A 106,108-nucleotide genomic window follows, 5' to 3' on the forward strand; every position below is an offset into this window, starting at 1 on the left:
GCGGTGCTCATCTCCGTTTCAAAGCCGAAGAGCCGACGTTTGTCCGTAGACACTTCCATGGTCATGTGGCCGGCATGACTAAACGGCCATTAAACAAATTAAATAATAACTCCCTGATTATTTAATAATTTCACATTTCACATTTCACATTAACAATCACAATGTGTTGGTTGCCACTGGAGGGGATCACACCTAAGGCTGGGCTTAGGTCCAGGGTGTGCACCTCTGTGCTGGCCCTGGAGTTACTCTACGGTCTAAGGCAATTCTTGCTTGGATTTTCTTCTACAGATGCCCTTGTTCTTTGCAACCCTGAAGACTGAGACTTTTCCATCTTCCTCGCTAAAGTGGCCAGTTGCAGGGCTAGTCAGGGAGTTCAACCTTCTGACATTTTGTGGTATACAACAGTCAGGTCAGGTCTTTCTCTTGTCCTTCCCCCAAGGAGTAGCAAAATTAACTACTTCATATAATACATCATGTGAGGGGGTAAAAAGAAATTAGAGAAAAAGGAGTAGGAGCTACAAATAAATTGCACTGTCTCAGCTCTTCACATTCACACACCTGTGAGATACTAGAGTATGTAAAGTGAAAGGTCCATCCTTGTTTGATTTCAGCTGATGGAACTAGAGCTAAACCTAAATTCTAAAGCAGTTGAACTTTAAGCCAATGCTTTGTAGAAGTTGAATTTATTTGTAACTAGGCTTCTTTCCCCATTTGCTTCTTTGTTCTGCTGTGTCCCCACAATGTTCCTGTCATCTTGTCCCCAGCCCATGGATGACACAAGCTGAAGTCATCCTTAACTGTGCTGGGATTAAAGTAGTAAAGGTCAAAGGTCAAGGGTGACCTTTCTCACCCTTTATCTTGGAGTAAAATCAGGTGACTATATGACAAGTGACTTAAAACTGGGACAATCGTAGGGCTGTCACCATAGAGTTAGGATAGGAATTGCCAGTGGGGCAACAACTTTATAATTTTCTACTGATTTAAGGATGGGTAGATAACACATCAGTAGTGGAAAAGACCTTAAGGCAAGATTTTGATGTTCTTCCTACCGCATGGGGCTGCTTATCCTTGATCACCTCTCATGTGGCTAAGAAAAGGTTTTAAAAATTACCCAGTTATGTGAGCCTGATTGTTTTGGGTCTCCCCATTTCTTCTGTTGTTAGAATTATAGTCACTCATTGCCCACAGCCTCTAATCATCTAAATTTCTAGATCAAGTAAGTGGCTCTCACAGATTTGGAAGACAATGGAAAAAACACCATTCCAATTCATTTGCTTCCAGATTTTTTTTTTTTAAACCCAAACCTCTTTTACCTTCTTTGACAGGCTCTCTCTTTGCTGGTTCAGAATTTTGAGAATGGTATATTAGAAAGGTTCTCAAAAACCAAGCATTCAGAGATCCAAATTCTTAATGTATGTGACTGTCTTGTAAAGCTGTTAAATGACAATGCCCTCTACTGGCTGTAGGGTGGTGCTACAAGTTACACAAAGAAAATAAGTGATTGTCGAAGAACTACGGAGTTATAGTAATTTGAATTCAAAGAAATTGGATGTAAAATGTATTGTTCTAATTAAGAGATAAATTGGTGCTTATTGTGGTTCTAGTGCAATGTAGACACTGAATGCAGTGAATAAATATTTGTTCTTAGAAGTATTGCTATATATTCAAGGAAAGCTGATAAAGATACAGTTTCATCCTGGAAAAACATTACAAAGGTTTAAATAACTTCTGAACTTCCCTCTAGCTAAATGCAATGATCTGCATGCTACAAAATCAGAAGAATTTTCGTATTCTTGAGTAACCATCTCCAACATATCATCCCATAATTTCTGGCCAGCACAACCAACTGAACAAATTGTTCCTGGACAAAACTGTTCCCAGATCATGGGAAGTAATTTTTTCACTCTACCCGGTCCTGATCAGACCACATTTGGCATACTGGATGGCACCACAGTTCAAAAAGGATATCATCAAACTGGAGTAAGTTCAGTGGAGGGCGACCAAAATGGTGAGAGGCCTGGAAACCAACCCTTATGAGGAATAGTTAAAGGATCGGGGTGTATTTAGCCTACAGAAGGGAGGACTGAGAGGAGATACGATAGCAGCCTTCAAATAACAGGATAAAGGTTGTCACATAGAGGTGGGAATTGCACGTATTCTATATTGCCCCAGAGTGCAGGACCAGAACCAGTGGGTTAAAGCTACGAGGAAGTAGGTTCAGGCTAGTTATCAGGAAGAACTTTCTGACTGATGTCTTTCGGTAGAATAGGTTGCCACATGAAGTAGTGAGTTCTCCCTCCAAGCCTTCAGAAGCTGGATGATCATCTGTCAGAGATGCTGTGGTGGATCCTATACCAGCAGGGAGTTGAACTAGATGACCAAGTTGGACTATGATTCTAGGAAAACTCCATAAAAGCTCTCCTTATTCAATGCCAGCACTTACCAGAGGAAAGACTAATGCAGTAACTGACGAAAAATTTCCTGGGTAACCTCAGTCTGTCCATTAATTTGACTGGTTCTCTTGATTCACCATATTGCCAAGCCTAGTTCTCAGGAAGTGAGTTTTGTAGGAACATCTACATCTGTGTTTTGCAGAATGAAAGACTTACACAAAGGAATGTACAAGCTTCCACACCATGACACTAAATCATGCCTTTATTCTGTCTTTCTGAAGACAAGCAATGGATAAGTGGTGTCCTATGGATAACTATTCCAAGAGAAGCCCCACTTAACATAGGATTGCAGCTTGCAGGACCAAGTCATATACTTCGGTTCTGAAATGATGAGGTAATGAAAGATGAGAATGCCCATTAATGAAGAAGCCAGCAGTTGAGAGGTCATCAGACACAGATTATACCCCAATATTCCCTCTCATTTTTGTCAAATCCCATTTACAATTGTAAACTTTGTTTATTTTCCTGATCTTGAAAATCTGGTCCAGGACAAGTGTTCTGGTTTTGGTTCTTTGCTTGCTATGAGAAGTTAAAACTAGGAATTTGTTGCAGGGAGATTTTTACATAATTGCAAATAAGCATCAATCACAGTGACATGAGTAATATTTGAAATGGTCATCATAGCTCAAGTGCTTACAAAAACTCTAGTAACAGTTCATATGACATGAAACATCGTGATTGCTAGATCACTAGATCTGGGATGCACAATTCCAGATAAGCCACAGATGGCAGCAAAAGGTTATACTTTCTGTATACTTTCTGTATCTATTGCCATCTAGTGATCCAGATTAGCAGCTCATCTTATTTCCACCACCAGCAGTTCACTCATACACTTGTGCCTTAACTTTATTAACAAGTAAGTCACCTGGCTTTACTGCCTGTTCTGTATTTCAACTAGAGGTCCTTCAATTTACTACTGGTTAAAGAACTAAGTTTTTAACGAGGAACAAACGGAAGTGTTGTTCCTGGACTAGCTCAGGAAAAGGCACAAGTCAGCCACTGCTGTTTTTTCCTATATCTTTATCCCGAAAACCAATGAATACTATTCTGTATGAAAAATAATATTTAAATTAGTATTTGTATTTTTCAATATATTTTCTCAAAAAGTTTGTAGTTCTTTGGCCTTTTCCTTGAAATGTCTCTGTTTAGTCCGGTTAGGACCCTGCTTTCTAAATTATTTCTGTTGGTATTTCCCAGACCAGAAAATCCCCAGTCAGATTTTAATATCCATCTATAGGCACTATTGAGGAGTGGGCTGGTTTTTGGGGTGTATTGCAGTCTTCCAATGTCTGCACTTCTGTGCTTTTTAACTAAAAAATAGCTTCTCCTGAAATCTGTTGAATGTCACTGAGTTTACACTTAGAATTGTTGGCTAGTGTAAAATAAAGCACTGGTTTCTGGACAGAACTATCTAAACTAGAAACAGTTGGCTGCAGCCTGCCTCTATGCACATGTAATACTGGAGCAAAGCCAGAGAATTAAAATACCTTTCCCATACTGATGATGCATCCAAAGGCTTTGCAACTAGTCCGAACTTTAATCATGAGCATCTTTTACAAGGCAGTATCGTGCATAGATTTATCTCACTTCAGCTCTTGCTTCAGCTCCTAAGAAATCCTTTGAACTGTTTCTTTTTTTAGATCTAAAGAGGCAAAAACAGATGCCATAAGATAAGCTACTTAGAAATGGTGGGGAGAAATGATAAAATTAATATCAGAAGTACGTGCAAAAGTCATGAAAGTTATTTTAGAATGTCATTTTATAGGTGCCTATTCCTCTTGCTGTGTGAAAATGTTGTTGTTAACCCTTCTTTTTATTAAAGCACTCCAGAAATAATACTATGATGTTTATGAGTGAAAATGTGAGGAAGGTAGGGGAATGTGTTTACCTATTGATGTAGCTAAAAGTAAGGGCTAGACTTAGTTTGATCTAAGCTGGGTCCTGTAAGAACTGATTATTACAACTGCTAACGGTCCATTTCATGATCTGCAACCATTTACTATAACCTTCTGTTCAGTAACAGGATAACATTTCTGCTGGTTTTCTGAAGAGAGATCCTCCCTTTAATGCAACTTCCAAAAACATAAGAAGTAGATTTCATGAGAACAAAGCAAATATTTCCTACCATGAAAAGGATTTGAGAAAGTGTTTCCAGAGAGTGGAATTTGCTGGCTGTTTGGGTGAGCTATATATAAACAGCCAGCAAACTCCCTTATCCCTATTATTATCCCTACTATTGCTTTTCTTTGTGTTTTAAATTCTTGCAAGCTGACTTGTGATTGTCATATGAAACACAACAACAACAACAACAAGTTTATTACAGCCCTAAGGCCAGATACTATGAAACACAGAATAATGCATTGAAAAATATAACTGAAGGCTTGCCTAAAAACTGAAGGTAAAGCAAATGTGGGTAGTTGGCAATGTAATTCCTTTCCTGCAGTTATGCTGTTATTCTGTAACTGAAAGAAATTATCCAGTGGTGGGCAACCACACAAGAGGAGTCATTGCTTATTATTGTTTTATTCTGCTCCTGGCCATTCTGAGAAACCAGCCCCATCATTATTCATGGATCACAACAGCCTTTTGTTCAGATTTCAAAGAGAAAAATGCCACAGATCACCCACAGAGCAAAAGTTTGCACAAGTTATTCTGTTCAAGGCAAGCTCACCTCATCACCTACTTCCTGTTCTAGATAGTCCCAAATCAAATAAACAGCAATTTCTGGCTGTCTGAGGACAGCACAAGGAATTGTCTGCAATTGTCTCTGGTCTGAAAGGATGCTGTTAAAGGGGGCTTGGTGATTTGGGAGCTGAGGAGGGATCAGAAAAGTTGGAAATCAAAGACAAAAAAGTGTCCTTGTTTTCAACACTTTGGCCATTATATATTCAAATATCAGTTGCCTCCATACTAAGAGACCAAAGTGATGAAACATTACAAAAAAAATATGTAAGGTTTGGAGTAAGGGCTGAGGAATCTACAGGATGGTGGTCATGGCGTCATGATCCAAGCTCCACCCCTTTAGTATGTGCAGGTTTTCTGCACTGGCACTGCTGGCTGCCAACCAGCAAGTTAGCAAGCTGGATGCCTGCCACAGTCCAGAGATCTGCAAACTCAGGCAAAGCTTTTGGAGGCAAAGAGTCCTTTTTTTACCTGGAGCTAGAGATGGCAACTGTAACGTAGTCAAGGCTTGGCACGGGTCGAGACCAGGAAACTGATAAACAAACCCAAGGAAAAGACAAGAGTCACGATGAGGTGGGATCTGTAGTTCAAAGCATGGCACAAGGTAAACACGGCAGAACTGAGGCTTCAAAAATTGTTCTCAGCATTTTCTCTGAGGGAGTGAGACCAGTCAAGAAGTCACACCGAGCCACCACCCAGATGCACAGCTGAGGTACATTACTCATTGGAGTCTGTGCTCCTAAACTATTGTTTAGCTTGCTATGTAAACCCGTATTTAGAAATTTAGTCAGCATGGACAATAGAAATATATCTCCTCCTTTTCCTTCTCACATGATTTTCTAGACTCTGCCTGGGTTTCAGACCACTTATCTTCTTGGCTGGTATTAAAAAAAAAAAGTCTGTTGGCTCAGCATCAGTCTTGGATAGCCATTTTTTAACCTAAAGCCAAGAAACCAGAGCTGAGGAGGGATCAGAAAAGTTGGTAATGATTCTTCCCTTGTTCTTGCTCCTAGACCTCCCTTTGGGAATAAAGGGAAACAACCCATTGCTGCACATTTTGCAAATCTTAATAGCTTGTGGAAATTTTCTCTAGTCTAGCTCATGAAGTATTTTAGCATATTTGAGATTTTTATAACTTTGGTTCCCCTTTACTCTGTTTAGCACAAACAGTTCTGGTTGTTTCTATTCCTATTTTCTTCTTACCATGATGACATCATGAGATCCTGGTTTTTCATTTTATATTTTCCATATCAGACTCTTGCAGCCAGTTATCAAACTGGTTACATCACATCATGCTGCTGATTTCCTCTGCTTTTGCTCTCTGCTCTAACCTTCTCCTAGCCATTGTTTTCTCAGCCTCCTGCTTTCACCTGAGAATTCACTGGACTGAATCCAGCAAGCACAAAGCACAAAGGCATCTTTAGCTCCGTGTTGGGATGCGTTTCCCTCTTTTCTCACACAAATCTTGCCACAGAACTACTGAGGGTACCTTGATGGTAATGCTGGCAATGGCAAGATCAGAGGCAGGGATCTGCCTGGCTCCTATTCGCCACTTAGTCTGCTGCAGGCCCACCCTCTCTTTGTCCAACTGCAGGGCATTGCCCTCCACCTGGGTTGCAAGAGAGATGGATGGAAGCATGTAATGCTTAACTGGGCCTCTGAAATTATGAGGAAATGTTAGGTGGGCTTGTGGTATGTTCTCTGTGGAGATGGGGACAAATTCAGGCACGATGTAAGAACTCACCTCACAGGGCTGTTGTGGGGAAAATAGGAGGAGGAAGGAGTATTAGGTATGGTATGTTCGCTGCCTTGAGTTATTTATAAAAATAATAAAGGCAGGATAAAAATTAAATGAATAAATGAATAATAAAATCCCCATGGGCCTTTTTATTGTAAAAATATTCCCAAATAAATATTTTTGCACTGAAATTTGACGTTTCAGCCCCTTTCTTTCTAAATAAGCTCCCCCCCTTCACTAATTCCAACATTTTCTCTATTTCCTGTACTTCCTGTATCGTTATTTAATCCAACAATGTGGTGCCTGATTTTCTATAGTTCTAGGTTAAAGATCCATCTTCCCACTTATCCCAGATCCTTAAACTGTAGTCTCTATTTCTCATGCTAATTTATTTCACTATTCTATACTTTTCATTTTAACTTAGCTCTATCAATGCATCTTTCCAATTCATGTGTGTTTTCTGCTCCTGTACTATACTTCCCCCTCCCAGCAAACTCAAACCCAAAGTCACTTGTTTGGCCAGCTTGTGTGGCTTTGCAGCCCCTGTATTTCCAGTTGGAGTCCAAGCTCATTTTAATCTAGTCTTTGGCTATAAAGAGTTCTTTACCATTACTGCATTGTTAACTATCTTCCAGAGAAATTGCTACTAACAGAACATGGCTTCCTGAATTTTATGTAGTTCTCTGAGTTACGTGGTTTTCTCAATCACCCCATTTGACTTATTTGCTAAATACAGCAAATGTGGGGCTATCTTTGAAAACCTCTCAGAAGCTACACTTGTTGCAAAATGCAGTGACCCACTTATTACAGGGTGTCCATCACCATTAGCACATTCTACCAGTTGTTCAGGCCCTACATTGGCCTCCAGGTGGTTCAAAGTGTAGGTTTTAGCCTACTTTCAATGGGGTTGCACTTCCCCATCTCCTCTTCAACTCTTAGCTCCTGCTTGAAGAGCAGGTAGAAGTTGTGGCTAAGAGGGCTTTTGCACAGGTACATCTTGTGCAACAGTAGTGACCTTTCTTGGATCAGGAGGTCCTTCAGATGGTCGCTCATGGCCCAGTCACCTCACAATTGGATTACTGTAATGTGCTCTACATCAGGCTGCCCTTGAAGACCATCTAGAAGTTATGGCACTGCAGACAGAATATGGCATCACAGACAGTGATGGGCGCTCTGTGTTATGAATGTGTGACCCCACTGCTTCACGAGATGCAGTGGTTACCAGTAGGCTCCCAAATGCAAAGTGCTAGTTATCACCTTTAAAGCCCTTCACAGTATAGGGCCTGGCTATCTGAGGGGCCGCTTATCTCCAGTTCTTTCTGCTGGTCTGATTTGGTCCAGCAGAATGGGTGCACTCTGGGTCCTGCAAATTAAAGAATATCATCTAGTGGCACCTGGGAGATGTGCCCACCCTCTTGCAATTCCTGCCCTCTGGAACACTCTCCTCACAGAGATTTGTATAACTCCCACCCTTCTGTTGTTTAGGAAATCATTAAATACCTGGTTGTTTTCCCTGTCTTGAGGACAGGGTGACTGTGAAGCCCCTGGGTTTTTGTTGTTGTTTGTTTTGTTTTGTTGGTCTGATTGTTTTGTTGGTCTGATTGTTTTGGGGTTTTTTTGCTCTTCAATCAGTTGTATTTTTCTATATGTTGGCTTTTTTAATTTTAAGCTGCCCAGAGTTGTTTGGGAGTTAGGCAGCCTATAAATTAATTAAATAAATAGCCTGATATGGAGATAGTTGCCTGAAGAGACCCTTCCAATTTGCTAATCTGAAATGCCTACTTCCATGAGATGAGGGTGAGCTAAATTCCAGAGACAGTGTTTTTCGGGAGCTGTATGTGTCCTCTGGAACAGCCTCCCTCTGGAGATCAGACATACTGTACTGTGTGTTTGGTTCTCTTTCTGGAAGTTCTTGAAAACAAAGATCTTCCAAATAGCATTTGGAGAATGAGATCATGTTGTCTGTGTTTGGAAGATACTGGATATTACTTTGGCCTCCCTCTGTGCATATATTTATTAATTTATTTGTATAGCTGCCCATCTCACATATATGACTCTGGGCGACTCACAAACTTCAAACAAAAACCCAATACAAAAAATAAACAAAACACATTCAAACATATTAAAAACAATTAAAACTATAAAAAACATAATCTGCGAGAGTATAATCTAATTTACTAACAATATAGCCATTTAGCAGTATATAGCATTGATTTTTAAGTTTATCTCCTTACTGTGATTGTTTCAGTTATGTCACCATGGACATTTTAATTATGCCATAATATGTTGTTGTTAAATGCTGAGATTCTGAATAGAGTGTAGAGATGTATAAATGTGATAAAGATCTCATTGTCAACATTTCTTGTTTCCAACATGACTGGAACACACTTTTGATGACAGTGGGAAGTACCGGAAGTATTCTCTGCCCTCTTTGATCACTGTTTTTTCAGTGAGGTCCAATTGTGGCCTAAGAACATGGAATTTTTATTTATTTAATTTGTGTCTCACCTTCCCATCAATAAATAGTGTCCATGGCACCCTGTTCCCAGGGATATAAGAAGCAACCTTATACCAAGCAACTCTCCAGTAGTCTTTCCAAAGCCCTCTTTGGAAATCCTAGGGATTGAACTCAATATCTTCCACCTGCAAAGCATCTACTAGTATCTACATCTCATCCTAGTCATTGTATTTAGTAATACATTTATATATTTACTTCAGTGATGTCACACCTCCTCCAAGGAATGGAACATACAGGTTTTTCTCTCTGCCCTTCCCCTTCTTCCTCAGATCAATCCTGTGAGGTAAGTTAGGCTAAGAGATGACTAATTCCAGGTTTTCTTTATCCTTGGTCAATACACTAACTGCTATGCCAAACTGTTTAAAAGCTACTGCTTATCCCCATGAATGCGCCTATTCCTTCTGAAAAGCCTTTCAAGCTAATGGATAGCATCATCATCATCAACAACAACAACTTATTTATTTATTTGTTTGTTTAAATTTATTGGATAATAATATCCATGACATGAAATATTTTGTATTGTAAAAAAAGCTTTCATATATATTTTAGTAATTACTGTTTTTGTTCTGCACAATAAATGGCTGCTGCTGTTGCTGTTGTTGCTGCTGCTGCTGTTGGATTGTTATTATCTTCAGTCCCCATACTCCATGTTGTGGGGAGACCAGAGCTTAAGGACACGTGGTCAGTTCATGGGTGATGGGGATCACAGTGTGCCCGTTGCCATTCTGCTGTACCACTTCATCTAGTGCAGTGTTTCTCAACCTTGGCAGATTGAAGATGTGTGGACTTCAACTCCCAGAATTCCCCAGCCAGCAATGGCTGGCTGGGGAATTCTGGGAGTTGAAGTCCACACATCTTCAATCTGCCAAGGTTGAGAAACACTGATCTAGTAGACATGAATGTTATGAATTAATTAATTATATGCTGCTGTTGTTGTTGTTTTAATTTGCTTTTGAGTCCGTTTTTGACTCCTGGCAACTGCCTGGACTAGTCCTTGCCATTTTCTTGGCAAGGATTTTTTGGAAGTGGTTTGCCATTGCCTTCTTCCTAGGGCTGAGAGAGGTCGACTGGCCCAGAGTCACCCAGCTGGCTTTGTGCCTCAGGCAGAGCAGGACTAGAACTCATGGTCTCCCAGGTTCTAGCCTGTTGCCTTAACCGCTACACCAAACTGGCTCTCATTATCTGTTACCTATCTGAAGTAAATGGTTAACATTGAAGGCATCACTCTGAAATAGTTCCATTGGTAAAAATAAGCCATTCCACACCATGGTTTCCTTAAAGTCATTATTTAGAAGTGACATTTGAATCTGTGCTGTTTATTAAGTGAGTTGCTTTCTCTAGGGGCGAATCTTTGTTCCTCTTGCTCTCTGTACTGTGACGAATTCCGTAGCCAAAGTAAATGAGAAAACCTACAACACATAGGACAACAGCATCACTCTCCCTTTCAAAATTTGAAATAAATAGAGTCACTCTTCCCCTCACAAACGCCCACATAAAATAATAACATTTAGGATAATGTAGCCTATGGCTTACTTTGTAAGTAAAACGCTTGTTATCAAGGTTACAGGATCAAGGTTCACACCTCACCCTAAGTCATGATTTGTTTGTCTACAAAATGTGCTTTGCTTTCAACTTAGCATCTTGAGTGACTCCAGCCAGTTGTCGTCTATTCAGTAAACCATGGTTAAACCATGGTTCATAACAACTCACTAAATCAAAACCAAAAACCAAATCATATCTTAGCATAATAAGTGAATGGACTGCCTTTCTTCTGGCACTGTGGGCTGCTAGGATCCTTATTTTTTCAGCTGCATTTGATTTGCTTACATCTGATTACACTGCCCAGGCCCTTGATGGCCTGTATGTCTCACTGGTCTGATGAGGGTGCAAACGGACTTAACTGGAAAGCATCATTTCAGTCAAGTTGGAGAGAATCCCACTCTTAGAAACAAAAGCCCTATCTATATTATCAGATAGGTGATACCCCAGTAAGAGGCACTAACCAATTATTTAATCTGTAACCTGCCTTATGGCCCCAGAAACAAAAAAATCAAAGAATACGAAGGGGCCATTTAGACAATAGAGTCCATTTCCCTGCTCAATGCAGAAATCCAAATTCAAGCATCCCAGACAAATGGCAGTCTAGCCTCCATTTGGACACATCCAATGAACCAGAATCAACTCAGAGATTTAATATGCACCCAGAGGGGTGCTCTGGGTAATTGGTTCCACTGTCAATTGTAGTGGACTGAGAGAATAACCTTGAGGAACAGGAAGAAGAGCTGCAACCAAGACCACTATCAGATAAAAGTCCAAAGCAGGAATGTAATTTAAGAAAGCACCTCAGAAGTGACCCTCCCTAATTCTCTTATCCTTTCTTCTGTCAAAGGAAAGGCCACAATTAGAATTTGGTAGCTTTAGTGACAAAGGGACACTGCCTTATTGGGTATTCAAGTGACATACACAGGACAAATCATGACTGATTTACCTAAAGCCTATTGAGTACTGTACGTCTCTGTAAGCCCACCAGAATCACTGTGTGTGAGTTGGGCAGCCTCATAAATTTGTTTAATAAAAATAAAATAAATAAATCTTTGCACTTACCAATAAGCATCCATATTGAGTATAGAACCCAGGTCTCATAGCTCATTTGGGCCATCAGAAAACTATTGACTAAGACACTGAAGATGGGTAGGAATGGCAGGCATGGTACCTAAATTAACACAGAGATATTTAGGCATTAGACTTTAATAAAAGTGACGTACCAACATACCTTTTGGGATTCCCAGACTCTTCCAAAATGGGTGAGAATAAAATTGTCTGACCTTTTTCTACAGTTTGGGAGGGTGGTTAAAAGGAGAATGGGTGTTTTAAGCTTAACATAGACTTAAAATATCCAATGCATTTCTTAAAATCTATGCAAACCCACAAAAAAGCAGGTCATGAGTGGGCAGCAGCCCAGCGATCATATCTCATGCACATATTTGGCTTGCTAACCAAGAATTTTGCTGCTTACCATGAAATCTACTTTCTTCTGACTTTGAGGCTGCCTCCAGATGACCAGGGATGCCATTAGAATCCCCAGCAAGATGAAAAAAAGGCAGAAAATACACCAGAGAGTTCCAGATGTCAAACATGGCAGTTTCGTTGAGGTCAGCATGCACACAACACAGATGAAAAGAGCTGGATAGAACATAGCCTGTGAAAAGCATGCAGGGGGCAGGAACAGTTTCCTCATACAAGGACTATCCCACACACCCCATTAAGTGCAATGGAAATGCCTGAGACAGAATGGCATGGCTGTATAATCTAGAAATCTTTAGGAACTAGTAGAGCTGTTGTAAACCATTAAGTTAGCCGTGCCTTTTTTCTAGGCTTATGCAGCTGTTCTGGGTGCTGTTCCTCATGCATGCGGTCTAGTGAGGGCTGTAATATTTAACCTTTATTTATGCATTTATTTGTGTGCAACACTTTTCTTATCTGGTTTCTATACTCTATGTTCAGTGAATGACAAGGTAATCATGGTGCCCAAGGGCATCAATATGGATGTTACTTATGCTTTGTCAAGGACTGGATGAAGATGACCAAAATGAAATCTAGACTAGACAGGGATGCTAGTCATCAGAGTTTTATTACCCTGAAAGGACTGCTTGGTTGTCTGAGAGTGCTTTTTGCTTTTAAGCTGGTTGGATTTGGCAAGAAGAGTTCATACATCATGGTTACGTTTTAACTTAAGAAATTCAATGCATATCCATAAATTTTAAATGGTGCAAACAACGCCAGTTAGATTTCTAACTAGTGCATGATATTGGGATTAAATGATAAATCTGCACAATTTTCCACACACATTTTAAGGTGCTGGTGTTAACTTTCGAAGTCTTAAACAGTTTAAGGCTTCATTATATGCTGAAACCTGAACCTGTCTAACATTTATGAACCTAAAATTTTGAATTTCAGATGCTTTCATTACTAATCATTCAGAAAACAGCCTTCTCCTCTATTGTTCTACTTTATGGAATGCACTTTCTCAGGAATTATATTGGACCAAACTTTCATTGCCTTTAGAAGAGTAGTTAAGGGACATCGCTTTCTCTTCTCATGCTGATTCTTAACAAGTTTAGCTATTTTTTAATCTGTGTTTCTTTATTTTTCTATTTTGTATTTTAGCTATTAGCTGCCTTGATTATTCAGCTGAATCTGTGAATATGCCCATGGACATTTCAAGCTCCCTTTTACTTCAATTTTTAAAGATTCTTTTAACAAACTAATTGGAAGAAGGGGGAGGAGAAAGCCGGCAAACTTCAAAGCAAAGCTTCTAATGTTCTTTTATTCATGGGAATGGCTCTAGGATTCCCATAGGCATTTTTAGAAAAAAAAATAAAAAGAGTAGCTAGCTGCAGGTGTAAAGGAAAAAACAAAACAAAGGCAAGTTGGGCTATTAGAGAATGTTCTGGAGGGCTAGAAATGGTGATGGAAAGCAACCAATTGTCTACCTCATAAATGAATGTTTACGGCAAGTCACGCCCACCATTTTGTGACTAGGTAAGCCTTCCTCCATGACAGCCAAAGCATGCTCTTAGAATTCTAAATGCACCCAGCACTCACCAAGAATAAACACTGTGTATGTCACCAGTCTGGAAGAGTGATGGGATGGGATTATATCAGGGTGGACTAGGAGGTCTACCCAGACCATTCTGTTTACAGCTGTCTTCTCTACTGGGTCTGGAGAACTAGGATCTGGTTGGTACCTGCAAAATAATTTAACAGATAAATCTATGGTGTCTTATTTCACACTGAAGTGCTTAGTGGAACTGGCATCCCCAGGTGATGTTAGAAATATGTCAGAGCCATTGCAAATAAAGTCATTTTCAGAGAATTCAGAAGACCAAGCAAGGCCATGGAAACCAATGAGCACACTGAACTAGAGTTTGGTTTCTGTGGTCTCAGACTCTGATCCAAATTCCTCAGTAGAATTTCCAGATCTGAGAATGTGACAGTATTGTTGAGTAGAGATCCAAAGGGAGATGCAGAAATATGAAACTGCAAAGAAAAACTCCATGGGAATAATGACCTAATACTCCAGAAGTAATGCTCCAGGAACATCAGTGGTGTTATTGGAAAGCCATGCTTTCTGAATTGAGTTAAATACATGCTACCTATGTATGTTGGAGATCAAGGCTTGAAGTTGATTTTATGTGTAATGGCTTCACCTGCATTAACATCCAGGAAGTCTATGTCTTTTAAACATCTAAAATGGAAACAAGTAGAGTCCTCTTCCCCAACATGGTGCCCTCCAAATGGGCTGGATTTCAACTCCATAATTCTTGCCAGCCTGGCTGGGAAATGAAGTCCATTCTAGCTGAAGGGCATTAGGCTACTGTATAGTAGACTCTGAATTCTAATTCCACTAGGCTAATTTTCATTTTCATAAGCCAATTATTTTTAAACTGGTATTATATTAGAAGACTTATTTTTCCTTGTATGATAGAAAAGAGAATGCTTCTTTTACTTGGCACATGGGGTATACATTTTTATAAAAACATTCACACAGAAAATTGATTTTTATGAATTGTAATAAAATATGTCCCATATATACTTAATTCATTTTTTTTCTGAATCCTTATCCACAATGCATATGTTGTTGCAAAAGCAACTACCAGGTGTTAAGCACAATCATATATTCAATAATCAAAATCCTTCAGTTTCAGCTGGGAACATCACTCCAATTCCCATTCACGCTTTGAAAACTTAGCAAATTGAAATAGAAGACAAGGGACACATATTTTAAAAACATTTTCAGTCTTATATACTATGATGGCTTTAAAGTTATATGTCACATGCACTCACAAAACTCATTCTCCTTTCTGATCAGCCTTGGGCTGGAAAAGATGCATCCATCATGTCTATTCAACAGGTGAAGTTTCCACAATCATTTAAAAGAGATGCTCCTAATGAATTTACATCTGATCTATCTCCACAAGGTATAGAGCTTCCCCAAATTTCCACCTACTACAGTAATCTTGCTGGCACAAAGAGGCATTCAATGCAGCCACAATTACTTCCTACAGATACATCTACGGGATTTCTGCCCAGTACATTCGGACATTTGAAATGGTATTATTAATTCAGTTTTGGCAGTTAATCACATACCATTTTGTTTAATGCTTTAACTTCGTTGATTTAAAAAAAAAATGCCAAGATGTTGAAAAAGACTCTTCTTTACTTTCACTGAAAGATGACAAATAATATATCACATGATAATGTATCATTAGTATACTTCTAATATTGAGTCATTCTATATCTAAAGAACTATGTGAATACCTGGAACCATCAACAATCATATATACCTTTGCAGTATTCTAGTTTGGTAACAATAGTTACAAGTGAAGTTAATAAGACTGTATGCGTTGAGAAAATCTTATGCCATTTTAAGATGTTGCCTTAGTGAACCCTGAAATGGAACCTTTCTCCCCACTGAGTAGAGATATATAATAAGCAGCCTATTACCTGAGAAGTAGAATGCAGACAGCAACTAACGTGTAGGCCAGCAGCGTTCCAATAGACATCACGTTAACCAAGACCTTCAGATCAAAAAGGACAGCCAGCAGTGCTGTGGAAACAGAAAAGGGTGCCTACTGCAAGCAGAATCAACTGAATGGTTTCTATTCTTATAGACATCTATATGGAGATAAGATCTCCAACACTTTGCTAAAACATGAAACTACATGGCTGTGTCTGTGTGAATAGGGATATACACACTTTGAAAATAACTCAGAAGGAGTGCTCTGGACCTCAAGTGAGATCAGCACCTCTCTGCTACTCAGTAAAGCAGCCCAACTTTCTGGCTTTTGAGTGGGCCTGTAAAAAAAGATGCTACTGCTTTAAGGAGTCAACTTAAGGTGGGTCCAAAGCATCTCTGAATTGTTTTCCAAGTATGGACAGCCCTAGCCATGGACTCAACAAGAGTCAAGTTCAACTCAAGGAAGTATTTATCTTTATCATTATTTTTACCTGAAAATAGTACCTAGGCTTACCTGAAACTGCTCCAGATACCAAAGTTGCAATAACTGGATTTTGTTCGCTATTCACTCTGGCCAAAACATGAAAGAGAAGTCCATCCCTGGCCATTGCAAATAAAATCCGTGGCATTGGGAACATAGAACCCAATAAGCTGCAAAAGAACCCCAAGAAAAAGAGTAAAATATCCATGATAATAACGCTTTCTTTTTGTTTCCTGTGGCAGTTTGCATTACATGTATTGGAATAGATCTTTGCAAGAGAAAAGGGAAAAAATCTTAAAAGCCTCTTAAAGCTTCAGAAGAAATGTGAATCATGGAACTGATATTATGAGAATGATATACTTCCATGGAGCTTGATAACAAAACAATGCTTTAGGAGATGATTATACTTTAACCTCCAAAATGCCGTAACTGATAATAAGTAAAATAATCTGCAACATGCACTTGACATGCCTGAGGCCCACGAGAAAGGAAGCTTTGTACTTATAGTGAAATATAATGTGGTGGGCAGAGCAGGTCCATTAAAAAGCCAATAATGTACAATATAAGGACAGACAGGCTAAAACGTATTATGTATCTACCCACTATTTTTTCATTGTTATTTTTTGTTTTAATCCTGTTAGGCATGTAAACTGTTCCAAGTCACTTTCTACTGAAGTGGCAAAGAAGCCTGGAAAATAAACAAACAATAGTCAATTACTGTATCTTCTCTCATAAAACAAAAAGTTAAAATCAGTGAATTATAATGAACGGCAGTGGATTCAGGATAATTAGATAGAAAAACCTGCTCATAAAATGCATCATTCATTCATTTACAGAATTGGTGATCCCAAGATATAGTGATTGCCACATATAAATTTACTGAACACAGATCTGCCAATGTCTATTAAGGACAGTTAAATGGAACCCCAGTTTCAGAACTTTCAAAATCAATGGCTGGTGAGCAAACAGTGTGTGAGATGTTGCCTCCTTGCTTTTGTCATGGTCTTCTTGGAAATATCTGGATAGTCATTGTTAAAAAAATCCTAGACAAGATGGCTTTTCCTATGTTCTTAAAACCTAAGGATACCAGTTAGCCCTACCTGGTTGTGAGCGCACAGAGTGACCCCACAGCAACTGCATACTTGGCTGACCTCCATCCAATGTATTCAAAAGCCACTGGTAATGGACTTAGTGGATCCAGAAGGTGATAGGGCATCATTAGGGTCAAGGCAGCTGAAACACCAAAATACACTAGGAAACAGATGAGAAGCGAGAAAACGATTGCCAGGGGGATAGATTTATGAGGATTCTTCACTTCTTCACCTGTTAGACACAGACATGAGTAGCCATAAGATCACTTTGAAATATACACTTTCTCTTTTCTGGTTATTTGTTTAACAATTGTATGAATTGTGTACAAATATAAAACCAAATTGTGAAAGAGAAATAAAAGCCCAAATGAATTCCTCTAATGGGTACCACTATGCCGTCACTCACTGGGGTTGAAAGCACACTGAAATAACATGGCTTTAAGTTATTTCTAGATTTGGAAAGTAAGGGACATAAATACCTCCTGGGGGAAAGATTAACCAATGGAACCCAGAGTGTGTTAACCCTGCAGGATCAGATTGGCCAGGTGGATGTTATGGGAGACATGTGGTGTCTCAAGTAACCAGGTCCTATGCCATGTAACTGCCAAATAGAAATATCAGTAACTCAGATTTGCACTGGTCTATACTCTTAACCATCCCTGAATTAACCATTAAGCAAAATAAGCACATGCTTAGGCCACCAAGGGAAGTGTGTGTGTGGGGGGGTGCACCACAGAGTTTTTTCCCCTAGCTATCATGCCCTCAACTTTTTCACTGCCATACTCAACTTTAGTTTTCAGCCCTTACTGAGTTGTAATGTCTTGTGAGTTAAGCAGTGGAAGAGCCAAGGGGCACCATTGTTGGGCTGTGCATAGGGCATCAGTTGGCCTTAATCTGGCCCTGCTCTTACCTATAGCTGCAATGCAATCAAATCCAACAAAAGCATAAAAGCATGTAGCAGCTCCAGCCAGAGTTCCAGTAAAGCCATATGGCATGAACCCTCCAGTTCCATACTTCCAGGTTTTATTGCCAGGTACAGATTGGTTACTTTGAAGAAAAACCACATTAAGTAAATCAACATGAGAAAGAGCTGACTGGATATAGTTGATCTAATTGGGGCCTATGAAAGATGTATGAATGAATGAAGGATGTACAAAGAAACAATAAATGGGAAAACAGTTGATGCTAACAGGATAGAAAGAAAATATTTTAAAGAAGTTTTGTTCTTCTATGATGATCCTGGTAATTTAATTACCAAAATCAGTAGAGAGCCTGTGGGATACAGAAGGAATGTTAAACTGGGAAGAGTTAAATTCAAATCGTTGTTTGACCATGAAGCCTATCATTCTTCTTCAGCTTAATCTATTTCCCCAGATACATGTTATCCTGATTTGTCTAGAGAAGGGCAGGTTCAGCTCACAAATGAAATAAATTCTGGGTAATCCTCTAACAATAAATAGAAATATCATGAATATGGTGCCTTGCAGAGAACATTCACATATTTAAACCTTTTCCTTTTTTGTCAACTGATTCTGAATCTTTTGAAAATATATTTTGTGGGTGTTTGTTAATTTTTGCCTGAGCATCAATCAAGCTCTTTTCTTACCTAAAGCTGCTGTCAATCAGCCTTCGCAGATCATCTTCAGTTAACCTCCAATTTTTCAGGTCTCCTTTGCATAATCCACTAATTATTATGAAAACAAGGATCAGCACATTAATAGCTGTAATGACTTTATTCACTGTGGTGGATTCTTTTATACCAATGGAGAGGAGGCCTGTGGAGTGAAGGAGGCAGAATAAGATTTGTGCTAAGACCTCATTGCTGTCAATGGTGCTGTGCTTTATGCACTGCATATGATGCAGTCTGAAAGCATATGACAAGAATGTTTGGATATGGTGTTGAACAAGCCCTCTTTACAAACTGAAACTAGAGTTGCTGATTCTAAATGGCTAGTAAAATTTAATGCCAAAAGAACTGACTAAGGACTTTTCCTTCATTATTTTATTTATTAATTGGATTTGGCCACGCAACTCCAAGACTGAGCAGCATCAATACATAGATTAAAAAAACCCATTAAAACTACCTAATTACCCAGACCAATAAAACATGTAAAATGTCAACACAAGCTCCACAACCACCCTAACCCCAGGCCTGGAAACAGAGCCAAGTCTTACGAGCTTCTAGAAACCAAGGAGAGTGGGAGCCGTATGTTTCTCTGGGTTTAGGGTTCATTACAATCTTAAAAGACGGGGCTACATCAAGCACTCTGGAGAATTCCTGACAATGTAATAATAGATGATGGAGGTCCTCATTGTTAAGGAATGGGAGCACAGGTCACAATGCAGGTGGTAAGTATGAGTTTCCCATGAAGAATGTCTGCAGTACAATCTTTAGTATCTCCCAGCAATGCTGTGAAGGATTTCTGAAATTCTGAAAACAGCCTATGTAACCCAAATGGAACCTGGTCAGCCCTGAAATAAGGCAGGCATGTCATATTGTGATATAAAACATGTCTAGGAAGATAGCTAGAAAGTAGTTAGAAGAACCTCATTTTTTTAGTTCCTAAAGAACTTAACAGCAGATTCGGAAAGCAAATAAAGTACTTTTATTTAGTACTTCAATACTTAGCAGGTGTCAATGTCTTCTTGCAGACTTTTCAAACCCAATGACCTCCCAATGTGTTAGAATTTAACACCCAGAAATCACATCCATGCACATTAATTTTAATATTGAATGAGAAGTTATTCTTTGCCATAAGAACCCAGGGCACCCTAGCTGGCACGGAAAGAACAGCAGCAGTAAATCTGTCCTAACAAGCAGGAACCACGCCGAGACGAGGAATAAGTCTCTAGTGTTTTATTACTGCTACGTTAGACAGAAAATCCTAACAAACTGAAGAAGCGTGAGAAAACCCAGACAAACTCCAAAAGTCAAGGTGGGTCTCATCTGTGTCTCTTTGAATGGCTGCTTAACTCCTCAGTACTACGCATGCGTTTCCCCCCCTGGATAGGGGCCCCCTCCTGCTCACCATCAGTGCTCATGACATCACCCTCCCCTCCAGATTCACATTCCATTTCAGCCCCCTCCTCTCCAGAGTTCCCTCCTCCCTCCAAAGTCTCATAAGAGGCCATCTCTGCTTCCAAGCTCCCATGGGAACTGGGCAATGATGGAAATTCTTCAAAGGAAAACTCCTCCAAGGACGAATCAGTGCTGCTCTCCAGGTCTGATAACGCTTCTGGCCCAGGTGGCTGCTGGGCCCTTTAGCAGACTTAAAATAAAAGTGATTCTGGTTCGGTCTGTTGGGAACTCTGCCGGTCTGCTGTCGAAAAACATTATGCACTGTGTGAGAAAGGTTCTCAACTGTTCTGCTTCTCCTCCAGACTTCTCTGGTAGACTGCCCTGGGATCTCAAGACTACTGGCAGGGCTGCTGCTGCTGCTGCTGCTGGCACCGGTTGTGGGTTCATCGGAGCTGGTTGTTGTAACTGCTGTAGCATGGCTGCTTGTAATGTGTTGATCTGGAGATCTACTTGTTGGTGGTGTTGTTGCAAGGCTGCTGCCAGTTGTTGAATGGCTTGCCGAATTTCCTGGTTTTCCAAAGACATTTTCTCAAAAAAAAATTTTTTTAATCTTTTCTTTCCTCCCTCTTTCAATGGGAGTAAGAGTTTGTTAGGATTGATGTCCTAACAAGCAGGAACCACGCCGAGACGAGGAATAGGTCTCTAGTGTTTTATTACTGCTACATTAGACAGAAAATCCTAACAAACTGAAGAAGCGTGAGAAAACCCAGACAGATACACCCCAAAAGTCAAGCCGGGTCTGTTCCGTGTCTCTTTGAATGACAGCTCAAATTCTCGCTACTACGCATGCGTTTTCCCCCCTGGATAGGGGCCCCCTCCTGCTCACCATCAGTGCTCATGACAAAATCCCTGGATTTGTGTGGAAACTGCTTTTGAACTATTTGCTTGTATCTGAAAAAAATGAAGTTCTGATTTCGGTTTTGATGATTAAATTGTTACTGTCTATAGAAATAATGTTTATTAAGGTTTGGATTAGAGTAAGAGATTAACGTATTATATCTATGTTTGTGTCTGTGTTGGAGAAGGTCAGAAGTCACTTTCTTTGTATTTCTCTCTAATTATCTCTGCACCTTTTTAGTTTGCCTTTTTTCTTTTAGTTTCTTCTTCAATCTTCCATATACTTTGTATTTTATCTATATTTCAAAATTATAATACAGTTTTCATTAAAAAAAAGAATAGCACAGTAAATCTAGTGACCTGTTGGTGACAGCTGCAGGGTTAGGAAACTGTAACTGAGATTTTGATATCATCATTTGGGCCTGCCTGAGGTGAACAAAGGGCATAGTAAGAAGATAAAATTGTTTGCTACAGGGTTGGTTTCTAACTCTTACAAGATTGAGAAAGAATAGTGCAAACATACCTGTCAGCAGGAAAATGAGGCAAACAGCAAAGATATCTGGGTATTCAGCCAGGCCTGGGATGCCCATGGCTAGATGTATTTTGAAGAAGTTCCCCAATTTTTTGCCCAGGATTTCATCAAAAGTAGCAGTCCATGCTCTGGCTACACTGGAGGTTCCTATAGACAACAAGCCAGGTAAACCAAACAGCGTTGCCAGACATCAGGCAGAGCATAACAAACTTTAAAAGCAAGGTATTTGGCACAATCTGACCATCTGTTCTAAGAACACACATCTATGTTGCCTAGGAATATGTTGATAACCTTGAAGATGGTATGCCAGAACAGTCAAGGCAAAATAAGAGACAACTCAGTCCTGGGAAAGGGGCATGTGTGAGAAAGAAATTCAGAATAATCCCATCTTGTTTCTTATAAGAGGAGGCAGAAGGAAGCTCTGGCATGCTTTCAAATTCTGTTACTATACCCTACAACAATGAAGTAGCATTCCTGTATTCCTTGCACTGTTTCCCAACCTGGCGCACCTCGAAAGGCTGACACATAGAGACACAATGAAACAGCAGCCTTTCCAAGATACCCATTATATCTTATGAAGTTTTGGCTTTAAAAAATTCTAATTATTTTGGCCTTTTGCTGTTCTGTAGAAATAACCATTGTTCTTGACAAAGCATGACACTTTTTCCTGCAACCAGCCTCTCACAATTCACTTTTATTACCTAGCTGTCTTTTTTATTTTTCATTTCAGTTTCTCTGGAAAGAGTTTTCACAGTCACATTGCTTTTATATGGATTACTACTTTCCGATAGCCTAAATGACATATTTTATTTATGTATTTTATTAAACAGATTTGTATGGCCACTCAACTCACACATGGTGACTCCGGGTGGCTTACAGAATTAAAATCCACAATACCCATCAACACCCCACCCCACAAGTATATTGGCTATACTTGGCCTAATTTAAATGACTTGGCCTAATTTTTTTTAAGTTGAATTTGGTTCCCAAGCAACTTAGATGTGCCATCACTCAACCCAGAGTGGTGGGGCTTTTTCATCCACTTCTATTAAAATGTTTCTGCTAGCTGTGATGCTGGAAGGACAGCATGGCGGTGGTGGTGGGGTTTTGTTTTTTGTTTTGCAATTAATGCTTCTTACATGGCAATAAGCATAGTTGTAGGTCCAGAGGCAGGATAAGACAAACATTTAGTGCATGCTCCTTATACAAGCAGGGAAAATCAAGCCAGGCAGGTTTTCTTTTACAGGAATTATGAAAACTGACTAGAAAGATTGAAATTGGGTTAATCGATGAATGCTGCTCACGTAAGCAAGGAAAGTAAAATGGAGATAATGAAACTGATTAGAAGGAAAATTGAGTTCACTGATCAGATTGCCTTTATGCCTTCCCTAAATAAGATAGATTGAAATGGATGTTGAAAAGGAGCCTGTTTACACACAGGAACTAGCTGCCATAGTGAAGCATTTGCTCCAGCTTTGCTCCAGTTTAAGACCGGGGGGGGGGGGGTAAGGAGGTTCAGACCTTGAAAAGTGTTAACATCACAGGGATAGGCATTAGCAATTCAGAGTTCTTATGGGCAAGCCTTTATTCCCTTTGCTGATATTTTGCATGTTGCTTGACTTTATTTTAAATAAATAATAATCAATTAAAATTGTTATACCCATCTCAGTGATGAAAAACTTCAGACAAAATACCAAATTACTACATAAAAGATCATCACTATTTATTTTAGTCCATATAACTATTTTAGGGGTAGATCATCATGGAGAGAATCTACCTATGTGGTCACTAGGAGTTGAAAATGACCTGATTGCACACAATCAATCAATTAAACTTGTCTGCAGCTCTGTAATAATGAGATTGGCCTAAGAAGTTATGGCTGTGAGAACCCCACACCAGCCAAAAAGGAGAGGTCCCTCAGTGGTGCCCATGCAATCTGGCAGCCCCACTAGGTAGACTAGACCAGAAAAACATCAGCACATGAAGACCAGAACTGTACTTTATTGAAATAGACTATAATAACCGAATCTTGCAAGTCTGATTGTGCTGTCCCTCCCCTCCTTCTTACATTGCAATGAATCAGGGAAGGGTTTGCCCAAGCCAGTTCCAAATATCACCTTGCTTCCCAGGACTTTAAGAATGTTTCAGCTCTCTTTGCCTAGGCAATGGTTCTTGCATATTTCTGTCAAGGTCATCTCCCATGCACTCTATACTTCACAGAACTATAAACAGACTCACCCCATCACTTTTACTTAAATACCCCACATGTATACAACCCTAACATGCAGAGCCCAATTCTTCTATTTCACACAGGCACATGCTTACACACACACAACCAGAAGGGGGCTTACTGCAAAGCTCTGCACAGTGAGTTGGCTTTGTTCTTCCTAGCCTTTCCCAACAACATTCACAGGCTGATAAAGAAACTCATGGGCTGAATGACACTAGAGGCCCCTATGCCTAGTCTGTGCTGCATGGCAGCAGTGCTTTAGATTCTACAGCATTTGCAGCAATGGCCTTTCCTAGGCCAACCCAAAGAGTATGGGGTTGGAAGCTAAATGGGCTCCAGTATTGAACTCCTTTCTCTCTAGAAATTCAAGTCTGCCTAAGCACTATTTGGCTATCCTCCCTTAGGCCCAAAGCCCTGACATAATTGAAATCACATGAAGTACTAGAATTCAGAGGCCCAAGCCATGATAATACCAATTACATAGGACAGTAGCAGGTTCCACCCAGTGACGAATGCGCATAGCTCTCCAACTGTGATGTAACTGTACAGATATGCCGATCCTGTCAGAGGCACCCGGGCTCCAAATTCAGCGTAACAAAATCCTGCCAAAACGGATACCACAGCAGCAATCAAAAAGGAAATGGTAATACTAGGTCCTGAGAAGGTCTTGGCTACTTCCCCTGCTAAGACATACACCCCTGCGCCTAGAGTGCTGCCCACACCAAAGGCTACTAAATCCACGACAGTAAGGCAGCGGCACAGGCGTGATTCTCTGTAGCCATTGGAAGTTATTGTTTTCCGACGGGAAACCATCTGAAAGAGGGAGATAGTGGAACTCCAGACAGACATCTGAAACAGAAAGATGCCAGAATAAGCATTAATACAAGCACAAAAGATGCAACAAGAGGCTTGTTTGATATCGATCTCTCCAAATCACCCAAATACCAAACATATTCTAGTCCTCCAGCAAAGTATGGACTCTAATGACTGCTACTGAACCATCATTCTTGTCTGAACCTCTATCTTAAAAGAGGCAGCATGTTCCACAGATGTCTAGCTTTACCTCAAATTCAGTTCACACAATATTATTGACCAGTAATATATATCCAGATTAGTATAAAACCAGTTCAGGTAAAGTTTCCAAAAGCAAAGACTTTGAAATCTGTTTTGATGTATGATCTTTATATGGACAAGATAGTTTTTTGCTTGTTTTAGTTGTTACATTTTTATAACACTTTCTCATAAGACTCAGAGCAGTGCATGAAAACAATATGAGCCCATCAATGCCCTTCCTATAAAAACAAAATGAATTACAAGCTGGTCTATGATCACAGTATAACTTAATTTGATTTGAGTTGCATAAAATAAGTACATTAATTAAAACATACTACTAAAATCATCCAGTGTTGATTGCCAGGCTTAAACTGCCCATTTAAAAAGTAAGGTTTTCAGCACCTTATGAAGTGCCCGAAGCATATTGGGTACCTCAGGGAGCAACCCATTCAGTAAAGTAGGAGCCATCACTCTCTTTGTAAATCATTGTGTATATATCCATGATTACGTCTGTCAGAAACAGCACTGGGTGGTGAAAATGGGCAAGCTACATATAAAATTGATAGTCAACTCTTCATAGCTTAAGTGAAAGCTCTTGATAGTTCATCCTATATATATACATGGTCCACAGAGTAAACAGGACAATACTCAACAAGTAAGTTTAGAATTGTCATCTAAAATTTATTATTGTTATTACTATTATTACTATTAGTATATCCTGCCTTTTCTCCAAAATCTCAAGATATCATACACAGCATTCCTGCCTTTTAATTTCTTCCTCACAGCAACAATCCTGGCTAAAATGGATCCAGAGTCACCCAGTGAACTTCCCTGACTGAGAAGAACCTGGACCTGGACCTTCCAAATCTTAGTATCTGCCCACAACATCCCACTTAATATTCTAGCCTATGATGTTGTTCCTCAACATCGCCACCTTAGTATTGTCTCTTGGCAGGTCTCCTTGCTGCGAAAATTGTGTCCCATTCCTTTCCTGTACTTGCTAATTCTAGGACCTCCCCACTTACTTCTGAAAAGCCTGTTGCTCCTAAAACTGATAATTATGACATCGGAAAAGCAGGCAGCTTTGATGCTCAAGGAAATGAAAGCCTTAGCCTTTAAAGATGGAATGCCAAGGAGTTGGGCGGCTTCTGTCTATAAACAGTTAAGATCTCAACAGTGTCTCCTCAACAGCCATTCCTCCTTTATTCCTCCTCCTAACTGCCTTGTTCAGCAGAAAGCTTGTCCTACAAAACTTAACTCTTTAATTCACCACACTCATCTGCTGCTCATGGACACATTATTACTCTTTCTTGAGGTCACTGATGACAAAGCAGTGCATTCCAAAACAAACCACAGTCCTCATGCAGAAGAAGCAAGTAATGTTAATATTATATTAAGGTCTGCTTAACACTCAACTGCCTTCCTGCCACTTTGGAATGTTATTTCATGTTCTGAACTCTAGAATGATAGAGAAGATAGAGAAGATCCAGGCTTTCTTCTATGTGTGATATCCTTTCAGGTATTTGAAGAGTGCTATCATATCCTTCCTGGGTCATCTCTTCTGAGTCACATTATGCCAGTATATGGTCCAGATTTGATGATAACCCCAACAATTCATATAGCTATTTATATTTATCATATGGATCTTTTTTGCTTTTTGTTTCTTGCTATGCTTAGTTCATTTAACCACTACAATATATCTAGTTTTTTTTTCAGTATTCAATGTACACTTTTTACTTTTGTATGTCATTTTTTTTCTAAAAAAGCATACTGTTCTGCCAACTTAAGGACCGGAGGAATGCATATTAATGTGACCACAAGGAAAAGTCAAGAATCAGAAATTGAAAAGTGGTTTACATGCAAGTTGTTACCTCACAAAGTGCAATCAGATGCAATGGCAAACAAATGGAAACAAAAGCAAAGATCCTGAAATAATGGGTATATCATGCTACATAAAAGCTTATTCTGGTGTACTTTGCAAAGGATATTTTCTTAATCATTTTAATGCAAGTTATATTTTGATTTAGGTGAATGAACCTTAGGAAAAGCTAATGTGGAGGGTTATGTAGAAAATAATCCCTTAATGAAAAAACAGAAATATATTCCCTCAACCTAAGGGCCTGTCCAAAGGGGGCTTTTGAGCCAGTTCCAGACTGGTGCCAATCCCATGAGATCCCACAACAGCCCATTCCATTTCCCGCCTTTTTCTTTTCTCTTCTAACTCTGCAGTGTCTTTATGCTAAACTTTGTGAACAAAGCAGAGAGAAAGCTATAAATAGTCTCTCCACCCAAGCAAAACACGCACAGTGCCTGAAGGAAGGAGGGCACTAGCCGAATGCCCTCTTCTGTGCTCTTCCAGTGGCCAGCTGCAGAGTCTTCTGGAGTTCTTGGAGGCTGCGCAGAGGACAACTGCAGGCCATTGTGAAATTGGTTAGACGGATTGGGAGAAAATTCAGGAAGTGACAAGGGCAGTTGTATATAAAATGCCCTCAGATATTCTCAGACAAAAATTACCAAGTGGAAACACTGAGTCTGTTGATGTTTTCTCTTCAGCCAGCAGGTTGCAGAATTGTGTTACACAGTAACCAAAGGCCAATTTGAAGATGAGTTTAAAACACAGACTTAAAAAAAAATAAAAGAGAATCACTATGCATACAATAAACCATCATGATGTCAATTCATGAAGGTGGAGAGAAAATACTGAAGACTGATGCTTCAATCAGAACTATCAAAGCTGGAATACATAGGCAAATTTATTTGACTACCTGTTATAAGACAGTTGACCTGAAACCAGCTGTTCTTTCTCAGTTGTTCCTGATCAGGCACAGAAAATGCATTTGGCTAATGCTTTTTCTTGATCTTGCCTTCTAGCATTTAATCTGTCTTTATACTTACACCTTATTTGCTTTCATACTTCTCCAGACCCAGACTAAAGATGCTCACTTTAGGTCCTAGATATGGGTTTTGATTTGTAAACATGCTAAATCAGAAAGGAGAGTTTTTACAAATAGAAGATTCTGGTAATTTCCTACTTTCCTGGCAACACAACTGTTATATTACAATAAACTCAGTTTTTCAAGTATGGGTATTTATGTTGCCAAAATACCCATAGTGAAGGAAGAAGCATCAGCAGGTCTGAGAAAGCACCAAAGTTTGTAATACATATGACAAAAGTGGGAATTTTGAATAAGGGCTGGCAATTCTTAGTGGGCACAAAATGAAGATTAATTTTAAAAAGGCAAGAAATGAACAGAAAACTGGAGGGATAGGAATGGAATGCAGTATTCTAGAAATAGACATAGGTGGCAGGCTAAAATCTGAACTGGAGTATGCTTCAGTGCAATTTTTTTTTCAGGCTCCATTTTTAGGAATCTGTTTCATAGAACTACCTATCTGATTTTATTTCTGTCAAGTAAATTGTCTTGTAAACAGACAAAAATTTATAAGAAAGACTGCTACGTTGCTGCTGCTGCTGCTGCTACTACTGTTCTCACTGAATAACTAGGATCAGCAATTCAGTAACTGTAAGACTATCTGAATCGCTTCCAGACAAATTAAGGCTGCAATCCTACTTGACCTTGTCAGAAATCAGAAGCTAAGTAGAGCCTGGTTAAGTTAGTACTTGGATGGGAAAGGTATTACAGAATTCCAGGGATATAGCCTAGATTTGAAAGTTGAAAACTCCTAGAGGAAGTCAGCTACTGTGATTATTTTCTGATTGACTATGTTCCATCAAGTCAGTGTCAACTTTTAGTGACCACACAGATTTTCTCCTTGACAATCTGTCCCTAACCTAGTCTTTCAGGTTTTCCAACGGTGCACCCATTGCCACTGTAACTGAGTCCATCCACCTTGCAGCTCATCATCTTCTTCTTCTCTTTCCTTCCAACTTTCACAGCATTGGACTGTGAAATCACACCTTCTCCAGAGAGCTAGGTCTTCACATAATATATCCAGAATATGATAAATTTAGTTTGGTCATTTGTGCCTTGAGTGAGAAATCTGGCTTGATTTGTTTGATGATCCATTTATTTGTTTTCTTGGCTGTCCATGGTATTCTCAGTGTCTCCTCAGTGTCTCCTCAGTCTTCTCCAGCACCAAAGTTCAAAAGCATCAATACTCTTCCTATCCTGCTTCTTCAAAGTCCAACTTTCACTTCCATAGAATATCACAGGGAATACCATGGCTTGTGTTATTCTGATCTTTGTAGATATAAACACATCACAGCATCTGAATATCTTTTCCAAGGCCTTCATGGCTGCTTTACTAAGTGCACATCTGTGGTGTATTATGTGACTGCTTGATGATTGATCCTAAAAGGTAGAAGGTATCCACCACTTCAATATCTTGTCAGTTCTAAGGCTGGTTGTTCTACCTGTTGTCATTAGTTTGGCCTCCTTTATATTTAATTTTAGTCCCATTTTCTCACTATGCTCTTTGACTTTTATTACTAGAGCTTTCAGATCCTTTGCATTTTTGGCTATCAGAGTAGTGTCATTAGTGTACTACAGATTATTGAAGTTTCTTCCTCCAGTTTTAAAACCATCTTCATCTTCTTCCAATCCAGATTCTCTTAATATATATTCCACACATAGGTTGAATAAATAAGGGAAGAGTATACAGCCTTGTCTTACTTCTTTGTCAACCTGGAGCTAGTCTGTTTCGCCATGTTGTGTCTGTTCTGTGGCTTCCTGACTTGTATATAGGTTTCTCATGAGGACAATGAGATGTTCTGGAATACTCATCTAGCACTTTCTACAGCTTGACAAGATTGACACAATCAAAGACCTTTCTATAATCAATGAAGCACATAATAACTTCATTTAGTATTCTTTGGCTTTCTCAGTTATCCAGTGTGCATCAGAAATGATGTTTTGTGTTCCTCGGCCTTTTCTAAAGCCATTTTGAACATCTGGTAGCTCTTTTTTCAGCTACCCTACTTTTGCCAAAGCTACCAGGATGTGTCCAGTCCAAAAGTCTCCAACTCACCAGGATTTGAGTATGCCTTGAAAGAGATTGATTATGTGCCATCAGATTGGTGTTGACTCTTAGTGATCACATAGATAGATTTTCTTCATGACAATCTGTCCCTAACTTGGTCTTTCAGGTCTTCTAACAGTGCACCCACTGCCACTGTAATTGAGTCCATCCACCTTACTGCTGCTTGTCCTCTTCTTCTCTTTCCTTCCATCTTTCCCAGCATTAGAGCCTTTTCTTGAGAGCTGGGTCTTTGCATAATGTGTCTGAAGTAGAGCAATCTCATTATTTCAAAGCATTCATTAATCCTTATCCCCAAATAAACATGGATAGTAACTCTGAAATGCTATTATAAAAATGTATTGAGTCTCAAAAAACAGCATAAAGTAAAATAAGTGTTGATCTAAAAAGAGATCACATTACATATGTCTTGTAAGAGATTTTCCGAAAAGGTAGCACAATTACAACGGAGATGTGCTTTGGAGCAACTCCCAATCTGGTGTTTATAATTGCTGGGAAGGACAGCAAATGTAGTTCAACATAAATGGAAGGCACCGGGTTGGGAAGGTGGCTTTGAAGGAGGATAGTTGCTTTGGATTAAACCTAGGATTCTGGTTTTGGAATGATGAGCAGTTAGTGTTTGTGATATACTTGTTATGAGAAGCTAAGACGGAGTTTACAATAATGTGAGCTAGACAGATGCCCAATAGAATTTTCCATTCCAGGCTCCAGTTCGAAGAATAAGCCACTCATTGTGGGTTAATCAGATGCCTTTTCCTTTTTCAACAGATTTAAAAAAAGCCAAACCTAGAGGACAAGGGGGAATTTATGCTAGTTACTAAGCTGCTGTTACTGTGAGAAGGAAATGGCTGCTCCTGCATCTGGCACAGAGTGAGCACTCTGTGGTTTGCACATCCCAGCATTCAAAACTAAAACACAAGCAAAGCATGTAGAAGAAGAATAAAACATTCAGCATTAGGCTTTGTTTAATGAAAAGGTATTAGCTGAGGGAGTTGGGGGGGCACGCTAAGAGATCATATTTCATCGAGCCAGAAGAAACTGTTCTTTAAGAAAATGGGAAAATTGTAGTTATCCATATATGGTCAGAAAGTTAGATTTAGTAGGACGTTGCCCTTGATTTAAGTCATGTGACCCATCTGAGGTTTTGAGCTCTTATTCTTTGCTGCTGCTGGTGCAATGCTTACTAGCTCCAGGTTTGAAGAAAGTCCTTTCTGGTACGCCTTCCCTTAACTTCTGGCAGCAGGATCAGCCCTACTGTTAGGCTTATTGAAGCCATAAATTTTGGCACTGTTTCAGAGTGACCTTGCATCGGTAATTATTAGATGTTTTGTGATGGTTTTTAGCAGGAAGCAGAAAGGAAGCCCATGTGGGTTTTTCTGCCTTCTGAATAGCCAATAGAACTTGGCTATTCTTGTGGGAGCTTGTCACTTTAAAAAAAGGGGGTATCATTTGTTTTTTTCTATCTTATGCTGTGGCAGCAGCAGCTACTGTCACAGCCCAAAAACTTTGCAACAGCACCATCTTGCAGGTTATGTGGCAGCACTCAGCAATTTTCCAGGCTAAGTCTATTTTCCATATTAATTTTCTTCAGTGCTTCAGAAGGATGCTACACCAAAGACACACTGGAAATTGAAAAGGCATCTCCCTGGCATTATTCATTATCCATGCTAGATGGAGATAGAATTAAAGGAGGGGAAGGTCAGGACAAATCTCTTTGGTGGGCTCGTGACAGCTTCCCAAGGATGCTGGACCCAGTCCTAATTAGGTTATTTAGATATTCATATCATCCTACTTGGATAGTATAACTTGAGTCAGTCTTCCCCCACCTGGGGCCCTCTGTATGTGCTGAGATGAGCTCTCCCAACATGCCCAACCAATTCAAGTGATTTTCTCTGGATATTCTGTGCATAAATCTAATCAGTTTCTTAACACAATGGAGCAGAAGTGACTTAAGTTTAAAGGTTGCATTCTTATTTAGACCCAAGACACCTAACAAGATTCATTTTCCACCAAAAGGGGGAAAAAAGCATTGGGTTAGGTTTTATCCTATTGAGGACTAAGTCCATTTTATGTGCTAGAAGGGGGCCCATTTGTATTGTTGTTGTATCCTAGCCTCATAAACATGCTTACTCAGAAGTAATTCGACAGAATTCAATATGCCTTAATGCTGGGTCCGCGTGCAGAGCCTGCAGCTGACCGATGGCCAGAACCACCCCCCTTCCCCCCCTCAAAAAAAAATCCTGGCGAGAAAGAAAAACGATCCTAAAATTGCATGAATTCAGAGACAAGATGCATTTATGCAAGCCATTTTCCTCACTGATGTACTCTGTGTGGTGTCGCCTTTCCCGGCTGGTTAAGAGATGTGTAAAAGAGGTTGGTCCGCTATAGCAGCCGCGGCGTTTCTCTGCAGCAAATGTCGCTCTACCCCCCCCTCCCCGCGCGCAAGAGGGGAGGCGAGGGTGGCGCCAAGGGCCGGCCAGAATTGGAAGATTCTGAGGCGTATGACGTCACGGCTCCAGCGAAGCCCAGAGGGAACAGCTGCATTGCACCGAGGCCGGCCAGCCTTTGCTTCCCTGCCCTAGCAAGAGCCCGGTTGCCTTGCGGTGGATCCTGCGGCCTCCTCCTTTCAACAGCCTTAGGGAGCAGAAAAGGCCTCGGCCCAGCAAAGTAAGCATTTGTGTGCCTGCCTGTAGCTCTGCTTTTGTGTGTGTGTGTACGCGCGCGTGTGTGTACTGAAGAGGATGTGGACAATCTAGCAACTGTACTGGTAACAGCTGCAAAACAGTCTTTATTTACCAAAGAGGAGAATAGTGCCACATGGATTCACACATACCCACGGAGGAAAAACCCATTGCTAGCGACTTTCCTGTATAAACTTTCATATTTGTAAGGAACCGGTGCGGGTGGCTCAAATCCAGGGTATTCATTGTGGAGGGTTGATGACTCTTTCACAGAGAACATTTTCTTTTTCTTGCCTTCTTTTTTACTTTTTTAAGTCTTTCACGTGTGTGGAATGTGGGAGCAGAAGATACGAAGTTATTTAGCCTGCTCTGGGTTAGGATGATCTTCGTGAAGCTAAAGAAATCTTTGAGGGATTTGGAGCCAGTGAGTGAAAATGGTTCCAATGGAGCCAGTGAGTGAAAATGGTTCCAATAAATTGGCAGTCTTTTCCAGCTTTAATTCAGTCTTTGAATCCCTTCATTAAAACAAAACAAAAAAGGTATTTGTTTAAACTGTAACCAAATTCCAATCCGAGAGGTGAAATAGTTGCCTTACACCTGTAGGGTCTTAAAAAATCTTCATAAACTTTCTGTAAGCTGAATGATAAACTGAAGGAAGCCAGATGCTGTCTGTTTGGGGCTTTATTTCTGCTAGTATTAAAGTTGCATTTGAAAATAAACTCTCCTCTTCCTTACTAGTCAGCAGGCATAGTTGAAACCTTGGGGGAAAACGATTTTTGGCCTTACTATCCAAACTTTAGTAGACTATATTTGGCAAAGAGACTACTGTTAGTTGTAGGAATTAAGTAATCATGGTCCCTGGGTCAAAAAGAAAAAGAATAAATCATAGCATTTATAAGGTTGCTGCTGCTTGCTTTTTTCTTTCTTGTTAGCTCTCAAAATAATTACCCAACTTTGCTGCCTTCCAAATGTCCCCACAGAATTCCCAGCCAGGTTGGAAAAGGCTTTACCCCATTTAATACAGAATAATTTCTATTCAGTTAAAAATGCTTGCAGTAAATAGGTTGGCAAAGCAACTGGGAAGGCACCTGAATGATAACTGCAAGGCCTCTGTTGCTCCTTTCCTGTATTGGTTCCCTATGGGCTGGGTGGAGTCTTCAGTGTCTGTACAGTTCTCAAAATATTTCTTGCACACTGTCTTGGAAAAATCCCTTCTGAATTCTGTGCTGCTGTTTGTTTAAATTGGGAAGTTTTCTGAAGCTGCAGGTAACACCCATTTTTAATTATTTCTTTTATAGTACATGACTTTCAGTCTCTAAAAAAGTTTTGTATTAGACTGTTGCTGATTTGTAAATGAAATGAAAACTTCATTTTGATACAGATTTCTTAGCTGTTTAAAATAATGTTCAGTGACTGCTGGGACAATAGTTTAAAATCTGAGCAAGGTTCCTTTGTGTAATTTTTCCTCATTATTCTTAAGAGACCTGACAAGGCAATTCTCAGGGAGGGACTAAAAAAGAGAAAAGATGCAAGTTAATTTGCAGCTTCTGTGATGGAGACTCTGGATGCCTGCAGGAAAAAAGCCTTGAATGTCATCAGAAGACACTCTGCTCCTATTATTTAATTTCTTACTGAATTTTCTTCTGTAAGAAAAGGGAAAGAAGCAATAGGGAGACAGGAGGGAGGATCAGAATAATAATAAAAAAAGATATGTGACTGCCTCTACCCCAAAGTTTTGTTAAAGAAGCTGGGTGATAATCATACTAAAAGCTTTTATTTTGAAATATCTTGAGACAGTTCTTAAAAGGTTAATTAAAGTCTATTAGCTTGTCTTTTTCTCCCTTTGTGGACATAGATGCAATCTCATTCATTTAAGCTGGCAAATCATTTATCAGAGGCTGCTTTCAATACTACTGTTTAAACTCCTGAAAAAGAATTGAGACCAGTCCTTCTGGACCATATCCAGTTTCTTAAACTTGCAGAACCCCAAATGAATCTGGGAACAGAGAGGTCAATGTTTCTTTCTTGGCATCAGTTAATGAGAGTAGCCAGACTTACAATTTCATTGTCTGCTTTAATGAATCCTCCTGGTATGTTGCAATATCTTTGTGAGTGGAATTTTCACTCTAACCTTGTACAGTAGACCTATTTCAGAAGTACCTCTGGTGACCGCTGTTGTAACGTTTTATGGCCTCTCCTTTCAGTGGCTCCTGTTTACCATTTAGTGACATAAGTTCACCTAGCTTTAAACACCTTTGTGTATTTATCAGTGGAGGGGAAGGATTCTGATTTCTTCCTTCCAAATGGAAAAGTGGCGATATAACACTTCATAGGAGCCTAGTTCTTGTTAATCTAGCCCTGCTAGACAAAAAGAATCACTAAATTTGGCAAAAATGAGAGCAGGCATAATGGATTCCTGTCTAATATCCTCACCCCAGTGCAGCTTTCCCTGCAGTAGTGCATATTTGTGTCATGACAATACTGGTGTGCTCCATTCTATTTTATGTGAGTGCAGAATATCTCCATCAAAGTACTGAGAAGTATGTACTCGAGGAAGAGTTTCTTAGTCCTGTGATTTAGGATTATTAGACACCAGGATGGTTTTGTCATCCTTAATTCCCACCAGTTTCTGTTTTACTGAATGTGAACATTTGGACAAGATGCTTTTATTTTCTCTGGTCATGTTGAAATCTCATGCAAATGAGTTTTCTCAGTCAGGCAACATGATATGCAAGGCACATAATTTTAGATAATAAAAATATGAACTTGGGACAGGAAATGAAATAGCCTGTGTGCGTGCCAAACTAGAAATGTTAATTTTTCACAAACATTCTTGCCACTAAATTCTAATATTCTGAGCAGAGCAACAGTCTCACTTGATCAATATGTCATCCTTGATGGATCAATGCCAAATCTTTCTTACCAGAAGTCCTAAAGCACAACACAGTCTGTTTGCTTCCCACAAGCCTATTCAGTAAGCTGTGGAGATGTACAGCTGCTGTTTTCCACTCAGCCTGGCTCAGTTGTTTTCTGTTTCTGTTGCCTTAGATGTTTTGGCATTCCTCACGTGCTTCCCTTCATACTGATTTTTCTTGACCACATTTGGGGAGATATGCAAAGTAGACACTGAAATGTTACTTTCTATAATAATCTACAACCCAGATGGGGTACATGTGGTCCTCCAGGAGTTGCTGAACTGCAACTCTCAGCATTTCTTACCATTAGCTCTGCTTACCAAGATTGCTGAGCATTGAAATTCAGTAACATTTGGTGGGCCATAAGTTCTCTACCTCCCATATACAGCATGTCAGGGGATGTGCAGTTTTTATCTAGGCTGAAGTTGTATTCCCAGCTTCCCTACCCTGTTAATTAACTATAAGGAAAAAATTCTTTTTGTGCTGTCCTTCAGGAGATCTGTAAGCAGGATAAAGAGTTGTTCAACCAACTTCAGATAAGGATCACACTGCTATTTGGCATCCCTTTTCTTTTTCTTTCTTTTTGGCTGCATAATGCAAAACCTATGCCAAGGATCACTGCATGTAGCCTTCCGGTTAATAGTGAACTGCATCTCCTACTATCCTTCACTATTGTTTCATTAATATATAATTTACTCTAGATGTTTTAATTGTATTATGGATGTATAATCATACTTTGTTCACCACTGGGAGCCTTGAAGGTGGTACAGTGGCATGTACTGACCGGGTCATAGTCTGTGTGAAAGCAGAATATATAGCCCTCATTCTGATTTAGCTTTATGTATGTGCCATGTAGCTACTCATATTTGGTTACATGTCTGTATCTAAAACTAGGCTAGAGTGAAGGCAAAATTTCGTGCCTGCTCTCTAGTAGAACTAAGGTAAAAACGGCACCAACATTAATTAGAAGAATGCACACATTCTAACAAGAATGATAAATGGATAGCAGGGGCCTTTTATGAAAATATCTGCAAAACTTCAATTTTGTTAAACATGTCTTTCATATTCAGCTCATCTCTTTTACATTGTTTTGTTTTGTTTTAGGGATGACCTGAATGGCTGAGGTTTTCCTATCTTAATAGCCAGCACAGTTAAAGAAGTGCTGATGGTTTTAATCAGATCAACTGAAGTATTCAACTCGCCTTCCTTTGAGTACAGTCTCTTTTCCCTCCCATTTATATAAACGATACTCATAAATGTATTATCAGTCAGCACAAAGCAGTGGTTGATATTCCAGTGTTGACAGTCCTCACGGATACTGCACCACTAAAAGTTGATGTGCTCCACAGTACCAGAGGATTTTATAGGCTAAGAGAGGTGAGAATTCACAGGTGTGGTTCACACATCTTGCTAAGTCATAATAGATTTGTTGGTTTGGAATGCATGGGAATCTAACTCACTATGGCTTATTCAGCAAACGCTAGTTAAAATAAATTGTGATTTAGTATGATATGAGAACTCAGTAGTATATTTCTTGTAGGAGTGCTGCCCAATCCAAAAGAGCATTCATGGCTGAATTCCACCATAATAGGCCCAACCAGGCAATGTAGCTAGTATAGCAGATACATGTTAAATTATAGAAAATGTACTTACTATCTAATGTATGTATGCAGCTGATATGTGATGCTCATGGATGCCTTGGTGTGTCCTGTATGTTACTTAATGTGATAAATTACTGCGTGCACCATTATATTTTTATGGATTCCTGTGAAATGCTGAAGCTATGCAAGGAGTCAGCTGGGAGGAGAAGGTGCCTTATTTCTTTACACCGCAGCAATCCTGCTAAACACCTCAAGGGTTACCTTCTCATTGGATGATAGCCCAGTAGACTGACTGCAGTGCAGTGACGACCTGCTGTGCATTTTTACTAGTTGGAGAGGCCACATGCATTAGACAACTAGTGATGCTTGCAGGGATTGTCATGCAGCTGTACAAAGTGGAAAAAAATATACCTCTTTGTATTTAACAAGCTGATCCTGACCTGCCTCCCTTAATCCTGGATTTTTGCTTGCCCTTTCCTTAAATTTAGAAATACTTCAACAGAAAAAAACCTGGACTTGTTCAATAGATGTGACTTCAAGAGACTGTCTTTTGCTGCATCCGTAATTCTTTTTCAGGGCTTTATCATCAGACACATCTTGCCAAACCCAAAATGTTAAGAACTCAGAGTAAATGTCAAGAGTCAACAAGTATAAAAATAATATCTAAAAATAGCAAATCACCCCTGAATGTATGCTATATGCCTTTCTCAGCACTGGAGCAGTAAAGCAAGGTGTTGAAAGATGGGTTGATATTCCTATTCAAATACATGTGATATATATTGGGGCTACAAATTCCATTAGCCTTTCCAAAGTTAGCCAAGATTTTGAGGAGTTGTAGCTGCAACTCAACTGCAGTGAGCCAGGTAGGGAAGGCAGATATGAGCTATGTAGTTTCCCCATAGGTTTTATTTCTGTATTTCTCACAGAAAGCAAGCACTTCTAGAACAATGCATTTAAAGAATAACTAAGGGTTGTTGTTGTTTTTTCATTTACAGCATCCCACACTTCTTCTGTAATATTGGGACAGAAAACATGTCAAACAAAGGAAAGGTAAGAAATATTTGGTATCTAGTTATGAATGCTTTGAAAAACACTCAGAAGTGGTGTGTCAGATCTTGCATGAGCACAGAACCTTTCTGCTCTTCATTAAGGCATGTGAGCCTGAAAAACAATTATGACTGCCTTAAAGAGTCTACTGCTAAAACTCCTTCAAGCAGCATCACATTTTTTTTTTTTGCTAGTGCACAAGAGTAGCAGAGAGGTGCTGTGCTCACACAAGAACTAAAGCACTTGTTTGGAATCATTTTCAAAATGTGGATAACCCTAACAGTTGTTGCACAGTGGGTGCAGTGGTCATGCTGAGCTGAAAATTATGGGAATGAGTCCAATATATCAGAGAAGATTGTTCTAGGGCTTGTAACCATAAACAGATAAGCATATGAAGTAGGCAATCAGTCTGATTCCTAAAAGTGCAGTGCTCCTTATGCAGGGCAGGAGTTTGATATCCCATTGGTTTATGAATCCTAATTCTGAATGTTTCTGCTTTCTGATGTATCTAACAAATTTTCTACTGGTGGTGGGTTGTTTCTTTTTAATAAATCCGATCTTGAGCACAGTTAAATTCTTCAGCAGCAAGCATTAGGTCGAAACACAAAATATGTTAGACTTAAACTTGAAATCTCTGCTGTGTTGAATCCTAGGAGCTAGTAGCATAGGGAAGTGGGGGAAACAAGAAATAGAGAGTCACTTTCCAGACTACTCTGTAATACTGTCAGGTTATACTTTTCTCTTCATTAGTGGTATAGAACCAGAGCAATGGTTCCCACTAGTGTGGAAATGGGCAGATAGATGCTTGATTTGTTGAGTCACCAAAGAAGTTGTACATTACCAGAGGATATCCTTGCAAATGAGTGCAGGGTGCTTGAACACAATGCCTTAACAGTGCAGACCAACCTTTCCTGATATGGGATCCTCCAGTTATGGGGCAACTGAAACTCCTAGAAATTTCTGGCTGGGAATGTCTCTTTTGAAGTAGGCTATGAAAACTTACCACAGAGAATTAATATAATGCACAACAAGGATTAAAACAATTGAGGTACCTCCTGCAGTTTTATTAGATCTGGGCATAAGTAGTCAGAAGATGTCAGCACATTCAGAACAGTATTAAAAGGGCAAAAAAAAAAGGATTGGGTAGCAAGCAATGAAGAGAGTCCAACAGAAGTCTCAAAATACACCACATTAAAATACAGTTGTGTTGTTTAGGTAGACACAAGTCAGAGGCAGGGAAGCAGAATCCTGGGTGTCGTAATTGTGTGGAAATGGTTGCATTGCTTCGGAATGCAAGCTTTCTTCAAGCAGTCACCATTATTGCTCATACATTTCTACATTTGAAGCTTCCTTGTGAGAGATAAACTTATACAGTACAAGCAGTTTCATATTCCCTACCATTCCTTAAAAATGGTGCATTTTCAGTGGAAAAGTGCAAACCCTTGAAGGGCTGCAAGTCCTTCTAGCAGAACTCAGTGGTCTCTATCTCCATTTCCTGCCCAGCTACATTTAGTATGTCCATTAGCACTGGGGCTCTGATAAATTCGGCAAGAAGCTGTTCTGGAAATTCCCTGGATCAGAGTCCCTACAAATTCACACATAGCTTGTATTATGTGAGAGGACAGTTAGCTGTTAGGGACGGTTCTTGCTAGGAAGAGTCTTTTTTTGTATCTAGGAAAAAGTCATATTTTCACCTTACTTTCAAAGATAGAAGCCAAGGATACTTATAGAAGAACTGAAAGTGATAAATTATTGACAAAAAAAGTAATAATTGAGTTTTGGGTTCTAAAATCAAAGACCCTAACTATACAGTAAAACTCTCTTACAAGACTCTGTGTGGGACCAAGACATAGTATCATAGATTTTCCCTAGGCTTAATTTTTCTGTCTGCAAAAATAAGAATTCTCTGATCTTTTCCTTGTTTAGGTACCATGTAAGAGTACTGGGGGTAAAATCTTCAGAGTATCATGCCTATGATAGTGGAGACAATAAGCTGCAAAGTTTGACTGGAATGCATAGGTACAGAACAGAACAAGATGCATTCAGACATTAGGGCCTACATTTCTGTTTGTGCTAGTCCAGGTCTACCAGATGAAAATTCTAAAGAGATACTAATGCTATGGAGATTACAGAGTTGTATATCTGAACTTTTGAAAGCTTTGTGTATTCAGTGTTTTAGTGGAAGTCCATGCTGATCTTGGGAGTTTTTCCAAGCACCTGAGCAAAAGCTCATTTTGGGGCAATGTATCCATATCTGAAAATGCATAAAATTGTAGCATTAAAACTAAGATTTGAGAACTGCAGCTGAGGTCATGCAGATAGCGTCCCAGTTAATTGATTTATAGTGCACCAAATGTCGCCATATGTCTTTCCTCAGATCACACTTCTTTTCCTTCTGTTACACTGTAAGTCTTAAAAGTGATTGTGTGACAAAAATCGTGATTATGTATTTTGTTTTATGTCCAGCCTAAGTACTAACAATAATGAGGAATGCCATATGCAGTGTCATTGGATCACCAGTGGTAATCTTCCTGCATTACAGTTACTATTTAATTATTTCTTTAGTATGTACTCTTATTTTGAAAAGCTGAATGTTCCCTTGCCATACCAGAAGGCGCTGACACAGCTTGTCAAATAATGAAAAAGATTGCTTTCTGGCAATATTCACAATTTTGAGAACCTTTTGGTTTCCTCTTGTTGCAAAAATGTACTACCTTCTATCAGACATACCAAGTTTTGATAAGTAGAAAGTTGTTATTTGAGGGTGTATTCAAGTGCCAAATCCTTTGCCATACGTGATTCAGATTTTTTTTTTTACTTAGATTAAGTTTACTTGGTGGGGATGCGACTCACGTACCGCCTGACAGTTGAAAAAGTGCATCCTAGATAACATGAGGTGTTAAAGGAACAATTATATATTACTAGGGTGCTTCTTTTAAAGTACTTGCTGTGCAAGAAAATGTATAAAATCCAGTATAAAATAGGTGCTTGTATAAGTTCTACAGAGAAGGATTGTATTATTTGTTTTGTGTAGTCACATCTGTTAAAGAATGTGGATATGCCTGAAGCATCCTTCCTTCTTGTGACCAGTCTAACTGTATGATGCAGTGGATAGAACCACTGTGCTATAATAGCCTGAAAATTGCACTTGGAACTGTATGCGGGACTTCAAATGTCCAATTTGAAGTTGTTCAGATTGCGTCACTTTCTTATAGGTACGCTCAAGGACATTTGAGACATATCAGTAAATAAAAATAGCACAACACAACTGAAGCTTGTAAGGCTTGGCAAACCCTGTCCCTTAAGACAAGAACAACCTTGAGTATGTGCATAGGAGATCTTAGGAAGATGATTTGCAAGGTTTCCCTATCTGGTTATGTAGAGTATTCTATTAATGCACCCCAGTAAGAGGGAGAGAGTACTTGAGAAATGATTCACCCTAACTCATTTTTGAATCTCTTGACAAATATTGCAGAAAACGGAAGTATAGTAAGTGAAGGGAAATTACAGTGTGAAAGAAAGATGGCGGTGTATCAGAGTTGGGGTTCTGCTCTTTTTGTGGTGGTCCTAGAAGAGGTGAAGATGTACAGGCATGGCACAAGCATTGTGTAAGGATTGCCTATTCTAAAACATCATCAGACTCATAAGCAGGGTCACAAAGATATCTGATTTATTAAAGAATAGTATGCAGGATCACAAAGAAAGCTGAGAATGGAAAAAGCGTGCCAAATGCAAACCAAAAAGCCTCGGTACAAACGAGATCCCTCCCCCCGTAGAATCTTCCCAGGCTCACAATCCCAGGTGCTCCTAACGGCTTCTGATGGTCTGCAGGAAAAGTCCTTGAGCAGAGCACATAACCCAAACACATTCCATTGAAATGAACATAGATACAGAGCTTGGCACAAGGTTTCACAGCAGCTCCCTCCCAACAGAAACGCGCGTCAGCACCATGGCATGTGAAACGTTACGATGTACAGTGCACATTGAAACAGTGAACATGACACTTTGTGTAAGAAGTTGGCATTATGAATAGAAGAATCCAGGACAAAGTAGTTCTTCTATTTATAACTTCAAGGCTCTGGCCATCTGTCAGAAAGCCAGGGTGACTCACAGATGTCAAGGAAGGGATATGGGGAAGGAGAATCTATTTTAATTATATGACTGAGATTTCAATTGGAGCCTGTTATTCAGATCCTTTAAGGTTTTTCCAATGTCATATCTATGTTTTCTCATAGTCATTTCCACACCATTATTTGCTTCTTCAAATGAGTAGTTCCTAGCCTAAGGCCTGGTACAAACTAGGGAAGTAAAAGAATTGTGATACAGACAAATGTGGAGCATGGTAGTTCCCATAAATGTGAAAGCTGGAAGTTTCAACACAGTCACAGAAATCAAAATCAGCTGTACCCTTTGACTGTCCCATTTGTATGTGTTTCTAAGTATATATGCAGCCAAGTATTTGCCACAGCTGTTTGTTTGTTTGTTTTGTCAAATTTATCACTGCCCATCTCCCCCTCAAGGAGATGGGCGATGGAGAAGAAATTGTATGTGCCAAAGTATCATTTATCATTCTACGTGTACCTTTATCATCCTACAGAAAGGATTCTAAGAGAGGCTGCATCTAGTGAGAAGCGGTTGGGAAACTGTGGAAACCACAGTTTCTTCCTGAAAATAGATCTGCTACAGATTTTATTGTGATTTGGAGCAGGGAAGGGCTGAGTAACACTGAACCTCTGATACCTGTGGAGAGAACTGCTCCATCCTTCCTTTCAGATCATGTGATGGAACATCAGTGGCCCACATGAGGCAAACAACTTTGCCACTGATCTGCATTGCTATTTCATGCATTATTCTACATTAACCTCTACCTAACTCTCCCAATGGGAAAATACAAAATGCTAGATTCTCTTTTGCAGGAATACCCCTGATAGATAACTTACTTACCATGACACTTATCGTGAATGTACATGAATGTTCAGGATTGGGGGTGGGGAATGCCACAGCTCTGAAATGCTTGCCTAGATTGAGCTTTGTAAAATCTTAAGAATATCTGTTGGATCATATGAGCTAACTACTTTAGCTATTACTCCAATGCAGCTTAAATATGTCTACTATAAGTCCATATAACTTTAGATTTTAGTGAAATTCCTAAGAGGAAGGAACTCAACAGTTCCTGGAGCTACCAGCTACATGCTGTCTTATTGTCATATTATCACAGGAAATTATAGTTCCATTCTATGGTGCACTGGTTAGACCTGGCCTGCACTGGAATACTATGTCCAGTTCTGGTTACCAAAATACAAGAAGGACATTGAGAAACTAGAAAGAGCGCAGAGAAGAGTGACAAAGATGGCTAAATCCTACAAAGAGTCGTTAGAGAAACTGGTTATTTTTAGCTGAACAAGAGAAGGCTGAGGAGAGATGTTTACTAACTCCTCAGTCCTATTAAATATTGTAGCTCGGGTTAGTTTGGGGAGAAAGTGGTAGAATAGGTGTTCTGATAATTCTGGGAGAAAGAAATTTAGGGTTTTATGTTTATGCTTTCAAGTCTTCAAATACTTGAAAGGCTTTCATAAGGAAGAAGATGTGGATTTATTCTCCGTAGATCCTGAGGGTAGGACAAGACCCAACAGGTAGAAGCTTTACAGAGGGAGATCCAAACTTGAAATGAGGGGCTTCCTGACCGTGAGAGCTATTAAGCAATGGAACAGCCTGCTTCCTGAAATCATGGGTGTTCCATCACTGGAGGTTTTCAAGCAAGGGTTCAAAAGTCATTTGTCTGGGATGGTCTGAGGATTGTATCTTTGGGCAGGGGATTGAACTAGTAGATCTCTAAGGTCTCTTTCAAGACTGTGATTCTGTGATTATTGTACATTGTATAGATGACATGTTTCGTGATTAACAATTTGATTTTTCTCTTCTTTTTTCTAGGCTGGAAGATATAGGGGTTCAGTGAGGGATCACCCAAACTTTAATGCCAACCAGGATGCAGAGGCACTGTATAATGCTATGAAGGGATTTGGTACGTCTTCAATGTTTTCTCCGGTCATTCTGAATTAAAACTTGTTGTGGTTTTCATATACATCTGGCATTTTAAGATGTTCTATTCATGTGTTTTAAAAGATCAATAGTGGTTATTTTAGGCACGAAGCCAACTGGGTGACTTTGGGTGACTCTCTCTCAGCCTTAGGAAATCAATTCCAAAAATGTTGCCTAGAAAACTGCAGGGACTTGTTCAGACAGCCTCCAGGAGTCAAAAATAACTTGACGGTACCCCTCCTCCCTAAAAAAAAATCCAATAAGAGCATTTCATGGCAATGACCTCAACAGTGCATTTTCTTTCTCTATGGAAATTGTATGCAAGAATGGTGAGAAGGAAGGATAGATAGTCATGCTTTCTACTTTTGGCATATATATTTTGCACCTGATCAGCTTTGAGGGAGATAGAACAACACTGACACAATGATGGCCAACCTTTTTGACAAGGGTCTTGCTCATGACATGTCTTCTTCTGTCCATGAGTTTATTTTGCTTAGTCAGGGAGCAATACAGACAATTGGTAGAACTGATTCAGCAGCAGACCTACAAACTAGAGCTGTCCCTACTTTGGAAGTCATCCAGAAAAATGTTTCAAATCTTGCACAAGGTCAAGCTAGCACTTTTATGCTATTTTATAAGCCGCTTGCCTGAAAAATAAGTTGTAACTCTTTTAAGGAATTCACTTATTAAAGTTACTATGACTCTTAAAGCAGTCACAGACTTTTTTCAAGCTTGCTTGCAACCCTGAAAAACAACAGATTGATTTAATGAATAGCAGAGATGTGCTGGGCTTAAAAAGGTCCACAGTACTTTTTCCAAATATTTTTCAAAGTATGTACAACTCTTATTCTTGTCCAAACTCTTCATTCCTTTGTTAAATAAAGTATTTGGAACACAACAGGGATTTTGCTACTTTAAAAAAAAAAGTCCTATTAAATATTGTAGCTCAGATTAGTTTGGGGAGAAAGTGGTAGAATAGGTGTTCTGATAATTCTGGGAGAAAGAAATTTAGGATTTTATGTTTATGCTGATGTGCCAACCAGGTAAGAATTTCAAGGTGAAACTGTTCAAAATAGCAAAATAGTTCCTCCTGCTAAAGGGCAAGAGGGAGAATACACAAGAATTGCCTCTAAGGTCCCTATCCCACATTACACTGAGCTACTTTCTTTTTCTCTCATTTTCCATGGAGTGGAATAGGGAATATTTTACCCTCCCAACTGAGCATGGATGTCAATGTGCTTCCTGTTTTCTCAGTTCCAGTTCAAATGGAACTCTTACCTGGATTTTTCACAGCAGAGTCTAATATGTGTTATATAACTTTGCTGTCAGTTTTGAGTATCTTGCTACCTTAAAATAACTGAGGCATTTTTCTTCTGCAGGCAGTGACAAAGAAGCAATACTAGATCTCATAACATCCAGGAGCAATAAACAAAGAATTGAGATCTGCCAAGCATACAAGGCTCTCTATGGAAAGGTCAGTCTCAGAATGAATGGGGAAACGGGGAAAAAAGAATGTATATAAGACTTGCAATTTCATCTTTGATTACTGGATTATGAATCGCAGACTTTCATTCGTCCAGATATCCTGACCCCTCCCATGTCTCAGAGGCGTTTTATATGGTGGTATAGATGTGGATATGCTTCATTACTGTCTTCCTCTATGTTATGTAGATCTGATTCTTAAGGCTTTTTTCCACAGTCATGATATACCAGTGGTCAGAATGACTTCTTACCTCCTCCTCCCCAACTACAGCAGAGTTGTGCTGTGCAACGTAAATGACCTGGATCAACTAAGGAACCAAGGATATACTTGAAACAGAATTTTAGGATCTTTAGTCATGATGCAGAATTGCCAGTGGTGAGCACATCTTTTAATCTGGCAGCTGCCCCCATATTCCAAGGGGGAGACCTCCTCCCATCCCTCAAATCTATTTGTGCAGGATACACATACACCTATAAGACTCTGCCTTGTTGAAGAATAGGAGGAAGTAGGTCATGAGTCCTACATGTATGAGTGAGTGTCCCAAACATATGTATTGTACAAACAGGGTAGAAACAATTCGTAATTGAAAATTCCTTGCTTTGAGCTACCGCTTCTTTGAATCTCTGGAACTCAGGAGATTGGGTGGGTTCTGTCTCACTTTACACTAAATGTCTTCAAACAGATGTAAACAGAAGAAAGCTTGTTGTTCTATTGTGTCATGCGCTGCCTACTACTGAGTAAAACACAGACACTAATTCAGGGAAAATCAGGTTCTGGTTTATTTCAGCATAGTGCATAGCTAGAAAAAGCTGAGAGTGAAGGGAGCGCGCCGGTGCGGGGTTTAAATAGCCCGCGCCGGTCAGCGCCCCCCCACCTTGGGTTGTGTCATCCCCCCAAGTCCTGTATGCTTCGTTGCCAGTAGGTGAGGGGTTGCGGGGCCCCTGCTGGTGCCCTGGGCTTCGCTCATAATCGTTTTCTTCCTCCGGCCGGTGATTGTTGTCAGCTGGGCGATATCCGTTGCGTCCCTGCTGACAGCTTCAGGTGTGCCTCGTGATCCTGTCTTTGTCGCTCTTTCTTCCCCCTTTGTGTTCTAATGACTGGTTCTTCCGCCCGGGGTCGTTCCCTTCTCCTCGGGGTCTGTGTCTGTTGTTGTGCGTGCTTTGCTTATCTTTAAATCCCTTACTCTTGCTTCCGAGGTATTGTCATGTGTGCCGTTGTGCTGATGCATTCAGCTCAACGGTGCTCATGACATATTGGTTGTCAGAACTGGGGATGAAGTAGAAAACAAGATTGGTCTCTCTACTGCTGAATCTTCTGGTTTATTCAGAGAATTTAAGGGGAGTGAGAAGAGTTGTGGCAGCCACAAATGATGGATGACTAATGTAAGAAATTGTTGACCATTCTCAGACCATTTAATCTCATAACGGTTCTTTCACACGTGTGAAAATAATATGTGTTCTTAACAGTGGTATTCATGTAGATTAGATTTTAATTTAAAAACAATCTGTTTCTTTGCTTCCTATCTAGGGAGATGCTAGTCGTTAATTTAGCAACATAAAGTTTATCTGTCTCTGCCTCCAGTATTGGATTCAGTTTTTAATTGATCTTAAGATTTTATATTTTTTGCAGTGAGCGGTCTTCTAACAAACTGAGCCAAGCAAATTGGTTTTATTTCCTCACCTTTTCTTCCATTTCATTAGGACCTGATTGCAGACTTGAAATATGAATTGACTGGAAAATTTGAACAACTGATTGTGGGTCTAATGAGGCCCTTGGAATACTTTGATGCCAAGGAAATCAAAGATGCTCTAAAGGTAAAGAAAGAGTTTAATTATGGTTGTCGTTGCTTCTGGAGCACATGACAGTACTAGTCTCTTCACTATACTTTTAAAGTACATTTTTCTTTTGGAGAGCATTTAGTTTTCCATCTTTTTAAGTAGCAGTGTGTTGCATCTGATACAGATAGTTATATTCTTTATTCCTAGGGGATTGGGACTGATGAGAAGAGCCTGATTGAGATCCTGGCATCTCGGACTAATCAGCAGATCTGTGCTCTGGTGGAGGCTTACAAAGATGGTGATTACTGCAAGAGCTTTTTATTGAGTTGGCTCCAGCTACTATTAATCCATGGTTGTTAATGTTGCAGTAGGATGTATAGGATCACGCTGGAGAGATTATCACTGAGATGAAGTTAATTATTTTGATGTCTTCTCTCAGTCTCTAATGGGCATCTTATCTTGAATTTCCTGGAGTAGATTACAAAATTAAAGATATTCAAAAGTATACTACATGTATGCTAACAATAACAAGTTTTAGCTTTACTTCAGTGATTGTGGGCAAAGGTTCTCTCAGCCTTTTGCTCAGTTTGTACAACTATCTTGATACATTGCTTTTGTCCTTGTCCTTGTGATGTTAGTTTGTGGAGGAATGCACTTATGAATGCTTGCTTAGTTTTGTTTTTGGCTGTGTGTTAATACACAACACACTTGCGTATTAGATGAGAAAAGCAGCAAGTCTGGTTAGTAACTTTTGTATATTTCTTTTAGCATGTGAAAGGGACTTGGAGGAAGATGTCATAGCAGACACCTCAGGACACTTCAAGAAGATGCTCATTGTACTGCTTCAGGTATGCTGGTCTCTGTGCTCTCTTGTAGCTTTCATTCCATCCCTTATTTACGCCATACTAAAAGAACTGATGCTTTGTTTTTTCTATAGGGCAACAGAGAAGAAGATGATGTTGTGAGTGAAGACTTAGTGGAACAAGATACTAAGGTAGGTCATGGTACTGGCTAAGTGATGATATACCAAAGGAAGAATATTATTTTTTTGCAAGAACAAATCCAGTCCTGAAAAAGAGTATATTCTAGAGGTCAGTCAGAGTCTTGACCAGATAATTTTTGCAAGTTCTGATGTGAGTTTACTCTTCCATGCAGTATGGCCCTCTATGTAGTAATCAAAACTAAATACCCAGAAACACCCATGTTAGTGCAAATGAGAACAGGTCCAAAAAATGCTTGTTTGTATTATCTCCACCAGCACATAAACTCCTACTACCAGTCAAATGATCTGGCAGCCTAGCTCTGATTGGTTTCCTAAGCTAAGTTATTCTTTTGATGTAGATAATATTTATAGTTTATCAATGTAAAAGAGTGAAGAATAGAAGAATTCCCAATTGAATTTTTGGTATTAAATTCAAGGAGATATGCTCATTCTAGATTTTATAGCCCTAGAGTTTAGGTTGATCTGTAGATATATTCCTGAAGGCTTTGGCAATCTGCCATAGATTTGATATATTTGTTTTGTCCTGTATTTATTTATTACATTTATATAGTGCCTTTTCACCAGGAACTGAAGGTGGCATGCATAGCAATCCTTTCTCAATTTTCCTCACAGTAACTACCTGTGTGGTAGGTTGTCTTGAGAGAAAGTGATTGGTTCAAAATCATCTAGTAAATATTAACATAAAGGGAACTTAATTTTTATTGAGCTATCAGATCAATATTAAAATATCAGTTTTAAGAATTCAGTAATGTTGACTTGAGTTATATGGATCATTATTTTAGGACAGTAGAGATTCAAGATAGGATGCTTTGAAGAGGTTGATGGTAAGAGTCATTGTTTCCTTTTTGACATTGTTCTGTGTATTTATGTTTTCTAAAAGGACTTGTTGGAAGCTGGAGAGCAGAAATGGGGCACAGATGAGGCCCAGTTTATCTATATTCTTGGAAACCGAAGCAAACAACACCTTCGGCTAGGTAAGCGGCAGCATTGCTGTATAAGGAATAATAGAAATAATTTGAATCACAAGTTGTATTCTTTCTTAGCAACTTGTGATCCTTTTTAGCAAGGCTTCATATATTTTCCTGGTATGATAATGATGCATAGAAAGAGCCTATGAGTTTGTCATCTGGAGGAAGGAGGGAGGGAGGGAAGGAAAGGTGAAAGTTACATTAAGATTACAGGTAGTCCTTGCTTAACAACCACAATTGGGACCAGAATTTTGGTTGCTAAATGAAGTGGTCATTAAGCAAATCCAACCCGATTTCATGACCCTTTTTGTGGCGGTCGTTAAGTGAATCACTGCAGGCATTAAGCGAACCACATGGTCGTTAAGCAAATCATGCAGTTCCCCATTGATTATGCTTGCCGGAAGCCAGCCGGGAAGGTCAAAAGTGGCAATCACATGACCGTGGGATGCTGCAATGGTCATAAATGCGAACTGGTTGCCAAGCACCCAAATCATAATCACAGGGATGCTGCAGTGGTTGTAAGTGTGAGGACTGGCCACAAGTCTGCTTTTTCAGCACTGTTGTAAGTGCGAACTGTCACTAAATGAATGGTTGTTAAGCGAGGACTACCTGTATTCTTTGGAATCTGGTCACCATGCCACATGAACTGCTGAGAATAGCTTTCAGTTAGATCAGAATCTGATCTGTGATATTGTGCTTGAGTGTTGTCTTATTCACCAAAATAAAGATCTTTGAATGTTACTCTTTTTCAATAAATGTGGAAAGGTACTACAAAAGGAGTTGATTTTTACTGTTCATTTGCTCACTGCTTATTAACTTTTTTGTTTCACCTTGTCCTGTAGAAAATTGCTTTATGATGAAACTATTCTTGCTCCTGTTTAAAAAAAATATAATTGAGAAATCCACTCCTTTTTGGCATTTGGCTGGCTTCACTTATCATGCTATGTAATGAGTGGTTTCTTTAGTTTTCATTTAGCATATTGTATGAACGTAACCATTCTGGTTGTAAACCATTGCTTACAGCTAAGCAGTATTTCTAAACTCAGGCATTGTAGTTTATTCAAAAACCTTTGTTAAAAAAAACGTGGTTTAACACAATTTCTGAATCCAGCAAAAACAAAGTTAATTGGACTTGGAGACTCTGGGGGTTGTAGGGCAGGGCAGGTTATCAAGGTGGTGATGTGCCAGGGATTCCTCTGATGGGAGCGGGAGGGTGGGCCACCTTTGTGGAAGACGCCCCCGGTGTTTGTTACTGGTGGCATGTTCCTGCCCTATGTGCTCAGACCCAGGTCCTGGTCGGCAGACTCATGGGGGCCCTGGTCTCCAGCTGCTGCTTGTTAACGCCAGGTCATTTAACAACAAGGCCCCCCTCATATGTGATTTGATCACGGAGGAGGGGGCAAACCTGGTGTGTATTACCGAAACCTGGCTGGACCTGGAAGGAGGGGTGCCTCTTTCAGAGATGTGCCTGGCTGGGTTTAGAGTATGGCACCAGCCGAGACCCCAGGGCAGGGGTGGAGGGGTGGCTGTTGTCATCCGGGAATCTCTACTGGCCTTCAGGGGCTCTGCTCTACAAGTGACTGGTTGTGAGACCCTGTTCTTCATGTTGGGCTCCTGAGAACAGTTGGGAGTGTTGCTACTGTACGAGCCTCTCTGCTGCGTAGCAACCTCCCTGGTGAAGGCAGCTTGGGAGGTGACATGTGGTAGGGCCCAGATGATAGTAAATACATCTTTGAGAGATGGGGCGTTTCCAGCGGCCTTTAAGGAGGCGCTGGTGCGCCCCCTCCTCAAGAAGCCATTGCTGGACCCTACTGTTCTGGACAATTTTCATCCAGTCTCCCACCTCCTTCTTGGGGAAGGTGATTGAGAAAGTGGTGGTGTTGCAGCTCCAGAGGATTCTGGATGAAACGGATTATCTAGACCCCTTTCAGTCAGGTTTCAGGCCCAGTTATGGGATGGAAACAGCATTGGTCGCACTTATGGATGATCTCTGGCGGGAGCGGGATGGGGGCATCCATCCTGGCTCTTCTTGACCTCTCAGCGGCTTTGGATACCATCAACCATGGTATCCTTTTGGGTCAGCTCAGGGATTTGGTGGTGGGCAGCATAGTTCTGCGCTGGTTCACCTCCTTCCTCCTGGGCCAGTCCCAATCAGCGTTGACAGGGAGTGAGAGATCCAGCCCACGGCCCCTTCTTTGTGGGGTGCTGCAGGGCTCGGTACTCTTCCCGCTCCTTTTCAACATCTGCTGGGCGAGATCATCCATCCCGGGTGGATGATATATCTCCATCCTGGGTGAAGTAAGATCATCCATGGAGATCATCCATGGAGATCATCCATCTCCATGATATATCTCCATCCCGGGTGAAGTAAGTGATGCCATAGCCACCCTTTCCAGGTACCTGGGGGCTGTGGGGGCCTGGATGGGGAACAACAGGCTTTGGTTGAACCGTGGTAAGATGGAGTGGCTGTGGATTAATGGCTCCTCAGCATCTGGGAAATTATCATCTTTGGTCCTGGACAGGGTTGCACTGCCCCAGACAGACCTGGTGCATAATTTGGGGGTCCTCCTGGACTCACAACTCCTGCTCGATTAGCAGTGGCAGTTGTGGCCAGGAGGGCCTTCGTTCAACTTTGTGTTGTGCGCGAATTATGCCCTTCCCTAGACCGAGTGGCCCTTTGAACAGTCACTCATGCCCTGGTCATCTCCCATATAGACTACTGTAATGTGCTCTACATGGGGTTACCCTTGAAGAATATCCGGAAGCTTCAACTGGTCCAGAATGCAGCTGCGCGAGCAATTTTAGGTGCCCCAAGGTCAGCACATGTAACACCTTTGCTACGTGAGCTGCACTCCCAGTTTGCTTCCGGGTCCAATTCAAGGTGTTGGTTATCACCTTTAAAGCCCTACATGGCATGGGGCCAGGTTACCTGAGGGACCATCTCATCCCCATCACATTGACCGTCCCACCCGGTCATGCAGAGAGGGCACGTTATGGACCCCATCTGTAAAAGAATTTTATCTGGCGGGTCCAGGAAACGGGCCTTCTCTGCAGTAGCTCCCGCCCTCTGGACCATTCTTCCCCCAGAGGTGAGACAAGCTCCCTCACTCCTGGACTTCTGCAAAAAATTGAAAACCTGGTTGTGTCAGCGTGTCTGGAGCGGGGTGAGGAATAGTCAATTGTGGGGATGGCTAGTGCCTTAGAATAGCTCTTGATACTCACTGATTGAGGTACAATCTTAGCCATCTGGATTCTACCATATTTTATATTTTTTATCTATTTATATTTATATTTATTTATGGTGGTATTGTATTTTAAATTTTGTGTTTTGTAAACTGCCCAGAGTCCCTCCTTGGGGGGCGGGGGAGATGGGTGGTGATAAAATTCAGTAAATAAAATAAAATAAAATAAAATAATTGTTTAATGCAATAAATGGGTCTTAATAGTATTACAGTATTGCCAAAGCTGAGAGTACTTTATGGAATGGTGTTTGCAAAAAAATGGTATGTTTGATGCAGTGGTTTGAAGGCATATGTGAAAATTAGTGTTTAAAATGCCACAAGCTTTTTTGCTGCAAAAGATTGATGTCCTTCTGAAAAGAAATAGTTAACCAAGACTGAAATAAATAGCCATTTATGAATAGTTAGCCTTTCACAACAACAGTGTTGTATGTTCTTTGGAAAATATTTTAATTACAGTTATTTCATTGATCTAAATTGAGGGAGATATTATTTCATAATCTCTTTGCTGTATAAATATCTGAGATTTTCTACCGAATTGCCAGAAATAGTTAAATCATTATGCATGATTTAACTGTTTTCTTAAAATCAAAAGCTTTGTGTAGGACATATTTGTAGAAAGTTTTTAAATGTTTAAGGTATGTCAGGTAAATAGTATTCCCTACTCTTGTATTATGCTGCGGGTTAAACCGCTGAGCTGTCGATCGGAAGGTCGGCGGTTCGAAACCGCGCGGCGGGGTGAGCTCCCGTTGCTCGTCCCAGCTTCTGCACACCAAGCAGTTCGAAAACATGCAAATGTGAGTAGATTAATTGGTACCGCTTCTGCGGGAAGGTAACGGCGTTCCGTGAGTCATGCTGGCCACATGACCCGGAAGTGTCTATGACAACGCCGGCTCCAAGGCTTTGAAACGGAGATGAGCACCGCCCCCTAGAGTCGGACACGACTGGACTTTACGTCAAGGGAAACCTTTACCTTTACCCTAACAGCACAGTACAGCATATCTTTACCCAGAAATAAGCTTAACCTAAGAGGAGAAAAGTGAAAGACCAAAATGTGTTAATAATTCTTTTTGAAGATGATAAAGAGCTATGCTTATAAATTTAGCTTGCTTTTTGCAGAAAATTTCTACTTCATTTTATTGCACAGCTGTGATTCAGTTCATTTAGAGATTTGTGATTGTGAAGGTCATGATTTTTCTGAAACAAATAATAAAACAGAACAATGGCTTTTCAAGATGCATCAAGAACATTTGGTTATTTATGGCTTTTATTTGCACAGTGGGTTAGCAAAGGAAGTGAGTACCGTTTCATGAGTTCGTTGGAGTTGTGGGTGCTAAAACAAAAACAAAAAAATCAAAATAAAGACATTTTAATACTTTTAAAATGTAGAATATGCCCCAAATCTCCTGAGATCCCAGGTGATGACATAGAGATCTTTAAGATTTTGCTGTCTGAAGAGTTTGGTGTTTTTAAATTATGTTAGATATAATTAGAGTCATGGGGCTCCCTCTACTAGTAATGTGTGCATGATGCTGCTAATCCTGGCTTTAAACAATACGAAATGGCAGTATTGTTAAGTATTTCATTCAGATTATATTATGGTAACAAGGTAGCTCTCTGGAACTCAGCACAAGATGCCTTTGATATAGCAGTGAGCCAGAGCCATGTGTGTGTGTGAGCGAGAGAGACAATACCTATCTCCCACTTTTTTTCAGTCTTCAATGAGTATCTGAAGATTGCGGGAAAACCTATTGAGGCAAGCATCCGGGGAGAACTATCTGGGGACTTTGAAAAACTGATGCTGGCTGTAGGTGAGCTGGTCCTATTTTATAAGGTTTTTTTGAAGAAGTGAAGCAAGCATGAAGGGACTCCAAAAGCCAGGATTAGTCAGACTAAATATGGGCATGTATGTACAATTATTACATGCCTCAAAAATACCTGGTTCAGTAGTTTTAAAACATTATATGCATCAAGAGGCACTTTCCTTAATTCTCCTTCGATATGAATTTAACTTTAAGATAAGGAAGATATTTATAGAATGCCTATAACCTGTTTTGATGAGGAAGAAGTAGAATGATTTCCAAACATCCAGCAACTTTATCGAATTTTTTGAGACAGAAGTGGGGGAGAGAGAGAGGGATCTCTTTCTCTGATTGCTAATACTTCTAAAGCAAAAATTACAGCATACACACTTAAGGGTAGTAGTTGTTGTATGCCCAGAGGGAAATTCAGGGAATGTAGAATAAAACTTGGCAGTAACGTCTGACCTATGAAAATGTTACATGTTCTTTGGGAGTTGAGGATATGGAAACAGTGGTGAAAGGAATGCAATTAAGTGTCCAAGAAGAGGGAATGGCTGCCTGTAACTCTACTCAAGAGTGCATCACATCGCAACATTCAACGGCATTTTTTTGTTCTTTTAAGATGCCAAACAGCAGGTTTTGAAGAGCTTCAGGAAATGCATTTTTATCCCAGAGACCTAACACTTTCTCCTAACGTTTTCTCCACAGTGAAAAATATCAGGAGTACGGCTGAGTATTTTGCTGACAGATTGTTCAAAGCAATGAAGGTAAGTACTACTTGAGGCATTCCGGAGAGTGGCGTTTCTCTCCTACTGTATGTATCTTCTGTACATTTGGAGGATGATTACTGACTACCCTAAATTTTAATTGTTTGGACTTTTCTAGTATCAAGTTTAAAACATTGAATGGAAATTAAAATTCACATCCACCTACTTAATTCCAGGGAATGAACACTTAGCCAGTTTTAATAGTTATAACTTGTGACCTTTACTATGATAGTTCATAAAAATGAGAAGCTGGACTTAACAAGTGTGTTTTGAATCTGTGTCAACTATATAGATTCTAAGTGTGCACAGTTTATTATACCACCACTTGCATTTGAAACAGGGTTTTGAAGCTGTTGAATAAATCAGATCTATTTAGACAGCCATGTTTGGATCATAAATGTTTTTTCAACAAGAAGCAACTTGCCATAGCTCTCACCAGTCACAATTCATTATATGAATAATGAAACTTACTGTATAATCAGGATTGGTACACAGACTAATGCAAATAAGTGTTGATGTTTTAAAAAAGAATTGGCCATTCATTCATTCAATGTATTTACAGGTTTTAATATGATCCATATTTTTAATGCAAGGTTTTTAATCATTTCTTAGCCAAACATTGGCTTTAACAAAAAGTATTAACAAGCCATATTTGGAGGAACGTATTCAGAATAATGTAAGCAATTAATAAAGAATAATGAAACATAATTGACTTACCATAAAATGAAGGTTAAGCCAGTAAAATTGTCTCAAGTGTATCAGTCAGTGATTACCATTATAGTTAATGACTTTAGAAAATGTCACCTTATTCTTCTGCTAATAAAACTATTGCAAATGATGAATCAGTTCCCTTCAGTGAGGCATACAGTCTATGAGCATTATTCCAAAGCAACATTTTGTCTAGGATGTCCTATAAATTTCTCCATGGCTGAAAATAAGGCTGACCCTCCTAGTAAGTTACGAGGCACAAGTAGCATGCACTATTGATATTATATCTGGCATTTCAAAAAATGATAAATACAGCTGATAGACGAATTGTAATAGAAGTCACATGTAGAAAGAAGATGAAAAATCATTTGAAGGAGTTTTGAGATGCAGGTAGTGACTGGGAATGGCCTCCCAGATTGAATTCTAGCATCTTCCATAAGTTGCTGTATTCATTAAGGCTCTTGAGCATCCTGTGTCCCTTTCGGATTTTTGTGACCTTAACTGGTTCATTTTAGGGCTTTGGGACAAGGGACAACACGCTGATTCGCATCATGGTGTCACGGAGTGAGATTGATATGTTGGATATTCGGGAGATATTCCGGACTAAGCATGAGAAGTCTTTGCATCACATGATTGAGGTAAATACTGGGTGTTTGCAGTGCGGAGGGTGTGTGAAATTTATCATAGCATTTTCTTTGTATTTATAATGCATTGACCAGGAATCTAGTACTTCTGAAGGTACCTGGTATCTCACTCTTGCTCTTGTTTTCTTGTTATGCTTGGAAGAGGTCGTCAGCACAGAATGATTCAGGTAACCTGAGAGAGAGTTTGGGTTAAACTTTCTTTTCCGAGAGCCTAGCTTAGTCTTTGTGGCATGCATTTAGATAATATGACTTTCATCTTACAGATGACTTGTACTTTTGCTACAGTTGTGAAGGCCTGAGTTTTTCTCTCTTCTCCCTTTTGCAGAGTGACACATCAGGTGACTACAAAAAAGCACTGCTGAAACTGTGTGGCGGAGATGATGAGTAAGTCCGCTTCTGAAGTATCCTTTCTTGGGGGTGGGGGCAGGGAGGAGAGGAGGAATGCTTTTTAATGATTCTCAGTTGCTGAAACTCTTTTTGAACCTGTACCTCCAATAATAATATTTCCCAAGTGGAATATGAAAGGGTTTTTTTTTCCTTGCAGGGCTGGTTTCTGTTATAGCAAATACCCTCCCCCAAAATTTTAGAAGTTTTTCTGGAAAGTGAGGGTTTTTGTCTGAGGATGGCCAATTGGAACATCCTTGGACAGCAGACCCTTTACCTTGGTTGTTGTTGGGGGGCTGAATATGTGTTTTTCTACATGGAAGGACTTCAAGCCTTTTAAAATACTCTAATGTTCATATTATAATCATGGGGAAATCTATCTATGTGGTCACTAAGAGCTGACACCGACTTTATGGCAAATAATCAACCACGCAGGTAGTCCTTGACTTACAACCATTCATTTAGTGACCGTTCAAAGTTATGATGTTGGTGAAAAAAGTGACTTACGGCCTTCGCCGTATCCCCGCGGTCATGAGATCAAAATTTAGGTGCTTGGCAACTGGCATGCGTTTACGATGGTTGCAGCATTCTGGGGTCACGTGATTGCCATTTGTGACCTTCCCAGCCGGCTTCTGATAAACAGTTAGTGGGGGAAGCCGGACTCTCTTAACAACACACATGATTCACTTAACAACTGCAGCAGAAAGGTTGTAAAATCAGGCGTGACTCACTTAACAACTGCCTCCCTTAGTGACAGAAGTTCTGGTCCCAATTGTGGTCATAAGTTGAGGACTACCTGTATTATAATGTATTTGTAATCATAATCAGCCACAAAATGCAGCAGGAGCACATTGCTATATGTTTTGAAATGCTCTGATCAGCAAACAACTAATTATTATCCTTCTCCATGATTATGCCTCCGTATGCTAGAACTAAGCAGGTTCAAGGTTCCCCTCTATTTCTCCATACCTCCATATCAGAACTTGATCCAGTGTGTGGGCATATATGCTACTGCCTGTCTGCTATTGCCCAAATGCAGTAGCTGAACCTGTGAGGTTTTATAGTGATACAGTTTGGACCAGACTTCACCAACCTACTGCATCTCAGATATATTGGATGCCAGCTCTCATTATCCTTGGTCACCATAGCCATTGGCTCTGATAGCTACAAATGTTAAGTGCTGAAGTCCAGGACATCTAGAAAGTAGTAGATTGGCTGGGATGATGGTTTGGGAAAATTTTATGTGTCAATAGTGTAGTGCTGGTTGTGATGACCAGTGATTTACTGAAGCATGAGAACACCCACTATATAAAGCTCTTACGCAGTATGGGAATCAATGCGGAGGAAGAGTGGAGTGGCAGCAGTACTAACACATCATCTTTTAAAGAGATCCTAGAATCTCTTGCATTAATTCCCAAATGATGCTGAAATACAATTTTCAACTGAAGAAGTAGCCTTGCAGGATACATTTGAGACAAAGGGTACTTGCATTCATTCTCTTCCCACCTTTTCTCTTCATTCAAAGCCCAAAGTTGTGTTGATGCTTCCTTCTTACTCAAAAGCAAGAGATTGGGCCTAATCAAGATTTTAGAGTTGGGCTAGCATAGGATTTTAATATTAGTACAGATTAAGGAGGACTCCAACTGTGTTTTGCAAAGAGAGGAAAAAAGAAACCTCTCACCCTTTTGCTTCAGGAAGCACAGCAATCAACTAGCCTGCTTTCTACCATGCCTCTTATAAAAATGTACAAGGTTATTACTGAAGAGATAGATAGATGATATTATTTGGGAATTTAGGTGGGGAAGGGTTAGAACAGTGTGACTGGCACCAGCTGATTTGCACAGAATCTGCATCTTCATGTTTTAACGTGTCTCTGCAAATGTCTCCACCTTGTGTCTTTCCATCCCTCCCTTTCCAGTGCTGCAGGTGAGTTCTTCCCTGAAGCTGCGCAGGTGGCCTATCAGATGTGGGAACTTAGTGCAGTGGCCAAACTGGAGGTCAGAAGCCACCCTTCCCTTCCCCATCCTGTGGCTTGCTGGCTCAAAATCACAACCGCTTCACTCAATGCACTGTTAATGCTGTCCAGCTAGGCCTCTTGGCTATCCTGCCTACTCAGCAGCTCTCCCTTTCAAACACTTTCTAAACATGGAACTTTACCCACTATGAGTTCATAGTTAGAAAATGTATTTTCCCCTTCCCTGGTCTTCTGCATTCTTAGGAATTAACATTTGAAGATGTTAGTTGTTCCCTTGTACTGAAAGGATATCTTTACTGATGGTAAAACTAAAAAACTGTCCAGTGGAGTGCTTTGTTTTAAGTGCCCATGTGCACACAGCAGAATCACCACAGCTTTATAAATGCATCTGTAATATGGATCCTTATGGCTATGTTAAGAAAATCCATAGTGCTGTGTTACAAAATCAGATTAGCAATAGGTAGGTTTTCTTTTTTTTGCTTGTTTTGCTGTGTGAGCTATTCAAAATACTAAACATTTCACTAATCACTTTCAAAGGGTGAATTCACACATGCCACACATTAATGGATTGTTTTACCAAGTAAACCTCCTTTCTCAGATTATTTTCCCATCATGACACATTGCCTAATACAAAGAAACAAACAGGCACAATGATTAGATTATGTCCTCACTGGAATGGGCTGTATGAATTCATCCTAGCCTTTTTGCATGTGAAATGGTTGGATAGTCAGTCCTAAAGAAATCATGTCTTTCTGAATTAATGTCCAGAAGGTTGCTGATGTGACCAGAAAGATACATTGGGAACTTGAAATATCTTTGAAAGACGCCCTCCACACTGAGAGACGCATGGGCATGAAATGTATCCAGCTGCTCTCCAATTGTTTTATTATATCTTGTTGTAAATAAAATAGCAATTGTTGGGAGATTGGGGGTGCATTATTTGGACACCCTTCTGCTTTGCCCTCTCTCTGTTCCTCTCTCCCTTTAAAATAAATGGGTTTAATGTAAACTTCTCTTACTGTTCTGCAGCTGAAAGGAACCATTCATCCAGCTGCAAATTTCAACGCTGATGGTGATGCAAAAGTGCTCAGGAAAGCCATGAAGGGGTTTGGTAAGTAAAGCTTTGTAATGGATTTTGCACTGATGCAGAGGAAGGAAAAAACACTCTTCATTTTATTCACTGGTAAAGTAATAACATTTATAGACTTGCAGGAGAGGAAGTGTTATTGCTTGGCCAGATTTCTTCCTAAGACAGTCTTTTCTAGCTGAATGCTTTTAAAGTGTAGGTAATTTTATAAACCCATTCCCCATCTCCTGTCACATTCTAGGAATGATGTCATCTGCACCTCAGCCGTGCCATGTAGAACTCTGCTTCTAGGTTTTGTTCTACTAGAATTAGTATTTTATGTTTAAAAACACTCTGAAACATTTCTCAGGTACCAGTGGCTGTGGTCCTCCTTCAAGCCATCTGCTTCTTATAGCTGACTGGGGGAGACTGACATCTGAGTAAATCCTAGGCAGCCATGAATGGCTAGCCAGCTCATTTCTCATTCACTATGTGCCTTGATGCTTTATGTGTCCTAGTGATCTTTATGCTTGTAGAATTCAAGGAGCAAAGGTGACTGTGGTTCTACATAAAATAGCGCTTTAAGGGTGTGTTAAATTAAGATGTCAGTTGTATAGCAAGGGTTATCCTTAGATTGGGAGAAATCTGCTCTGTGCTGTATTATTTACACAAGGTGTTCTGCATAGGATTTTGCAACTGATAAAACCAATTTTTAAAAATAGAAGATTGTTCAAATAGTGTATAATCAGTAAAATGAATGTTATCACGGTACTTTTTATTTATCCATACAAGTATTTATAGGCGGCTCATTTCAAGAAGGGCTCAAGGCAGGGTTATAAACAGCAAAAACTTTCAAACTGGATCACGTATTATCTAATTAATCCGGACAGCCCTTGTACCATCAGCGTCCACACACTTGCCCTCAACTAGGCTGAGCAGCAAACAGGAGGAGAGGGAGGACAGCCACAAATCAACACAGCGGAAAAAGAGACCGCTCTGATTGTCAATTAGGGAGAAGCTTTGCAGAGAGCATCTTTTGCCTGCTGCTCAGAGCTGAGTGTTTTTAGCAAATCTGTTGGTTGAGAACAGCCAGGGGCAACAGGCCTGCTTCTTTCAGATGAAGTCCAATAGTCTAGAATTCATGGTCCAAAAGATCCCATTCAGGTTCACAAACCACAGTTCCAGTTGCAGGGCAAGATGTCAGGAGGAACCAAAAATGAGAAACGAAGGAAATGGACATCAGTAAGTGGGAGAGGTGTTTCCAAACAGCAAGTGGGAAGGTCTCGGAGCTGCTCTCATACAGCTGAAGTTCCTGGCTTTGCCTAATTAGAGCAGTTGAAGCCTATATCTCAGCGGGTTCTGCAGGCTTCTGCTGCTCAGTCCTCTTTAGTGTGTTTTAGAGCTAGACACACTCCCAGGGTCAGGATCTGACTCCCTGTTGTCTGACTCAACTACCTGTTGACATCCCACCCACTGGTTGAGATTCCTCCAGGTTCTGTCCTTCAGCATCAGAGGTGTCTGTAATAACACCTGCAGAGCAAACGCTCACTTTAAAGCCTTCTTAATGGCCAGGAAGTTGGTGGTGTTTCTAATCATGGATGGAACATCTTTAGAGGATTCCAAAGGATAGGAGCTGTCACTGAAAAGGCACATCGTTGGGTCCCAGTTCCGCTCCCTTCCCACCCTCCCTCAGTGATCACATAGGGTTGGTTGAGTCTGCTGAGAAGAATGACTCTGAATGTAGCCAGATGCTGAACCCTGTTGGACTTCAAAAGTGATAGTCAGCACCTTGAATTGGACCCAGAAACAAATGAGAAACCAATACAATGCCTGCAGTGAACCTGCTGATTTCAGTTACGTAGCAGATGGGCAGCTGCATTTCAGATCAGATGAAGCTTTGAGTTGGTTCAAGGGAGCCCCATGCTGAGTGCATTATAGATCATTGCACATCTCAAATGCACATGTATTTTAGGAAAGACAGCCTACAATTACAGTATATTGCTATGTCTGTTGTGCCATTTAATTATGTTCAATACAGGTTCTATGATTGCGTTTGTATAATGCAAAAGGGAATGTCCTTTTAAAGTTAAATAAGCACAAAATGAAAAAGGCACAAATACTGGAAGGAAGGAGTTGCATCACCCTTAGTCCTGCTTACTAGATTTACAAAAGGTACATTTTGAGATATAGTTCACACTCCTGAATCATGGAAGAAAAAGTGTCAAGTCTTCCAGAACAAACTGGTCACTCTTCTGGTTTTGTGCTTCTGGAAAAAGAAGACAAGTTCTAATGTTGCTAGGAGCCATCATCGGACACAGTTCATCCACGGAGAAAATGCTCCATAGAAACCTTACCGAGGGAAATTCCTTGCGTCTTGTTGGTTACTGACTGTGACCAAATGATACTCTACTGCATCCTCTGAGATACAGTAGATGCACTGTTGTATCAACAGCTCATTGTAGTTAGGAGGAATGCTCAAAATAGAGATTTTCTTATGCGGTAAATTTGATAACACATTTTATTTATTTTTGTATTTTATTTATTTTCTATCCCACCTTTGTTTTTATAAATAACTCAAGGTGGCGAACATACCTAATGCTCCTTCCTTCTCCTATTTACCCCACAACAACAACCCTGTGAGGTAGGTTGGGCTGAGAGAGACTGGCTGGTCCAAGGTCACCCAGCCGGCTTTCATGCCTAAGGTGGGACTAGAACTCCCGGTCTCCTTGTTTCTAGCCCAGCACCTTAACCGCTAGACCAAACTGGCTCTCTTAAGCAGTTGCTTGGTCTTGATATTTTGTTATCTTGCTTAAATTCAGTGTGGCAGGAAGAAAATGAAGAATATATTCAGAATGGTGGCTGGAAACAGCTGAATTATTTCACAAATGATTTGTTTTCTATTTGTTGTGTTTTTATACTGCTCAGTAAGAGATATTCCCTGGGCTTTCATCCAAAATACCATAAAAAAATATTGCATTTATTTATTTAGGAGAGTTTCACTTCCTGAAACTCAACAGACTCTAGGTGCCTTAAAACAAATGAAGTATAAAAATCAATATTTTAAAATAGTAAAATCCCAATCAAACCTCCCAAATTACTAAAATTAATGAACTAAGATTTGTTTGGTATGGCCCTGTTGGTTATAATTACTCCCCAAAGGCCTTCTGGAAGAGCCAGTTTTCACCTCCCAGAAGGCCATGAGGCTGGGGGGCATCCTGGCTTCAGGGGGCAGACTATTCCAAAGGAAGGGAGCTGTTGAAAAAAACACCCACTGTCACACTCCTTCCTGCTGCATAACCACTGTAATTAGTGAGACGTGGGCAACAGGATGTTGGCTTGCAAAGTAGTTTCTAGGTTAGAGATCGTGGCTTGAATTGAAGAGCAGGCGCATGCTTGAGGCTTTGGTTGCACTAACGGCAATAGTTCACATGCAGTAGCATTTCAAGTAGGTTGGGTGTATTTCTTTCTGCCACTCCCAAATCTATTTTTAAAACAGGAATGACATTACAGTCTATAGGGCCATGTGATAACCATCTGAGTATGCTGCATGCAAATCATTCCCCACAGGAATAGTTCAGGAATCTTCCACATGGTAACCAGAAGCAAGGTGTTACAATGTCCTGATGCTGTTGAGCAAATATCTTCATGCACTGATTTGCTTTTACCTTTGCTACAAACTCTTGGCTGCGCCTAACTTACAATTTCTTTAGTCAATTGTGCAGGGCTGTAACCAGGTTGACTGAAACAAACTGGTTGAATATTTTCTCTCTTCTGGGTTTCAGGCACTGATGAAGATGCAATCACTGAGGTTGTCACCCAGAGGAGTAATGATCAGAGGCAAGAAATCATAAGAGCATACAAGTCTCATTATGGCCGGGTAATTAGCATGATCTCTTCTCTTGCATCTCCTCGTTCCCTTCCCACGGCATACAATTGATTTGATTATTGCAGTAGCTGTTATATTGATTGTCTACTTTAAGTATGGTGTTATTTTTAAGAATAAAGAATTAAGATTATCCTTCCATTGGCTGCCTTCCCCAACGAGGTGCCTTCTAGAACAGCTGCATAACCATCTCAACTGCATCATTTCCAGGAACTGCCTTTGCTAGCTCAAGACTATGGGGGATTAGCTGAACACATTTTAAGGTCTCTAAATGTAAGAATGCTGATATAAATATGTAAGGTGTGCTGGAGGTCCAGGTGCCCATCTTCTTTGTTTTTTAAAAAGAAAACAGAAAATCTAGTTGCACAGGAGAGAGAGCAAAGAGGAGCATGATTATAATACTTGGGTATTTGCAGAGCTTCCCCCTCTCTGAAGCTTTTATCTGCTGTGTGCCCTAAAATTATTTGGATGCATGAGACATTCAGGGTGAGAAAAGTATATTGGAAAAAAAAGTCATCCCCCTTCCTTGCCAGGTATCATGGACCAATTTACTATCTATATCACCACCCATGTCTGTCAGTCTTTTTTCTTTTTAAAGGCCATCTCTTTCCATCTTGCCCAGATGTGCCTGAATGCTTATTCAGTTAAGAGTTTTAGGCAGGTGATGAAAAGGATGAGTTATGTATCTTCCTTGTGTCTGGCAAACTGGCCTATAAGTATAGAACTGCATTGAGGGATACAGCATGTAATTATTTGGGTGCTTATATTTTTAATTACAGATTACTTTTAATCTGTGCTTTATGCAGATTCTGACTCTGGAGAAAGCCTCTTATCAAACCAATAATTACTAAGCTCTTATTATTAAGCTCTACCTCCATGTGGGAGCAACTTGAGTCTGTTCTTAGGTCAAAACATGTCTCCTCTATTTGTTGCCATTCTTCCTTCCTGCTTTAGTCTTGAGAAAAGGTTAACACTCCAGAATATTGCATATATTACAAACACAGATCTGATGAGCAGGGAGGGTAATATGCAGCCCAATAGGAATAGATGGACTTTAGTTTCCAGAAAGCCTCACTATTGGCCATGCTTGCTAGATAGAATTGTGAAATGTGAGACAGAATTAAAAAAAAAACTGGATGGCCACAAGTGGCCAGTCCCCACACCATCGTGTCATGTCAGAGCCTTTGTTCTAACTCAGCATTATCTTCCTGACTGTTCATCAGTTCTTTGGAGTTTCTGATTTGTTTTCCTTCATGAGTGTCTTCTGTGATAGGACCTTATGGCAGACCTGAAATCTGAAATATCTGGACCCTTGGGGAAGGTTATTCTTGGACTGATGATGCCACCAGCCTACTATGATGCAAAGCAACTGAAGAAAGCCATGGAGGTAGAGAAGATTTCTTTTTAATAAGGGATTTGAAGAACACCAAGGTAAATTTAACCCACAAGGAACAGGAGAGTGGAAAAACTCCTTATTTTGCCTTTATCTCAGAGAGTAATTAAGTCCTTGAGAGAATGAGGGATATTCCTTCTTACTGAAGATTGCCAGCTCAGGCTGATTAGCTCCTTCCTGAGGACCATTTTTTTTCCCCAGAAGCTGAAGGGAAGTATCAGGACATCAGTGTCCTTAATCGTTGGCATTCCCTAGAAATGTGGGCACTTAATTACCCTGAAATATTAACAATGACTAAATGGTCAAATATCTTCATATCACTGCAGGGGGCTGGAACTGATGAGAGTGTTCTCATTGAAATTTTGGCCACACGGAATAACCAAGAGATCCAAGCAATTAATGCAGCATATAAAGAAGGTAAAGAGTTTCTTGGGTAATTCTCAAGGGGGAGATGGCTGTATGAGCATTAAGAAGAGAGAAAAGTATCACTTGCTTTATAAAATGCTTAAATACTGTCTTTCTTTACTTACTCACTGGTGTTTATATACTGCTCCAGTCCAACAGGATGCATTCGTTTGAAAGGATACTGGAAAAGTTAAGGGAAATTTCAAATTTATGATGCATCCAGGAAATAAAGCAAATTACTTAATGTGGAATTAATGTACCTTAGGAAAATATATGTGGATGATTTTATTGATTGATTGATTGTTCAAATTTCTATCACCACCCATCTCCCCCCAAAAAGGGGGACTCTGGGCAGTTTACAATAAAATTATCCTTTTAAAAACATCCACATATAAAATTACGAAGTGAAAACCAGAATACTAAAACAATAAATATAAATATAAAATCCAAGTGGGAGTTGATGAAACACTGTTGTTTTCTAGATGTTGGTGGCATTATCATGGTGGGAGTCTCCAAGACTTAAACATGTATTTTCTCATGTCTCAGGAAGGCTGCATGTAATCCACCTTGAACAGCTAAGCAGGGCCAGACCTGTTTAGGACATGGATGGGAGATCCTCAGAAAATCACTGGTCTTCTATAGAGGGGAAAGTTGAAAAAAGCTCCACAGAAGAAGGCAGTGGCAAATCATTGCTATCTTGGCAAGAAGCCAAGATAGACATGTCCATATACATAGCAGGAGTTGAGCCTGACACAAAGGAAACTGATAGACACAACCAGCTCTCAGAGTGGCCTGTTTAATGTGTCAGAGGGTTGGGTATAAGGATACAAGCTAGTCAGAATAAAGTATTTCTGCGGGCTTCATTCTGTGTGAATACCCACTAAGAATGGGAGTCAGTACTTTGACGGATGTTTTCTAATATCTCGTTAAGTCTGCCCGTAGCTGACCTTGAAGGACTAAGCAGGTCCAGACATAGTTAATTCTTGAAGGGGAGACCACCAGAAAATCTCAGGCTAGACTGAAAGTCAAAAAGCATTCTGGCAACTCCAAACTATTTTTGTATTTTCACAAGAAAATGACATGGGTGTATCTTTTTAATCACCAGAAATTGCATTTGAATCCAGAGTGTCGTTGATCATTTTCTTCTGCTTCTGTGTTTTTCCTCCAGCCTATCATAAATCTCTGGAGGATGCACTGAGTTCTGATACTTCAGGACATTTCAAAAGGATCCTGGTCTCTCTGGCACTGGTAAGAACTTTTTCTCCACGATGCGTCCCTAAAGCTTTTAGTTAAAGACAAGCGTTTCCTATCTGATCCTTCTGGATATCTAATGATCTGATTCAGTTGTTAGAACTATCTTGAAAAATTGCCATTTTTTTTTCATTCATCAGGGATCTTGTGCAGTTGATAGTGGTACATTCAGTCAGAAAGAAACAGCTCCTTGGATATTTTTGGCATGCAGGGACGGTAATGCTGCTGGGCTGCGGTAGACACAGGTTCAAGTGATAATTTCTGTCTCTGTTTCATATATTCACCACCAGAAAGCAAGCAGGCTGCATGGAACCTGGAAGCTGCTTCAAATTGTGTTGCTTTTATTTATTGTGCAACAACAGACTTAAAAAAGCTATTTGCATTAGGATGATAAAACCTAAAATTGCTCAGCATATGGACACAATTCAGATAGCATTCATCTGGTGGCCATAATGTGTTTACCATCAATTGTACTAAAAAACTGTCATTTTGAAGAAATAACACAGTACAGTGTTTTCTGAAACGGGTGGGGATAGACAACTGTGTGCTTCCCAGGCCTTTGCTTTCTTCATAATTGATGCCCCTATTTTAAGGGACAGATATCTCACGCACATCCCCCCCATCTCTTTTATTTTGCTGGATATGAGTGGCTCAGAGGTGGGACAGAGTTAAAGAAGGATAATGGCAGTATTAGCAGAAGCTTTCCTCTAATGAGCATCAGGTGCTGGCATTGTAATTGCCCATGTGACCTAGGACAAGAATAGCCCCTATATGGCACTCTGGGTATTGTGAATATCGACTCTCAACCGCTCTAGAAAATATGGCCAGTGATAAAGGATGCTTAGTTCTACAATAACTGGTGTGGAGAGCTATCAGATCCAGCTGCAAAACTCTAGACAACTAGATGGCAGCAAAGGAATACAAAAGACTCTAATTCTTTGGTGCCATCTAATGGTCATCCAGATTATTAAAACCCAGAGTCTGTAGCTCATAGCATTGCTCCAGGTATGTGGGCAATTAAACTGGCAGCTGCCAAGAAGGAAGGTAGTGAATTCTTTAAAGATGTTAATTTCTGGCCCACTCCTGCAGTCCTGTTTTGCATCTTACTAATAGTTCTCAATGTCTAACCACAGGGTAGCCGTGCTGAAGGAGGAGAGGACTTTGCAAAGGCTCATACTGATGCTCAGGTGAGTAATGATAAAACCACGTGTGCAGGGAGGGTTCTGCCACGGCTGCTGCCTTTCCTCCATGATGTAGATTTGGAGATACTAAAGTTGATAATAGGCTAATGTCGGATTGCATGGGGTATGCTTTGCCATAAAAGACTCCCCCAGAGCATAGATTGGAGTAGAGAGCATGTGAAAAAGAAAGTTTCATTGGAGTTCTTGCCCTGTGCTAATCTATATGGAAACAGACTTGGTTCAGACATCATGCTATTATGATTTATTTAGACTTTGGTTTAAGTAAGCCACAGTTGTTTGGGTTCACACAACACTCTAAGCCCACACCAATGCCTTAGCATCATGTGTGAAGCCAGTTGCATTGTGCAGGTAGCTCACACATGTTAAATTTTAATGTGGGTTTTAACTGAAGCCTTTTCATTTCCCAAAAAGTGACAGCCCAGCATTTTTTGCAATCCCACATTAAGGGACACTCATGTTAAAAATAATTCTAATATTGATTAAGTAATCCATTTTTAATACCTACCAGATTCAGGGAGAAGAGCGAATGGTTATGTATAGGCCTCCAACTGAACTCTGGATAATGTGAAATGATGCAGTTAGGATTGTTTCCATGAGAGGGAGTTCTAATATTTCTGCAGGCTTGTGCGAGATTTTGAAAGAAGCGGTGCTTTGTGGCTGCTGCATCTATATAAGGAGCAAAAAGAGAGTTACAGAGGCTGGTAGCCCAAATACGAACTTTGTAGGCAGAATATAGGGATCCTAACGCTTTCTGTATTTATGCAGTGCTAAAAACAAGCTGGGGATATAGACCTCTGTAAGATCAACAGTCCAAATTCTCCCTGGTTTCACCATCTGCTGTAATTTTAGCATGGATGGCATATCCTCATGCTGAAGCTGGAGTAGGAAGTGGACATTTTTCTTCACCTGAAAATTAATCTTTCTTGCACAAGTTAATTTCTGTTATCTTCCACATTTCTTTGCCTTAAGAGTTTTTCTGCTGGTCTCTTCAATAGCTCACTGTTCCTTTTCCTTCCCTTTCCTATTGAAAGCTGTTGGGAGCAAAGACTTTAGCCTTTTTCAGATATTCAGGAAACTGTTAACAGTTTACTTTCTATCTCCACCTTCCCCATATAGAGGCCTGTCTCTTCTGTCTGTGACAAATCATCGTGGAAAACTAGGGTCCTCAGATGGGGCTCTGTGGATAAGGAAGTTTTCTTCTACAAATGCTCACCTTCTTTATTGGGAGGACAAGGCAAGGGACATGGGCATCCCCTAAAGGGGAGGACAGTATCGTTTCTAGATGGGCCATAATCCCAAGACGTCCAGCTGTCCTTTACCCTTCTAGAAGCTCAGATACGATACAAAATGTGTAGCTACCCGTCTGTAAAGTGGCGCGGTAGTCCTTTGGTCCCAACTTCCTTGAGCAGCTGAGTCAATTTTTTTCTGATTTGATTGCCCAGAATCTCACGTTGTAGAAATTCCTTCTTAAGATGCTTGAGCTTTCTGGTGCAGGCAGTTTCCCCATTGGCAAGACCCTCTAATAATGTCTGGCTCCCCCTTCCCCCCTGCCCCATCCCAGGTATGGTGCCCTGGGCTCTGGCAGCGTCTTGCAGGTCCTGGATTTTCGGGGTCTAGGGCTGTTTGCAGGCAGAACTTACGCACAAGCAAGGCAAGGAGTCTGGCTTGCTGTTCCTTATTGGCCAGCTGGAGGGAGCACTGTTTGCACTGGTTGTTCTTCCAATGGCAGCCCAGGGGGAGGATTCCTTAAGGATTTGGGGGTTCTGGAGGTTGGGGTGGTAGTTGTGTGCAAGCGCCCCAGGATGGAACAGAAGGCCTGCAATTGATTGACAGAGCCTCAGTTTTGTATGCCATAACTACCCTAACTAGAAAGATGGCATAACTTTTAAAAGTAGAATATTTCCACTCACTGCTGAAAATAAAGTTAAGGGACTTGTGCGTGATTAGCCCCTTCATGTTGAAGAACTACACTTGATCAGAGTCTCTGAATGGGAAATGACAACTGGACTCTTTGCTGCCACAATTTGGTGGCCTGTCTTGGTGCCCATGTCATCTTGAGATCTTAGAATGCCCCAGTTTATCTATGAAAGACCTGGAGGTGCCTGTGCCACACCATCTCTGACCTTGTTGCCTTCCTCTCCCTCTCTCTCCCTTTCTTTCTGTTGTCAGGTGGTTGCTGAAACCCTGGTGAGTGCCTGCCCTTTATTTTTCCTTGACACATTCTGAATGTCTAAGACCACCTTCCCCAACTACGTTGTCTAAAAATTCTTGGAGGCAGTTTCAGCACATCTGCAAGGTGCAGGCTGGGAAAGGGTGATCAACAAAACATTTGCTTTTCTTACATTAGGTTTTAGGGAATGGTAGAATTGATACATTGAGTGTAAAATGGGGGTGAAGGGAGGGTTGAATCAGGTGAAGGGTCTGTGATTCTCACCACAGAGAAAACTGTTTGTCAGCAAGGGACAGACAGCAGAAAGCTTCAAGGTTGAGAAAAAAGCAACCAAAGGTCCATATATTACTTATCTAATCTTACTGTGTCTTCTTGGGAATACCAGGTGGAGAGAAAGAAAGAGAGAGAGAGTGTGTGTTTTTCAGCTGTGCCTGGCAAGAAGGCCAACCACAGGTTTTATATCTAAAGTCTACTTTATCTGAGGTCCCTTAACTAGGAATGCCAAAGATTTCAAAGGTCCTTGAGACTTTTTGAATGAAAAGCATGTGGCCTGTTTGGAATGGTAAAAAAGATCCACCTCCAATCTGGCTGCTGATGCTGTGCATCTCTGGGCTCACAAAATAATATTTTCCAAATCAATGTTAACTTGCTTCCCCACTTGCTGATGTTGTGCTCTGCTGCCTGGCCTCATGTGCCTGCCCAGTCTGAGATGACTAAAAAAGTGCGTGGATAGAATTACAGGTAGTCCTCATTTAATGACAGCAGTTGGGACTGGCAACATGGTCAATAAGTGAAATGTCACATGACCATGCCAGATCTACGACGTCAGTTCTGCTGTGGCCATTTAGCGAATCACCCGCAGTCGTTAAGCACATCACGTGACCGCAATTTGCAAGTTACTGCTGGCTTCTCCATTCACTTTGCTTGTCAGAAGCTGGCTGTGAAGCTTGCAAATGGTGATCATGTGACCACAGGACACTGTGACCGTTGAAAATGTGCGCCAGTTGCGAAGCACCCAAGTGTCAGTCACATGACCATGGGGACACTGCAATGGTTGTAATTTTGGGGACTGGTCATACAACTACTTTTTCAGTGCCGTCGTAAGTTCAAACAATCACTAAACAGGGCAGTCATTAACTACATTAACCTGTATTATCCACTATTGGCTTGTTTAGGCCTCATTTCCCAACTGCATTGCTGGAAGAGTAGAGAAAAAGAGCACTATCTTGAACTTACTGCAGAGGAGCAAAAGGGAATAGTTTGGAACCAGGAATGACCTCCTAACTATGACATAAAAGAATTAATAGGCTGACCGTACATCCTGTTTTGAATGGGACAGTCCCGTTTTTTTAACATTTCCAGACTGTCCTGTCATTTTAATATAAATGTCCCTTTTGTCCCGTTTTCTTAAAAACCTTACTTAAAAATTTGAAAGTTCCCGTGAACCTGTCAGCATGCAGTCTGACTTTGAGTGGAAGGAGGGGGAGCTCAGCAGAAACAGCGGGGAAAAAGCTGCAGAGCTCAACCCGGTGGGAAACCTAAAAAGAAAAAAAAAACAGGATCAGTGATCAAAGGGCTCCTGCCTTGAAATGGCAGGAAGAAAAGTATGTAGAAGCACAGCCAGAGGAGGAACGGCTTGTTGGGGACAACCATTCACTAGACTCTCCAGCACAGCCTTGCCTCTCGCAAATGAAGGAATCCGAAGATTCCCAGCCTGAGAAAACCAGAGAAGTTCCTGCCTGCCGATCCAGCCTGTCGCCCAGCCCCATCCCGTTTTGCCATCCCAATGTCCCGTTTTTAATCCCGTCCCGTTTTGCCATCCCAATGTCCCGTTTTTGTCTCAAGGAAATATGGTCAGCCTAAGAATTAAAGTTATTGGGGATAGTTTGTACTGATTCACTGAAATGTGCTCTTTATCTCTCTACACATAAGAATCTCATGGGAAAATGGATTCTCACCTGTTCTTTGTTAAGGAAAAGATTGATTGATTGATTGATTGATTGATTGATTGATTGATTGATTGATTGATTTGGAACTCTACCCCACCATGTACAAAAATGGATTCATAAAATGATTATCCTTATTTTTTGCTAGATAGAAAAGCAATTGACTGCTCAGCTGGGATTGGGCAGAAATCAGGCTCCATATTAGAGATGCTCATATTTTAAAATCAAATTTGGCTCTCTATCTCTGTAATGGGCATTTGACGTGAAAATTCTTATGGTCCCTTACTAGATCCATATGAATGACAGTGTGTTATGCACTTATTGAGAAAGAATAAGACTTGGGAAGAGAAAGATGATACCATACAAGACTTCCGTGGTGGACTTCTTGGCCTGATAAGCATTTACAATCCCTGAGCTATACTAGCAGAGAATAAAATGCGGGTATCAAACAAGTCTAATAGAATGGACAAATAGATTTGTAGTATCGTAACAATATGACCATCTGATCTGATTATTCCAAAACAGATTCATGATATTCACTAGCTCCCATCCTTGGTTGTTTTCCACCCCTTCATTCCCCATTGATTTTGCAGAAATTGTCTGATATTTCTGGTGATGATTCAACATCCCTTGAGACACGCTTCCTGAGCATCTTGTGCACACAGAGCTATCCCCAACTCAGGAGAGGTAGGAAGGCAGTAGGGATGTATTTTTGTTGTTATATCTTGCCTTTATTTGTACAACTCAAAGCAGTGTACATAATGTCCCTGCCTCCTGTTTTCCTCACAGCAACCATGTGACACCTTGGACTGGTCCAAAGTCACCAAGCCAGTTTTCATGCCTAAAGGAAGACTATAACTCACAGTCTCCCAGTTTCTGGTCTAGCACTTTTAACCACTACCCCAAACTGGCTCTCCCAAAATGTATGGTTTTTATGCCATGTTTATAGTCATGACTAAGTACAAAGTAACTGATCTGATGTTTTCAGGTCATGCAGCAGTCTGAAGTAGTTGTTGTTTGGGTAGGGCTGCCAGAACTAGGCTGCAAAAAAACCCAGACAACCATGGATGTCAGCAGAGAGTTAAGGGTTTCTGTATCTTTTGTTGTTGTTCTTGCCATCTAATGGCCATCTGGATTTTTGAGCCCAGATCTGGTAGCCCTATGTTTGGGAACGTGGTGGTGGTATCCCCTAAGGGCCTGGAAGGAAAGTGGGGTGATGCAATCAACTTGCTAAAGAAAATAAAAAATTCCCCTTTTGCTTGAGAAAGCCAGCATTTTTGGACATGAGAATGCAAGGGCAGGAAGTTCATTTAATCATCTGAGCCTTTCCTTGTAAATGTTAATGGTTTATTCTGAAGCTTGCCATGGTGTCCCCTAATATTAGCCTTGTTACCAGCCCTGAAGCTCGTAGAATAATCTTTAAGTCAGTTTTGCATTAGAGATTTAGATTTCTTACATTCTGCCCTTGATCCTTGTAGTCTTCCAGGAGTTCATTAAGATGACAAATCATGATGTGGCCCATGCCATCAACAAACGGATGTCTGGAGATGTCCGGGATGCCTTTTTAGCTATTGGTGAGTGTGTGTTTTCATGAGTATAATGAGAAGGGTATGGTTTCTTTGCATATGGAATGCAGACTTTACTAAAACCTGTCAGAATGAAGTTGGCCTTCAACTTTTTGACAGTTGAGCAATTTTCTGTGATTTGCATAGATGAAGCAAGCTGCCCTAAATTTCTTTTCTATTCTATTGTATTTCTAAAAATGTGGAGTGTGGTGTTTCACAGAATGTAGCTATATTGCAAAATTGGATTAATGTACGAGAGAGAATGCATATGCAGTATTTTATGTAGCAGTGGAAAAAGAACTGATTGCCCTGGAGAAGAAAAAGTGATGGATGAGTTGATTACTAGAGATTTTATACAGGCCAGTAATCAAAATGCAACACTTTTCTGATTGCTTATTTTCAGCTTTTTCTATACCACCCCAAAGCTAGAAAGTTAACTGTTTTTTGAAAGTAACATTGATCCCACACATATTGCCAAATGTCATGCTTGATTGGAATATTCCATGTTGCCTAGCATGCCTGTGACCATGCAAATTTCTTTGTAGCTCAGACTTAGCTTCTGTGTATGAAACCCCACTGAAAATGAACAATCCGCATCTTAGTTTCAGCCATGCGTGATGGGTATTGGACTCTTAGCCCAGGTCTTACTGTCTGGCCCTAGTATGGTCAGACTTGGGGGCTGGGTAGCTCACCTGCCACCCTCTTCTCTTCACCAAAGCTTACAGGGATCAGGCTTTTTTCTTGGCCTCTTCCATGTCCTGCCTGGTGGAACCCAGAGGCTAGACCAGTACTGAAGAAGAGTGGCGAGAGAAGCCACATCTGCCCAGGCCAAAAAAGCTAGGACATCTTGCAACTTCCTCATTCATACATACTTGCAGATCAGGAAGTGGCTGCCCAACCCATCCCTCTTATTGCAATTCACAGAATTGAGGGGGGAATTTTTGAGTTCTTTGTTCCTGTTGTTAACTGTTTGGGTGTGTTTTTTTTTAATTATGAGGCATCAACATGGCAATGAATATGCACCCTTTCAGTTGAAAATCTGGACTCAGAAAATGTCCGCATTATGGATGGAAACCTGGGATGCAATTCAATTTGTGATAAGTTTTTTTTTTAAAGGAAGACAGAGAAAGATTACAATTCATGTGTTACTTGATATTTATTAGGATGGCCTTATCAACAGTTCCTTTGTGAATGGCTGCTGGTAATAATGTCATCACAGCTTGTATTTTTTGCTTCTCATTTCCTCTGCTTTTCCAGGTTACAGCCCCTCATTCCCTCTGCCCCCCTCTTTCCAGTTCCAACCACAGCTGCAATTCAGGATAATACTTCATGCATTTGATGGTGTGGACACTGGTCTGTGAAAGCCTAATATTAAACCAACTCATAATAAAGTTGTGAGTTCTTAAAGAGCCATTCTCTTTTTTCTGCAACGAACTCCTTTGGAAATTGTCCCCACCCCATCCACCTGCCTGTTTGAAAGTTCAATGCCACAATTTTACAAGGACAGATATTTCTCTCTCTATTTTCCTTCCCTCTTACATCTGTTAAATGAAAAACTATACTATAACCAAATTTACCTAGAACTTTGCTGAGCAGAGGGTGGCTGAGACAGAATATTTTGCATGCAGACAACTGTTGGCTGTTTCCTGGCAATATGTTCATGTTCTGCTCTTTGTTCTCCCTCTTTCTCTGAAGTGCGGAGTGTTAAGAACAAGCAGGCTTTCTTTGCTGACAAGCTATACAAGTCCATGAAGGTAAAAACAAAAAATTATTTGTTGTTGTCTCTCCAGGAAGTATACTAACTAAATATTTTGGTTATTTTTTTCTGGTTTTAAAGAGGCCAGAAATGGTTTATTTATAGGGAGGTGATGCTATGAACAGAGACATTTGGAGAAACTCCAGTTAGCTCAAATGGTCTGTCCCTTATATAAAGAGAAAACTTCCTTGAGTTCTCCTTGAGAAAACTTCACAAGAGGTCAAGTGCCGTCATGAGGGACACCTTGTGCTCTATTCTGAAACTCTCCTCTTTCAACCATCCCACTTTTTAGACTAGGATTCAGCAGGCTGGCAAGAGCCAGAGACTGCAGTGATAGGGACCAACACCCACAATGAAGGGAACTCAGATGTATCTATGCTGATACATATTTTGCAAAGCAGGATATCAAGCTTCCATTCAGTTGCCTGTTCCTTATAATTGTAGGAACAAAGGTACCCTGTTGCTAGGTGATGGTTATTGTTGCCATCTCTTCAAAATATTTTGCAGTAGTAATGTGAGCAGAAATCCACCACTTCCTGCCTCTCATACACCTGGTGGGTTTTTAATCTCCTCAGGGTGCTGGCACAGATGACCAAACTCTCATCAGGATCATTGTTTCAAGGAGTGAAATTGATCTGCTCAACATCCGGCGTGAATTTTGGGACATGTATGACAAATCTCTATATCACATGATTGAGGTAAAGAAAGTTTCGGGTTTTGCGAATGTTTTGCCTATTTGAGTGCCGTGAGCGTTTTGACCTTTATCATTCACCTCACTTTTTGTGCATGACTAATTAGCCTCATGGCAGCCTAGGTGGGTATTGAACTTAAGAGTACAAAAAGAGCCTCCATAAGCTGAAAAGAACAAAACAGATCAATCTAGGGGGACAACAAGAGTGTGTCACACAATCTCATGTCTAGCATAGAGACCTGTGTTTATGGAAGAACAAGCACATTCTCCAAAGTGTATATCAGTTTGACCACTGGTGCATTTACTAGCCAGCTGTAGGAATAGCAGCTGCTCAGTCAGTGGTCTTGCCTGCTCTGACATCACCAGGTGCACACTCTCTGTCCTGGATTGCTATGGAGTTTTTGACAGAAAGATCCAGTTCCTCAGTCAGACTTCTTTAGGAATATACTGTTGCAGAGGACATGCTTAGTATACCTTTCTAAAGAGATACTAAAGCAGAGTTTTTCAAACTTGGCAATTTTAAGATGGGTGGATTTCAACTCCTAGAATTCCCATCTTGGCTGTGGAATTCTGGAAGTCCAGTTGCCAAGTTTGAAAAAACACTGTGCCAAAGGAATGTCCTCTGATCTGGTCCCCTCAGTGTTGGTAATGCAGGATAGAAACAGTAATCCCACACACCTGGAGGCACAGGATAGGAGAAGGTTGAGTTTCAAGGATGCATAGTTTTAATGTAAGTTTCAACGTAATGTATGCAAGCTTTCCTTAAAGAATGTTGTTTATTTGGTGAGAGTGGTAAGGTTGAGTTCCCAGCAGAGCTACAGTTCTCATGGCGCTTTGGTTCATAGCATTGCTTGTTAAACCAGTTTAAGAATTAGCAATTTCATTTACATTTTTGCATACAATGATTTGGACACATTTTCTGATTTCATTTGGTCATTTTATTTTCCTTATTGCAGAAGGATACTTCAGGAGATTACTGCAAAGCACTGCTGGCTGTTTGTGGAGGAGAAGATTAAGCAGTCAGCGAATCCTCTAGAAGCCTGTCTTATCTGAGCTGTTGTCACTCACTTATGTGTACCCTAGAAGTTATAGTTGCTTTGAAAACTTGAGGATATTTTGGATTCACTGAGAGGTCTCACATTGTGTTAGGGAAAAATAGCTATGTTATCTCAGAAGAGCTTAATATTTCAAACAGCAAAGACCACAGGAATAGCTCAGTACAATTGGGGGTGGGGAAGGGGACTGTCTGGCTTTGTCAAAGCTGACCAGTGATCACCTGTTTAGTGAAGCCATACCTTTGTAGGTATTGTGAACCAAAGTAATAAAATGTTGTATGTTGCCAGGCATGCAATTTTCTTGTTTGTTTTGTTACAAGGGTAGCACATGACAAGAGTCTAATTTTCAATAAAAGTTTGGGCATGCAAAAATGTTCTCACCCACCCAACAGTTTATAAATACAGTCATGAGTGCTGACAATAAAAAATTCAACTGCTTGACCAAACTCAAATTTAGAGATGAGCTTCAAAACATTTTTGATGGCAGAATGCTCTCTCCCTGCTTGTGTGAGCATGCAAAGTTCAGTATAATAGGGATGAGATTTGCCTATTTGCTTCTTTATTAAACTTCAGTACTGCCGGTTTCAGTAAATTGACTCACAATAGTTTCCAGCAAAAACAAAAAGGATTCACCATAAGGAACAATAAAACAATCATGGAGCAGAATTAAGACACAGCATTAAAACATCCAGAGCAGGTTTAAAAATAAAATATTTTAAGCATTTCTGATGTGAAACAATAACAACAACAAAAAGTTGATAGCATCCATACACTAGAGAAAAACCCTGTGGAAGAATTCAGTCTTTCCTTGATGTTTATTTCACCTGAATATAACAATGTTTTTCATACTGAATTTCAAGAGTGCTGAGAAACCATCACATCTAGTTTTTTAGAAATAAAACCTTCCACCTCCTTCAAGTCCCTCAGTAAAAAGTTTGCAATCATAAATAATAGCTACCTCCAAAGGTATAGGCTTGGTGCCATATGTCCAGCATCCCACTGGAATTGGTTTTGTGCACTGGCCTTATATGTGGCTTTTCGTCCTAGCCCAAGATCAATGAGGTTCAGATGCTGTAAGGGCTTCTTCAGGCCGTAAGGCCCTTTCATGCCAAGATGAGTCCATCCTATATGACTCTGCATGAAGTGATACGTTTTGTGAATCTGCTTAACCTTCTAAATACTCTTACACTGGCCTCACTGGCATTGCAATATTTATTCTTTAAATTAGGAGTTGCTTGAGTAGGAATCTTGGGGCAGCTTATGGGGAGGTTTCTGAGATGTTGAATTGCCGTGCTTAATTCTGTGTCCAAAAATAAGTTCAAGGATTTCTTACAAATCCTAAAGGAAATGGGATCCTTCAATTAAATTCTCCTTTTATTGCTTTTATATAACTGGATGACATAGGTAAATCAAATTATTAATGGTAACAGAGAACAAGTAATGTGCTGTATCATAAGCATTTGAAGACAGATCATGAATTCCTTGACCTCCCTGTTCCCAGAGTTTGGAAACATCCATTTTTATCTAGAGCCTCCAAATTTCAAGCCTGCACTATTAGTACCAATTGTCCAAGTATACCAATATATATTTTAAAGAATATGGTTCATCAAATCTCATCAAATCCATGAAGTCACTGGGATTGGAAACTTGAAATAGGTATAGTCAGTGCTCCAAACTCACTTTCCCTACCTGAAAAATAGGTTTAATTACAACAGACCATCCCAGGGTGAGTATGGTGATTGAATAAGGGCTGTGTATTTACATGTACACCTGAGAAGAGTATTGCTATAGGACCATTATGTATAGGACCATTATGAGTAACCATCGACTTTTGATACTTGAAGAACTCCAGCTTCCTCACATAGGAAGCATGGAGAGATCAAGGTGTGTTTATGATCCCATCCTCTCCTTTAGTTGCCAGGCACGCATGATGTTAATGTCCGAGTTCGCCCAATTGCGAAGCCCTGCCATGGGTTTGTTTATAGGGGTGCAAGAAGAGTTACAAGCCAGATGCATGTCAGCACCAGTGAATTCAGCCTGAGCGAAAGAGGAGGGGCAACATTCCAGCAAAGACAGTTGGAGAGTGTTTACAGAAGAACTTAGCATCAAGGTCATCCTGTCGGTGCCTTCTAGCAGCATCTGGAAGATGGACTGGTGGGGGTTTGTGAAGCTGAAAGGAAAAGTACTGTCTGATAAGAGACTCAGAAGGAGGGGCTGGCATGGAGGGGGAAAGTGTTTTATTCAAAGGTTTGAGTGGGAAAATCTCATTCAGGGCTTTGCCTAAGTTTCCTGTTACTCCTTTCAGGTGACTTAATCCTAATAAAGAATTCTTCTATATCCTAAATGGATTGTACTGAGAATTTCTACATCTAGGATTTAAGAACTGATTTGAGAACTATCTGTAGCTTGAGTCATGGCAACTGGATTTCTTTCTTTTTGGTAGAAACATTTCGCTGCTTGTCCAAGCAGCTTCTTCAGTCTGAGCAAAGGTTGGTGGGGGAACCCCATATATGTCTTCCAGGGTGGCTGCATTGTCCCTACACCTGAATGGCTGTTAATTGCGCCATGGAGGTGTGGATTGTCTTTGGGATGTCTTACTCCTAAATCCTTTGCTCATCCCCAAGTGGATCGTTAAGAGTGGCCTTCCTGGTGGTCTTAATCTTCCTGGGGACTGATGAAAGAGCAACATGAAAAATGGGGGACAAGTTGTGTCTGAGGCCTCCGCCTCTATTGAGGGAAGGATTTTCCACTTTGGCATGAATGGATTCCTTAACCCCTCTCTCAAACCACCTATCTTCTCTGTCCAAAATGTGAACATTGTTGTCCTCTAATGAGTGTCCTTTTTCTTTTAGATGAAGGTAAACTGCTGATTCAGGTCCTGTGGTGTTGCTCCTCCTGTGTTGGGCCATCCTCTTGTGTTAAAGGCTGAGAACTGGAATCATCACAGTTAATTAATAAAACAAGATAACAGGAGTTTTTTCAAACTAGGAAGATACCCCGCCCCCGCAAAAAAAAAAGGCTTGTAAGGAGTTTACCTTTTCTTAGTTCTATCCTTAGTCTCAGCAATCAACTAATTCATTTGTCCATTGAGTTTATGCAAAAAATACCATCTCTGCCACATTAACTTGAATGTTTGCTTCTTCCTCATGAGGATTTCCCCTCTCTAAAATAAAGGTATAATAATCCATTCAAATCCTGACTTATTTCTGGTTTTGACCAAAAAGAAATAATACATAAGCCATTTGAAGGATTAATGATGAAGGCCCTCCTTTGTAATAGCTTCTCAGTGAGAAGGTCACTATACTAAGGCTATATTTGTTCTGAGAGTAACTTGCCACGCCTGGCTTCTTTATAAATCTTGACAAAGTGAACACGAGGTTGCTGGCTCACCAACTAACGAGTCTTCCATCCCACCCCTTGGGTAAACAGAATACTGCATTGCCTCCTAAGGTTTTGCTCAAGGTTGGGGGAGGGTGGCAGTTGGGTTGCCTCTGAACACAGGTTGTCATCTGGAGTGATTTATCGTCTGTAATAGAACCGTTTTGTGTAACAAAAATCATTGTGAATTTTGCCTAAAGTGGTTCTGTAGTAATTTCTAATCTCCACATCCTTTTATGGTAGAAGAACTATTGATGAAATAGCAAATGGAAGAATGGGCCATGCAGCCTACAATCAAAATAACAGGCAGGTGGTCTAATAACAATAACTTACTAGAATTCTGGGAATGAACCAATCATTTTGTTTGATGAGTGGGGAGAGTGGGGAGCCTAGTCATGTCAATATGTCATTTCTCAAATCACTATCCTATGGACCTTTGGATTGCTTCATTTGCTCTAGTGCATCACAGATGTTTACTTTTAAACAACTATGACCGCCAAGCACAGCATGCTGCTAAAAAGATCACTTTATGGGGGACCAGTCTAAGGAAAGTCCTGACAACAGTCCAGTCCAAACAAGAATCTCACCTACCTGGGGTAGATTTTAAAACTTCGGTGCCTGAGTCCAGAACTACTATAGCTGAGTTATATTACTTTATGGAGATGTTTGTGGAAATAAAAATAAATTTTAACTCATTTAAAAACATTTAAGGAATTTGCAGAAAAGAAAAGCTTCTGCTTTTGTCTGCTAGATACATGTAGAATCTGATGGCACAACAGGTGAGAACTGGGCAGTGATGTTCACAGCTATCAGGCTGGTGCGTGCGGTACTTCTTGCAAACAGGCTTACGTTAACATGGCAGAAGATACTTACTTACTTACTTATTAAATTTGTCACTGCCCATCTCCTCTCACCAGATATGCTGCTATCCTATCTTTCACAACTGGCCTAAAGCAGCAGGACTAATTCTGATCATGGACTTTTAGGCCACCATGGTAAAAAAATTCTAAAAAATGTATTTTCATCACACCTTGTTATTCTGCAAATTATTAATACTGTGCTTTAGGTAAACAGACTAGATCTGAAATGATGGAAAGGGAGGGATGGATAGAAGGATGGATGGATGGGTAGATGGGTAGATGTGAAGTTATCAGGTATTTTAATTAACCTCGGTGGATATTTGCTGCTATATTATCCTGTAATTAAAACAAAAGATTTTAATATCATTTCAGCCTTTATTAAGCTGGCATCTTAGATGTTCCATATTGGCTGGATCTTGTGAGTTACAGTCCCAACGTACTGTATCTTCAGGGAGCCGGGTCAGTGCAGTTTGTATTAAACTATCATTGCATCTCACAGTTTTGGTTTATTGTTTATATAAAGACTTTTAACAGTGTAGACTAGAACAAATTGTGGATAACCCTTAAAAATATGGGTATACCAAGCTACTTCATCCGTCTATTGAAGAATTCTGAGAAGTAACGGAATGGAATATGGAGAACTAAATTGTTTAAAATAGGTAAAGGAGTATGCCAATGTCCTTATTTAACTTAGATGCAAAATATATGATAAGAAATTCTGGACTAGAAGAAATAGAAATTAGAATTTAAATTTCTTAGAGAACAAGATACAGTATGCTGATAATTTGTAAACTGCCCAATCACTATTACGAGAAGGGTGGTAAAGAAATATGACAAATAAATAAAATAATGCTACTGTGATAGGTTGAAGTGAAGAAGATTTGAATAATCTCTATGTGGAGCTGAAAGAAGAGAGTGCAAAAGCTGGCTGACTGTTCAATATTAAAACAAACCCAAAAACTAAGACTATATGATCAGGTAATGCTAACCTAATGCAAAAAGGTGGGAGATAGTAACAGACTTTTATCTTCCTAGGCTCAAAAAAATCACAGGGATATTGACATCTACTTGTTATAAAGGCTGTGACAGAGCTAGACAAAATACTGAAGTGCAGAATTATCCCACTAACAATAAGGATACATAGAGCCAAGATTATGGTTTTCATAGTTGTAACATGGCTATGAAAGTGGACTATCAGACTAAACAAAAAGATGCCTTTCAAAAGTACTGGAGAAGATTGTTGAAAATATATTGGAATGGACAAAGAACAAACCATTCAGTTCTAGAACCAAACTTTTCACTGGATGCCCTATTAATGAAGCTAAAGCTTAAGTATTTTGACCCATAAATTAAAGGGAAGTGAGAACCAGTATGGTGTAATGGTTAAAGTGATGGATTGGGAGTAGAGATCTGGGTTCTTGTCCTCCCTTAAGCATGGAAGCCAGCTGGGTGACCAGGGGCCAGTCACTCCCTTTCAGCCCAAACAGGGTCAAACTTGGCAACAAGCCAGCTGAAAAACCAGACCTCAAATCATGCATTGGCAAACTTTAAGAACTAGGCAAGCGCCATGCAAAACAAGTGGACCTACTGTGGCAAACGCTAAGAACAACAACAGAGGAAAGGCCAGAGTCATTGGAAAAGACCCCAATGAAGGCAACAGAAAAAAGAGATGATGAAACAGAAGGTGAGATACTATCTTTGATGACACGAACATGAGATCACAGGCACTCAGTGCAGTTTCTAAGAGACCATCCTGGCTAAGTTATGCCCATTGAAAGAGTCAGAAATGTAGTGAATGACTGAAAAACAACAGCCCACAGAAACTTTAATGATGGCACTAATACAACTATTTTCACACTTACCACATTTACTTCCGTCACTACTTAGACATTGTGGTTTAGAAGTTTTTTTTTTCCCAAAAAGCCAACCAAACAATGTAAACAAGTATTCTAGCTTGGAGGCTCATTTTGGTGGGGGTACATAAGAGTTACTGCATTTCCAATTCCAGAAGCATTTTTCTCTTAACTCATTCCCTTCATAACGAATATTCAGTCAAAGCATTGTTGCACATTGCTAATTATTTATGTTCTATACTTTAAGATCCTTGAAAATGGGATCCTTTAGACCAGGCATTTCCATTTGTGCATTATTTTTTATTTTATTTTATTTTATAATTAATTTTAATTTAATTTAATTTAATTTAATTTAAGGAATGAGCATTAGAGTCAACCAGCTTCGGAGACAGAAGTTAGGGGTGCACAACCTCTTCTGTAGCTGCATCTGACCCTTTGTATGTTAGAGGTGAGGTAAAACAGGTAGACTAGACCAGAATAAACACAAACAATTGATTTCCCTTCTGCCACAATAAAAATGAATGCCTGGCATCATTGGAAAATGAGGGTAGGGGCTCTAGAGGTCACACAAAGTTTTGAAGGCTGGATGCAACCTTAGGGGTTCTGGTTGTGCATCCTAAAGTAAGGTGTAGTTCCCACATACCTCAATGTCCTGCTTAATCTGTGAGTAGGGGGACACATGAATAATGCCACCAGTATCCTGTGATTATGTATTATGGCACATTATTCTGTCCCACCTGTTCTAATTTATACTCAAAATAATCCTCTGATGGGATTTAAGAGATGGTGGCCTGGCTCATACTTCACACTAAGCCAACACATAGGTTGTTGGGTTCTGACATATGTGTTTTGTGAATTCAAACATTGTGGTTTATAAAAACCGTTAATTTATGGCTTAGCATGTTGAATGAATGTTTCCAAGTGTCATTAATTTACTAAGCATGACTAAACAAATCAATGAATAAGACCAATGAGTAAGGCTGAATAGAGATTTGAACCTGGATATTCCTGGTCCTAATTCATTATGCCTAACAAGGAAACACAATTTTCTTGATCTGTGGTGGCTTAATGAAATGACTTTGTGATTCGGCTTGATCCTGGAGTTTAATTAAAGTTAAAATTACCTAATACAGTAATAGGAGATGTATTCCAATTTTGTGTTTCCCTAGTTGTTTTACTTTTTAGCTGACCTCTGATATCAGGTATGCAGCACCTGATGTTTCCTTCATCCACCCACCGCACTCCAAGAATGTATACAATGTACAATATATACAATTGGGTTAGATTTATATTTATTATCATTGTTCCAAATGGATGATAAGGAATTACTATTGACTTATTAATAGGTAAGAGAATTATTCTGACCTATTCAAAATTGCCAGATGAGTTAGCCCAGGCCAGTGATCTATTTCTGTATAATCTGAAGACAATGTTTTTTTCAAAAATAGATCCAAGAACCAGCTGCATTTCTCACACTCAACTAGTGTTTCTCAACCTTGGCAACTTTAAGATGTGTGGTCTTCAACTCCCAAAATTCTCAAGTCAGACATGTCCACATATCTTAAAGATGCCAAGGTTGAGAAATGCTGCACCCAATTATACAGCCTGTATGCACAGACATAACAGGTTTGAACCCAAAATTAGTATTAAAGGAAAGTGTGGAAAACTTCTATTTTTGGAAGGACCACATAAAGTGTAGACAAGTGTCTTAATTTACCATCTTTATTTTTAAAAGCTGTCCAAGAACAGTTGTCTATTTTAGAATATTCTCTGATCTTGAAAGGTTGCTAGTCCAATTCACAGAGAAAAAAAACAAAAGGAAAATGCTGAGAAGTCAGACTGTATAGACACCCAAATCATCTGATCATGTCTTCCCCATTAACATTGCACACATCCTGTTTTTAGTCACCCTGTATTCATTGTTTCTCAATTTTTTATCTTTATATATACCGTACATACACATATATGTATACATATACATATACATACACACACACACAGATACACACACACAGACACTTTTTTGTAAAACGTTACCCATTTTTATCCTCTTTTTTGGGATATGCATAAGTAGCTATTCCTGAATAGCTAATGTTGGCAATAATGACTTCAAGGGTGACATTTGGGTATCTTCTTTTGCTTTTCCTGGAGCCCCCAAGGAGCACATTGCCAACCCTAAAATTCAAAAGGGCATTTTCCTCAGCTCATGGCAGCCTGGCCAAGAGTTGTAGAAGGGGTGGAAGCAATAGGAAATAATGTCTTAATGTTTAGAAGAGATGATGACACCAAAAGAGAGAAAGGAAGGAAGAAAAAGGCTAGTTATGAGGAAACAATAATATTCTAAGTGATTTTCACAAGAAAAACACTTCCTAAAGATTACAAGCTAAGAGATGCATACAGCTGAATAGCATGGTTTTGTCTCAAAGTGGGCAGTCCAGCAAAATATCCAGGAAAAGCAAAGTTGTGTTTCAAGAGTTGCAACATTTTGGAAAAAATACAACCCAAATAATAGTAAGTCTAGCAGAGATTGAATCCAGATGTCTGGCATGTATTTGCTTGAGTCTGCTAACAACAGTATTTCACATCCCTTTTTACAACTATCTGATTCCTGAAAAAAATCTGGCTCTCAGCTTCATGGTAGTGTACTTCTGTAGACAATTTTGGGTTTAACTTCTGTATAATAGAAGGTACTACTAAAACTTTACTATTCTCCCCTTGATGGAAATAAAATTATTTTACTTAGATTTTGGGGGGAGGGGAAGGAGGGGAATGGAGAAGGGCCACCATTATGTTCAACAAGGTTGCACATCATTCCGAAGTCTGAGATATATAAAGAGGTGTCCTACTTGATAAAGCCTTTATGGTGGGATGGACTAGGTTGTTCACTGGACAGTCAGTAGGTCTTTACTGTATCTACTGTACCTCTCAAGATTATGATGAAGATGACACTGAGAAGCTCCATGGAAGGGGTGGGCAAAGTGTGGTTCCCTTGGTGCTGGAGCTCTACACATTGTTTGTACTTATCTTATTGGAAAGGCAGGATGTCAATATAATAATTAAATGGATAAAACTTTTAAGAGTAGACTCATCATTTGAATAATCCTTTGTTGAAGAATTGCTAGAAAAAGTGAAAAGGTGTTGATTGGGGGTTCTTGAATTGATTCATCAATAATTAACTTGAATGTACTCTGGCTGATCGCAAAAAAAGCTCAGCAAGGTCAGGCTGGTTAGTTATTCAATGGCAAATTTCCAGAAAAATCCCAGGGTTGTAGACTATATTGAGAGGTTGACTATACTATACTTGGAAGATGGCAAGGGCAAACCACTTGGGGAAGAAACAAAGAAGAGTGGTTGTGTGGAAGCACATGAATGTGGACATTGTTGGGAGTGACATTGGATGCAGCTGCTTTGACAGTTCAAGGAGAGGATTTTGTATCAGCTTTTTCCAAAAGCTTTGCACAGTTTTATATAGCACAATAATACATGTTGCTGAAGTTAGTAATTTACCTATTTTCAAATATTGTGCTTGCTTTTGGGGTAAAATAAATAGTTGTTTTAACACTAAGGAGAGAAAAGGATGAGGAAATACTATGTGTGGAAATGTTCAATGCTAGATTCTAAAAACACAAAAATGTCAGCAACTCAAACCAAAAAAAAAAAAAGGGAAAATACAAGAAACAGGAATAATTTCCTGGACAGATACCAAAAAGCAAATATAGTTGGAATATTTACTGAACAAGTCACCTTATTAAGCTGCTGGAAAAATACTTCATAAACTACAGGATAGACATTATTATTGAAATATTTGCTGCAAACTAGAAATGTATTATTTCTACAGTTGGGAGGCAATGCCTTTACATAGCACTACCTCTGATTGCTCTTTCTTTTCCCTCCCCAGTCATTTCAGGGTCATTCATTCATTCATTCATTTAATACAGTGCAGGAGAAAATTCTCTAGAGAGTTCTTTAATAACAGGGATCAGACACATTCTTTCATTGAAGTACACATTATTTAAAATAGCATTGGAGGCAGCAGCGGCTAACCTAAAGAGGAGAAGGTTGGCAATGCCATTATGTAAATATATGCAAATTACTTATAGTTGGTTCAGCAGAACAACTGTCTGGATATGGAGTCATAAATTTGATTGGACATGCATGTTAATTGGGTTAGGACAGTGAGGTAATGAGAGTGATATTATAAAGGCAATAGTTCATTGAGTTAGACCAAGGCTATGTCCTTTGAATCAGGTTGCTGTTGTGTTACTCTCTTCAGGTGTTATCTTCCAGTGGCCTTGCTTCCTAGCACAGTTGCTATCCCTTAGAGACCTAATCAACATTATTTGTGTCTAGATGTTTTGTGGTGGAGCTGACAGTTTATTTTCCCTGGGAAAATGGCTTTGGGAGGGGTAATTTACTTGTCTTACCTAATGCCATTTTCTTGCTACTACAACACCAATTTTCCGTGTCAAATGAAAATTAGAATAAACTGATGTATATTGAAAATGCACATTGAATGAATAAAAGAAAAAAAATAACACTGGAATCTGCTCTGAACCTTCTGTAAGTTTTGTTTATTGTCCATTTTCTGAAGTACACCAAGCCCAAACTTAAAGTTCAAAATTAGAATGTATGATTCTTTTTTCTTCTTTATGAAATATATACACCAACTTGATTTGGTTATACCTTCAAAGAATTCAGACACTGGTTCAGATTAGAAAAATAAACATGAGTTACAAGGATGTCCAAGGACGGACGGAAGGAAGGAAGGAAGGAAGGAAGGAAGGAAGGAAGGAAGGAAGGAAATCTTTGTGCATGTTTATTCAAAAGTGGTCCCTCTGAATTAAATGGGGCTCACTCTCAGAACAATGGAATTGAAGAAACATGAGATTGCTAATCAATATGCATAAATGTTTTACAAATCTCTCTCCCAAATCTCTCAACTGCATAGCCTATAGAACATCTCAAGTGGTACTGCAGAATCAAATCAAAATGGCTAGAGGTACTACATGCTCTATGCTTCCAAGAACTCTACAGTACATTGATTTTGTGAAAAAGAAAACATTGCGCCGCATGCATTGAGGAATGAATGGATATTTTTTGTTACATTGATTCACACCCATTTGTTCCTCATATGAATTATGCTGGAGTAGGAGAATGTATCTTCTCCATTAAGCAAAATGAAGCTCTTTTGTAAAAGAATCTTCCCTTGTCCTTTTTCTCAAACTGACTCAGATGTGTAATTCCTAGGTATGTTGATGTAATGAATGCCTACTCTAAAACACCATCAGGCTCATAAGCAGATTCACAAAGATATCTGATTTATTAAAGAATTTATTAAAGTATGCAGGATCACAAAGAAAGCTGAGAATGGAAAAAGCGCGCCAAATGCAAACTAAAAACCCTTGGTACAAATGAGATCCCTCCCCCCGTAGAATCTTCCCAGGCTCACAATCCCAGGTGCTCCTAACGGCTTCTGATGGTCCACGGGAAAAGTCCTTAAACAGAGAACTTAACCCAAACACATTCCATTGAAATGAACATAGATACAGAGCTTGGCACAAGGTTTCACAGCAGCTCCCTCCCAAACAGAAATGCGCGTCAGCACCATGGCATGTGAAACGTTACGATGTACAATGCACATTGAAACAATGAACATGACAGTTGGGGAAAGAAAATGATACAAATCTCTAATGCTGTTGACAAAGTAGCTAACAGATTTTTAAACACTCCTGTGAACATATCTGAAAATAATTTTAGTTTAATTAATAGAAAAATAAACAAATCTGATTTTATTTAACAGAAAATGAGTATGTTCTTTAATCATGAAAAATTAAAGGGTAACAAAATGAAAAAAGGAAATTACAACAGACTACTCCTATCCACAAACTACAAGTATCACTACTTGTCAACCAACCATCTATAACTAACAGTGCATTCCTGCATAATCCTAATAAACATTTCAGCAGTCTCGATTTGTCACACTAGGAACAGATTTGATTTCTGTTATCTCAACTGAGACAAAAAGCCAAAGAAGGTACAAATGATAGTTTTTAAGCATTCCTCAGTGACATAAAACAGATAATTTCATGTGCATTAAAATCTGTATTTCAGTTACCTACATAGGTGGTGAAGAGTTTCTTATTCACTAATCACTAATCATTATATACTGTCTATATAAATTCTTATCTTATCTTTGGAATAAGTTCCAAGAACTCAGCAAGTTTCACTTATAAGTATATATACATAGCTTGTGCTGCAGGTCTTTATGAAACCATCTGACCAATTTCCACAGCAATTTGTAATTCATTTCACCAGGGTCATTCCCTGTCATTCTTTCTCTCTGCCCTCATTTGGGGGATGGGGAATCAGATGAAAGTCATCAGAAAGTCTTTGCAGAGGAGAAGGCTTAGAATGATAACTGCTGTGGAATCTGTCTAGAGAAAGGTCTCTTTGCTCCCAGTCATGCTGGAGGTGGGGGGTTTCAGTAGCTTTTCCACCTTCTAGTTTGAGAAGCGTTCAAGCCTGTTAACTGCCTCCAGGGCTCTGCTGTGAACCTGCTCACCCTGACAAGGGCATTCCAGTCAATGAATGTAATTGTTCCATCCATAGGGCTCCATCTTTCATGCCGAAATAAAAACAAAGGTTAAAAGATCATAAAGAGGACTGACTCCTGGATGGAATCATGTCAGATTACTGACCTGGCAAATGGTCCATTGGAATGATCTAGATTCTGAATTCAGAAGGTAGGTAATTCTCAGTAAATAAAAGGGGGGAGGGGAATGGTGTCCGTTGACCCATTTCTCAGGTGCTAAGGTCAGAATTGACCCTCAATAGTTTATCAACAGAAAAGTTCAGTATTTCTTCTCAGCTTCACAGATATCTGACATAATTTATCTAACCTTTTTGTTTGTTTCCCTTTAATTGTTTTAATAATAATCAGGTAGAAAAACCACAGGAAAGGCAAAAAGAAAAAAAGAAAGTAATATATATACATAGATAAAAATACATACATAACACTGAAATCCCTAATTTATCTACAGTACAGTACGTTGTTATTTTCTGAGTAAACTCCAGGAGACAGTGGAGGACAGGAAGGCCTGGCGTGCTACGGTCCATGAGGTCATGAAGGGTCGGACACGACTTAACGCCTGAACAACAACAACAATGTTATTTATCTTTTGTTGTTGATATTAGTATTATTATTGCATAAACTTTGCACTAAAGTGAATGCAGATATAAACATTCAAACAGTGAGATATAGTGATGAAAATAAAAACAAAAAATAAAAATGTACATTATAGGAAAAAAGCATTTAAGTTACTGTCCTCTCTTTTATATTTCCCCTTTTTCTCTCTCTGTTTTTTTTTTCTCTGACTGGTAACTACTACTTAAATATTTTTATACTATGCTTTAAACATAATTTATCTAATCTTAACATAAGCAGAAGGCCTGTTTCTTTGTGTTTAATTAGCAGTGTAGTCATACACATATTTACTCTACTTCTACAGCTGTTAATCCCAGCTAATTATGTATAGAACTGCATATTTAGTGCAGTAATTTAAGCATCAACAATATTCCTGCAAGGATTAAAAAAAGAGAAGGATTACTTTTCCTGACCATCTGGCCATACTTGGTCTTTATGGCTGCCTTCAAAAGAGCAGTGGGTGGGTTCAGGACAAAAACTACATTTAATTTGATTTATAGTTTAAATTCAATTAGAATTAAATGTAATTGATGTGATTACTCTCCATTAATATATTAAATAATTTTTGTGCCATTGCGTGGCAACTGCCTGGACAAGTCCCTGCAGTTTTCTTGGCAAGGAAGAGGTTGGCCGTTGCCTGCTTCCTGGAGCTGAGAGAGAGTGACCGGCCCAAGGTCACCCAGTTGGCTTTGTGCCTAAGGTGGGACTAGAACTCACGATCTCCCAGTTTCTAGTCTGGTGCCTTAACTACTACGCCAAACTGGCCTAACTAAAACTATATTGGCAAATAAAATGAGTTTCATTTCCTCCTTGTTCAAACTTTAGTTAAAAAGATGGAATAGAATGTTCAATAAGTCTTGATTTAAAAAATAAATTGTCAATTAGCATTTAATTGACAATATTCCTCCATCATCTTTTACTGCTGCAACATGGAAGTGAGGCTGTGTAGTAGTGTTCCATGGGGAGTCAGAAGTGTCAAGATGGTGACCAGAAATGCTTGATTGAAGTCCCACCCTTTTTACATGTATCACATATGTAATGCACATTAAAAAGGGTTGGGGCTTCAACTGCACAGTTGCAGCCACATCTTGACTTTTTTGACTTGCCTGTGGACAACCATGAGGATATGGCTTCTGATACTATCTAAAAAGCAGTCCCATGCTGATTTGATCACAGCAGGAAAGCAGGTAAACACCCAGCTCTGGATCCCACATATGAACTCTGACTTAGATAAAATGCTATAATGACATATTTTTGATCCCAAGTCAATGTACAAAGCCATTACATATGTGCCATCCTAACAGCAGTGGTGTGAAAAGGGGCCCTGAAGTGTAATATTTAGAAGAACAAGTGCTTAGAAAGCACATTTGCATTAAACCTTAAGCAGAATCAGACAGCTGAGCCACAATATGGAATATTAAGTCAATTATGTCTGTGTGTGCACATGTGTGTATAAGTCTCTACATATGATACCCCATATGGGTCCGAGCAGGAACATTAGTATTCTACATGTGGCTGGGTTCATACATTGCACTGAACCATAAGGAAAAATTGTATGTATGTATGTATTTTTAAGGTTTATAAGGACACCCAACTCAAATAGTGTGACTCTGGATAGTGTACAACATAAACAAATAATAAATCAAAAAAGAAAAAAAAACAAAGAAAACCCTAACCCTAATCATAAGTAGAAATGTAAAATGTTGGCTTTAGCTTAGCATGTTTTGTGAATTCCACCAACAAAATTGGTAAACCATGCTTTATAGCTCAATTGCTGTGCAAACTGAACTGACTGCAATTCAAAGCATAGCTTATCTCAATGTGTGGATTGATTATTTATGGAAATGCATCTTAACTCATGGGATAGTATGTTTTGCTGTTGTTAATAATGCTGTTGTATAGATTAATTTAATCCAGTTGAGCTAGCTTTTTTGAAAACTAGGGTTACCCTAACTAATTTGAAGGCTAGAGTGATAGTAAACATCTTTAAAGTAAGCCATGGATTGAATTACATATTGCTCAGCAGGAGTACATAAAACCTTTCAACATGCACCAGGGAATCCAATTTTGCATGTAAAATAGCTGCACTCAGTTGGTTTGCTCCAAACTGTGGAATTTCACATGCACAGGTTCCACCATGCTGTCAGATATTCCTCTCCACAGCTCTGGTTGCCACAGGACAGAATACCCTAATTACTGCTAAGCCAGTCCAATATAAAATGTCATAATGATGCATAAATATAAGGGAAGACAGAAGTGGTTATAGTGAATCAGACTGCTCATCTAACAAATTAATCTAAAATCAAGAGGAGTCTGGTCACACCAGTCTAGAATCCAGTAGACCGTGAGTTCCAGTCCTGCCTGAGGCATGAAAGCCGACTGGGTGACTTTGGGCCAGTCATTCTCGCTCAGCCCGACCCACCTCACAGGGTTGCTGTTGTGGGGAAAATAGGAAGAGGAAGGAGTATTGGATATGTTCCCTGCCTTGAGTTATTTATAAAAATAATAAAGGGATTAAAAAAAAATCTTAAAAAAAAATCTAAATCCCACCTCAGTCAAGCCACTCTATGTGGTTTGTGATGGGTGATGTGATGAAGTGAGCTGCAGCTCGCAAAAGCTTATGTCTTTTAATAAAATGTGTCAGTTGGAACAGGTGCAACCAGACATCTTCTGATCTTTTGCTACCATAGACTAACACAGCTCTCCTCCTACAATGTCTCAAATTAGTCTAGGTATTCCACTTTGCCCTACTTCTATAAAATCACAGAGAAATTTGTTTTACAGCTGGAAATGCCAGTGAACGATCCTGGCATTTTCAGCAAATAAAGCATGTTTTCCACCTTTGACTACCCAAGTTTTCCATGATGTAGAAGTAAGGCTGAGCATTGGCTCCTTGATCTTAAGATAGTGACATAAACATCTAGGCTAGTTTTAGAGCAAAGGATTAGGTCCAATGCTACTTTTCTTCCTGAAGGCATGACTTAGATCAGTGTTTCTCAACCTTGGGAACTTTAAGATGTGTGGACTTCAACTCCCAGAATTTCCTAGCCAGCCTTGACTTAGATTGTCAAAACTGATGAGTTACTGTGTGATTTTCAGACTCAGGCCAATTCCCCTGAGTGTCAGCCAGCCAGACGTTGCTGACGCGATGAGAAACCTGACCTCACTGCTGTTATTTTAGCACTACAATGATTATAAGATGATTCTAGAATATGCTTGAAATCTTGAGCAGGGGTCCTGCTGTAGACAGCTAATCTGGAGCAGGAATTGCTTTGCAACTTCTAATGGCCAAGAAGACCTTTCCCATTCTTTTTCATCTTGGTAAGATTTCTCAATGTCACCTTTCCTGGCTCCCCTTTGCTACTTGGGGTCTGTTCATTCTCAGGGCCACCTCTGATTGTGAAAAAGATTCTATGGTGTTTGGCTTGCTCAGATGTACTCAGATTAACCCTGAGTACATGATTTGCATAGGCAGTGGAGATCTCAATGTTCTGGAAATCCCCTTTCCTAACCAAAACTTCCTCCCTGGACTCAGACAGCATCATCATTTTGTTTCACTGCTTTCTTTCAGTTCAAAGCAATGCAACAGAGCAGTCTGAAGGGATAAACATAGAGCCCTCCTGATGTCAGAAAGGAGAATGTCCTGGGAAATCTTCAGTGCTACCCTTTGTACCCATTCTTGGGCAGCAACTATCCCTCTTGCCTTGTTGGTTCTGCCTCTTTTTCCATTTCTGGCCTTGCTTTACAGAAGATGGATTTTCACTTAGTCTCTAGTTTAAAGATGTTGAACAGGAAGAAGTGATCTCCCATTCTACTATGTGCTACACGAATATTTATATTATTATTTATATGTACATGCATTATTTTGCTTGCTGTGAATTTACTGAAGAATGCTGGTTTATCGGAATATTCAACAACATTAATGCATTGGGCACCTGAGAGATATAATTAATAGGCTGATCTTATTTACAGCATAAATATGCAAACTTCTTGAACTCATTGGGACTGACTTCCAAGCAATCACTTTGAGCTTCAGTGATCTTGTGGATTTTCTATGTGCACTTACTAGTGGTTAAGGTGGAACCAAAAAGATCCAGGTTCCAGTCCACCCTCAGCCACAGAAGCCCCCTGGGTGACTTCTGCAGGGTGTAACCTTAACAAATAAACCTCTCTCTCTCTCTCTTTCCATGTGCATGTTAGTTCTTAATATTGTTCTCCAGTTCTTCAAGAACTGACTTATGGACATTCTAATTTTTTTTTTTTGTAAGTGGAACATCAGCCTGGTAAAGCACCACTGAAGTTTTTAAGAGTTTCCTTGCCTTTAATCAGTAACTTCCTTCATGCAGTTCCTGCTTCTTTACTTGTTTGATCCAGTAGCAGCATTTGTGTGCCATTCTCTTCAGCCTCCTAAAGCATTTTAATTTTAGCCAACTGGAAAGTCCATAAACCTTTCTAAATGAATATTTGTCCAGAAAAGGGGGCATCACTGAATGATATAATAAAATATGTGGGGGAGGTGTATAGAATGAGAGATGAAGAGGAGTTGTAAATAAGGAGCAAAAGGATAAATCATGATGCAGTTCAATCATTCTAAGCATCACAAACCCACCAAAGCACACACATACACAAACCCACATGCAAACACACACACATGCACACACACACTTACTAAGATGGCAAGATGTATTGTTTCACTTATTTCAAATATGCTGCCCAATTTTCTGAATGGGGCTAGCTAGCTAGCTTGCACATTCATTCATGTATGTTTATATTCAATTTATGCCTGCCAGAACTGATGAGGCTCTCAGTGCTTTACAATACATCTATAATAGTACACATCATGAGCTAAACCGTGAAGGGCCACCCAAGACGGGAAGGTCATGACAGAGAGGTCAGACTAAAGGCGATCCCTGGGGAAGGTAATGGCAACCCACCCCAGTATTCTTGCCATGAAAACTAAATGGATCAGTACAATCAGAGATATGTCGGTATACCATTGGAAGATGAGACCCCCAGGTCGGAAGATGGTCAAAATGCTACTGGGGAGGAACAGAGGATGAGTTCAACTAGCCCCAGACATGATGATGCAGCTAGCTCAAAGCCGAAAGGACGGCTAGCGGCCAACGGTGCTGCTGGTGGTGAACGGCGAATCCGATGTTCTAAGGATCAACACACCATTGGAACCTGGAATGTAAGATCTATGAGCCAGGGCAAATTGGATGTGGTTATTGGTGAGATGTCAAGATTAAAGATAGACATTTTGGGCGTCAGTGAACTGAAATGGACTGGAATGGGCCACTTCACATCAAATGACCACCAGATCTACTACTGTGGACAAGAGGACAACAGAAGAAATGGAGTAGCCTTCATAATTAATAGTAAAGTGGCTAAAGCAGTGCTTGGATACAATCCAAAAAATGACAGAATGATCTCAATTCGAATTCAGGGCAAGCCATCTAACATCACAGTGATCCAAATATACGCCCCAACCACAAATGCTGAAGAAGCTGAAGTAGAGCAGTTCTATGAGGATCTGCAGCACCTGCTGGACAACACACCTAAAAGAGATGTTATTTTCATCACAGGAGACTGGAATGCTAAGGTGGGAAGTCAAATGACACCTGGAATTACAGGGAAGTATGGCCTGGGAGAACAAAACGAAGCAGGACATAGGCTGATAGAATTTTGCCGAGACAATTCACTCTGCATAACAAACACTCTCTTCCAACAACCGAAGAGACGGCTTTATACATGGACTTCACCAGATGGACAACACCGAAATCAGATTGACTACATCCTTTGCAGCCAAAGGTGGTGGACATCTATACAGTCGGTAAAAACAAGGCCTGGAGCTGACTGTAGTTCAGATCACGAACTTCTTATTGCACAATTTAGGATCAGACTAAAGAGATTAGGGAAGACCCACAAATCAGCTAGATATGAGCTCACTACTATTCCTAAGGAATATGCAGTGGAGGTGAACAATCGATTTAAGGGACTGGACTTAGTAGATAGGGTCCCGGAAGAACTCTGGACAGAAGTTGGCAGCATTGTTCAGGAGGCGGCAACAAAATACATCCCAAAGAAAGAGAAAACCAAGAAGGCAAAATGGCTGTCTGCTGAGACACTAGAAGTAGCCCAAGAAAGAAGGAAAGCAAAAGGCAACAGTGATAGGGGGAGATATGCCCAATTAAATGCAAAATTCCAGAGGTTAGCCAGAAGAGATAAGGAATTATTTTTAAACAAGCAATGCGCGGAAGTGGAAGAAGACAATAGAATAGGAAGGACAAGAGACCTCTTCCAGAAAATTAGAAACATCGGAGGTAAATTCCAGGCCAAAATGGGTATGATCAAAAACAAAGATGGCAAGGACCTAACAGAAGAAGAAGAGATCAAGAAGAGGTGGCAAGAATATACAGAAGACCTGTATAGGAAGGATAACAATATCGGGGATAGCTTTGACGGTGTGGTCAGTGAGCTAGAGCCAGACATCCTGAAGAGTGTGGTTGAGTGGGCCTTAAGAAGCATTGCTAATAAGAAGGCAGCAGGAGATGATGGCATCCCAGCTGAACTGTTCAAAATCTTACAAGATGATGCTGTAAAGATGATGCATGCTATATGCCAGCAAATTTGGAAAACACAAGAATGGCCATCAGATTGGAAAAAATCAACTTATATCCCCATACCAAAAAAGGGAAACACTAAAGGATGTTCAAACTATCGAACAGTGGCACTCATTTCACATGCCAGTAAGGTAATGCTCAAGATCCTTCAAGGTAGACTTCAGCAGTTCATGGAGCGAGAATTGCCAGATGTACAAGCTGGCTTTAGAAAAGGCAGAGGAACTAGAGACCAAATTGCCAATATCCGCTGGATAATGGAAAAAGCCAGGGAGTTTCAGAAAAACATCTATTTCTGTTTTATTGACTATTCTAAAGCCTTTGACTGTGTGGACCATAACAAATTGTGGCAAGTTCTTAGTGGTATGGGGACACCAAGTCATCTTGTCTGCCTCCTGAAGAATCTGTATAACGACCAAGTAGCAACAGTAAGAACAGACTACAGAACAACGGACTGGTTTAAGATTGGGAAAGGAGTACGGCAGGGCTGTATACTCTCACCCTACCTATTCAACTTGTATGCAGAACACATCATGCGACAAGCTGGCCTTGAGGAATCCAAGGCTGGAGTTAAAATCTCTGGAAGAAACATTAACAATCTCAGATATGCAGATGATACCACTTTGATGGCTGAAAGTGAAGAGGAACTGAGGAGCCTTATGATGAAGGTGAAAGAAGAAAGTGCAAAAGCTGGCTTGCAGCTAAACCTCAAAAAAACCAAGATTATGGCAACCAGCTTGATTGATAACTGGCAAATAGAGGGAGAAAATGTAGAAGCAGTGAAAGACTTTGTATTCCTAGGTGCGAAGATTACTGCAGATGCTGACTGCAGTCAGGAAATCAGAAGACGCTTAATCCTTGGGAGAAGAGCAATGACAAATCTCGATAAAATCGTTAAGAGCAGAGACATCACACTGACAACAAAGGCCTGCATAGTTAAAGCAATGGTGTTCCCCGTCGTAACATATGGCTGCGAGAGCTGGGCCATAAGGAAGGCTGAGAGAAGGAAGATCGATGCTTTTGAACTGTGGTGTTGGAGGAAAATTCTGAGAGTGCCTTGGACTGCCAGAAGATCAAACCAGTCCATCCTCCAGGAAATAAAGCCAGACTGCTCACTTGAGGGAATGATATTAAAGGCAAAACTGAAATACTTTGGCCACATAACAAGAAGACAGGACACCCTGGAGAAGATGCTGATGCTAGGGAGAGTGGAAGGCAAAAGGAAGAGGGGCCGACCAAAGGCAAGATGGATGTATGATATTCTAGAGGTGACGGACTTGTCCCTGGGGGAGCTGGGGGTGTCGACGACCGACAGGAAGCTCTGACGTGGGCTGGTCCATGAAGTCACGAAGAGTCGGAAGCGACTAAACGAATAAACAACAACAACAGTTCAGAGTAACAGAATAAAATGTTCAGGAAGAAGGAAAGAAGGAAGGAAGGAAGGGGGGAGGGAAGATGAGCAATCACTATTTTCAGATAAATTGCTACAAAGCCTGTATGTCCTCTAGAATAATTCTGGATCTTGGAGACACAAATAATATCCATCTGAAAGCAAGCATCTGGTGAGCTTCTAATAACAGAAACTAATGACAACAGGCAGCTGTCAACAATACAGACAAAAAGATCATTCCCAGCAACATCTGCAGCAAACCACAGTGATGGCAAAATGACATGCATGCAGTAAGATTTCCTGGCATATACACCATTATGTACTTATGTCCTAATGTCTAACGCAATGTCCTAACAGCCAGGAACCACGCTGAGACAAGGAACTGGTCTCTAATGTTTTATTGCTTGTACATAACAGGAATCCTAACAAACTGAAGAAGCGTGGGAAAAACCCAGACATATAAACCCCAATGGTTAAGGCGGTCCCGATCTGTGTCTCTTTGAATGGCTGCCCAATTCCTCAGTGCTACGCATGCGCTTAACAGTCTGGATGGGAGCCCCCTGCTCGCCATCCTTACTCATGACACGCAATGTGTCATTTGCGTGATAATATGTGTCATTTTTTGCTGCCTTCCTGCAGATGTGCATATTCATACTCAAGATCACAGAATGAACATTAATTGCCTTTGACATGGGTTAACACATTGTGTCATGCTGACTGTGGGGGATGATGGTTTAAAGCAGGGATAGAGAAGTATGGACCTTCCAGTCCTTCTCACCCTTGGTTGGGGTTGGTGAGATTTCTGGTCCAGCAATATCTCAAAAGCTACAGATTTTAAGGATGAAAAATAGAGAGTTTTATATATTTGGAATTGATCTCTTTATAGTTGATTTGCGTGATTCTAAATCACATCAGCAAGAGTTATGAGTGCAGAACCGAGGGGTAGGAGTTTATTCCATTCTCAGTTAACAGAAAAGGAAACTTGTTCATGGATATTCAGTGGAATACAGCCTTAGCATGAGTTCAATCAAGTGCACTCATAACTGTATGTGGATCACTCCAAGCTGGTACAGATGCCATACTGTCTGACCTTGAGGTGCAGAAGAGCAGCATCCTGATCTGATTTTGAACAAGATAACTATTTTCTTTAAGATACAGAACTCCTCCTAACTCACAAAGGAAGGTCTTACTTAGCCCCAGTCACTTGAGATCTGGGTGTTGTTTATGTATTAGCAGGCACCTTTCTTATCTGACATGGTCTGAAGCAGTCTGACCTGTATCTGTCCACCTCGCACTACTTATCTTGCACAGAAAATATAGTTTCTTTTTCCTGACATCAGGGCTTCAGAATGGCCTATGAAACACCATGGGGACAGAATCTGGGTTCAGGTCTGCCACCATTCTCATTTTAGTGAAAATGGATTTTGAAGTCAGATGACATCTCCGTATACAGATACTGTACACAGATACACACACCTTAACTTTGAGAAGAGAAAGTCTTCTCCTCCCGCTCCTCCAAAACAGAAGGACTGATTAGAGAAGGGGAATGTGATGAGGTTTCTCTTCCTCCCAAAGTGACACTTCAGATAATATGCACAGGAGAAAGAGATGCATATACTGTATGTGCACATATGCACAGCACCTGCAGCCTGCTTGCCATCTAGACCAAAGATCTTAGCCACTCCAGCCTGAGAACGATGCTCTAGAAGGCCTGTTCATCATGCAGTATGACAATTTGCCTTTGGACAGATGGTGACTTGGGCACAGACAAACAGGAGAAGACGAGAACATTTTCGGGTATGAAGCTTATTTCCCATTGGCTGTGCTCATACAAGATCTTTACTTATCAGTTGCATTCAGACAACATGCTAAGCTTGGTTAGCATTAACTGTTGGGTTGCGGTTCTTTTCTTTTTTTGATAGTTTATGGTATGGTTTATTTATTTATCCAATTTATATGGCCACCCATTTCAACAAGTGACTCTGGGTGACAAACAGAATTAAAATAGAATAAAAACAATAACAAACATTATAAAAATTAAAAATACACGCAGCCAAGAAACAACTCAAGTTATATAATGACATGGGCGTGTATACATTCTAATAAATAAATAAATCACTAACACAACCAAGAAGCGGGTCCCTGCACACTGGGGCCCCAGGCCTGGGCACATTATGGTTCAATATACCGTATTGTGAAAACCTAGAAATTTAATGCAGTAATCAAGTTGAGCATGTTGTATGAACACAAACTTTAGGTTCCCCTTATACTATTTATAGTCCTCTCTGACCTCTGTTGATCTGGGAAAGACAGCTAGAAGACAAATCTTACTGCAAACAAATCTGCCTAAAAAGAGACTGACACACATGATATAAGCCATTGTAACAAGAGTTGTTTTAAGCTTTGGGTTAATTGTTCAATTTGTTCTGATTGTTACTGTGCCCCAGTAAATTTGAAAGGATAGACTGTTCATATAATAATGAATAATTTCCTGATATTGCATTTTATTCAAATATTTTGCATGATTCAGTGGGGATAGACTTGGTGTTTTCATCCAGTAATAGCAAAGTAAATAGCATCGTGACTGTTGATTCATGCTTCGCTCCTGCTGACACTACATATCCATGTAGTTTTCTTGGCAACAGTATGGAAGTGATTTTACATTTCCTTCTTCCGAGTTATTTTTTCTGCTTCCCACTCTAGCCTGCAGTTCTGCGGTTCCTTGGTAGTATCCCATCCAAATACTAATCTGGTCTGAACCTGCTTAGCTTTCTTGACATCAGTCAAGTTCTACTGGATGCTGCCATACATTGTGACAAATTCCCCATGGTTGCACAGACTGCTTAAAGTAGCTGCTTGAATGCATTCTCCATCCAACAATTTTAGGTCTTGAACTTAAAGTGTAAAGTATGATGAAACAGGCCAGTTTATGGTTCCTCAGAAACTGATGGAGGAACCTGTAAGAATATACTGATTGCAGCATAAACCTGGTTCTTTAGACTGAACAGGCTTTCCCAGCTTTCCTCCAGGTATTCCCAGAGTGACTGACAGCATGGCCACATTCAGGAAACTGAAGTCTCAAATGGTGGGAAATTCTGGCTACTGATGCCTCAGTACATCTAAGGTGGAACAAAATGATCCTCTGGGATGAAAAGATGCTTACTCTACGGCAGTGTTTCTCAACCATGGCAACTTGACAATGTGTGGACTTCAACTCCCAGAATTCCCCAGCCATGCTTTAAGTTGCCAAGGTTGAGAAACACTGCTTTAGAAGATACCATAAAGCAGTATCACTGTCGTATTCAGCAGGAGCTGCACATCTTGTATTGTAATGAGGTCTGAGCAAACCTTTATTAGACTTTGATCTTTGTATCTTAGCAGTTGAAGGCATAAGAACAACCCACCCACCTCTATTGGCAATTCTGTACTTAGGAAATGAGTTATCTGAAACTCCCATAACTTTTGCCTCAGAAATAGAAATGACTCCAGCAAGAGTTGGAAGCAAATTACTGTACTCTTATAATAAGTTATCTTTGGGAAACAGTATAACCAACTTGTGAGAAAGTCTTGAAGTATCTTGTTGCGTGAAGAGCAAAAATCACAGATTTCACAAATCAGGGAAGAAAATATTAGTTCATAGAAAATGATCTCAAAAGAAATGTCATAATGCTTTCCTACAGTTTGACAGTAAAGACACACTTGAAATACTATCATTATCGTATTTCCAAAACAAAGATCAGTTAAAGTACAAAAAGGGCAAACTAAAATAATCAGGAAGACTTGACTAACTTCCCATGAGAAAAAGTTATGGCATTTGGGCCATTTTAATTTAGAAAAAAAGATGTGTAGGGGAGCTTGTCAGAAGTGCGTAACATTATACATATGACAGAGAGTAGAGAAATTTATTTTTCTCTCTTGCAGCACTACAACAGGCGTTCATCCAGTAAAGCTGAACAATGGGAGAAAATAAAGTACTGCTCATAATACATAGTTTAAACCAGTGTTTCCCAACCTCAGCAACTGTAAGATGTGTGGACTTCAACTCCCAGAATTTCCCAGCCAGCTTGCTTAAACTTGCTTAAACTATGGAATTCATTGCCACATGATACAACCATGGCCACCCACTTCCATTTCTTAAATTGAGCTACTAGGCGAAATCCAGAGGCTGCTAGATGACAGCAACGAGTTAGCTTTTCCGTACAGTATCTCCTTCCTGCCATCTAGTGCTATAGCATCAGGGTTGAGCTTGTAGAGGAAATGGTTGGAGGTCTCACCCTCCTCTCCCAGAAGCCCCCTGGGTCAACACACCTGAGCTACTGCTGCCTACATGTTATGGCTTAGTACTTGCTGCTGTGCCACCTCTTCTCCAGGGAATGCCTCTAGTGGCCATCCTTCCCCCTAAACCTGTGATGCAAGAGAGACGGGATTCCCCTAGCTTAGGGCAAGTAAAAGAGGAAAAAATGAAATAAATTCCACAGCACCATCTTTTGGCCCTTTGTATTGAAATCTGTGACTAGGTAAATCAGCCCCTCCTTTGGAAGATGGATAGACGTATAAATAGAATCAAAGAAAAAAAGGATTTAGAAAAAAAACCCTCTTTCATTCATAGGTAAAATATTCATTGGCAAAGGAAATAAAAATATAGTTATTCAAATCTCAGATAGACAGATCTCCCATAAAAAAACAATAAAGGACAATACAAGGCTCTGGGCAGACCTAAAAGGATGATATTGGCCTGCCAATAGTTTTGTGGCAACCCTGACATAAAGAGGTTCTAAGCTGCACAAAAACACACACAATACTGACTTTAGATACAGTTATAGTTACCAGAGACAATAAAGTATTAACCTGCAGACCTAGAAGAGAAATTACATGCAACATGTTAGCTAATTTCTTCTTCTTCCTCTAGACAATGGACTAGCATTGGATCAGATGTTACCTGTGCCAATTCCTGCAAATACCAAGTTTAATCGGATGTTGGAGAGGATCTTACCGCTGCATCCCCCTATCCTCGAACCTTTCCTCTTGCGAGTTCTGACTGCAGTTTCCAAAAGAACAAAAGCTTTTCCATCTGGAAAGGGAGGCGGCGGAATTCTTTTTAGCTGCATGCTAAAGTCAGCATCTCTGTCGAGCCTGAGCTGGGACTGGCAGGCCGGCTGTAGGGTTTTGTGGCCTGCCCAGTCACTATAAGCGGTCATCTGGAATTTTGCAGCCGAGATCTAGTTAGTACCTACTGTACCTTCAAAATTTCATGGAAGGGAGAACTTTCAGTGGTGCCTATTCATTGGAATGGCTCATTGGAAGCACTCGAGTGGCCCTTTACTCCTCTTTTGCTGGTGGCCTTGCAGTGACTTCTGGCTGGTTCCTGAGGGAAAATACTCAACAACCTTGGTTGTAGCATGGCTTTTCTTATACTTTTTTGTGTACACAGGGTTAACGGGAATGGGACCAATTCTTACTTACTCAGACAAAGAACGTATTACTAGGCAAGGTCTGTTCAGTGTTACTAGAGAAACTGCTGCCTAAACTGCACTGTAGAAAAGGGATTTGGATTTTTTTTTTAAAACAAGAAACATGCTTTTTCCAGGAAAAATACTCAGGAATTAAAAAACAACAACAGATGACATCTGAATAATGTTTTTTTTTCTCCTGAAGTCAGGCATAACCTACTTGAATTTCAGTGATATGCTTAACTTTCCCTTGCAACAAACAGCAGCTCGGTGGCCGGAGTGGGCTGAATTACGTAAATCTGAGAGACAAACAATTGTACAAGTTGATATATGTTGTTCCTTACAGAATAAAAATTATTTCCTAACATATTTCTGTGAGGAGCCCTTTCTTCTGCCTAGGGCTGTCTCTCTCCAGGAGTAATTTATTGGAGTCATGAACCGGGGTGAGCCCAGGGGTCTCTGCAGGGTATGGTCAAAAAGCTACACCTAAGGAAAGGGAGAATCTCAATCACCCTGTTGCGGCTGCCATCTTGACTTTTATTACTGTGCCATGTGGACACCCCTAGCTGAGCCTGAAAGATTGCTCAAGGTCACCCAGTGAAACACACAATTAAAAGAGAGTTGAGTGCATGTTAACAACACTGCATCTCCTGAAGAGCAAATCATTTCCCTGTTAAAAACCCTGGTTCCTACAGAGCTGTTTTGCTTTTGCTTTCCTTCCCTTTCTCAAATCTCCCATTTCTCCACAGTATAATTCTGTCACAGAGTCCTCACAATACAATGCTCATAATGCATTAATCATACAGTGTTGTCACCCATAATTCACTTAAACTGATTAGCTTATATTTTCTGATTCTGCAGGATGTACTAAGTTGTAAATTGACAATACAGGCTGGGTTCACATAACCTGCTAACCTAAAATATGGTTTGTCAGTCTGTGGCCCAGTGTGTCATATGAACGTAGCCAATCTGTTGGGATATGGTACTACCTCAGTCACTGCCTACAGCAATTGCTATCACAGAGATTTGATATTACAGGGTGATGCTAAAAGAAGACAGGCTAGAGGGGAAGAAATTGTAACATAAAGGCTGGAATGATTCTCCCCATTTTTTAAAGATTTTTTTCCAGTTTTCATTGTTTGGACCACAAGTTTGGGGTTTGATACCACATGTGAACATTTCTTTAGTACTCAAGGGAAAAAAATGATGTTGAACACTCCTGGACAAGGGCCCTATAATATTAGGTCAGACAAGGGCATTTCGAAAGATGCGGATTTTTTCACCACTGCAATATGAGCATTTGCAAAAAGAAAAAGTACAGAAGTCTACCCCAATGCATTTAATCACATTGCTCTCCCAATTGCTCTGCTGCTGTCAGCACCTATGCAGATTGTTAAATAAATAAATGGCCCTCCCCATTACAATTCCATGTTGATGTGGTGCTGAGCTATAGCAATAGAACTAGTTGCATAATACTTGCACAAGCAAAAAAAACCCGATCTGAATATAATTGCCAAGCAAGGCTGTCCTGTAATGTCAAGCTGCTGTAAACCAGTTTACAACACCTAACCAGCAGTCCTGTGTATCTTCCTTTTTGCATTAATCATGATCGCAGCTTACATTGCTACAGAATGTATGTCTAACACAATCTTTTTTTTTTTAAAGAAAACGTTACATTTACTTTGCATATTCATGCCAGAGGAGAAATCATATGGTTGCTATTT

The 106,108-nt window shown here is 40.0% G+C and overlaps 2 protein-coding genes across 3 annotated transcripts; one reads left to right on the forward strand and one right to left on the reverse strand.

The window, feature by feature from the left end:
* Nucleotides 1–10,675: 10,675 nt before the first annotated feature.
* LOC134489998 (cationic amino acid transporter 2-like) lies at nucleotides 10,676–25,010 on the reverse strand. Its single transcript, XM_063292873.1, has 11 exons — nucleotides 24,635–25,010; nucleotides 21,923–22,078; nucleotides 19,090–19,258; nucleotides 18,394–18,530; nucleotides 17,493–17,715; nucleotides 16,426–16,562; nucleotides 15,899–16,001; nucleotides 13,997–14,139; nucleotides 12,408–12,574; nucleotides 11,996–12,104; nucleotides 10,676–10,800 (listed from the first exon to the last, which is right to left on the reverse strand). Exons 1-11 carry the CDS (start codon nucleotides 25,008–25,010, stop codon nucleotides 10,676–10,678), a joined length of 1,845 nt encoding a protein of 614 aa, XP_063148943.1.
* A 7,705-nt stretch (nucleotides 25,011–32,715) lies between these two features.
* Nucleotides 32,716–77,920, forward strand: ANXA6 (annexin A6). 2 transcript variants are annotated; one of them, XM_063292181.1, is made up of 26 exons: nucleotides 32,716–32,879; nucleotides 38,405–38,459; nucleotides 44,388–44,478; nucleotides 45,875–45,969; nucleotides 47,679–47,792; nucleotides 47,964–48,054; nucleotides 48,525–48,604; nucleotides 48,694–48,750; nucleotides 49,640–49,733; nucleotides 54,682–54,777; nucleotides 55,477–55,535; nucleotides 56,759–56,881; nucleotides 57,213–57,271; nucleotides 59,190–59,268; nucleotides 60,276–60,357; nucleotides 64,095–64,189; nucleotides 65,469–65,582; nucleotides 65,915–66,005; nucleotides 67,162–67,241; nucleotides 68,378–68,431; nucleotides 70,616–70,633; nucleotides 73,156–73,249; nucleotides 74,041–74,136; nucleotides 75,823–75,881; nucleotides 76,459–76,581; nucleotides 77,531–77,920. In XM_063292181.1, the coding sequence occupies exons 2-26, from the start codon at nucleotides 38,442–38,444 to the stop codon at nucleotides 77,588–77,590; spliced, it is 2,022 nt and encodes a 673-aa protein (XP_063148251.1). In that variant the 5' UTR covers nucleotides 32,716–32,879; nucleotides 38,405–38,441; the 3' UTR covers nucleotides 77,591–77,920. The 2 variants fall into 2 exon arrangements, with proteins under 2 accessions (XP_063148251.1, XP_063148252.1); XM_063292182.1 differs by lacking the exon at nucleotides 70,616–70,633.
* Nucleotides 77,921–106,108: the final 28,188 nt, after the last annotated feature.

The sequence above is a fragment of the Candoia aspera genome, chromosome 2 (genome assembly GCF_035149785.1).
Source record: "Candoia aspera isolate rCanAsp1 chromosome 2, rCanAsp1.hap2, whole genome shotgun sequence".
Classification (NCBI taxonomy): Eukaryota; Metazoa; Chordata; class Lepidosauria; order Squamata; family Boidae; genus Candoia; species Candoia aspera.

What these genes read in the sequence shown, in the direction of transcription:
- LOC134489998 (XM_063292873.1), bottom strand. Translation starts at nt 25,010, where the DNA reads ATGTCTGTCTGGAGTTCCACTATCTCCCTCTTTCAGATGGTTTCCCGT. An exon ending in CTCTGTGCGCTCACAACCAG is followed by an intron (nt 16,563 to 17,492) that starts GTAGGGCTAACT and finishes GTTCTTTTGCAG; the next exon opens with CTTATTGGGTTCTATGTTCC. An exon ending in GGTATCTGGAGCAGTTTCAG is followed by an intron (nt 16,002 to 16,425) that starts GTAAGCCTAGGT and finishes CTGTTTCCACAG; the next exon opens with CACTGCTGGCTGTCCTTTTT.
- ANXA6 (XM_063292181.1), top strand. An exon ending in TGCTCATTGTACTGCTTCAG is followed by an intron (nt 48,605 to 48,693) that starts GTATGCTGGTCT and finishes TTTTTTCTATAG; the next exon opens with GGCAACAGAGAAGAAGATGA. An exon ending in CTATCCCCAACTCAGGAGAG is followed by an intron (nt 73,250 to 74,040) that starts GTAGGAAGGCAG and finishes TGATCCTTGTAG; the next exon opens with TCTTCCAGGAGTTCATTAAG.